This window comes from Oryzias latipes, chromosome 11, assembly GCF_053564925.1.
Source record: "Oryzias latipes strain Hd-rR chromosome 11, Olatipes_Hd-rR_3.1".
NCBI lineage: Eukaryota > Metazoa > Chordata > Actinopteri > Beloniformes > Adrianichthyidae > Oryzias > Oryzias latipes.
The window spans coordinates 26,121,792-26,264,981 of NC_136247.1; the positions used below are offsets into that span (position 1 = coordinate 26,121,792).

General features: G+C 40.5%; 1 protein-coding gene, 4 long non-coding RNA genes, 1 other non-coding gene, 2 pseudogenes and 4 gene segments (V, D, J or C); 7 read left to right on the top strand and 5 right to left on the bottom strand.

Moving 5' to 3' along the window:
- The first annotated feature begins 6,858 nt into the window (after window positions 1-6,858).
- LOC144995397 (uncharacterized) lies at window positions 6,859-7,986 on the top strand. Its single transcript, XR_013658938.1, has 2 exons — window positions 6,859-7,454; window positions 7,554-7,986. It is a non-coding gene; the product is annotated as an uncharacterized LOC144995397 (long non-coding RNA).
- A 3,458-nt stretch (window positions 7,987-11,444) lies between these two features.
- On the bottom strand, window positions 11,445-12,713 carry LOC144995398 (Ig kappa-b4 chain C region pseudogene; annotated as a pseudogene). Its single transcript, XR_013658939.1, has 2 exons — window positions 12,682-12,713; window positions 11,445-11,908 (listed from the first exon to the last, which is right to left on the bottom strand). The product of XR_013658939.1 is annotated as an Ig kappa-b4 chain C region pseudogene (transcript).
- Window positions 12,714-25,366: 12,653 nt separating this feature from the next.
- LOC105358055 (uncharacterized) lies at window positions 25,367-27,211 on the bottom strand. Its single transcript, XR_013659066.1, has 2 exons — window positions 26,616-27,211; window positions 25,367-25,844 (listed from the first exon to the last, which is right to left on the bottom strand). It is a non-coding gene; the product is annotated as an uncharacterized LOC105358055 (long non-coding RNA).
- On the top strand, window positions 27,206-27,802 carry LOC144995509 (uncharacterized). Its single transcript, XR_013659067.1, has 2 exons — window positions 27,206-27,306; window positions 27,406-27,802. It is a non-coding gene; the product is annotated as an uncharacterized LOC144995509 (long non-coding RNA).
- Window positions 27,803-29,084: 1,282 nt separating this feature from the next.
- On the top strand, window positions 29,085-29,836 carry LOC111948240 (putative non-functional immunoglobulin kappa variable 6D-41 pseudogene; annotated as a pseudogene).
- A 23,866-nt stretch (window positions 29,837-53,702) lies between these two features.
- Window positions 53,703-54,167, top strand: LOC101167551 (Ig kappa chain V region 3368-like). The segment is given in 2 exon segments: window positions 53,703-53,748; window positions 53,863-54,167. Coding segments are annotated over 2 exon segments (351 nt in total).
- A 1,785-nt stretch (window positions 54,168-55,952) lies between these two features.
- Window positions 55,953-57,466, bottom strand: LOC144995399 (uncharacterized). Its single transcript, XR_013658940.1, has 2 exons — window positions 57,191-57,466; window positions 55,953-56,427 (listed from the first exon to the last, which is right to left on the bottom strand). It is a non-coding gene; the product is annotated as an uncharacterized LOC144995399 (long non-coding RNA).
- A 468-nt stretch (window positions 57,467-57,934) lies between these two features.
- On the top strand, window positions 57,935-58,402 carry LOC101166808 (putative non-functional immunoglobulin kappa variable 6D-41). The segment is given in 2 exon segments: window positions 57,935-57,980; window positions 58,095-58,402. Coding segments are annotated over 2 exon segments (354 nt in total).
- A 21,989-nt stretch (window positions 58,403-80,391) lies between these two features.
- On the top strand, window positions 80,392-81,139 carry LOC144995682 (immunoglobulin kappa variable 4-1-like). The segment is given in 2 exon segments: window positions 80,392-80,643; window positions 80,743-81,139. Coding segments are annotated over 2 exon segments (393 nt in total).
- A 2,476-nt stretch (window positions 81,140-83,615) lies between these two features.
- Window positions 83,616-84,076, bottom strand: LOC144995566 (Ig kappa-b4 chain C region-like). The segment is given in 2 exon segments: window positions 83,616-83,932; window positions 84,052-84,076. Coding segments are annotated over 2 exon segments (342 nt in total).
- Window positions 84,077-89,633: 5,557 nt separating this feature from the next.
- Window positions 89,634-95,190, top strand: LOC105355026 (uncharacterized). 4 transcript variants are annotated; one of them, XR_013659195.1, is made up of 7 exons: window positions 89,634-89,679; window positions 92,279-92,389; window positions 92,590-92,658; window positions 93,788-93,841; window positions 93,958-94,100; window positions 94,366-94,484; window positions 94,654-95,190. It is a non-coding gene; the product is annotated as an uncharacterized LOC105355026 (transcript). The 4 variants fall into 4 exon arrangements; XR_013659194.1 differs by lacking the exon at window positions 89,634-89,679 and adding an exon at window positions 91,172-92,046; XR_013659196.1 differs by lacking the exon at window positions 92,279-92,389 and having other exon boundaries at window positions 89,635-89,679.
- A 6,041-nt stretch (window positions 95,191-101,231) lies between these two features.
- Window positions 101,232-103,521, bottom strand: LOC144995684 (uncharacterized). The gene has a single exon (XM_078955449.1). The coding sequence runs from the start codon at window positions 103,296-103,298 to the stop codon at window positions 101,457-101,459; it is 1,842 nt and encodes a 613-aa protein (XP_078811575.1). The 5' UTR covers window positions 103,299-103,521; the 3' UTR covers window positions 101,232-101,456.
- Between the last annotated feature and the right edge of the window lie 39,669 nt (window positions 103,522-143,190).

Here is a 143,190-nt window from a genome sequence, read left to right on the forward strand (position 1 = left end):
CCCTTTAAGTTGCTCTCATGGACGACCATGGAGACTGCGTTGGTGACCCCTGGTAGAGACTGGTGCCCACAAAATTTATTTTACCATTTAATTAATGTATATTTTTTAATAAAAAGTATGTTTGTAAGAAATTACAAACGAAACAATTTTAAAGAGTAATTTTTAATTTGCAGAAAGTATAAAAAGAGTAACATCTAATAAAAATGTTTTTATAGCACACAAAGAAAGAAGATTAAAAAATCAATGCAGCTGAAATCTTAGTAAAAGCAAAAACACAATAATATTGTTCCAGTCAGTCAGGTGGTGACTAGGAACACTGGTTTCTCCACAGAGTCTCTGGGACTGGAGTCTGGGAGTCCTGGGTGGCCTCACAGGTCACAGAGTCCAGCTTCTCCCACTGGTCTGCAGGGAGCCTCAGGGTGCTGCTCCAGCTGTAGAGGCCGTCCTTCTGCAGCACCCCGGGGCTCCTGCTCTCCTCCCAGCTGCTGCTGATGCTGCTGCCGCCCACCTTCCAGGACAGAGTCCAGCCTGAAGGGAAGCCATTGTTGGCCAGACACAGGAGTGTGGCCTTCCCCTCATGCATGGAGGGGGACAGCACTGTCAGCTTGGGGGGAACATGACCCACTGCATGAGGAGACACAAACAAGTTCATGAGAAATCATCCAAAGAGAACAGAAACTCTTCCTGCAGCAAAATGCTGCTTTATTTCTTCAGTTAGTTTCACACTTTTTTTCAATCTTTCACTTCCTTCTTTAGGTGCTGTAACCATGGCAACAGATGAGCTTCACCAGTGAACCACATCAACAAACCGGTTTCACTCTCAACGTAAAATAAGAAAATGATCTTTAAGATATAAACTAACTTCACTTAACTTACAAAAACCTGACAAAGAAAAAAGACATTACGTTTTTCACATTCCTTGTTTTTTTAAGTGAATAATAATCAGAATCATTTTCTTAAAGGATTGTTCTTAAAATATGGACAAACATTTGCTTGACCAGATGATTAAAGGTTAAAGATATCTAACAGAGTTCACAGATTCTGACAAGAGAATGAGAATAAAATTAACAATTTGACGTTGATATGTCTTGTTTACTTTATTTTTTATAATTACTTCACAATACTGACCTATGAGTATTTTGAGATGTTAAAAAATTCACACAATTATATTTTCAGGCTTTCCTTTAAAAAAAGTTATAATTTATTCTCGAAAAACTTTATAAAATTACAAAAAATCAATTAGTTTCGAGAATTATTACAACTTAAAAACAAGGAGGTTTCATTTTCTTCTCAACACAAAATTATAAAAATAACCAAAAATTATTGGTTCATATGTTATAACTGAATATAAAAATGTTGGTAAATTATAAATTCACCTTTACAGACAGATTACTGACAAATGATTTTCAAATGGAATCACGTTTATCTGCATCTGTGAATGTTTCCTGCATTATATGAATAAACTAAATCTGTGAAAATCCTACAAGTAGACAAATATTAGTTTATGGTACTTAAAAAAAACACTTTTTGTTAAAACATGGATGTAAATTGAAAATAAATTACTTACAATCAACCTCCAGTCTGGTTCCTCCACCAAAAGTCAACCACAGTGATACAAACTAACTGAGTCGTCGTACAAAAACCTCTGACTGCAGAGAGACACGCTCTCTGACTTTGAACACAACAAACTCAACACAGTCTGACTGGAAAACACAACTGATATTAAATCTCATTACAGACATGAACAAGTGTTATAATTATTTAGTTGAAATTTAATCAGTTTTTGTTCTGAATTATCTTTCCAATGTTTCCTACTGATGATGTTTCCTCTAAATAGGATGGCAAAAATAGACCCATTTTGCTTTGAAACTGATCTTAGCTCCCTTATTAGTCCAATACAGTTTTGTCAGTTTATTTATCCTAATCATAACCGGGCTAAAGCGGCTGGGTAGCTCGGTTGGTGGTGAGAGACTACCAGAAGAATCCAGGGTTTGATAGGAATGAACAATGGTACTGGGGCAATTACCATATCAGTGGTGAACAATTAACATCACCCAGTGAGGGCCTTTGGGCAAGACCCTTAACGCCACTGGCTACCAGCATGAATGTGCATGAATGATCCCGGTGATGGTCAGAGGGACCATAGGCGCGAACTGGCAGCAACGCCTCTACCATCACCAAGAATGAATGAAGAGAGAATGAATAAATAAAAGGGAATGTTTTTAACATTTGGGAGACTGCAACTCACATCTCTCTCTTAACCCTTGTGCTATCCTATGACCCCACCCGTGTTTTCTCTACCATGACAAAGGTGCAAAGATTTCATGTAATCCATGGACACCAGTGAAGATAATAAATCATTGAAGAAAAAACTTCAGAGCACTGTCTAGTGGGTCTAGATGACCCCATTTCCAATTTTAAAGTGCCTAGGATAGCACAAGGGTTAATTACAATTTAAAACTGGTAATATTTTAAAATAAATACATCATGCATGTATAGTAAGGGTGGAAATCTGGATTCTGGGCCTGGGGATGACCATTGCATGAGAATTCCATCGCCAAATTCTACATGTTTTCACAATTTTTCAAAGGGAGCACCAGCCGCCCTGCAGAGGAAGCTCATTTCAGCCGCTTGTATTCAGGACCTCGTTCTTTAAGTTATGACCATAGGTGAGTATTGGAACTAAGATTAACCAGCACATTGAGAGCTTTGCTTTCTGACTCAGATCTCTCTACACCAAAATGGACAAGCACAACAACAGCATAACAGCAGACGACACTAAAATCCAGCATTCAATCTCTCTGAATTTCCTGCTATCATGAACAAAACCCCAAGATACTCCACCTGGAGAGGACAAACTACCTATTAATTCAACCAACCTATCAAAAATTCATTTAAAATAATTATTCTAATCTGTGATCAGAAGTAAGTGAGTGTGGAGTTTTTATTCCAGAGTTGTGCTGCTGCAGCTCCTGTAGGCCAAAGATTCCAAGCTGAACATCCAGAGCTGCTGAGAACAGCTGCAGATGACTGACTCAGTGTGTTTGCATATGTGTGCTGCCTCTCTGCTTCCAGCAGTTAAGAGCTCAGTGTTGATCAGTGGCTGTCCAGACCTTTCAGAGACACTGACACACCTGCAGCACAATGAGGATGTCACTGACTCTGCTGCTGGCTGTCCTGGAGCTCCTTGTTCAGGGTGAGACTCTCTGCTGGAAACTTGGATTCATCAGGAAACAAACTTCATCACAATTCTTAGATTTCTTTCATCTGGATTCATCTCAATGACTCTTCTGTTTTTCCTTTTTTCCAGGTTCATCAGGTGAAATCACTTTGACTCAGACTCCTGGATCTCAGTCTGTTGTTCCAGGAGAAACTTTCTCCATTAGATGTCAAACCAGTTCAAGTGTTGGTAGCTGGCTCCACTGGTATCTCCAGAAATCTGGGGAAGCTCCTAAACTCCTGATTTATTTAGCAACAAATCGTCAGTCTGGAGTTTCTGATCGTTTTAGTGGAAGTGGATTTGGCAGTGATTTCACTCTGACCATCAGTGGAGTTCAGGCTGGAGATTCAGGAGTTTATTACTGTCAGCAGGGTAACAGCACACCGTTCACACAGTGAAACAACGTCGTACAAAAACCTCTTTCAGCTAAAGAGGAACTGATCTGAATGAACAACTGCTCTCAACCTCTTGGTGCAAATGTGTTTTATTGATAATTTAGTTCATAAAAAAGAAATTTTTTTTCAAATTTGATTTGATTTTTGGTTTTAAAAAAATGAAAGCATTTTATTTGCCTTTTACAAAATATCATATCCATGTCTTCTCTATTTTAATAGAAAAATAATGGATTTTTCTATAAATTCTCAAATCTTTCAACCTCAATGAATCTGCCAGAAGAAAAAAATGCTTATAACAATTTAGACATTATTTTTACTTTGATACCAGAGGTTCAGACATTGATGTTTGTGTTTTTTCAGGAGACAAACATTTACAGCGATCTACAAACTGTACAACCACTACTTTACATTCCATCAAAGTGTCTGTATTAATTTGTCAGGTAAAAATATGGAATAATATTTATAAAACAGTGAGGACTTCATTCACTTTAGTGACATATTTCATTGGAGGAAGATTGAAAAGCTTCAAAAGCAGCAGAACGTCCTTCTCTTCATTTGTGTTTGAGGCTCATTTCTTCATTTATTACACACTTTTATTACAGCATCTAAACAAAGCTAATCTTGATTGAAGGCAGGAACAGACAGAACTGTTTATATATTTTTTAATGATTAATAATTAAAACAAATGCAGTTTTATTTTTTGCAAAAGATCACAGGAAAAATATAATTTGGGTTCATGGAGATGAAAGAAACTTCAGAGATTGTATTTTTGATAAACTCTTTATTTCAATTAACCCTTGTGCTATCTTAGTTGACCCCACCCTTACATTGAGGTGTTCTCCCTACCATGACAAAAGTGGATAAAAGTGGAAAGATTTCATGTAATTCATGGACACCAGCGAAGATCACAAATCATTGAAGAAAAAAGGTTCAGAGCTCTGTCTAGTGGGTCTAGATGACCCAACTCCCAATGTTAACGTGCCTAGGATGGCACAAGGGTTACATCCATATAACTTAATCAATGGTCCGCACAGTGGTGTAGCGGTTGGCACTCTCATTTCACAGTAAGGAGGTTTTGGTTCAAATCCCAGCCGGGTTCTTTCTATATGGAGTTTGCATGTTCTCCTCATGCAGATGATGGTTTTCTCCACATAGACAAACTCTCTCCCTCAGTTCAAATAAATAAATAAAAGTTGGTTAATTGGTGAGTCTACATTGACCCTTACGTGTGGATGTGAGTGTGTTGTTGTGTGTTTTTGTGTGTTTCTGTGATGGACTGACAAACTGTCTAGACTGTAGTCCACCTTCACCTGACAGTAACTGGATGGACTCCATCAATGCAGTGATGCCAACATTTACATAGCAGGTTTAGTAAATGCATGCAGGACCGGCCAGTAGCAGAGATAAAATAATAGAATGTGAAGGACGCTGTACATCCAGGGGGAACCAGAAAGGACATTAAGACTAGTTGGTTTTTATTAGGTCTTAATAAGAAAAGAATAAACCACATGAAATGATCTGCATAACTAAGACTATTAAGTTGTTGTTTCCTTCTAGCTGAGATTCACTCAAAACGTCAACAAGTCCAAAACTTTCTGGTTCCTATGCTGCTCCAGTCATCTCCAGCTCAGCTGTGCAATATTTTATTTATAAAAATGTCACTTGTTTTATTTATTAATTTAAGCTGTTTATATTGTATTATTAATTGATGAAAAAAGTTTTATTTTTTGTTTTTGTTTCTTTTATTGTTTTTAGGTGTTGTCATGTGCTGTTGACTTATTAAGACACAAAAATGTCTGACACAAAGTTATTACGTTTACTGACAGTGGAATTTACTGTGAGGCAAAGAGGCAACACAGAAAATCTTGTTTAGGGCAACAAATTGTTTATGACCCTGAATGCATGGATGGATTATTGCCCTTTAAATTTATTTTACCATTTATGAAAATTAAAATGTATATATTTGTTAGAAAACCCAAATGAAACAACTTTGAAGAGTATTTTTTATTTTTCAAAATGCATTAAACAAGTAACATCTAATAAAAATGTTTTTATAACACACAAAGAAAGAAGATTAAAAACACATCAATGCAGCTGAAATCTCAGTAAAAGCAAAAACACAATAATATTGTTCCAGTCAGTCAGGTGGTGACTAGGAACACTGGTTTCTCCACAGAGTCTCTATGACTGGAGTCTGGGAGTCCTGGGTGGCCTCACAGGTCACAGAGTCCAGCTTCTCCCACTGGTCTGCAGGGAGCCTCAGGGTGCTGCTCCAGCTGTAGAGGCCGTCCTTCTGCAGCACACCGGGGCTCCTGCTCTCCTCCCAGCTGCTGCTGATGCTGCTGCCGCCCACCTTCCAGGACAGAGTCCAGCCTGAAGGGAAGCCATTGTTGGCCAGACACAGGAGTGTGGCCTTCCCCTCATGCATGGAGGGGGACAGCACTGTCAGCTTGGGGGGAACATGACCCACTGCATGAGGAGACACAAACAAGTTCGTGAGAAATCATCCAAAGAGAACAGAAACTCTTCCTGCAGCAAAATGCTGCTTTATTTCTTCAGTTAGTTTAACACTTTTTTCAATCTTTCACTTCCTTCTTTAGGTGCTGTAACCATGGCAACAGATGAGCTTCACCAATGAACCACATCAACAAACAGGTTTCAGTATTAACGTAAAATAAGAAAAAGATCTTTGAGTTATAAACTTACTGCACTTAACTTAAAACAACCCAACTGAAAAAAAAACATATTTTTTTTCACATTTGTTTATTTCGTTGGTGAGAAATAAACAGAATCAATTTTTTTAAAGGAATATTTTCAAAATGTGGTATAACATTTTCTTTAGCAGATTGTTAAAGGTTAAAAATATCTAACAAAGTTCACAGATTCTGACATGAGACGAGAATAAAAGCAACAATTTGAGGTTGATACGTCTTGTTTACTTTATTTTTTTGATTACTTCAAAATTCTCACCTATGAGTATTTTGAGATGTTTTAAAACTCACACAATTATATTTTTAGAGTTCCGTATACTTGGAAAACTATAAATTCACCTTTACAGACAGATTAATGACAAATGATTTTCAAATGGAATCACGTTTATCTGCATCTGTGAATGTTTCCTGCATTATATGAATAAACTAAATCTGTGAAAATCATACAAGTAGACAAATATTAGTTTATGGTACTTAAAAAAAACACTTTTTGTTAAAACATGGATGTAAATTGAAAATAAATTACTTACAATCAACCTCCAGTCTGGTTCCTCCACCAAACGTGTACCACAGTGATACAAACTAACTGAGTCGTCGTACAAAAACCTCTGACTGCAGAGAGACACGCTCTCTGACTTTGAACACAACAAACTCAACACAGTCTGACTGGAAAACAACGGATTGATGTGAAAAAGGTTATTACTGAAATAATAATACAAGTTTTTATTTTTTTCAGGTTTTAGCTTAATTTCTACTTAAGTTTTAATTTTGCAGATGTAAAGGTATTCTAATACGTACTAGTAGTGAAAAACGAATATTATATTTGAGCATGAATCAATATTTTTAAATCCCATCTGGAATGATTGATTGATCCATTGATGTGAATCCTGATGACAGAGATCCATGTTCCTGTTGGAGTCAGTGGTTGCATTTCCATAGAAACACTTTGCATCAGCAGCTCCATGCTCCAGTGCTCTGGGAGACTTTATAGTCCTGAGAGTTGAAGACTGGATGACTGACAGCTGTCCTTCATCACAGCAGAAGACACAGAAATCCCCCTCCTCCTCCTCAGTCAAACCATGACTTTGATCTGCGTCCTCATCTGGACTCTCCTCTGCTTCATTCAGGGTGAGGAAGATGATGTTTGTGTCATGTGAGAATCATCTGGAGTGCAGCTGAGTTTCTCCTCAGCATCTCATGTTCTTTGTGGTTCTTCTCTCTCTGCAGGTTCTGTTGGACAAAATGTTGTTGTGACTCAGCCAGCAGCTAAATCAGTGCAGCTCAACCAAAAGGTCACTATAGACTGTAAAGCCAGTCAACAAGTATTTCTCTGCACTGATGATTACTCTTGTTTCATGGATTATGAATGGACTGATCCCCATTACTTGCTTTCCTGGTACCATCAGAAATCTGGAGAAGCTCCTAAAGCTTTGATCTATGCAACATCAGACAGATTTTCAGGAATCTCCTCCAGATTCAGTGGAAGTGGATCAGGAAATGGAATTGACTTCACTCTGACCATCAGTGGAGTCCAGGCTGAAGATTCAGGAGTTTATTTCTGTCAGAGTTATCACAGTATCAACAGTCAGGATGTGTTCACACAGTGAAAAGTCATCGTACAAAAACCTCCTTCATCAGAATGAACTGAAACTCATTTGAATGTTTCTGCCTCAAGTTCTTCCAGAGACTGAAACACTGACTGATTTACTGTAGACACACTAAACACACAAAGAAAGACACAATAATCAAACAGCAGTACCTTTATCTGAGGTTCTTTTATTAAAGCTTAAAGAAGTTTGTATTGAGTATTTGTCTTAGTTTTTGTTAATAATGATTCTTATAAATACTCAAAAATGGGGGATGGACATTTATTAATACTAACTTCTGTCTGAGATTTATCTCTAAAAAAATAACTCAATTGACTGAAAATGTCATGCAAAAACTAAGTTACACTGTTTCATAAATCTATTAGATTTGCTAATGGACAAAAGTTAATCATTTATTGTTAGTTCTATAACACCTTTCATGGAAAAAAACAGCTCATGGTTCTGTACATAAAAAAAAACAAGAATGTAGAAAACACCAATCCCCATTCATGCAATAGAATTATTAAATAAGCCCCGCACAATAAAATTCACAAAAACAAACACAAGTAAAAGAGAAAAGAGAACCCAGCAGGCGCCGTCTGCCCTGTCTTCCCGTTGGGTGTCAGCACAGACACTCAACGGAAAAACACTCGTAAACAGTCTAATTGGCTCAAAGACATTAAATAAATATGTATGTGATAAAATAATATGAAATATAAGAGTAAAAATTCTAGATTAAACAAATACAACGATAAAATGATGCAATAAAACATCATAAAACAGAAGAGTAAAAAATGAAAATTCTAGCTTAGAAAAGATTTGAAATCTATTTAAAAGCTGGGTTAAACAGGTGTGTCTTTAATTTCATTTTAAAAACCTCAACAGTAGATGAGGCCCTCACATCCTCAGGTAGGCTGTTCCACAGACGAGGCCCGTAGAATCTAAACGAGTCCTCGCCGTGGTTTTTTGTCCTGACCCTAGGGACCTTCAGCAGGGCTGCACCTGAGGACCTGAGGGGTCTGGGAGGTTCATACGTTAAAAGCAAGTCGGATATAAAAGAAGGACTAAGACCATGGACACTCTTAAAAACTATTAAAAGAATCTTAAAATCAATCCTGAAGCTGACAGGGAGCCAGTGCAGAGATTTTAGGATGGTGTAATGTGCTCCCTCTTCCTGGTTCTCGTTAAAAGGCGTGCAGCAGAGTTCTGGAATAGCTGCAGGTGATTAAGAGTGGTTTTCTTTACACCAGAAAGGAGGGCATTACAATAATGTGTTCTGGATGTAATAAAAGCATGGATTAATATTTCAGCACTGGCTCTAGAAAGAAAGGGTCTCACTCTGGTGACATTCCTCAGATGGTAAAATGTAAATTTAGTCACTTGATTCACATGTTGGTCAAAGCTCAGATCTGCATCTAGAATCACACCGAGGTTCTTTACTGTGTCACATGTAGTCATAGAATTGGTTCACAGATAAAACTGGACCCTATCCCTCTCAGCTTCAGAACCGATTAACCAATTATGGAGAAGATAATCAATTTAAATGTAAAACAAAGTTTCAATAAGTAGTCTTTATTCCAGAAACATCTTTCTTCCACAGTCCAGGACTGTGCATCACATGTTGGTTGCTGAGAATAAATTGTCCCTAGATATGACTGTGTGGTTGTGTTGGCCTGTGATGAACTGGTGCCCCATCCAAGGTGGATGGATGGATGGATGGATGGATTTATAGATGTTTGAAAAAGACAGAAAATCTTCTCTGCTACAGACTCCTGGTGTTTCTAAGGACTCATGAGTTCATCATCCTTACATTTAAAAAGCTTGAAACCAGGAATCAGAATTTTTTATCTTGATATATCAATAACCACAACATTTATGTATTTTCTCCAACAAATACTTCTGTGCTTCTGCTCTGTAGACATTTCTACACTAGACAGATGATGTCTGATGTTATTCAACTCTCTGAGCTCACTGGAGTTTGCTTTGCCCAACTTAGGAAAAATTCAGACAAAAGTGAATTTAGAAACTATGTTGGGTTTAACCATTGGTTCATATCACTGGCAATAAAACATTTGTATATTTATATTTGCAAATTTAAGCTTTACTACAAAAAAATGAAACTCATTTAGACACAAATATTTTCTCAGATATGAATAGCAGATAAAGCAAAATACATCGAAAATTTCCTTCAAGCTAGACGTTAATAATGTTTCATTTCTAGTTTAACATCTAACTTATTACAAGGATATCTGAACACAAATGTACGGTAATCTGCTAAAGTGACTGAGTGTAGAGTCTTTATTCCAGAGTTGTGTTGCTGCAGCTCCTGTAGGCCGCCATTATCATTGCTTTTCCGCAATATAGTTTTTCTCATCCTTGGAGGCTAGAATTGGGCAATAGAATTGTCAAGGGACCGTAAAATTTGCTTTGGAATGAATACTGGTAGACATTGAAAAAAATAGAGAAGTTTAGGCAGCACATTAATTTTGATGCAGCCTATTTTACCCGTTCCAAGTAGTCATTATTAGTGCAAACACGTGTCATAGGTGATGTGTACAGTAATTTGATCCATGATAGGAATTTAGATCCAAAGCCAAAGCATCTCTGAGTACAAAACAGGTAAGGCCACTCCACCCAATCAAAGGCCATTTCAGCATCCATGGAGATGACCATTTCGGGGGTGCTAGTTGGAGAGGTGCAGTGTAAAATATTCATAAGCCGCCTAATATTATGATATGTCTGGTTTTAATAAAGCTAGTTTGGTCAGGACTGATTAATGTGGGAATTATCAGCTCCAAGTGTTTTGCTAGCAATTTTGCTAAAATGTTAACATCTGCACACAGCAAAGATATAGGCCGATATCTGCTGCAGCATCGCAGATCTTTATCTTTCTTTAGGATAAGAGAGATTGTGGCTGTCGCAAAGTAGCCGAAAAGATCTGCTGAAGCCTTTACCATGTTAAGCATTAGAGCGGATAGTTTATCCATAAAAGCCTTAAAAATTTAAAATGGGAAACCTAGGACCAGGGCTTTTCCCATCCTGCATAGACATGACAGCATTCTTTAGTTCTTCAGCAGTGAAAGGCTTATCCAATAGAGCAGCTACATCTGGTTCAACTGTCGGAATATTAAGATGTGAAAAGAAAGTTTTGTAACGTTTCTCATCAGGAAAACATTCAGAGGTGTACAGGAGGAACTGATACGTTTAGTAAAACACATTTTCTATGGACTCTGGTTTACAAAGTCACAGCACAAATATGACCTCAGTGATGATGATGTTGGAGTGTAGAGCTGCAGAAGTCTGTCAACTAATAGACAATAAAGTTAGTATGTTCCTTTAGAAATGTAAAAATATAATATAAATATCCTATACTATACTATATACTATACTTTAGATATACTAAACTTTTTTAAAATAAATTGTATTTATTTTAAAAATGTATTTTAAATTTTTAAAATAAATTGTCATTATTTTAAATTTGTTGATCAAAAACATGTCTGAATGTGAAAAAACGTAACAAACCAGAGTTAAGTTGAAGAAAAAAATCTTTATTTAAAAAAAAAAAAGGAAGCATTCGCAACATTCAGAATGATGATGAAAATAAATGCCACAAAGATTACAAAGTAAAGTCAGAATAGTTTAAAACAAAGTAAAAGAATCCCAGTCAGTCAGGTGGTGACTAGGAACACTGGTTTCTCCACAGAGTCTCTATGACTGGAGTCTGGGAGTCCTGGGTGGCCTCACAGGTCACAGAGTCCAGCTTCTCCCACTGGTCTGCAGGGAGCCTCAGGGTGCTGCTCCAGCTGTAGAGGCCGTCCTTCTGCAGCACCCCGGGGCTCCTGCTCTCCTCCCAGCTGCTGCTGATGCTGCTGCCGCCCACCTTCCAGGACAGAGTCCAGCCTGAAGGGAAGCCATTGTTGGCCAGACACAGGAGTGTGGCCTTCCCCTCATGCATGGAGGGGGACAGCACTGTCAGCTTGGGGGGAACATGACCCACTGCATGAGGAGACACAAACAAGTTCATGAGAAAATCATCCAAAGAGAACAGAAACTCTTCCTGCAGCAAAATGCTGCTTTATTTCTTCAGTTAGTTTAACACTTTTTTTCAATGTTTCACTTCCTTCTTTAGGTGCTGTAACCATGGCAACAGATGAGCTTCACCAATGAACCACATCAACAAACAGGTTTCATTCTTAACGTAAAATAAGAAAAAGATCTTTGAGTTATAAACTTACTGCACTTAACTTAAAACAACCCAACTGAAAAAAAACATATTTTTTTTCACATTTGTTTATTTCGTTGGTGAGAAATAAACAGAATCAATTTTTTTAAAGGAATATTTTCAAAATGTGGTATAACATTTTCTTTAGCAGATTGTTAAAGGTTAAAAATATCTAACAAAGTTCACAGATTCTGACATGAGACGAGAATAAAAGCAACAATTTGAGGTTGATACGTCTTGTTTACTTTATTTTTTTGATTACTTCAAAATTCTCACCTATGAGTATTTTGAGATGTTTTAAAACTCACACAATTATATTTTTACTGTTCCCTATACTTGGAAAACTATAAATTCACCTTTACAGACAGATTAATGAAAAATGATTTTCAAATAGAATCACGTTTATCTGCATCTGTGAATGTTTCCTGCAATATATGAATAAACTAAATCTGTGAAAATCATACAAGTAGACAAATATTAGTTCATGGTACTTAAAAAAAACACTTTTTGTTAAAACATGGATGTAAATAGAAAATAAATTACTTACAATCAACCTCCAGTCTGGTTCCTCCACCAAACGTGTACCACAGTGATACAAACTAACTGAGTCGTCGTACAAAAACCTCTGACTGCAGAGAGACACGCTCTCTGACTTTGAACACAACAAACTCAACACAGTCTGACTGGAAAACAACGGATTGATGTGAAAAAAGTTGTTACTGAAATAATAATAACAATAGTTTTTTATTTTTTCAGCTAAATTTAGCTTAATTTCTACTTAAGTTCTTATTTTGTTGATGTAAAGGTTCTTGTAGTAGTGGTAAAAACAAACATTGTATTTGAGCATAATTCAATATTTTTGAATCCCATCTGGAATGATTGATTGATCCATTGAAGTGAATCCTGATGACAGAGATCCATGTTCCTGTTGGAGTCAGTGGTTGCATTTCCATAGAAACACTTTGCATCAGCAGCTCCATGCTCCAGTGCTCTGGGAGACTTTATAGTCCTGAGAGTTGAAGACTGGATGACTGACAGCTGTCCTTCATCACAGCAGAAGACACAGAAATCCTCCTCCTCCTCCTCAGTCAAACCATGACTTTGATCTGCGTCCTCATCTGGACTCTCCTCTGCTTCATTCAGGGTGAGGAAGATGATGTTTGTGTCATGTGAGAATCATCTGGAGTGCAGCTGAGTTTCTCCTCAGCATCTCATGTTCTTTGTGGTTCTTCTCTCTCTGCAGGTTCTGTTGGACAAAATGTTGTTGTGACTCAGCCAGCAGCTAAATCAGTGCAGCTCAATCAAGAGGTCACTATAGACTGTAAGGCCAGTCAAAAAGTAGCTCACTATACTGGTTCACAATACTGGCTTTCCTGGTACCATCAGAAATCTGGAGAAGCTCCTAAAGCTCTGATTTATAGAACATCTGACAGATTATCAGGAATCTCCTCCAGAATCAGTGGAAGTGGATCAGGATATGGAATTGACTTCACTCTGACCATCAGTGGAGTCCAGGCTGAAGATTCAGGAGTTTATTACTGTCAGAGTTATCACTGGATCAACAGTCAGTATGTGTTCACACAGTGAAAAGTCATCGTACAAAAACCTCCTTCATCAGAATGAACTGAAACTCATTTGAATGTTTCTGCCTCAAGTTCTTCCAGAGACTGAAACACTGACTGATTTACTGTAGACACACTGAACACAAAAGGAGGAGTTTTAAAATTATGCTAAACTCTCCAAGCCTTAGGGAGGTCAGATCACAGCAGACTTGTTTCTCCGTCTAGCAGTCATGTCCTTCACTGGTCTGACGGAGTCTTTGAGATGTTCTATGAATCCAATTTTTGGTAACTTGGATTTAGTTTTCTTCCTATCTGTGCAGAAATTCTCTCCAGTTGTGATCCATTTTTCCACCAGTTCATAGACTTTATACTGTCCACTGGTGTAAAGTAGAGTTTCTGGTGAAGCAGCAACAGTCTCTCAGTCTGAGTCAGAACTGCACAATTTGTTTTACCACAAATCTCCAACTCTCTTGATGTTTGCTGCTTCACAACTTCTAGAAAAATCAGAAATTCTCCGACCCCAATGGCCAAGGAAATCAGAAATCATCTTGTCAGAACAAGTTTTGGAGTTTTTTGATGATCAAACATCTAAATAGCTATACATCCACAGACGGTTGGAATAGGAACACCAGCCTCCATCTACCCCATGAATATTTGGTACATCCAGATGTTAAAGTCCCGTCTGGACAGGACTGAACCTCAGGATGACAAAATGTTGTAGATTGAATTCATAGAGCAGCTTATCAAATCCATTTTCAGAATGATTAAAGGCAGAAGGGTGAACAAGAATGGGAGATACAGGCTCAGTGGAGAAGAAGTTAAGAGGAGAAAAAAGTGTGTCTGACTCAGACAAGAGCAGGAAGAAGAAGACCTTCCTCAGCCAGACTCATCATCATCATCAACATGATCAGTCGACCTGATGAACCGACCACATCATACAAAATCCTCATTAAGCTAAAGAGGGTCTGATCTGTCTGAACAGCTGAGCTAAAAGTACTCAAGCATAATTTAAAAACAATTTCAACCAAAAAGTTTGTTTTTATTATTTATTAAGTCTTAAAATGTTACCTATGTTACCTATACCCATCAGTTTTAAACACACGTTTCCTATATTAGTTGGTTTTCTTTGACCTAAAAAGTCTTCAAAATCAGCAACATTTATAAACAGATTCATTTAACATATTAAAAGAAACTAGAAACGAATGCAGATAAATATGGGACAAAAATGTGTTTATAGCCTCTATTTGTCAAATGTAAATGAAGTTTAACATTTCTGTTTTTTTTTTATTTTCTCTTTATGGTTTGGTTAAAATGATCCTTAAATTCTCTTTAAACTCCAGTCATATGATTTAGATCACATGTGTCAAACTCAAAGCCCGCGGGCCAAATGTGGCCCGCCATGTCATTTTATGTGGCCCGCGAGTAGGGCTGTGATGATGACCTCATCACAGCATCACCGCACTTTTTTTTTTTACGTTTTGAATATGGTGCGTGATTGGAACTATAATAAACACATTAAACACATTCATCTTTGCTGATAATTGACTCTTTCTGCTAGTCCTGTGTTCAGACTTTCATTCTTTCTTTCAGACTGTTCTCTCCTTCTCTCCCACGTGCCTGTCACTCTCTCTCCTTGACGTGCTCTCACTGCCTCTGCTGCACGCGGCTCCGTTTACACACACGGGAGCGCGCTGTCAGAAGCACACATCCTCATTCTACAACAGAAGTTTCCGTCTCAAATTTACTGCGTTTTTAATTATTAATTTCCATTTGCATTCATTTCCATTACACGCTGCGTGCGTTTTTAAGTGCGCGACACGGCCGCCCGCTGGAGGATTTTGTGTTGGGGGGAGTTTATTACTGTTTCTCAGTCACTCTGTAACACCAAACATGAACGCGCGCTGTTAGATTTCCATGAATATCACTACATGTTTTGTTTGGGAACTTTTTTGTGCAGCGCAACGTTACGTGTCTGTATAATTAAAGGCGGAGCCTCCTGCCCCGCGTTCTTCATGGGTGTCAGGCTTCATGGCTACCTGAAAGGTGACAGTGTCTGCAGTCTGTTTATTACTGGGCAATAAATAATATTCTGAGAAGATGTCTGTACCAGAGAGCACAGGTGAAGCCTCACATGCAGCTAGAGAGCAAAAGAATCAACACGCACCCCCAACACACGTGTGCACGCTCCCTCCTCCTAGTCCTACACACGACGCAGCGCGCTCACACAGTCACAGTCAATCTACAACACCTATATAGTTAATTCATTAGTTAGATAGGTAGTAGTTAGTTGTTACTGTTATTTGTTAATAAGGAATACTACGTTGTAATTGTATTTATTTCTGATGCGGCCGCCGGGGGATTGGTTCATCACCGCGGTGATCAAAAATCCGACACGTCACAGCTCTACCCGCGAGAGCATAACAGTTTTTAATTTCTTAAAAGTAAGAATTGGTGTGTACTTATTCAAATCTAGGGGGAGATTGGACTTGAAATATCAGATTGGTCAACTATACATTAGGACTTAAACACTGTCCATATAACCTAACCTGACAGAATCAAATGTAAAAGGATTTATGCTACAATAACAAGCAAACATATGTTTTCTATGCAACTGTAATTGTCACTCTAAAAAGTTATAATAAATAAATAATGAGTTATTTAACATTAAGGAGTAGTTGCATTTATTTTTCATTACATTTAGTTACATGAATAAATTATATCTGGCCCTTTGAGGACAGACACTATGCTGATGTGGCCCTCAGTGAAAACGAGTTTGACCCTCCTGATTTAGATGAACAAAATTATATCAAAAGCTGTTGGCAGCAGGGCTGCTTGGTGGTGTAGTGGAGTAGTGGTTACCTCTCTCACCTCATGGAAAGAAGATTCTGGTTCAAATCCCAGTGAGGATCTTTCAGTCTGGAGTTTAGATGTTCTTCACATGCATGTGTGGGTTTTCTCCAGGTACCCTGACTATGAAAAGAAGATATAGACACAAACAAGTAAAAGATCCTTCAGATCAAACTTTGTTTTCTTTTTTATGTAACATCTACGTTTTTAACACATGCTTCTAATCACAATCTAATCTGCTAAAGTGACTGAGTGTGGAGTCTTTATTCCAGAGTTGTGCTGCTGCAGCTCCTGTAGGCCAAAGATTCCAAGCTGAACATCCAGAGCTGCTGAGAACAGCTGCAGATGACTGACTCAGTGTGTTTGCATATGTGTGCTGCCTCTCTGCTTCCAGCAGTTAAGAGCTCAGTGTTGATCAGTGGCTGTCCAGACCTTTCAGAGACACTGACACACCTGCAGCACAATGAGGATGTCACTGACTCTGCTGCTGGCTGTCCTGGAGCTCCTTGTTCAGGGTGAGACTCTCTGCTGGAAACTTGGATTCATCAGGAAACAAACTTCATCACAATTCTTAGATTTCTTTCATCTGGATTCATCTCAATGACTCTTCTGTTTTTCCTTTTTTCCAGGTTCATCAGGTGAAATCACTGTGACTCAGACTCCTGGATCTCACTCTGTTGTTCCAGGAGAAACTTTCTCCATTAGATGTCAAACCAGTTCAGGTGTTAGCAACTACATCCACTGGTATCTTCAGAAATCTGGAGAAGCTCCTAAACTCCTGATATATTATGCAACAACTCGTCAGTCTGGAGTTTCTGATCGTTTTCGTGGAAGTGGATCTGGCAGTGATTACACTCTGACCATCAGTGGAGTTCAGGCTGAAGATTCAGGAGTTTATTACTGTCAGCAGGGTGACAGCAGACCGTTCACACAGTGAAACAACGTCGTACAAAAACCTCTTTCAGATAAAGAGGAACTGATCTGAATCAACAGCTGCTCTCAACCTTTTGGTGCAAATGTGGTTTATTAATAATTTAGCTCATAAAAAATAAATTATTTATCAAATATGATCCTTTTTTAATTTAAAATGTGTTTCCTAACAATAAAACATTTTATTAGCCTATGAAAAATATCATACCAATGTCTTCTCTTACACAAAATAGACATGTATTTAATAACTTTTAATAGACAAACTTTGGATTTTTCCATAAATTCTGAGATTTTCTATTATCAGAAATGCAGAAAACTCACCTTTGTATATAAAGACTTCTAAATGTCCTCCTACAGCCGGAACCTTTCTACAGCGATGTTGAAACCTGTGGAGGGTTCCTACTACAGTGTCAACTCATTTTCCATCAGGCTCCCAGGTATTACCAAGCCGACCACAGCAATATTTCATTAATTGTGAACTCTCTCCGCAGTAAGGGCCCAAGCTTTTCTGGCTTCCCATCCTATCACTCACCTCCCATTCGAACGTTTCATTGGAGAATTCCGACTCTTTGTTTTGTGTTTTGAGTTGTGGGAGAGGTCCTCCCACAATGTCCTGTGCGGTTTTCACCACCCGGGCCAATTCCTTCCTGTCTTGAGCAGTGCAGCTCCCGTACCACACCGTAGCACTCAGACAGAGGATGCTCTCAATGGTTGCTCTGTAGAAGTTCCCCAGAAGTTGAGATGAAAGTCCAGTCCTTTTAAGCTTCCTGAGAAAGAAGAGTCTCTGCTGAGCCTTCTTCACCAGGTGGGATGTGTGCAGCGACCAGGTGAGGTCAGATGTGATATGGATCCCCAGGAACTTGATGTGGTCCACCCACTCCACCTCCTCCCTGTTAATGAGGAGGGGGATGTGTGCCACCTTTCTAGTCCTTCTAAAATCCACAATGATCTCTTTGGTCTTGGAGGTGTTCAGGATGAGGTTGTTGTCACCACACCATCATGTCAGGTGCTGAACTTCCTCTCTGTAGTGAGTCTCATCATTGTTGGATATGAGACCCACTACGGTGGTGTCGTCGGCGAACTTTAAAACCAGGTTTGTGAAATGAATAGCGGAGCAGTCGTGGGTGAACAGAGTGAAGAGGGCGGGGCTGAGGACACACCCCTGTGGTGTTCCTGTGCTCAGGATCAGAGTGGATGATGTTGAGTCCCCGATTCTCACCACTTGGGGCCTGTTGGTGAGAAAGTCTTTGATCCAGAGGCACAGGGAGGCAGGCAGACCCAGGTTGTGGAGCTTCAGTGTCAGCTTGTCTGGGATCACCATGTTGAAGGCTGAACTGAAGTCCACAAATAACATCGTGACATAGGTGTCAGGATGCTCCAGGTGGGACAGGGTAGCATGCAGGGCTAATGAAACTGCGTCCTCTGTCGATCGGTTCTCCCTGTAAGCAAACTGGTGACTGTCCAGAGTAGCAGGGATGATGTCCTTGATGTGGTTTAGGATGATCCTCTCAAAGCACTTCATGATCACGGGTGTCAGAGCGACCGGCCGGTAATCATTGAGGCACGAGACAGATGACTTTTTTGGCACCGGCACGATGATGGAGGACTTGAGGCACACAGGAACTGAGGTGAGCTGCACGGACCAATTGAAGATGTCCGGGAAAACTTCAGCCAGCTGATATGCACACAGCTTCAGAACCCGACCTGACACCTTATCTGGTCCTGCGTCTTTGCTGGTGTCGATCCTCCTCAGAGTGGAGCTCACCTGATGTAGCTGCAGGACGAGAGTCTGGGACTCCTCCTCCAGCTGTAATAGAGGACCAGAGTCTCTGCTGCTGCCGGGCGTGTCGAAGCGTGCAAAGAAGGTGTTTAGAGTGTCAGGCAGGGTGGGGTCATGAGTGGTCTGCTGCATGCTGCTCCCGTGGTCTGTGATGGTTCTGAAGCCTCTCCACATCTCCCGCGGGTTGTTATTAGCAAAGTGCTGTTCCACCCGTTGTCTGTGTCTGCGTTTGGCCTGGTTGATGCCCCTCCTCAGCTCTGTCCGGGCTCTGCTGTAGGCCAGCCTGTCACCTGAACTGTAGGCTGCATCCCGAGCTTTGAGCAAAGACCGCACTGTTCCATCAAACCATGGTTTCTGGTTTGGGTACACTTTTATGGACTTTGTGGGCAGAACAGCATTGGTGCAGAACTGCACATAGCTCAGGATGAATGTTGTGTAGGCCTCCAGGTCTGAGCCATCTTTAAACACCTCCCAGTCAGTGAGTTCAAAACAGTCCTGTAATGCAGAAGAAGCCTCTTCGGTCCATACTTGAACTGTTTTGATGGTTGGTTTGGTCCTGCAGATCAGGGGTCTGTATGTGGGGGTTAGCTCCACAGAGATGTGATCTGACATGCCCATGTGAGGAGCTGCTGCAGCCTTGTATGCACCTGGGATATTGCAGTAAACTTGATCCAGTGTATTGCTGTCTCTGGTGGGAAAGTGAATACACTTCTGAAATTTGGGGAGCACTGCTTTGAGTTCCACATGATTGAAGTCTCCTGCCACGATCACAGCTGCTTCAGAGTTGGAGTTCATCTGCCTGCTGATCAGACAGTAGAGCTCCTCCAGCGCTAGCTTAGCGTTAGCTTGAGGTGGGAAGTAAACAGCTATGATCAGGATAGAGCAGAACTCCCTCGCCATTCAAAATGGCCTGCATTTCACCGCCAGGTATTCCAGATCTGGTGTGCAGTGCGTTCCGATGATGTGTGTGGCTGCACACCAGGAGTTGTGAATGTAAAGCGCCAGTCCGCCGCCTCTGCCCTTATCGGAGTCTGCAGTCCGATCCGCGCGGAACAAAGAACGGTCCGCTAGCTCCACCGCAGCGTTAGGTGTGTTATTGTCCAGCCAGGTTTCTGTTATGATGGCCACACAGCTGTCCATCAGCCGCGAGACAATCCGTAACCGAAACTCATCCAGTTTGTTGGCGAGTGATCTTACGTTAGCGAGGAAGAGACTGGGGAGAGCTGGTCGATGCGGGTTAGCATGTAGCCTATCGCGTGCTCCGCTTCTCCTCCCCCGCTTTTGTTTACAGTGTCTTCTCCGTCTCCTTGGCCACAGGGGGATATGGTGAAGGCCGTGCCAGTCCGTTGGATCTCGGGTGGTATAAAGTCCGACTTTGGGGGAGTATTAAATTGACAATGCCAACTAATTTGAAGTAGTTCCGTCCTGCTGTACTGAGTAAACGCTTCCAGTGTCTGTAGCACCAACAAAAACATGAAAAAAACAAACAAAAGCAGAGAGCGCTGAGCCGCTGCATGTGCACGCGCCGCCGCCATCTTGGCATCATTCCGCCTTGCCCATTCGTGACGCTCCTGATCCTGCTCATGATAAAGAAATCGACCTGTCTAATGTTCCTGCTTGTTATCACGATCTTTGTACGGTTTTCAGTAAAGCTATGGCTAGTTCACTTCCGCCTCACCGACCGTACGATTGCTCCATTGAGCTATTAAACGGTGCTCCTCTCCCCAAGGGGAAATTATACAATCTCTCCGGACCAGAAAAGGTCGCCATGGAGAACTACATTCTCAAGGTCACATTCCCCCCTCATCATCACCTGTCGGAGATGATGTTAAACCAAATAACGTTCAAAGACAAACATTCTCTCCCCTTAATTGATTCCGTGTTTGACTCAGTCCAACAAGCTAAGATCTTTACTAAACTCGATCTCCGTAATGCTTATCACCTCTTGCGTATCCGAGATGGGGATGAATGGAAGATGGCATTCAACACTCCACTAGGCCATTACGAATATCTTGTCATGCCGTTCGGCCTCACAAACGCCCCCGCAGTGTTCCAACGCTTAGTAGATGATGTCGTGCGGGATTTCCTTAACAGATTTGTCTTTGTATAATTGGACGACATCCTCATTTACTACGCCAATTCCTCCCAGCATGAACACCATGTTCGTTTCGTCCTTGAAAGGTTATTGGTTAACCAATTATATGTCAAAGCTGAAAAGTGCGATTTCCATGTCTCCACCGTCCCTTTTTTGGGGTAAATCATTTAAGCTGGCAACATACGCCCGGACCCTGCTAATATTGAGGCCGTCGCCCAGTGGGAAGTTCCCCAGACCCGTAAAAAGCTCCAACAGTTCTTGGGTTTTCGCAAATTTTTACCGCCGCTGTATCCGTAACTACAGCAGTATAGCGGCACCTCTCACTAAACTCACCTCCATCAATAAAACCTATTCTTGGAACCCTGCTGCCGATTCTGCATTCAAGAAACTTAAATCTCTTTTCGTTTCAGCCCCCATTCTTATTCAACCCGACGTCACCAAGCATTTTATTGTTGAGGTGGACGCCTCAGATTCCGGTATGGGGGCAGTTCTGTCTCAACGGGAAGACAGCACAGGAAAGCTCAAACCGTGCGCTTTCTTTTCCCGCAAACTAAGCCCGGCGGAGCAAAACTATGATGTGGGCAACCGTGAGTTATTGGTGATTAAGTTAGCCCTGGAAGAATGGCGCCACTGGCTGGAGGGAGTAGAACAACCATTCATAGTGTGGACGGATCATAAGAATCTCGCTTATCTCCGCAGCGCAAAATGCTTAAACTCCCGCCAGGCCCGGTGGTGTTTGTTTTTCGACAGTTTTCACTTTACGATCACTTACCGCCCCCAGCAGCCGTAATGTTAAGCCTGACACCTTGTCCCGCAACTATTCCACCATGGAATCCAACTCTAACTCTTCCATCCTTCCTACGTCCTGTTTCATTAGAAATCTCACCTGGGAGATCGAGAGCAAAGTCCAGCAAGCTCAAGGTGAGATCCCTGCCAGAACTTCCTGTCCTACTGGCACTCTGTCATAGTCTCCAACAGGCCTCCCTCTGGTCATCTACTGCCTCTATCCACCCCTAGCCGTCCCTGGTCACATTTTGCGGTGGATTTTGTTATCGGGCTTCCACCGTCTCAAGGCCATACGGTAATTCTCACAGTCATTGACCGTTTTTCAAAAGCCGCTCAATTTATCCCCCTACCTCAGTTGCCCTCTGCCATGGAAACTGCCAATGCCCTAGTCCACCATGTTTTCCGCCATCATGGGGTACCCAGCGACATTGTGTCCAACCGCGGACCGCAATTCACATCCCAAGTGTGGAAGGCCTTCTGCTCCCGGCTCGGAGCTACTGTCAGCCTTACCTTCAGGTACCACTCTCAGGCCAATGGAAAAGCAGAACGGGCTAACCAGGAACTGGAGGCGGATCTTAGATGTCTGGAGGCCCAGAATCAGGAGGACTGGTCCAAATACCTGGTGTGGGTGGAGTATGCCCACAATTCCCATTCCTCTACTGCCACCGGAATATCACCTTTTGAGGCCTCCTTGGGCTACTCACCCCCTTTGTTTCCTTCCCAGGAATTGGATCTGGCAGTGCCCTCGGTCCAGCTTCACCTCCAGCGGTGTCGGGACATCTGGCTGCAGACCGGGGCGGCTCTCCTCCGCACCAAGGAGAGCAACTGTCATATAGCCAACCGTCATTGGGTGGTGAGTCCCAACTACCAGCCTGGCCAGATGGTCTGGTATTATCCGCTCATAACATTCCTCTACAGGCCTGTCCCAGAAACTGGCTCCCAAGTTCATTGGACCCTACACCATAGGCCGTGTCATCAATCTTGTTTGTGTCAAGCTACGTCTCCCTGCTGCCCTCAAGGTGAATCTCACATTCCACGTTTCACAGATCAAGTCAGTCACTGAGAGTCTGCTTTGCCCACATTCCTCTTCCCCACCACCCGCCCGTACCATCGACGGCGCCCCGGCCTTAACGGTCAGTAGGATTTTGGATATCCGGCGCCGTGGGCGGGGGGTGCAGTTCTTGGTGGACTGGGAAGGGTATGGTCCAGAGGAACATTCATGGATCTTCCGTTCCCTCATTCTGGACCATACTCTCATCGACGACTTTTACCACGCCCATCCTGACCGACGTCTAAGACCGCCTCGTGGCAGTCGTTGAGGGGGAGGTACTGATATGGTGCCTATGCCAGCTACTCTCCCCATCCCCCACCTGCTCTGTTCTGGACAGGACCAGCTGCTGCCACTTACCTTCATCACCGCCGTTGCCTCTTAAGGAGCATCTGGACCTCCACTCGACGTCAGTTCGTTGTTCCTCCCACGGTGCTTAGTCTGGCTCGCTCATGTTCCTGTTTTGTTTGCCAAGCTTCATATTACTAATTGCTCCTCTCGTCTTTGCCTCAGGAAATATCTACTATGGATCTCACCTGGTCGCTGTCCTTTGATCTCACGCCGTCTCACCTCTGGAATTCTGCTGCGCCGCTGTTGGGTCACTCCGAACTATTGTCCGACCATGACAGAGACGCCGCTACATTCCAGCTTTTAATCTCCCGCTCTGATTTTCCCGCTCTAATGAACAAAACCCCAAGATACTTCAAGTCCTCCACCTGGAGAGGACGAACTTTTCAACCGACCAGCATATCACAAGATTAAGTTAAAAGAATTCTTCTCATCTGTGATCAGAAGACTCTTTAACACTGTAAACACAAATGTAATCTGCTAAAGTGACTGAGTGTGGAGTCTTTATTCCAGAGTTGTGCTGCTGCAGCTCCTGTAGGCCAAAGATTCCAAGCTGAACATCCAGAGCTGCTGAGAACAGCTGCAGATGACTGACTCAGTGTGTTTGCATATGTGTGCTGCCTCTCTGCTTCCAGCAGTTAAGAGCTCAGTGTTGATCAGTGGCTGTCCAGACCTTTCAGAGACACTGACACACCTGCAGCACAATGAGGATGTCACTGACTCTGCTGCTGGCTGTCCTGGAGCTCCTTGTTCAGGGTGAGACTCTCTGCTGGAAACTTGGATTCATCAGGAAATACACTTCATCACAATTCTTAGATTTCTTTCATCAGGATTCATCTCAATGACTCTTCTGTTTTTCCTTTTTTCCAGGTTCATCAGGTGAAATCACTGTGACTCAGACTCCTGGATCTCAGTCTGTTGTTCCAGGACAAACTGTCTCCATTAGATGTCAAACCAGTTCAGGTGTTAGTGGCCTACTCAACTGGTATCTTCAGAAATCTGGAGAAGCTCCTAAACTCCTGATATATGCTGCAACAACCCGAAGGTCTGGAGTTTCTGATCGTTTTCGTGGAAGTGGATCTGGCAGTGATTACACTCTGACCATCAGTGGAGTTCAGGCTGAAGATTCAGGAGTTTATTACTGTCAGCAGGGTGCAAACTTTCCAATCGCACAGTGAAACAACGTCGTACAAAAACCTCTTTGAGCTAAAGAGGAACTGATCTGACTGAACAGCTCCTCTCAACCTAAAATAACTAAGTTTACTAAAATACTTTTGATAAAAATCTCATTGTTATAAATAAAAAACTATACATTGATTTGATTTGTTTTCATTTTGTCCAAATAAAAAAAAATATATCAGTTTACAAAACTTCCCTTTCCAGTTTTTGCTTTAATGAACATCAAACTATGAATAAAGTATCTTTTTAGAACTAAAAATCTGTGTTTGTGATAAAGAAATTTTGGAATAAAAATGATTTTGCAGGAATTGATGCATTCAATAAATTCAAATCAAACTTCTCACACATGACCTCCGTAATCCTGATGTTACTGAAGATAACTTAAAGTGTGGAGCAGCTAAGTCTTTGAGCTGACAGATGATAATGTTAGTATTTTCCTTTATAAACACAAAAATGTATATAAAAATATGTATTTTTTGAAGCTGGCCGCTTTGACCCCTGTTCTAGATTGTAGCCCACCTTTATCTGACAGTAACAGGATGAACTCCATCAATGCAACAGGAACTAAGAAGTTCAAACATTTATTTTGACATTTAATTAATGTAAATGTTTTAATTAAAATGTATCAATTTGTTAGAAACCACAAATTAAACAACATTAAAGAGTATTTTTTTATTTTGCAGAAAGCATTAAACAACTAACTTTTAATCAAAATGTTTTTATAGCACACAAAGAAAGAAGATTAAAAAAATCAATGCAGCTGAAATCTCAGTAAAAGCAAAAACACAATAATATTGTTCCAGTCAGTCAGGTGGTGACTAGGAACACTGGTTTCTCCACAGAGTCTCTGGGACTGGAGTCTGGGAGTCCTGGGTGGCCTCACAGGTCACAGAGTCCAGCTTCTCCCACTGGTCTGCAGGGAGCCTCAGGGTGCTGCTCCAGCTGTAGAGGCCGTCCTTCTGCAGCACCCCGGGGCTCCTGCTCTCCTCCCAGCTGCTGCTGATGCTGCTGCCGCCCACCTTCCAGGACAGAGTCCAGCCTGAAGGGAAGCCATTGTTGGCCAGACACAGGAGTGTGGCCTTCCCCTCATGCATGGAGGGGGACAGCACTGTCAGCTTGGGGGGAACATGACCCACTGCATGAGGAGACACAAACAAGTTCATGAGAAATCATCCAAAGAGAACAGAAACTCTTCCTGCAGCAAAATGCTGCTTCATTTCTTCAGTTAGTTTAACATTTTTTTTTTCAATCTTTCAGTTCCTTCTTTAGGTGCTGTAACCATGGCAACAGATGAGCTTCACCAATGAACCACATCAACAAACAGGTTTCAGTCTCAACGTAAAATAAGAAAACGATCTTCAAGATATAAACTTATTTCACTTAAGTTTTAACAACCCGACAGAGAAAAAAAACATTTATTTTTTCATGTTTCTGATTTTCCTTGGTGACAAATTAATAAAATCATTTTTTTAAGGATTTTGTCATAACATCGACAAACATTTGCTGAAACAGATTAAAGGTTAAAAATATCTAACAGAGTTTAAAGATTCTGACATGAGACGAGAATAAAAGCAACAATTTGACGTTGATACGTCTTGTTCACTTTATTTTTTTGATTACTTCAAAATACTCACCTATGAGTATTTTGAGATGTTTTAAAACTCACACAATTATATTTTCAAAGTTCCGTATACTTGGAAAACTATAAATTCACCTTTACAGACAGATTAATGACAAATGATTTTCAAATAGAATCACGTTTATCTGCATCTGTGAATGTTTCCTGCATTATATGAAAAAACTAAATCTGTAAAAATCCTACAAGTAGACAAATGTTAGTTTATGGTACTTAAAAGAAATCACTTTTTGTTAAAACATGGATGTAAATTGAAAATAAATTACTTACAATCAACCTCCAGTCTGGTTCCTCCACCAAAAGTCAACCACAGTGATACAAACTAACTGAGTCGTCGTACAAAAACCTCTGACTGCAGAGAGACACGCTCTCTGACTTTGAACACAACAAACTCAACACAATCTGACTGGAAAACACAACTGATTGATGTGAAAAAGGTTCTTACAGAAATAAAAAACATCTATAATATATTTATTAACTAAGTTTAGCTAAATTTTTATTTATGTTTTTATTTTGTAGATAGAAAGTATTCTACCATGTTACCATAGTTACTAATAATAATAGTTTTTTTTCAGCTAAATTTAGCTTAATTTCTACTTAAGTTCATATTTTGCAGATGTAAAGGTATAGTCTAATACGTACTAGTGGTGAAAAACGCATATTATATTTGAGCATTAATCAAAATAAAAAATATCCCATCTGGAATGATTGATGTGAATCCTGATGACAGAGATCCATGTTCCTGTTGGAGTCAGTGGTTGCATTTCCATAGAAACACTTTGCATCAGCAGCTCCATGCTCCAGTGCTCTGGGAGACTTTATAGTCCTGAGAGTTGAAGACTGGATGACTGACAGCTGTCCTTCATCACAGCAGAAGACACAGAAATCCTCCTCCTCCTCCTCAGTCAAACCATGACTTTGATCTGCGTCCTCATCTGGACTCTCCTCTGCTTCATTCAGGGTGAGGAAGATGATGTTTGTGTCATGTGAGAATCATCTGGAGTGCAGCTGAGTTTCTCCTCAGCATCTCATGTTCTTTGTGGTTCTTCTCTCTCTGCAGGTTCTGTTGGACAAAATGTTGTTGTGACTCAGCCAGCAGCTAAATCAGTGCAGCTCAATCAAAAGGTCACTATTGACTGTAAGGCCAGTCAACAAGTAGCTCACTACACTGGTTCAAAATACTATCTCGCCTGGTACCATCAGAAATCTGGAGAAGCTCCTAAAGCTCTGATCGATGTAACATCAGAGAGATTTTCAGGAATCTCCTCCAGATTCAGTGGAAGTGGATCAGGAAATGGAATTGACTTCACTCTGACCATCAGTGGAGTCCAGGCTGAAGATTCAGGAGTTTATTACTGTCAGAGTTATCACAGTATCAACAGTCAGGGTGTGTTCACACAGTGAAAAGTCATCGTACAAAAACCTCCTTCATCAGAATGAACTGAAACTCATTTGAATGTTTCTGCCTCAAGTTCTTCCAGAGACTGAAACACTGACTGATTTACTGTAGACACACTAAACACACAAAGAAAGACACAATTCAAAGACACTTAATGCAATAGTGTAATTTCTCATAAATTCATACAAACAATGAAAAGAAATAACATTTTAGCCCCTTTTTCTGGTGAGAAACACCTATATTGACACTTTTTATATGTGTTTTTGTCTGCAGTTTAAAATGACTCATCCCAATTGAAATGATCAAATGAGTAAACAGTTTATTAAATGTATTGGATTTATTTATGAAACTATTTGGTTTATTCCTAAAGAAAAGTTTACTCTATTTTAGGAGAGAAACAACACAATTTAACATCAACATTCAAATACTGTAGAGTCTTTTTTCCAGGATCTTCTTTTGTCAGAAACATCTTCAGTGACACTTTTTGACCTTTTTTAGTTTGTAGATTAAAGTTACTCATCTCCATGAAAATGATCATGTGACTTGATAGATTGACCACAGTCTACCAAACCTTTTACAGGTAAAGATAATCTGATTTTATTGTCTCTGGGGCTTTTGGTACAGAATTTTCACTGATGAGCATCAAAGGACAGAAATCAGGAAGAGTCCTCTATAAATGTAAAACCCTTGAAATCAGTGGACTGTTTCCATCTCTTAGCTCCTAAACTCATATTGTGGAGAAGTTTCTGACTTTTAAGATCCAATTTTGTCAGCTCCTGATCCCGTAAGTGTGGAGGAGCTGACAAAACTGGATGATGTTTGTGCTCCAAAACCCAAAGCACTGACAGAGCTTCAGACTCACAGTTTTGTGCTTTTCCAGCTCCTGATGCTGTAGCTGTGGAGGATCTTAGAAATGTGAAGATTTACCTCTTTGTGCTTCTAAACCAGCAACCATGGAGGAGCTTTTAGCTTTGGAGGGACGACTTTCTTTAACTCCTAAACCTGTAAATGCAGAGAAGCTCTTTATCTAAAACTCTGTTCTCTTTCAGATCTAAACCCTTTACTGAGGTGGAGCTTCTGACTAGAACGTTTTGCTTTTTAGCTCCTAAACCTGCATCTGTGAAGGGACTACAAATAGTTAAAACAACCTTGTTTTGAATTAGCCTTAATTTTAGCCACATGCCTCACTAAAATAGGCACACATAAATTATTTTATTTGTGAAGAATGATCAGCGATGGGGGGGCTGCCCTTTGAAGAAAGTGTCTATCCGTAAAGGCCAAAACACTCTTATCTGTAATTAAAAGACTCTTTAACACTCTTGTCTGAACACAAATGTAATCTGCTAATGTGACTGAGTGTAGAGTCTTTATTCCAGAGTTGTGCTGCTGCAGCTCCTGTAGGCCAAAGATTCCAAGCTGAACATCCAGAGCTGCTGAGAACAGCTGCAGATGACTGACTCAGTGTGTTTGCATATGTGTGCTGCCTCTCTGCTTCCAGCAGTTAAGAGCTCAGTGTTGATCAGTGGCTGTCCAGACCTTTCAGAGACACTGACACACCTGCAGCACAATGAGGATGTCACTGACTCTGCTGCTGGCTGTCCTGGAGCTCCTTGTTCAGGGTGAGACTCTCTGCTGGAAACTTGGATTCATCAGGAAACAAACTTCATCACAATTCTTAGATTTCTTTCATCTGGATTCATCTCAATGACTCTTCTGTTTTTCCTTTTTTCCAGGTTCATCAGGTGAAATCACTTTGACTCAGACTCCTGGATCTCAGTCTGTTGTTCCAGGAGAAACTTTCTCCATTAGATGTCAAACCAGTTCAAGTATTAGCAACTACATCCACTGGTACCTTCAGAAATCTGGAGAAGCTCCTAAACTCCTGATAAGATATGCAACAACTCGTCAGTCTGGAGTTTCTGATCGTTTTCGTGGAAGTGGATCTGGCAGTGATTTCACTCTGACCATCAGTGGAGTTCAGGCTGAAGATTCAGGAGTTTATTACTGTCAGCAGGGGGGTTACAGCTTTCCGTTCACACAGTGAAACAACGTCGTACAAAAACCTCTTTCAGCTAAAGAGGAACTGATCTGAATGAACAGCTGCTCTCAACCTGTTGGTGCAAATGTAGATTTTCCCATAAATTCTTTGATCTTCTAACATCAATGAATCTACCATAGGAAAACAATGCTTAGCAGGCATAGTAGTAGGTTTAGAGGCTGTCATCTAGACTTAGTTTTTAAAGTTAGAAGACGTTTCACCTCTCATCCAAGAGGCTTTGTCAATTCTGAATTAGCTGGTTCTTCCCTATATCAGGCCTGTCTGAAAAACTAAAAAGGATTTTCATACAATATAACCTCCCAGTTCATCTCAAACCAGTTAAAACTCTCAGAAAAGAAACTTGTTTATTCAGAGGACAAAATTCCTAGCTAAAAAACAGAGTAATGTTGTGTACTCTATCAATTGCAAAGAGAACTGCAAAGAACAGTCTATAGGACAAACCAAACAATCTCTACACAAGCGGCTCTACCAACATCGCAGAGCCAACCCAAGTGGACCTGAGTCTGCAGTGCACCTCCACCTGAAGGCCACAAACCACTCGTTCGAGGACAGTGAAGTCCGAATTCTAGCCAGAGAGAAAGGATGGTTTGAGTGAAGAGTGAAAGAACCCATCTTTGTCAAGAAGGATAAACCTTCTCTTAATAAGAATGGTGGTCTCAGGTTTATTCCTCCATCCATCTACGGCAGTGTTCTGAAACCTAGACAAACTGAACCAGTTCCACCTGGATTGTTAACAGCTGAAAGAGTTTACCAGGTTGGGGAGGGAGTCACTGGCTCCCCGACCCCCAGCTGAGGACAAAGGACTCTTAACGACCCGAAACCATGTAGGCTAAGTTGACAATACCATCCAGTCTCAGGGCTGACTCCTCCCCCATGAGCGCATATATACCAGCTCTTAGACCAGCTAATTCAGAATTGACAAAGCCTCTTGGATAAGAGGTGAAACGTCTTCTGACTTTAAAACCAAGTCAATTCAATTCAATTCAATTCAATTCAATTCAATTCAATTTTATTTGTATAGCCCAAAATCACAACAACAGTCGTCTCGATGGGCTTCGAAGTAAAACATGAAATCAAAAGGATCACGAATACAAAGAATTCAATAGAAAAATACTAAAATGAACTAACAAACTGACTAAGCTATACTGGCATCCCTGCCCTTAGACCCCCCTTCGCGGTAAGGAAAAACTCCCAAAAAAACCGGATTCCGGAAAAAACGAAGAAACCTCAGGGGTGCCCACATGAAGGAGGGATCCTCCCCCAGGACGGACAGGCGATTTACCAGAAATCTTAGAGAAGAATTAACTTATCTAAATCTACAACTACATATATAAAAGTCCAGCAGACGAGCTTCATCCAGCCGTGGTTGTGGGGACAGTCAAAGGCGCGAGTCGAGCCGGAGACAGGAACCACAGCCAGGTGTAGGAGCAGGAGCAGAGACGAGGTACTCGGTCAGGAACTGGAGCACGGATGAGCCAACTGGAGTCTGGAAGCACTCCCACTCCCCAGGAGGGGAGAGGAAAAGAGGGACAATACATGAATCGCACTGCACCAAACAGAAGCATGGAGAACTAAATGATAAATTATGATCAAGAATAGAGGAGAGGAAGGGTAGAAGTAAAAACAGGAAAGAGGACAGAACCCCAGTGCACCATAGTTACCCCAGCTTCAACTTCTAGCAGCCTTTTAAAAGAAATAGTTATTATTAAGTTTAATTTAAACAAATTAACATTAAGTTAAATAATCTCTGAATACTAACTAGTCTGACAATAAGCCTGTCCAAAGAGGAATGTTTTCAGTCTAGCTTTGAATGTAGAAACTGAGTCGGCCTCTCTTACATGAGCTGGGAGTTTATTCCATAAGACAGGGGCTTGGTGGCTAAACGCTCTACCTCCAACCGTAATTTTACTAATTCTAGGAACCACAAGCAGTCCTGCATTTTGCGAGCGAAGTGTTCTCATTGGATGGTAAGGGACTATGAGGTCCTTAATATAGGACGGGGCCATTCCATGTAAGGCCTTATAGGTTAACAGGAGGATCTTGAACTTTGTCATTTCTGAATTAGCTGGTTATTCCAGATGACATCCCCTAAACCTACTACTATGATGGAACCAACCTGGATGAATGAGAGTCTTCATAGACAATGCTTAGCTAGGAACAATTTAGACATATTTTCAAACATTTTATGTTCTTCACTTTGATTCCAGAGGTTCAGACATTAATGTTTGTGTGTTTTTTTAGGAGACAAACATTTACAGCGATCTACAAACTGTACATTCACTACGTACTTTACATTCCATCAAAGTGTCTGCATTAATTTATCAGGGAAAAAATAGAAAAATAAATGTATTACTGTCTAGATCAGGGATCACCAACCTCACTTACACAACAGTAATGACAAGAAAAACATGTATAAACATAAAACATTGATTTATTTCTGTTTATCTGCTGAAACATTAGAAAGTCAGGAGGGACACTAGTTGTACTGGTGGTTCAATAGATCAACAATTTTGAAGCCAAGGAAATCATCAATCTTCTTGTCAGAACGGAAAAAAAACATTTAAAAATTATATTGAATTCCCTCATGATCTGTAATATTTTGAGAGCATGCCTTGCTGACGCTTTAAGTTGCCCCCATGGGCACTGCGTCGGTGACCCCCGGTATAAACTGTAGCCCTACTTTATCTGACAGTAACAGGATGAACTCCATCAATGCAACAGCAACATAGAGATTCTGGAAATTATTTTACAAATTTATTAATGTAAATGTCTTAGTTAAAATTGATATATTTGTTAGAAATCACAAATGAAACAACTTTGAAGAGTATTTTTTATTGTGCAGAAAGTATCAAATAAGTAACGTCTAATAAAAATGTTTTTATAGCACACAAAGAAAGAAGATTAAAAAGACGTCAATGCAGCTGAAATATTAGTAAAGGCAAAAACACGATAATATTGTTCCAGTCAGTCAGGTGGTGACTAGGAACACTGGTTTCTCCACAGAGTCTCTGAGACTGGAGTCTGGGAGTCCTGGGTGGCCTCACAGGTCACAGAGTCCAGCTTCTCCCACTGGTCTGCAGGGAGCCTCAGGGTGCTGCTCCAGCTGTAGAGGCCGTCCTTCTGCAGCACCCCGGGGCTCCTGCTCTCCTCCCAGCTGCTGCTGCTGCTGCTGCCGCCCACCTTCCAGGACAGAGTCCAGCCTGAAGGGAAGCCATTGTTGGCCAGACACAGGAGTGTGGCCTTCCCCTCATGCATGGAGGGGGACAGCACTGTCAGCTTGGGACGGACATCACCTAGAAGACACCAATCAGGTTAGAGGACAGGAAGCACACAGCTGTCAATCAAACTCCTTGACTGTGTGAACGTTGATGTTCTCCTTGAAGAAGTTTCTGTCAGATGTTAGTTTCTGCTCCATCAGTCACTCACTCACACACTGTTTCACTTCCTTTCAGAAAGCTCTCATGCAGATCAGCACACAGAGTCCTCATGAGGACAAACGCTCTTTGGAACCAATGACAGTTCAAACTAGAAGATACATCATTTTCATGTTTGTTCAATTATTTCAGGAACATTTTAACAAACAGACTGAAAACATTTTAAGATCATGAGATCAGTCAAAAACATAAACTAATGTAAAAAAAAAAAAAAAAAACATCTTTATGCCATAAAAAAAAACAAACAAGAGGTGCTGAGAAGAGGTTTGTCAACCCCGTGACCCAGAGAGAGGTAAATGCAGAATTTAGAAATGATGTGAACTAATATAAAATTTTAAATTATTTTGTCAAAATACTGAATTGAATAAAACTCTACTGTGGCAAAAAGACAAGACAAAGAGTTTACGTTTTAAGGCAAATTTAAAGCAAAAAACATTGTATAAGTATCTTATTTTGAAATTCATATGAGATGCTCACAAATAAAAGTTATTTTAAGACTCTAAATTGTTTATAAAGAAAAACCTGAAACATAATTTAGGAGCTGAAACATTGAAAAAAGGTCAAAATAAAATATAAAATATTTTTCTAGACTCTTTAATTTCTTTAAAATAATAAAAACAATTGAGTTTCCTTTTTATATAAATGTTTTTAGAAACTTACTTCCAAGATCCAGTCTGGTTCCTCCACCAAACGTGAACCACAGTGATACAAACTAACTGAGTCGTCGTACAAAAACCTCTGACTGCAGAGAGACACGCTCTCTGACTTTGAACACAACAAACTCAACTTCTCTGGTCTGGCCTGGCTTGGGGGGGTGGTCCCTTTGCCTGTGCTGGGGGGGGTCTGCGGGGGGCGCTGCTCGGGGGGGGGGGGGGCCCAGCGGCACTGGATGGGCTTCCCATCTACGCCTGGGGCTGGGATCGGCCCTTCCCTGGCTCTGGGGCGGGACGGGACAACCCTCTTGGGGCCCCCGGTCGCTCTGGGTGTCCTCCGCTTCGGCTGCGGGGTCTGGGGGGGGGGTGGGGTGGGGGGTCTTGTCGGCCCTGACCTGTGGGGGGGCATTCTGGGGGAGGGGGGGGTCCACTATTGGTACGGGGCAGGGGGGGTTGACGGGTCGGGGTCTCCGCTGAGGCCATCGGCGGTTTCCCCGGCCGGTTGGCTGCCTCGGTCCCGTCGAGGCCTGACCAGAGCTCTTCTAGGGCCGGCGTTTGGGGGTGGGGGCCTGGGCTTGCTCCGGGGGGGGGGGCCGGCGCTTTCTGGCTCCTCTCTCTCTGTGTGGGGGGGGTGGTGCTGGGCCTGGGGTGTCGGCGCCTCCGGGGGTGGGGCCCCTGGGCTGGGTGGGCCTGGCCCCCTTGCTGGGGGACTGGCGGGGGACAGCTGTTTGACCACCGGGGGACAGTTTATCAGCTGTCCCCAACTTACCCCCTTCCTCATATAACCTCATAATAGGGTGAGGGGGTGGGGGGCTTAGCCTGCGATGAGCCTTGGGGGGGGGTTTACTAGGCAGTGGCCCCCCTCCTATGGTTGCCGTATGGAGTGGGCCCCCCCTCTTTCGGTTTTATTTGCACCTTAGACATGTAGGGCCCTTGGTAGGGGGGGTGCTTGGACATCACTGCCAGCAAGCAGCGGATGTCCTCCTAGCACCCTACCCGCCAATTTTAACCGCACATTAGACATTTAGGGCCCCTTGGTGGGGAGGGTGAGGGGACGTCACTGTGAGTAATCAGGAGATGTCCCCTTAGTGCCCTACCTGCCAATTTTAACTGCACCCCCCTTAGTACACACACCCCTCCCCCCTCAATATATACATCCCAACATAAACACACACACATGCACACACACACCATCTCAAACACACATACACGCACACACATTTTGCAAGGAAGGTGGGACCTGGGTCCGTCTGTCCCCTGCCTCTTCCCTGGTGGGGGGTGCGGGCCCCCCTTTGCAACGGCGGCCGTGTCCCCGGGGTGCCGGCTTCCTGGGCCCGGCGGTGCTCTCTCCGCGCGGTGGGGGAGTTCACATTACATCTGGGCCGGGGGTGTCTGGTCCCTGGGGGGTGGGTTCTGGTCCTTGCTCCTGAGTGCTGGGCCCCGCCAAATTTCCAACTGTGGCCGAGCCTGGTCGGGCCATATTTATAACACCCCTTGTGGGCCCTCTTTTTTTCCCCGGGGTTCCCCCCTCCTGGGCGGGGGCGGCGGGCCCCCTGCCTCGCTCCTCCCTGGACCAACCGTGGGCCGGGCGGATGGTTGCCTGGAGTGCGGAGCGGGTCTCCCTTGGGGGGTCCTGGCTCGTACCTGGGGTTGGGGCGGGGGGATGCCCGGAACTCCTGGGTGGTGGTGGGGTGCTCGTTTGGGGCTGTGGGCGTCCTTCTCCGGTGGGGCTCTGCGTTGGGTTCTCCCGGCGCGGCGGGGGGGCTGCTCTCCTGGTTGGGCTGGGGCGGCGCTCTCTTTCCCTCCGTGCTTCCCTGGCCTCTGGCTCTGGGGGCCTTGCGGCGGCCCTGCTGGCCCTGGCCTGGGTGGCGGGCTTGGTCGCCCGGGCGGCGGTTGTTCCCTGCCGGTTCCCGTGTGGCGTTGGGGGGATTCCGGCTGCCGCTGCTGGTGCGGTGGGGGTCTTGGGGTGGGGATGGCTGGGCACTCTCCCTCCTTCTTTTCACGTTCCACCATCCATTTTAGAAGAACATAAACACTCACCTGAGCACTGGTGTTAGCTCACCTTTGCACTAATGGCTTGCATGACTGAATGACTGAAATATTTCACACTAGTTGGTTATCAGGCATAAGTATGCGTGTGAACACTATCTGTTTTGTGTACATGTCGACAGGTGGACATTTTTGCAGCTAGCAGGTGTGTTTATAACATTTGAGTGTGTGTGTGGACAGGCCCCGCCCTTTTTGTACTGCATTTGAACCTTACCATAATGATTAACAACCAGTAAACTTGTTGCTGTATGCTGCTTCATGGTCTTATCCCCCTTCCCCTCCTATTATCACCCCCTACCCCCCCCTGTCTCTAGCGTCCCTCTCTCTTCTTCCCCTCTTTCCTTTTCCGTCCGGTCCAACACCAAAGATTTTCAGACATGATTGAAATTAATAAAGTTTGGCCTCAATTACAAAAGGGGTTTATTCAGACATACCTTTGGTTTGTCAGAAGATTAATAACCCCTCTTGTTAAAGCAAAATCTGTCCAACACAAGAGGCCCTCAGCTCTCGTCTGTCTGCCCAGCTGTTGGACAGGACAAGTTAAAAAAAAACAAAACAAAAAAAAAACTCAACTTCTCTTTACGGCAACAAAAAACGATTTTTTTAGACAATTTCTAAAATTTATTTAGGAGAAAATCTCTATATAATAAAAGGAAAAGATTTTTTTTAATTTCTCTCATTTGTTTCAAACCCAAAGCTGCTCATTAACATTACAGAGGAGAAAATAGTAAGAAAAGAAATCACAAAAAATTAATTTGTGAGTTTGTGTGAAAATGTCATAAATTTAAATCTAAAACCGCTCAGTTGTAATTAAAGTTTAAAAAACTAACTTACTTCCAAGATCCAGTCTGGTTCCTCCACCAAAAGTCAACCACAGTGATACAAACTAACTGAGTCGTCGTACAAAAACCTCTGACTGCAGAGAGACACGCTCTCTGACTTTGAACACAACAAACTCAACACAGTCTGACTGGAAAACACAACTGATTGATGAGAAAAAGGTTCTTACAGAAATTTGAAAATTTTCTTAAATTTTCTTTTTTTCTTTTCTAAATTTAGCAGAAGCTTAATTTAAGCTATCATGTAAATATGAAAGTACTCTAATAAGTACAGGTGGTAAAAAACAAACAATGTATTTCAGCATAAATCAATATTTTTGAATCCCATCTGGAATGATCGATTGATCCATTGATGTGAATCCTGATGACAGAGATCCATGTTCCTGTTGGAGTCAGTGGTTGCATTTCCATAGAAACACTTTGCATCAGCAGCTCCATGCTCCAGTGCTCTGGGAGACTTTATAGTCCTGAGAGTTGAAGACTGGATGACTGACAGCTGTCCTTCATCACAGCAGAAGACACAGAAATCCTCCTCCTCAGTCAAACCATGACTTTGATCTGCGTCCTCATCTGGACTCTCCTCTGCTTCATTCAGGGTGAGGAAGATGATGTTTGTGTCATGTGAGAATCATCTGGAGTCCAGCTGAGTTTCTCCTCAGCATCTCATGTTCTTTGTGGTTCTTCTCTCTCTGCAGGTTCTGTTGGACAAAATGTTGTTTTGACTCAGCCAGCAGCTAAATCAGTGCAGCTCAATCAAAAGGTCTCTATTGACTGTAAGGCCAGTCAACAAGTACATCACTATTCAGGTTCACAATACTGGCTTGCCTGGTACCATCAGAAATCTGGAGAAGCTCCTAAAGCTCTGATCTACAGAACATCAGAGAGATTTTCAGGAATCTCCTCCAGATTCAGTGGAAGTGGATCAGGAAATGGAATTGACTTCACTCTGACCATCAGTGGAGTCCAGGCTGAAGATTCAGGAGTTTATTACTGTCAGAGTCTGCACGTTATCAACAGTCAGTATGTGTTCACACAGTGAAAAGTCATCGTACAAAAACCTCCTTCATCAGAATGAACTGAAACTCATTTGAATGTTTCTGCCTCAAGTTCTTCCAGAGACTGAAACACTGACTGATTTACTGTAGACACACTAAACACACAAAGAAAGACACAATTCAAAGACACTTAATGCAATAGTGTAATTTCTCATAAATTCATACAAACAATGAAAAGAAATAACATTTTAGCCCCTTTTTCTGGTGAGAAACACCTATAGTGACACTTTTTATATGTGTTTTTGTCTGCAGTTTAAAATGACTCATCCCAATTGAAATGATCAAATGAGTTAACAGTTTATTAAATGTATTGGATTTATTTATGAAACTATTTGGTTTATTCCTAAAGAAAAGTTTACTCTATTTTAGGAGAGAAACAACACAATTTAACATCAACATTCAAATACTGTAGAGTCTTTATTCCAGGATCTTCTTTTGTCAGAAACATCTTCAGTGACACTTTTTGAACTTTTTTCGTCTGTAGATTAAAGTTACTCATCTTCATGAAAATGATCATGTGACTTGATAGATTGACCACAGTCTACCAAACCTTTTACAGTTAAAGATGATCTGATTTTATTGTCTCTGGGGCTTTTGGTACAGAATTTTCACTGATGAGCATAAAAGGACAGAAATCAGGAAGAGTCCTCTATAAATGTAAAACCCTTGAAATCAGTGAACTGTTTCCATCTCTTAGCTCCTAAACTCATATTGTGGAAAAGTTTCTGACTTTTAAAATCCAATTTTGTCAGCTCCTGATCCCGTAAGTGTGGAGGAGCTGACAAAACTGGATGATGTTTGTGCTCCAAAACCCAAAGCAGTGAAAGAGCTTCAGACTCACAGTTTTGTGCTTTTCCAGCTCCTGATCCTGCAGCTGTGGAGGAGTTTAGGAATGTGAAGATTTACCTCTTTGTGCTTCTAAACCAGCAACCATGGAGGAGCTTTTAGCTTTGGAGGGACGACTTTCTTTAACTCCTAAACCTGTAAATGCAGAGAATCTCTTTATCTAAAACTCTGTTCTCCTTCAGATCTAAACCCTTAACTGAAGAGGAGCTTCTGACTAGAACTTCTTTGCTTTTTTAGCTCCTAAACCTGCATCTGTGAAGGGACTACAAATAGTAAAAGCAAGCTTGTTTTGAATTATTCTTAAATTTAGCCACATGCTTCACTAAAATAGGCACACATAAATTATTTTATTTGTGAAGAATGATCAGCCATGAGATGAAAGTGTCTATCAATAATGGCCAAAAAACTCTTATCTGTAATTAAAAGACTCTTTAACACTCTTGTCTAAACACTATATCTATTCTGCTAAAGTGACTGATTGTGGAGTCTTTATCCCAGAGTCGTGCTGCTGCAGCTCCTGTAGGCCAAAGATTCCAAGCTGAACATCCAGAGCTGCTGAGAACAGCTGCAGATGACTGACTCAGTGTGTTTGCATATGTGTGCTGCCTCTCTGCTTCCAGCAGTTAAGAGCTCAGTGTTGATCAGTGGCTGTCCAGACCTTTCAGAGACACTGACACACCTGCAGCACAATGAGGATGTCACTGACTCTGCTGCTGGCTGTCCTGGAGCTCCTTGTTCAGGGTGAGACTCTCTGCTGGAAACTTGGATTCATCAGGAAACAAACTTCATCACAATTCTTAGATTTCTTTCATCTGGATTCATCTCAATGACTCTTCTGTTTTTCCTTTTTTCCAGGTTCATCAGGTGAAATCACTGTGACTCAGACTCCTGGATCTCACTCTGTTGTTCCTGAACAAACTTTCTCCATTAGATGTCAAACCAGTTCAAGTGTTGGCACCAACCTTCACTGGTACCTTCAGAAATCTGGAGAAGCTCCTAAACTCCTGATATATTATGCAACAACACGTCAGTCTGGAGTTTCTGATCGTTTTCGTGGAAGTGGATCTGGCAGTGATTTCACTCTGACCATCAGTGGAGTTCAGGCTGAAGATTCAGGAGTTTATTACTGTCAGCAGGGTAGCAGCTTGTTCACACAGTGAAACAACGTCGTACAAAAACCTCTTTGAGCTAAAGAGGAACTGATCTGAATGAACAGCTGCACTCAACCTTTTTGGTGCAAATGTGTTTCATTAATAATTTAGTTCATGAAAAAGGAAATCTTTAACGAATTAGTTTTTTTGATAATTTAAAATGTGTTTCTAACAATAAAAACAGTTTAGTAGCCTATCATAAAATTACATATCCTTGTCATATTCCTGCGACAGACTGGCGACAAATCTATAAAAGTGATGCACAGTACAGTTTTTTTATCAATTGCCACAATAATGTCTTTTATCAACTTAATAGTAGCGATGTTGGTACTGTGCTTTTTTCTAAAACCCAATTGAAATATAGAAAGAATGTTATTAGAGTAAAGGAACTCTTCCAACTGGTCATAGACTAAAGATTCCAGAATTTTGGATAAAACACATAAATGTGAAAAAGGCCCATAGTTAGTCAGCACGGATGGATCACCTCCTTTTAATAAAGGCAAAACAAAAGCTGTTTTCCAAACTGATGGAATTTCTTTATCTTTGATTGAAAGATTAAATGGTTAAGTTAAATGGGTCTCAAGAAACCATAGGGGATTCTGTGCAGGAGTTTGTTGAGGACTTTCCTGCAGAATCAAACAAGGAACCTGATGATAAAAAAATGCTCATTGAAACAATCCAGGACTTCAGTTTTATCATTAACTATGTCAGAATCTTTAACAACAGAAGTAGGAAGTTCTTGGGTCATTTTAGTCACAGAGAGAGACATGATCACTTTCCAGAATTTCTATGGGTTATTAAGGTTCTCAGTAGTGACAGACAGAAAATATTCAGATTTGGCCTTTTTTATTAGAGAAGGACACCTATTCCTAAACTGTTGAAAACAGACCAATCAGTGGAAGAATCCGTTTGTTTTGCCTTGTTCCATGCTCTATTACGCTCATGTAGAATATCTGCAAGTGCCTGTGAAAACCAGGGATTTTTACGTCCCTTAATTCTAAATCTTTGTAAAGGAGGATGTTAATTTACGATTTGTAAAAAACTGTCCTTAGAAAATGTCCAAGCTAGCGTCTGGCAGTAGACCAATATTTACCCATTAACTAATGACAAATCATGATAAAGAGCTTGCTCATTAAAATGTTTAAGATTCCTCTTACAAACTATACGTGATTTACATTTAGTAATTTTAGTGTTTCTGCAAACCGTAACAACACAATGATAACTCACATCATTACAGAACACACCAGGTGAAGAAAATGTATGCGGCACATTTGTTAAAACCAAATCAGTGAATGTGGACTTTTCTGGACATTTGAGATTTGGCCTGGTAGGTAGATTCACTAACTGATTCAGATTAATGGAATCATAAAATACTTTGAATTCACTGGAAGTTGCACTTAACCAGTACCAGTTTAAATCACCAGCCATAAGTAATTGAGTGTAATTGACTTTAGTCAAAAGCTGCTGTAGTGAAAATAATGTCTCTTTTGAAGCAGATGGAGGCCTGTAACATCCAACAACAGTAATAGAAAGAGATTTTACTATTTCTACATTCAAAGCCAAAAATTCCAATTGTTTGCAGATTGATTGACAAAATAACAGAAGCATTGAATCTTGATTTGAAATAGACAGCTACACCGCCTCCTTTATTTGGTCTGTCAGTGCGATAAACATTGTAAACAGATATGTTAATATCTTCATTAGTAATAGATTTAGTTAACCAAGTTTCAGAAATGATAGCAACATCTGCACCTGTAGATTGAACCCAAATTCTGACCAAGTCCATCTTTGGTAGTAAGCTGCACACATTAAGATGAGAGCTTTGCTTTCTGACTCAGATATCTCTTCACCAAAATGGAGCAACACAACAACAGCATAACAGCAGACGCCGCTACAATCCAGCTTTTAATCTCCTGCTCTGATTTTCCCTTTCTCATGAACAGCTGCAGATGACTGACTCAGTGTGTTTGCATATGTGTGCTGCCTCTCTGCTTCCAGCAGTTAAGAGCTCAGTGTTGATCAGTGGCTGTCCAGACCTTTCAGAGACACTGACACACCTGCAGCACAATGAGGATGTCACTGACTCTGCTGCTGGCTGTCCTGGAGCTCCTTGTTCAGGGTGAGACTCTCTGCTGGAAACTTGGATTCATCAGGAAACAAACTTCATCACAATTCTTAGATTTCTTTCATCTGGATTCATCTCAATGACTCTTCTGTTTTTCCTTTTTTTCAGGTTCATCAGGTGAAATCACTGTGACTCAGACTCCTGGATCTCAGTCTGTTGTTCCAGAACAAACTGTCTCCATTAGATGTCAAACCAGTTCAAGTGTTAGCAACTACATCCACTGGTATCTTCAGAAATCTGGAGAAGCTCCTAAACTCCTGATAAAAAAGGCAACAACTCGTCAGTCTGGAGTTTCTGATCGTTTTCGTGGAAGTGGATCTGGCAGTGATTTCACTCTGACCATCAGTGGAGTTCAGGCTGAAGATTCAGGAGTTTATTACTGTCAGCAGAGTAACAGCTTTCCGTTCACACAGTGAAACAACGCCGTACAAAAACCTCTTTCAGCTAAAGAGGAACTGATCTGAATGAACAGCTGCTCTCAACCTTTTGGTGCAAATGTGGATTTCCCATAAATTCTTACTCTAACATCAATGAAATCACCAGAAGAAAGAAATGCTTAGCTAGGAACAATTTAGACATATTCTCCACCGTTGGATGTTTTTCACTTTGTTACTAGATGTTCAGACATTAATGTTTGTGTGTTTTTTAGGAGACAAACTTTTACAGCGATCTACAAACTGTACATTCACTGTTTTACATTCCATCAAAGTATCTGCAATAATTTATCAGGTAAAAAAATGGAAATATATTTATTACTGTCAAGATCAAGGATCACTAACCTCTGTCCAGACAACACCGGCCCCCATCATGCCCACACCAGTCCAAACCTCCTCTTCATCCGTGCAGACATCAGTCTGTGGAAGTGACTGACTGGATGTGGTATCAACCCCCCACATTCCCCAAGAAACTGCTTCATCCATCAACAGTGCTTCCTTGACACGACCTGCTGCCCCCCAGTCTATCCCATTAAGACCATTATCACAGACAGGTCTTCTATGAGGGGCGTGCAGGGAGAAAAGCAAACATTAACTGGCTTCGTCCACTTAAGGAAGCACCAAAACCTGAGGAAGCAGCTTCCACAACCACTCCACCCCCCTCTTTTTAACGTTCTATCTTTGTCCAACAAAACATTTATCATAAATTATTTTATCCATGATTATAATATTGATGGACTCTTTTTAACTGAAACATGGCTGAGCACGGATGCATCTACTGTTCTCACAGAGGCCTCTCCACCAAATTTTAGCTTTGTTTTTTCAACCAGGGAGGGAAGAAATGGTGGTGGTACTGCATCTATAATGTCCAACTCCTTTGCAGCAAAGCAAATTTCATTAGATGAGGACCCCAGCTTTGAACATCATGCCTTCGTTTTTAACAGCCCTTCAGTTTTCTGCATCACAGTATACAGACCACCCAAACCAAGCTCTGTTTTTATTGAGAAGTTTTCTGAGTTTTTAGCATCTGTCCACACTTCCTGCATATAGATGGGAAGTCGGACTATTGCAACACTCAGTTTTTGGACTTGCTCGCTTCTCTTGATTTTAAACAACACGTCATGCAGCGACTCACAACAAGGGGCACACTCTTGACCTCGTCATCAGTCATGGTTTACCTACCAGTGTGTTCACTGTTGTGGATCTGGCTGTATCTGACCATTACTGTGTGCTTTTTAACATCGCTGGTTTTATAAAACAAGAGACCTCTGTCAGAACGGTGAAGAAACACTACTTGATTCCTGAAGTGGTCGAAAAGTTTGTTACATCTGTTCGCTCTTACTCTCCACTTGTCTTACCAGCCCCCTGTGATCTACTCGTTGAAAATTTTAACAGTAAATTAAAATCCAGTCTCGACTCAGTTTCTCCACTAAAATCAAAAAAGATAAGAATCAAACCCACACCCCCTTGAAGAACTGAGGAAATTAAACAATTGAAGAGACGTTGTAGATATGCTGAAAGACTTTGGAGGAAACACAAACTTCAAATAAACTATCAACTGTACCAAAACCAACTAAAACTATATAATCAAACAGTAAAGACCAGAAATTCCTACTTTGCGAACATCATCTCTGAAAATAAAAATAACCCCAGAGTCCTCTTCACCACAATTAAGTCTTTGATCAACTCTAATGTGAATAAAAACACAATGCCAGCCTCCGTCTCATTGTGTGAGGACTTTGCAGACCACTTCAGCGGCAAGTTCCACTCTGTCAGATCGAACATCATAAATGGACAGAAAAGCCTTTTTATTGGTAAAGATGGCTTGATTTTACCTGAGGAAGCACTGGACAGTTTTGACCTGGTTGAAGCTGCAACACTTGGTTGAGTTTTCTCCCAAGTTAATCTAACGACCTGTTTTTTAGATCCCATCCCTACATCACTTTTTAAATCATTTTATGGGTCTTTTGACAGTGAGATTTTAAATACCATGAACTCCTCTCTACAGACGGGTATTTTTCCTGCTGCCTTTAAAACGGCAGTGGTGAAACCGTTACTCAAGAAAACTAATTTAGAACCTTCAGTTTTTAAAAATTACAGCCGCAGAGAGCATTAAAATATTGAAGAAAAGGCTAAAGAACCATCTTTTTAACCTGGCTTTCAGCTAATTTTTTACTACCACTATTTATTTGGTTATTTTTATTAATCCATTTTATCTTCTTTTACAAACTTACACTAGATTTAAATGTGTTATTTTAATTTCAATTTATCGTATTTCAATGTTTTATTGTGTATTGCTTTTATCAAAATTATTACTGTTTCATTCTCTTTAATTTTTTTCCTGTGCTTCCTCGGTTGGGACCACTCCCTCTGGGTTGGATGCTCTTCAGCCACTGCAGCTCTAGATGGGGACCTGCATCACCACTTAGCTGTGGTGGAGCGGTCCCCGCCTGTGATGCTGCATTTGGCTGGTCATGCGGCTGTTCACAGAGAGGGAGGATACAATTATCAGCCTTTTCGTGCTAAGCTTATTTCTCATTTGTCATTGTCTTTCCCCATCAATTAGGGGTGGGAGATGTGTAAGAAGTGGGGAGTTGTTGTCATGACGCTCTAGCGTGAGGACCCAGATGCTGTAACCCAGAAGGAAGACAGGTGAGGGATTTGGCGAGAAAAGGTTTATTATTCCTGCTAGGAAGATGGTAGGAGTAGTAGCTGGGTGAAGTCCGGACTTGACAACGGCTGGTGGCGTGGCTGGAGGGCTTAGTGCGGTTAAGGAGAGCCGTGGGATCCTCAGGATGTCTCTGAGCAGCAGGAGGAAAGAGAGCGCTGACGTCACTCGTGAAGTGCTGGTAATCCTGAGACAAAAGGCAATAATTAGTTTGAGGCTTGGAACAAGACAAGAGTTTGCAGAGCATAAACTTAAGACCAGGCATAGTCACCATAAGGGGTAACGAACTGGCGTTGAACTGATGAGTAAGGTCTCCTTTTAAGCAGTATGGCCGATGAGGTGAGTGGCGTCAGCTGGTGGCAATCAGGGAGCAGAGCAGGCAGAGCTGGAGGGGGAGGAGTCTGACAGGCACCATGACAGTTGTGTAGGTAAGGGTATTTTGTTTTAATGTAAAGCACTTTGTGTTACTATTTTATATGAAAAGTGCTTTTTAAATAAAGTATGATTGATTGATGAGGACTATTTTATGGGTCTGAGTCGTATGAAGGGCTACTCAGGACCTGTTTACTGCAAATTCACCAAAAAACTAAACCACAGACTAGTATAGTAATAGTAATGAGAATAATAATTATCAGTAGTTATTGCAGCATTATGAATTGATTGCTCACATATCAATAGTATTTTTTTCCACAATTCTAATCAATGATTTACACAACAGTAACGACAAGAAAAACATGTATAAACATGAAACATTGATTTATTTCTGTTTATCTGCTGAAACATTAGAAAGTCAGGAGGGACACTAGTTGTATTGGTGGTTCAATAGATCAACATTTTTGAAGCCAAGGAAATCATCAATCTTCTTGTCAGAACAAGTTTTGGAGTTTTTTGAAAGCTTAATGAATGAAAATGTAACATTTCGTGCAACATTTTCAGATTAATAGTGTTAGTTTCATCAATAATTTATGTCATTTGTCTGTTCATTTACTATGTATGTGGGAGGCCTACATAGAAATCTAACCGGCTTTCTCTTTATGTAAAGATGTGCAGCTCTAAACGAAGCTTCAGTTGTTTTCTGGGATTTTTTCGCAGACTTAGTGAACAAAGTCTGAACATAATCTGTGGTCCACGTGTGTGCAGAACTGTGGATAATTATTCTTAGCACCCCTAATTTCTTCCAAACATGAGTGAAACTTTTAAAAATTATATTGTATTCCCTCATGATCTGTGGGCACTGTGTTGGTGACCCCTGGTATAGACTGTATACCTTTATCTGACAGAAACAGGATGCCATCCATCAATGCAACAGGAACTTAAAAGTCCTGAAATTTATTTCACAAATTAATGTAAATGTTTTAATTAAAATGTATGTATTTGTTAGAAATCACAAATTAAACAACATTGAAGAGGATTTTATTTTGCAGACAGCATTAAACAAGTAGCATCTAATAAAAATGTTTTTATAGCACACAAAGAAAGAAGATTAAAAAATCACTACAGCTGAAATCACGGTAAAGGCAAAAACACAATAGTATTGTTCCAGTCAGTCAGGTGGTGACTAGGAACACTGGTTTCTCCACAGAGTCTCTGGGACTGGAGTCTGGGAGTCCTGGGTGGCCTCACAGGTCACAGAGTCCAGCTTCTCCCACTGGTCTGCAGGGAGCCTCAGGGTGCTGCTCCAGCTGTAGAGGCCGTCCTTCTGCAGCACCCCGGGGCTCCTGCTCTCCTCCCACCAGCTGCTGATGCTGCTGCCGCCCACCTTCCAGGACAGAGTCCAGCCTGAAGGGAAGCCATTGTTGGCCAGACACAGGAGTGTGGCCTTCCCCTCATGCATGGAGGGGGACAGCACTGTCAGCTTGGGGGGAACATGACCCACTGCATGAGGAGACACAAACAAGTTCATGAGAAATCCTCCAAACAGAACAGAAACTCTTCCTGCAGCAAAATGCTGCTTTATTTCTTCAGTTAGTTTAACACTTTTTTTAATGTTTCACTTCCTTCTATTGGTGCTGTAACCATGGCAACAGATGAGCTTCACCAATGAACCACATCAACAAACAGGTTTCAGTATTAACAGAAAATAAGAAAAAGATCTTTGAGCTATGAACTTACTTTACTTAACTTTTAACAATCCGAGAAAGAAAAAAAACATTTATTTTGTCACATTCCCTCTTTTCTTTACTGAATAATAATAGTAATTTTTAAAAGATTTTTCTCAAAATATGGTCTAACATTTGCTTGAGCAGAATAATAAAGGTTAAAATTATTTAATAGAGTTCACAGATTCTGACATGAGATGAGAATAAAAGTAACAATTTAACGATGAAACGTCTTGTTTACCTTAATTTTTTATATATTAATTACGTCACAATATTCACCTATGAATACTTTGAGATGTTAAAAAACATAAACACATTAAAATGTCATACTTTACTTTCAAATAAAAAATACATAATCTATTTTCCAAAACTTTAAAAATCAATTCGTTTCTAGAATTATTACAACTTTAAAACATGGAAGTTTTATTTTTTTCTCAACACAAAATTGTAAAAATAACATACAATTACTGGTTCATATGTTATAATTGAATGAAAAAATGTTGGAAAACTATAAATTCACCTTTACAGACAGATTACTGACAAATGATTTTCAAATGGAATCACGTTTATCTGCATCTGTGAATGTTTGCTGCATTATATAAAAAAACTAAATCTGTCTAAATCATAAAAGTAGAAAAATGTTAGTTTATGGAACTTAAAAGAAAACACTTTTTGTTAAAACATGGATGTAAATTGAAAATAAATTACTTACAATCAACCTCCAGTCTGGTTCCTCCACCAAACGTGTACCACAGTGATACAAACTAACTGAGTCGTCGTACAAAAACCTCTGACTGCAGAGAGACACGCTCTCTGACTTTGAACACAACAAACTCAACACAGTCTGACTGGAAAACACAACGGATTGATGTGAAAAAAGTTCTTACAGAAATAATAATAATAATAGTTTTTTTTTTTCCAGCTACATTTTGGTACATTTTTACTTAAGTTCTTATTTTGTAGATGTAAAGGTATTCTAATACGTGCTAGTGGTGAAAAACAAATATTATATTTGAGCATTAATCAATATTTTTAAATCAAATCTGGAATGATTGATTGATCCATTGATGTGAATCCTGATGACAGAGATCCATGTTCCTGTTGGAGTCAGTGGTTGCATTTCCATAGAAACACTTTGCATCAGCAGCTCCATGCTCCAGTGCTCTGGGAGACTTTATAGTCCTGAGAGTTGAAGACTGGATGACTGACAGCTGTCCTTCATCACAGCAGAAGACACAGAAATCCTCCTCCTCCTCCTCAGTCAAACCATGACTTTGATCTGCGTCCTCATCTGGACTCTCCTCTGCTTCATTCAGGGTGAGGAAGATGATGTTTGTGTCATGTGAGAATCATCTGGAGTGCAGCTGAGTTTCTCCTCAGCATCTCATGTTCTTTGTGGTTCTTCTCTCTCTGCAGGTTCTGTTGGACAAAATGTTGTTTTGACTCAGCCAGCAGCTAAATCAGTGCAGCTCGGTCAAAAGGTCACTATTGACTGTAAGGCCAGTCAACAAGTACATCACTACACTGGTCCACAATACTATCTTGCCTGGTACCATCAGAAATCTGGAGAAGCTCCTAAAGCTCTGATCCACAGAACGTCAGACAGATTTTCAGGAATCTCCTCCAGATTCAGTGGAAGTGGATCAGGAAATGGAATTGACTTCACTCTGACCATCAGTGGAGTCCAGGCTGGAGATTCAGGAGTTTATTACTGTCAGAGTTATCACAGTATCAACAGTCAGGCTGTGTTCACTCAGTGAAAAGTCATCGTACAAAAACCTCCTTCATCAGAATGAACGGAAACTCATTTGAATGTTTCTGCCTCAAGTTCTTCCAGAGACTGAAACACTGACTGATTTACTGTAGACACACTAAACACACAATTCAGAGACACTTCATGCAATAGTGTAAATTCTCAGAAATTCATACAAATTATGAAAATAAGTAACATGTTAGCCCCTTCCTCTGGTGAGAAACACCTATAGTGACACTATTTTATGCGTTTTCGTCTGCAGTTTAAAATGACTCAACCCAATTGAAATGATCACATGAGTAAACAGTTTATTAAAAAATGTATTGGATAACTGTAAACCCTAACGAGTTGACAGAACTTAAAAATTATTTTGTAACAGATTACGCAATAGTTTTTAAGTTATATTATTAAAACTTTTAAGTTAACATTTATTAAAATTTATACTGTCAGTTGGCTTAAATTTGTATTATTTCATATTAAAAATAATAAGATTCCTTAACTTATAAAAGAGCGATTATTTGCTCAAAGTTTTTAATTTTTTCCAACTAAAAAAAACACTTTAACTAACTATATTTTTATAATATTACACAACTCACAAAATATGTAAAATTCACTCAAATGTTTTATAAATTCTCTAACTCATTAAATGTGTAGCATTGAAAACATTTAAAATTCTTCAGCTTAAAATGTTTGGACTTGAAATGTATTCTAAACAGAGGTATTGATACTGCCCCACTACAACATTTTATAAACTAACATTGATAAAAAACAACAAATATGAAAGCCACACTAATGATTGCTTAATACACTTTTTTTAATTGCTCTTTAAAAAAAAGCACAAATATCAAGAAGATGAAGAAACAATCAGTGAAATAAAACTGCATTATAAGAGTGCAACACAACATATTGACAAAAAGTGTGTGTTTTGTATTGTACAGTAGAAAAGCAAATGATCACAACAAAACACATCAGTTACATAACACTTAAACCAACAAATAGTCCATTCTGGGAGACTCACTCAACGAAACATTCTCCCGTGTCAATAAATGTCCTTTCAGTGGTTTGCTGTCCTCAAGGCTCATGACAACGTTCTGAATAACTGTGAAGGCAAGTTCAAGTTTTTTGGGGTGCTGTAGGTCCAGAGCATAGAAGTCCCCGAAGAGTAGAAGAGATTAGTCAGCCTGATCTGTGGGACTACTGACGGCAGCATCAGGAGCGTCACCACGACAACTGAGAGGAGAACCACAGCAGTGTCTGTGAGGTCTAGTATTCTGGAAAATACAAAACAAAAAACACAGATAAGTTCAGACCCTCAAAGATATTCATCACACTAATGTCCAAAACTGACATTCCTGCCAATGTGAATCTTTTCTTGCTAGCATTCTGTTAGCTTTTAATCAAATGGCTATGATGCTTTAAAGACCAACTCCAATTAAAATTGTGTTTTTAAAAAGTTCTTTAGCATTTTTCTGAAAATGGAGGACATTTATAAAATAATTTAAGACTAAAGCTTCATTTTTCTTTATTCAAATAATGATGGATCAGGAGCAGAAAAGGTAAACGAAAAGGTTCCCACTCCTTCCAATCAGGAGTCCCTGATGTTCGCCTTTCATCTTCCGTCTCATTCTTAAAACCATTTAAAAATATCACTCAGTTTGCAAACTACAAACAATTGCCTATTTATTATGCAACTCAATAAAATCTCAATCAATATTAAAGGATTAGAGAAAAGCATTGTCAGGGAGTCATGTGCACTTACAGTACAGGTCTCTAAGAAGCTGGAGGCATCTTCATGCAGATAAACAGGAAGTGCATGGAGGACACGTGCCCGTCTCATGTTCACGTCACGCTGGTCCTAAAAGAATAAAAAGAAATATACATTACCATTGAAGCAAACGCAGAGCAAACACTTCCAATATCTACTTAAGGAACTTTAAGAAATAATAAAATGATACCTTTTCTAGATGTCTATTTCTAGTAAGAGGACAATGCAGTGTTTATGGCATGATCCACTTCAGGTCAAAGACCCAAAGTCATTTGAAGGCAAGTTACACCGTGGCTTCTTACAGCTGTTTACAAATGATTTGTTATCCGTTTTTGAATTATGCTCATTAGAAATTCACCTGGAGGTCATAAATACTAACCAAGCTGGCCAGTTCCTGTCTGTTTTGGTGGACTTAGTCTCAGAAAAGGGCAGCTTTAAGTTACACAAACATGTAAAAACTGCACAATTTCCTCTGACTGCATTTACTCTACATAAATCCATTTCAGATCTTGACAGATGAGTTTTCATGGTTTCAAATGATGGAATGGTGCTAATGCAACATCATTTTATTATTGTAATATACTGTCATAAAGACATGACAATATTCCAAAGTGTCTCCACATACATTGCAGTGGAAACACTTTGGAATATTGGCTATGTAGTACTGCAGTATTATATGTAGTACTGCATAGTGCCAAAGTAGCAGAACACAACTTGCACCTCCATTCCATTGTGCCACCTTCAGCCTGCAATCTAAATATGTTTAGTTAAATTGTAAATAATTTCAACTCTTTAGACCTTTGGCTAAATGGGCATAAATGTTTCCATGCTGCCGTATAAATCTAATAATGGTAATAGTTCAGGATAAATATATTAAATAAGTATAAAACTCACCCACTGACAGCTGTTTCCTGGTGAAATGGTGACTTTCTGGTGAACCTTCTGAAGTTCAGTCTCTGAAAAAAGACCAAAAGAGATTTTTCAATGGTAAAGAAAAATGTTTCAATTATATTCTGATCAAAACATTTGTTGCACTACACAAACTATTGCATTTTTGTTTTTTTTAAATAGCTCTAGACAAGTAACTGATCAGGAGACAAGTTACCTCGCTGGCCTTGGCGTCTACCTGGAGGTGAAACACTAAACATTGTAGTTCGGTACCTGAACACAACACGAGCACGTTGATTAATCTATTTTTACAAAAACCTTTTTTATAATGGAGATCAGTGATTTATAAAAGCTTAAAGCTGCATTCAAAACCCAATGCTTCCATGTAGCAACCGGGCTTAAAACTTTTGGCGGTAGCTCCTCCCACACAACCGTTAGAGGCTTTGAGTGACATTTTTGGACATGTGTCCAGCAGCAAACTTTAGCCACAAACAGAAGCCTCCAACGTGAATTTCACACGCAGATCACGTTTAGTGTGATTGCAGCATAACAGATCATTTCTACCTCTGAAAAAAATTCATCACTGTCGTAACTTACGGGCAGAGACGCATTTTGGGTTTGGCTCGCCATGATACGTCTGCTACGACGTCACGAACTAACATTTGTCACATTAAGCTCTGTAACGATCGTATCACACATATGTTTAAACAACAGTAAACCACATTTATGGTAGCATAAGAGCATTTTAAAGCATTTCATTCAAAATAAACCCTGAACGATACTTACTAAATTAAATCAGGGCTGAATACAAGACAGCGCCACTGAGGAAAACATCAGCGATGAGGAGGAGGGAAAAAAAACGAGGTTGGGGCGTCTTGAAGCGTGGCGAAATCACAACGCATTGCAGAAAAATAAAATGCTCGACTTTCAATTTCAAACGTCGCATACTCGCACTCGGCAAATGCAACAGGAGAGAAACAACACAATTTAACATCAACATTCAAATACTGTAGAGTCTTTATTCCAGGATCTTCTTTTGTCAGAAACATCTTCAGTGACACTTTTTGAACTTTTTCAGTTTGTAGATTTAAGTTACTCATCTCCATGAAAATGATCATGTGACTTGATAGATTGACGACAGTCTACCAAACCTTTTACAGGTAAAGATAATCTGATTTTATTGTCTCTGGGGCCTTTGGTACAGAATCCTCACTGATGAGCATCAAGGAACAGAAATCAGGAAGAGTCCTCTATAAATGTAAAACCCTTGAAATCAGTGAACTGTTTCCATCTCTTAGCCCCTAAACTCATATTGTGGAGAAGTTTCTGACTTCTAAGATCCAGTTTTGTCAGCTCCTGATCCCATAAGTGTGGAGGAGCTCCCAACCTTGATGATGTTTGTGCTCCAAAACCCATAGCAGTGAAGGAGCTTCAGACTCACAGTTTTGTGCTTTTCCAGCTCCTGATCCTGCAGCTGTGGAGGAGCTTTGAAATGTGAAGATTTACCTCTTTGTGCTTCTAAACCAGCAACCATGGAGGAGCTTTTAGCTTTGGAGGGACCACTTTCTTTAACTCCTAAACCTGTAAATGCAGAGAAGCTCTTTATCTAAAACTCTGTTCTCTTTTGGATCTAAACCCTTAACTGAAGGGGAGCTTCTGACTAGAACTTTTTACTTTTTTAGCTCCTAAACCTGCATCTGTGAAGGGACTACAAATAGTTAAAGCAAACTAGTTTTGAATTATTCTTAAATTTAGCCACATGCCTCACTAAAATAGGCACACATAAATTATTTTGTTTGTGAAGAATGATCAGCCATGAGATGAAAGTGTCTATCTGTAAAGGCCAAAACACTCTTATCTGTAATTAAAAGACTCTTTAACACTCTTGTCCAAACACTAAATCTATTCTGCTAAAGTGACTGAGTGTGGAGTCTTAATCCCAGAGTTGTGCTGCTGCAGCTCCTGTAGGCCAAAGATTCCAAGCTGAACATCCAGAGCTGCTGAGAACAGCTGCAGATGACTGACTCAGTGTGTTTGCATATGTGTGCTGCCTCTCTGCTTCCAGCAGTTAAGAGCTCAGTGTTGATCAGTGGCTGTCCAGACCTTTCAGAGACACTGACACACCTGCAGCACAATGAGGATGTCACTGACTCTGCTGCTGGCTGTCCTGGAGCTCCTTGTTCAGGGTGAGACTCTCTGCTGGAAACTTGGATTCATCAGGAAACAAACTTCATCACAATTCTTAGATTTCTGTCATCTGGATTCATCTCAATGACTCTTCTGTTTTTCCTTTTTTCCAGGTTCATCAGGTGAAATCACTGTGACTCAGACTCCTGGATCTCAGTCTGTTGTTCCAGGAGAAACTTTCTCCATTAGATGTCAAACCAGTTCATATGTTGGAAACAACATTGGATGGTATCTTCAGAAATCTGGAGAAGCTCCTAAACTCCTGATGTATGCTTCAACTCGTCAGTCTGGAGTTTCTGATCGTTTTCGTGGAAGTGGATCTGGCAGTGATTACACTCTGACCATCAGTGGAGTTCAGGCTGAAGATTCAGGAGTTTATTACTGTCAGCAGGATTACAGCTTTCCGTTCACACAGTGAAACAACGTCGTACAAAAACCTCTTTCAGCTAAAGAGGAACTGATCTGAATGAACAGCTGCTCTCAACCTTTTGGTGCAAATGTGGACTTTCCCATAAATTATTACATTTTCTAACATTAATGAATATACCAGAAGAAAAAAATGCTGAGCTATGAAATATGAAGACATATTTTCCACCTTTGGATGTTTTTCACTTTGATACCAGAGGTTCAGACATTAATATTTTTGTGTTTTTTAGGAGACAAACATTTACAGCAATCTACAAACTGTACATTCACTATTTTACATTCCATCAAAGTATCTGCATTTGTTTATCAGGTAAAAAAATAGGAAAATATATTTACTACTGTCTAGATCAGGGATCACCAACCTTATTCAGGATGAGGACTATTTTATGGGTCTAAGTCATATGAAGGGCTATTCAGGACCTGTTTACTGCAAATTCACCAAACAACTAAACCACAGACTAGTATAGTAATAGTAATGAAATAATAATTAGCAGTAGATATCTTAGCACTATGAATTAATGGTTCACATATCAAAAGTATTTTTCCCCACAATTCTAATCAATGATTTACACAACAGTAATGACAAGAAAAACATGTATAAACATGAAACATTGATTTATTTCTGTTTATCTGCTGAAACATTAGAAAGTCAGGAGGGACACTAGTTGTACTGGTGGTTCAATAGATCAACATTTTTGAAGGAAATCATCAATCTTCTTGTCAGAACAAGTTTTGGAGTTTTTTTAAAGCTTAATGAATGAAAATGTCACATTTTGTGCAACATTTTCAGATTAATAGTGTTAGTTTCATCAATAATTTCTGTCATTTGTTTGTTCATTTACTATGTATGTGGGAGGCCTACATAGAAATCTAACCGGCTTTCTCTTTATGTAAAGATGTGCAGCTCTAAATGAAGCTTCAGTTGCTTTCTGGGATTTTTTCACAGACTTAGTGAAAATAGTCTCCAAGGAAAAAAGACGTTGCATCTTAAAAATATATTTATTAATAAAGTAAGAGAATCAGGTGATGTCAGAATGTCCTACTTTCCATTCTTTCACTGCGTCCCCTGCTGCTATGAAGCCCCTCCCACTAGTTGCAGAGGAGCAGCAACTTTTTCCCGCCATAGTTCGGCCCACCTGCTGCTCCTCACTGAATGGTTTCATGAACCCACACATGGAGACGTGTGCTTCTCATTGATGCAGTTGTAGAACTCTTCAAAATAAATGAACCTAATCTCTCATCATCCGCGTCCTTGGTGATGAGGTCAAGAAAAGTATTTGACAGAAACGCCTCCCACAGGCGGTGGGAGCTTCAGGTGAAAACACTTTAGGAGAAACCTGAAGCTGCAACTTTGATGCATGTTAAAACAGAGACCATGGACGCCATTTTGACGCTTGAATTGCGCTCGGTGTGAACAGACAATTGACCTAAATGATAAGAGGAGGGTGCACAAGAAGAACAGCGAGAGCAGGTGGAGGTGGTGGGAGGGGGAATCTGTGGTCTACGTGTGTGCAGAACTGTGGCAAGTTATTCGTTGAACCCCTAATTTCTTCAGAAGATTAATTAAAATTTTTAAAATTATATTGAATTCCCTCATGATCTGTGATATTTTTAGAGCATCCATTTTTGAGGCTTTAAGTTTTCCCCACGGGCGACCATGGGGACTGCGTTGGTGACCCCTGGTCTAGACTGTAGCCCACAAAATGTATTTTACCATTTAATCAATGTAAATGTTTTAATTAAAAAGCATATCTGTAAGAAGTTACAAATAAACAACTTCAAAGAGTATTTTTTATTTTGCATAAAGTATCAAACAAGTAACTTCTAATAAAAATGTTTTTTTTAGCATACAAAGAAAGAAGATTAAAACATCAATGCAGCTGAAATCTCAGTAAAAGCAAAAACACAATAATATTGTTCCAGTCAGTCAGGTGGTGACTAGGAACACTGGTTTCTCCACAGAGTCTCTGGGACTGGAGTCTGGGAGTCCTGGGTGGCCTCACAGGTCACAGAGTCCAGCTTCTCCCACTGGTCTGCAGGGAGCCTCAGGGTGCTGCTCCAGCTGTAGAGGCCGTCCTTCTGCAGCACCCCGGGGCTCCTGCTCTCCTCCCAGCTGCTGCTGATGCTGCTGCCGCCCACCTTCCAGGACAGAGTCCAGCCTGAAGGGAAGCCATTGTTGGCCAGACACAGGAGTGTGGCATTCCCCTCATGCATGGAGGGGGACAGCACTGTCAGCTTGGGACGGACATCACCTAGAAGACGCCAATCAGGTTAGAGGACAGGAAGCACACAGCTGTCAATCAAACTCCTTGACTGTGTGAACGTTGATGTTCTCCTTGAAGAAGTTTCTGTCAGATGTTAGTTTCTGCTCCATCAGTCACTCACTCACACACTGTTTCACTTCCTTTCAGAAAGCTCTCATGCAGATCAGCACACAGAGTCCTCATGAGGACAAACGCTCTTTGGAACCAATGACAGTTCAAACTAGAAGATACATCATTTTCATGTTTGTTCAATTATTTCAGGAACATTTGAGCAAACAGACTGAAAACATTTTAAGATCATGAGATCAGTCAAAAACATAAACTAATGTAAAAAAAAACATCTTTATGCCAATAAAAAAAAAAAAAAAACAAGAGTTGCTGAGAAGAGGTTTGTCAACCCCGTGACCCAGAGAGAGGTTAATGCAGATTTTAGAAATGATGTGAACTAATATAAACTTTTAAATTATTTTGTCAAAATACTGAATTAAAACAAACTATACTGTGGCAAAAAGACAAGACAAGAGTTTTGTATAAGTATCTTATTTTGAAATTAATATGAGATGCTCACAAATAAAAGTTATTTAAGACTTTAAATTATTTATAAATAAAAACCTGGAACATAATTTAGGAGCTGAAACATTGAAAAAAGGTAAAAATAAAATCTAAAATATTTTTTCTAGACTCTTTAATTTCTTTTAAATAATAAAAACAATTGAGTTTCATTTTTATATAAATGTTTTTAGAAACTTACTTCCAAGATCCAGTCTGGTTCCTCCACCAAACGTGTACCACAGTGATACAAACTAACTGAGTCGTCGTACAAAAACCTCTGACTGCAGAGAGACACGCTCTCTGACTTTGAACACAACAAACTCAACACAGTCTGAATGGAAAACACAACTTATATTAAATATGTAATTACAGATGTGAAAGAGTGTTTTTTTTATTTTGCTGAATTTTGTTTTGAGTTCTTGTTCTGAAGATCAAAAAGTACTTTATTTTATAGCAGTGGTAAAATGTTTCCCAATCAAAGAAATCGGATGCTGTCGGCAGATCGAAAACTTGAGTGAATAGCTTGTTACAAAAACGATATTCTTCTGTCGTAGATAAGACAACGATTGACCAGGTACTGCACCGTTGAGGGAAATGAACTGGCGATGAATTCTGGAAGGTAGCCACCATAAATACTGGAGCAGGAGATGAGGTAATAGCTGAAAGCTGGGTTCAATCTGTGGATGAAGGAGAGAATTGAGGGGGGAGAAGAGGACTCCCTGTGATACCATGACATTTTTGACCTAAAAAAACTCCATAACAGAAATGTAATTTCATAAACGGACTGAGTGTAGAAGTTGTGTCCGAATTCCTTCACTATGCACTGCATGCATATATTTGCATATGTGTGCTGCCTCTCTGCTTCCAGCAGTTAAGAGCTCAGTGTTGATCAGTGGCTGTCCAGACCTTTCAGAGACACTGACACACCTGCAGCACAATGAGGATGTCACTGACTCTGCTGCTGGCTGTCCTGGAGCTCCTTGTTCAGGGTGAGACTCTCTGCTGGAAACTTGGATTCATCAGGAAACAAACTTCATCACAATTCTTAGATTTCTTTCATCAGGATTCATCTCAATGACTCTTCTGTTTTTCCTTTTTTCCAGGTTCATCAGGTGAAATCACTGTGACTCAGACTCCTGGATCTCAGTCTGTTGTTCCAGGAGAAACTTTCTCCATCAGATGTCAAACCAGTTCAAGTGTTAGCAACTACATCCACTGGTACCTTCAGAAATTTGGAGAAGCTCCTAAACTCCTGATAAGATATGCAACAACACGTCAGTCTGGAGTTTCTGATCGTTATCGTGGAAGTGGATCTGGCAGTGATTACACTCTGACCATCAGTGGAGTTCAGGCTGAAGATTCAGGAGTTTATTACTGTCAGCAGGGTAACAGCTTTCCGTTCACACAGTGAAACAACGTCGTACAAAAACCTCTTTCAGATAAAGAGGAACTGATCTGAATGAACAGCTGCTCTGACACTGAACACATTACAATTTTACAAAAAACCCTTTTATTATTAAACTATTGGTTAAAAAAATGAAACCATTCTTTAATTTGACAGTTACATTGTCAATGAAAAAACTGTTAAGTTTGAAAAACTTTTAACCCCATTTAACTTTTGACTTAAGACCTGCAAAGGAAGGTCTAAAGGCAGGGATGCACAGTTTAGTTTAGTCTGTAGTCAGGCAATCGATTCTGAGAAACTTTATGTTCTTGGTGATTCATGTTTATTACACTGTTACCGGTATGAAGCCCATTGCGACGACAATTGTTGTAAATATTGGGCTATATAAATAAAATTGCATTAAATTGAATTTCCATAATGAACATTAAACTGTTGTTCAAAGTTATTTTTAAAGCTAAAAATACTGACATTGTGCTGTTTTATCAGTAAATGATGGAGGAAACTGAGGGTTAAGATAGAGTGGCAACGTGAGAGATATTTTTTGGAATCCAAGGTGCTGTTTGAGTTGAGTCTAGGCCTGCACAATATACCGCAAATTTATCGTTATTATTATTATTATTAAGCTGTGCAATATGCATACCACAAAAGACGGCGAAAATCACAATAAATGTTTACCTTAAATGTGCTAAAACAATCTCATGGCAGCTTGAAATATTGAACAAATGACCAATCGGAAGGACCCGTTTACATTGTTGATCAATCAGATGAGCCCTTTTATGTCAGTTGGAGTATAATTTTTATACTGTTGCAGTGAAATGGAAATGATGTTTTTGGTTGTTTTGCTATTTGTTTATATACCGCGAATTATATCGTTATCGCAAATTTAATCACCAAAATCGCATATCGCAAGTTTTTCTCATATCGTGCAGCCCTAGTTGAGTCCATATCTTTAACCAATGCTTAACTATGATGTTGTCGGTATAAAATGTGGGAGATAGTTTGAGAGGAAAACACAAAAGAGAGAGTAGAGTAGCAGAGGCAGAAGTACAAGACGACTCCTCTATTGGTAACCAGGCTGGCTTAACCATATGACTTCGACACCAAAATAATATTGTTCAGATATTTGCAGCCCAATAGTAAAATAAAAAAGTTCAGTAAGGAGAGTCTGCCGTTATCATTGCTTTTCTGCAATATAAATTTTCTCATCCTTGGAAGCTTTTTCCCAGAAGAATTGGGCAATAGAATTGTCAAGGAACCTGAAAATTTGCTGAATACTGGTAGGCATTGAAAAAAATAGAGAAGTTTAGGCAGCACATTCATTTTGATGCAGTCACGATTAATTTGATCCAGTAATGGATTAAAGTTGGTTTTGAAAAGATCAGAAAAGTCCTTTGTTACTTGAACGCCTAGATACTTAATGATACATGGAGAGATTTTAAAAGGTGAGTCAGATAGGGGGGTAGGCCATATCCTCTGGGTTGATAGGAAGAAGTTCACTTTTATTTAGGTTTAATTTGTTGCCAGAGATCTGACCAAACTCCCTCAGCAGAGCTAAAACTGGAGGCATGGAGACAGCTGAATCTGAAAGAAATAATAAAAGGTCATCTGCATATAAGGCTACTTTATGATATACACCACCCCTCAAGATACCGCACATAGAGCTAGTTCTAATGGCCGCCGCGTGTTGTTCAATGGCTACAGCAAATAAAAGAGGGAAAAGAAGACAGCCCTGTCTAGTTCTACGGCCCAAGGGGAAGTATTTCCAGAAGTCATTATCACGTGTCCTAGGTGATGTGTGCATTAATTTAATCCATGAGAGGAATTTATAGCCAAAGTGTCTCTAAGTATAAAACAAGTAAGGCCACTCCACCCGATCAAACGCCTTTTCAGCATCCGTGGAGATGACCATTTCGGGGGTGTCATTTGGAGAGGGGCAGTATAAAATATGCATAAGGCGCCTAAAACTATGATATGAATGTCTGGTTTTAATAAAGCTAGTTAGGTCAGGACTGATTAATGTGGGAATTATCGGCTCCAAGTGTTTTGCTACATCAAAAATTTTAACATTTGCACACAGCAAAGATATAGGCCGATATCTGCTGCAGCATCGAAGATCTTTATCTTTCTTTAGGATAATTTAGATTGTGGCTGTTGCAAAGTAGCCGGCAAGATCTGCTGAAGCCTTTAACATGTTAAGCATTAGAGGGGATAGTTTATCCATAAAAACCTTAAGAAATTCAGATGGGAAACCGTGAGGCAGTTCCAGGGCTTTTCCCATTCTGCATAGACATGACAGCATTCTTCAGTTCTTCAGCAGTGAAAGGCTTATCAAATCAAATCAAATCAACCTTTATTTATATAACACTTTTACAAAAACATATGTCACTCAATGTGCTGTGCATAAAATACAATAAAATTTTAAAACAAGATGACAAGACAAACAGTGCGACAACCCCCACCCCCTCCCCCAACACACACACACAGACATACATACGCACACCATGATAAAAAAGTGATAAAATGATGGAATGTAGAGACCTGGCTTTGTCCTGAAGTGGGGAAACGATATTTTGGGGACATGTCCACATCAGTGACCCCCCACCCAAGTTCACGGAGAACACTACCACAGAACCCCCCAGATCCGATCAAAGTGTCAGACCCGGGAGATCCCGCTGCAGTGACCCCGTTCACTTAGAAGGGTCAGTCACCGATGTGGAGGATCCCTCAGAGGAAAACACTGGAGTTACAAATAAAATGTAAAAGGAACAAAATTAAAATTAAAATATATTTAAAACATGAACAAGAAACAAATAATTACATAAACCTTAATAGACATATGCCCGGAACTCCTGGGTGGTGATGGGGTGCTAGTCTGGGGCTGTGGGCGCCCTTCTTGGGTGGGACTCTGCGTTGGGCTCTTCCGGGGCGGCGGGGGGCTGCTCTCCTGGTTGGGCTGGGGCGGCGCTCTCTTTCCCCCCGTGCTTCCCTGCTCTCTGGCTCTGGGGGCCTCGCGGCGGTCCTGCTGGTCCTGGCCCGGGTGGCGGATTTGGTCGCCCGGGGGGCGGTTGTCCCCCTGCCTGCTGCCGTGTGGCGTTGGGGGGTTCCGGCTGCCGCTGCTGTTGCGGCCTCCTCCTTCTTTTCACATTCCACCATCCATTTTAGAAGAACATAAACACTCACCTGAGCACAGGTGTTAGCTCACCTTTGTACTAATAGTTTGCATGATTGAACGAATGAAAGATTTCACACTAGTTGGTTTAAAGGCATAGGTATGCGTGTGTGAACACTATCTGTTTTGTGTACATGTTGACATGTGGACATTTTTGCAGCTAGCAGGTGTGTTGATAACATTTCAGTGTGTGTGTGGACAGGCCCCGCCCTTTTTGTACTACATTTGAACCTATCTATGCTGCTTCATGGTCTTATCCCCCCCCTTCCTATTATCACCCTCCTATCCTCCCCCTCTCTCTAACATCCCTCTCTCTTCTTCCCTCCTTTCCTTTTCCGTCCGGTCCAACACCAAAGATTTTCAAACATGATTGAAATGAATAAAGTTTGGCTTCGATTACAAAAGGGGTTTATTCAGACATACCTTGGTTTGTTTGAAGATTCATAACCCCTGTTGTTTAAGTAAAATATGTCCAACACAAGAGGCCCTCAGTTCTCATCTGTCTGCCCAGTTGTTGGACAGGACAAGTTAAAAAAAAAAAAAAAAATTAATAGACATATGAAATGGTAAGAGTGACTAAAAAATAAATTAAAAAAATACAAATAAATAAATGTATTTACATACACATATAAAACTAGTAAAAAGAGAAAATAAATAATTAAAATATCAAATAAATTCCTAAAATTCAACTAAAAGCTAAATTAAAAAGGTAGGTCTTAAGCCTTCCTTTAAAAAAATGAACAGTCTCTACGGCCCTGAGGCTCTCTGGGAGGCTGTTCCACAGGCGGGGTCCGTAAAAACTGATTGAGGCCTCACCGTATGTTTTAGTTCTAACTTTTGGAATAACTAAAAGGCCGGTATCAGAGGACCTCAGGGTCCGCGAGGGCTCATACTTTAAAATCATGTCAGATAAATATGAAGGCCCAACCCCTTAAAACATTTATAAACCAATAAAAGAACTTTATAATCAATTCTGAATTGCACAGGGTGCCAATGCGGCGATTTTAAAATGGGTGTAATGTGTTCCTGTCCCCTCGTCCTTGTCAATACGCGTGCTGCTGAATTTTGCAGCAGTTGAAGGTTTTGTAATCCTTGTTCTGGGAAGACCAGAGAGCAGGGCATTACAGTAATCTAGTCTGCTGGTAATAAAAGCATGCATTAGCACCTCTGTACTGGCAAGAGAGAGAAATGGGCGGACTCTGGATATATTTTTTAGATGATAAAATCCTGTTTTTGTGATATTTTTAATTTGTGGGATAAAATTCATTTCAGAATCAAAAATGACACCCAGGTTTCTCACACACTGAGAAGTTTTGTAATTCTTTAGTTTAGATAATACAATCTCTCTTGTCTTCAGAACCGATCACTAAAACCTCTGTTTTGTTCTGGTTTAGCTGTAGGAAGTTCTCTGCCATCCATGACTTAATGTCTAAAATACATTTTAAGAGTGTGTTTACGACTCTTTGTCATCAGGAGACACAGTGATGTAGAGCTGAGTGTCATCAGCGTAGCTATAAAAACAAACGCCATGCCTCCTGATGACGTCCCCCAGTGGCAGCATATATAGATTAAAAAGTAGTGGGCCTAAAATTGAACCTTGGGGGACCCCACAGTTGATCTCAAAGACTTTTGAGGAGAAGTATCCATACTTACGTAAAATCTTCGATCTGTGAGATTGTGAGACTGTGAGACTGTGAAATTGGATTAAAACAGTTTTTTCAATCATTTTACTTAAAAATGGTAAGTTGGATACTGGACGATAATTGTTATAGTTGCTTGGATCTAAATTACTCTTCTTCAGAAGAGGCCTCACCACTGCCGTTTTAAAGGCAGCAGGGAAGACACCTGTCTGAAGAGAGTAATTTACTATATTTAAAAGCTCAAACTCAAAGAAGTCATAAAATGATTTCAACAACGATGTGGGGATAGGGTCTAAAAGGCAGGTGGTAGGCTTTAACTGGGAGAAAACCTTACCAAGTGCCACAGCATCAACCAGGACAAAACTTTCCAGTGTTTCCTCTGATAAATGCAATGCTATAGATTCATTAAAATCAACACATTTTTGAGTTAAGAGACTAAATCTAATAGCATTGATTGTACTCCTGCAGTGGTCAGCAAAACTCTCACATACAGCATCTGAGGCTGCTGGAGGACCTTTGAAAGTCTCTTTTGGTCTAACTGTCTATTGTTTCAAACAGAACTTTGGGGTCATTTTTGTTTTGTAAAATTAAGTATGAGAAGTGGAGGGTTCTTGCTTGTTTTATTGCATGACTGTACATCATTTGCTGTTCTTTAAAAATGTCGTGATGTACAGTTAATTTTATTTTTCTCCACTTCCTCTCCGCTCTCCTGCATTCGCGTTTCATGGCTCTGATAGGTTCGTTCCTCCTGGGTGCTGTAGCTTTAGTTCTCAATGTTTTAGTTTTAAGTGGAGCTACAGCATCAACGGCTGACTGTAGTTTGGGGTTAAAATGTTCAACCATAAAATCACATGATGCCGGTAAAATGTGAGCGGGAGTTTGATGTAAAATATTGATAAAATTTGCAGCCAGATCAGGAGTTATGTATCGTTTCCTCGCAATAGAGCAGCTACATCTGGTTCAACTGTCGGAATATTAAGATGTGAAAAGAAAGTTTTGTAACGTTTCTCATCAGGAAGACATTCAGAGATGTATAGAGCAGAATAAAACTCCCTAAATTTATCATTGATAGTAAACCATTCAATAATTAAATACATTTTACATTTTAAATGAAAAAAATGTCAAGTTTGCTAAACTTTTAACCCCATTTTATTTCTCTAATGATCATTAAACTATTGTTCAAAGTAATTTTTAAAGCTAAAAATACTAACATTGTGCTGACAAAAATTTTTATGAAAAAGGTTTAAACTGATACATTTAGTAAAACACATTTTCTATGGACTTTGGTTTACAAAATCACCGCACAAATATGACCTCAGTGATGCTGTTGTTGGAGTGTAGAGCTGCTATAAACATACTATACTATACTATATACTATACTTTAGATATACTATACATTTTAAAATAAATTTTTTTTATTTTAAAAAGGTATTTAAAAATGTTTAAAATAAATTTTCATTATTTTAAATTTGTTGAACAAAAACGTGTCATTAAATGTAAAAAAACTAAACAAACCAAAGTTAAGTTGAATAAAAAATCTTTATTTAAAAAAAGAAGCATTCAGAACATTCAGAATGATGATGAAAATAAATGCCACAAAGATTACAAAGTGAAGTCAGAGTAGTTTAAAACAAAGTAAAAGAATCCCAGTCAGTCAGGTGGTGACTAGGAACACTGGTTTCTCCACAGAGTCTCTGGGACTGGAGTCTGGGAGTCCTGGGTGGCCTCACAGGTCACAGAGTCCAGCTTCTCCCACTGGTCTGCAGGGAGCCTCAGGGTGCTGCTCCAGCTGTAGAGGCCGTCCTTCTGCAGCACCCCGGGGCTCCTGCTCTCCTCCCAGCTGCTGCTGCTGCTGCTGCCGCCCACCTTCCAGGACAGAGTCCAGCCTGAAGGGAAGCCATTGTTGGCCAGACACAGGAGTGTGGCCTTCCCCTCATGCATGGAGGGGGACAGCACTGTCAGCTTGGGGGGAACATGACCCACTGCATGAGGAGACACAAACAAGTTCATGAGAAATCATCCAAAGAGAACAGAAACTCTTCCTGCAGCAAAATGCTGCTTTATTTCTTCAGTTAGTTTAACACTTTTTTTCAATGTTTCACTTCCTTCTTTAGGTGCTGTAACCATGGAAACAGATGAGCTTCACCAATGAACCACATCAACAAACAGGTTTCATTCTTAATTTAAAATAAGAAAAAGATCTTTGAGATATAAACTTACTTCATTTAACTTTTAAAAACCTGACAAAGAAAAAAGACATTTACGTTTTTCACATTCCGTGTTTTTTTAAGTGAATAATAAACAGAATCATTTTCTTAAAAGATTATTCTTAAAATATGGACAATCATTTGCTTGAGCAGATTATTAAAGGTTAAAAATATTTAACAGAGTTCACAGATTCTGACATGAGACGAGAATAAAAGCAACAATTTGACGATGAAACGTCTTGTTTACTTTAATTTTTATAATTACTTCACAATACTCACCTATGAGTATTTTGAGATGTTAAAAAATTCACACAATTATATTTTCAGACTTTCCTTTAAAAAAAGCTATAATTTATTCTCGAAAAACTTTATAAAATTACAAAAAATCAATTAGTTTCCAGAATTATTACAACTTCAAAAAAACGGAGGTTTCATTTTCTTCTCAACACAAAATTGTAAAAATAACCAAAAATTACTTGTTCATATGTTATAACTGAATATAAAAATGTTGGAAAACTATAAATTTACCTTTACAGACAGATTACTGACAAATGATTTTCAAATGGAATCACGTTTATTTGCATCTGTGAATGTTTCCTGCATTATATGAAAAAACTAAATCTGTATAAATCATAAAAGTAGACAAATGTTAGTTTATGGTACTTAAAAGAAAACACGTTTTGTTAAAACATGGATGTAAATTGAAAATAAATTACTTACAATCAACCTCCAGTCTGGTTCCTCCACCAAAAGTCCACCACAGTGATACAAACTAACTGAGTCGTCGTACAAAAACCTCTGACTGCAGAGAGACACGCTCTCTGACTTTGAACACAACAAACTCAACACAGTCTGACTGGAAAACACAACTGATATTAAATCTCATTACAGACATGAACAAGTGTCATAATTATTTAGCTGAAATTTAATCAGAGTTTTTGTTCTGAAGATCAAAAAGTACTTTATTTTGGAGCAGTGGTAAAATGTTTCTATATAAAAGTACTAAGTATATAAAAGTAAAATATAGAAACTATAAATAGAAACTATCTTTCCAATGTTTACTACGGAGGATGTTTCCTCTAAATAGGATGGCAAAAATAGACCCATTTTGCTTTGAAACTGATCTTGGCTCCATTATCAGTCCAATACAGTATTGTCAGTTAATTCATCCTAATCATAACCAGGCTAAAGCGGCTGGGTAGCTCGGTTGGTGGTGAGAGACTACCACAGGGATCCAGGGTTTGATAGGAATGAACAATGGGGCAATTACTGTATCAATGGTGAACAATTAACATCACCCAGTGAGGGCCTTTGGGCAAGACCCTTAACGCTACTGGCTACCAGCATGAATGTGCATGAATGATCCTGGTGACTGTCAGAGGGACCGTAGGCTCGAACTGGCAGCCACGCCTCTACCATCACTAAGAATGAATGAAGAGAGAATGAAAAATGGACATAATGTACGCGCTTTGAGCGTCTGGAAAAGCGCAGATAAATCCAATCAATTATTGTTATTATTATTAAAGGTATGTCTGAGCCGTCTTTTTGGCATCCTTGGGTCAATTGTATTTATTTTCTAACGCTTAACTAGGCAGTGTAAAGATTTTGTGGTTTTGTTCTTGGTCAGGTTTTTGGTTTTCTTTGTCAGTCACTCCACCTTCAGGTTCATGATCCACAGCTGTCTTCAGTTCAGTTAATTAACCTCAGCCTATTTAAGTGTCTTGGTTTCTGTTCTTCCTTGTCAGGTCATCTCCTATGTTTTGTCACAGTTTTGTTTCCCCTCATAGTTTTGTCATGTTTCAATTTGCTAATTAAATGTTTTATTTCCTGTCACCAATCCTGGTCTCCTGCATTTTGGGTCCTCCACCACGAGTTCCTGACAGGGAGTGCTTTTAACGTTTGGGAGACTGCAACTCACATCTCTCTCTTAACCCTCCTGTTATGTTGCGGGTCAAATTGACCCCTTATAAAGTTTGAACATCTAGGAAAAATAGTTAAAAGTATTTTTCCAGCATGAAACTTCTTTTGCTTGCTTTAATTAGTGTAATCAACATATATTATGAATTTGGTTCATCTCACATATTTGCAACCCCCCCTGCATGTTTATATCACATAGATACTGTTCAGGTCAATTTGACCCGGCAGTCAAACTGGAGGTTCAAGGATGTCTTATTATAAGTAGTATTGCTTTCTTTGCAGCTCTGAGAAATATTTCACCCCAATCACACACATAAACACACACGCACGCACACACACGCACACACACACACACACATACACACACACACACAGGTGCATAGGTGTTATGACTTTAAGGAACCATTTATGTTCTCTCGGGAAAACTCAACCCACATTCTGTGGACACTCAACAGGGGAGGGGCAAAACATATAAAAGATTCTCTGCATGGGAGTCCTTCCAACATTACACTCTTTCAGGCAGACCTTTAGAAATTTAGCAGCAGAAGCAGAACGATGACAGTCCAGGAGATTCTGGAAGTCATCACTGATCATGATCAGAAGAGGACTATCTGAAGCTAAATTCTGATTGTAATGATTTTGATTTTGAACCAGATGAAGGAATTGTTATTCCTGTTCCTCCAAGCAAGACATTCATGTCAAAGAATGGTGAAATACATTGGTCTTCATCCCCAAATATGCGTCAGACAAACCTGTCTGCAGAAAACATAATAAAGACAGTTCCAGGGCCCACTAGGATGGCAGTGACTCATGGGACCATGTCGATTCAATTCAATTCAATTTTATTTGTAAAGCCCAAATTCACAACAACAGTCGTCTCGATGGGCTTCATATCAGAAATTGAAAAAGTTAAACATAAAATCAGAGGGATCATGAATACATAGAATTCAAAAGGAAAATACTAAATTGAACTAACTAAACCGACTAAACTAAACGGTAATCCCTGCCCTTAGACTCTTCTTCGCGGTAAGAAAAAACTCCTAATAAAAAAAAAACAGATTCTGGAAACAAACTAAGAAACCTCAGGGGTGCCCACATGAAGGAGGGATCCTCCCCAAGGACGGACAGGCAATTTACCAGAACTCATAGAGAAGAGTTAACTTATCTAACTCTAAAGCTACATATTTAAAGTCCAGCAGACGAGCTTCATCCAGATGGAGTTGAGGGGACGGCCGGGGGCCCGAGTCGAGCCGGAGACAGGATCTAGGTCAAGACAAGCATGACCTGTGTGAAATGTGCAAAATTAATTAGCACAGTGTGATGACTGATCACTCTTGTGCTGTGTATATGTACAGACACACACACAAGTTCATATTGCAATTGCTTGTCTGTTGTTTTGTGATTTTGTTTTTTTCTGGTTCACAGTGCATGTATGTAAAAGAAAATTTCAAGATTATGTTTCAATGTTATGTAAAACTATTGTATTTTATATGGTAGTCTTTCAAAAGTAATATAGTAGTGAAAAATTTGAAAAAAGTTTGAACATATATATTTTTAAGAAAAACGAGTGAATTATCTAATAATTGAACCACTTCCCGTTAGAGGTAAAGAACACCATTTCACTAAGTTTTTGAAAGAATAATTGTTAATGGAGTTAGTGATGAAATATTCACATTGCTTGTTAGGATTTTCTGGGTTTCAGACATTTTTCAATTAATAAAATATGCACTGGGTCAAATTGACCCAGGAACATCATCTCTGTTCCTCACAAACAAACATAACAGGAGGGTTAACCCTTGTGCTATCCTACGACCCCACCCTTACATTAACGTGTTATCTCTACCATGACAAAGGTGGATAAAGGTGGAAAGATTTCATGTAATCCATGGACACCAGTGAAGATCATAAATCATTCAAGAAAAAAGTTCAGAGCACTGTCTAGTGGGTCTAGATGACCCCATTTCCAATGTTAAAGTGCCTAGGATAACACAAGGGTTAATTACAATTTAAAACTGGTTGTTGTTGTTTCTCTTTCGGCTTTTCCCATCAGGGGTCGCCACAGCGAACGAGTCGCATGGTAAACTTGGCAATGTGTTTTACGCCGGATGCCCTTCCTGACGCAATCCTCTCAAAGCAACCGGGCTTGGGACCGGCATAGAGGTAGAGAAGGGAACAGGGAGCAGCCCGGATTCGAACCCTGGTTTCACGGACGGAAGGCGCCGCAAACCAGCACGAGCTAAACCGGCTCCCTACAATTTAAAACTGGTAATATTTTAAAATAAATACATCACGCATGTATAGTGGATCTGGATTCTGGGCCTGGGGATGACCATTGTATGAGAATTCCATTGCCAAATTCTATGTTTTCACTCTTTTTTTTTTAAAGGGAGCACCAGCCGCCCTGCAGGAGAAGCCCATATCAGCCGCTTGTATTCAAGACTTTGTTCTTTAGGTCATGACCCTGAGTTCATGACCATAGGTGAATATTGGAACTAAGATTAACCAGAAAATTGAGAGCGTTGCTTTCTGACTCAGATCTCTCTTCACCAAAATGGAGCAACACAACAACAGCATAACAGCAGACGCCGCTAAAATCCAGCCTTTAATATCTCTGATTTTCCTGCTATCATGAACAAAACCCCAAGATACTTAAAGTCCTCCGCCTGGAGAGGACAAACTACCTATTAAACCGACCAACCTATCAACAATTCATTTAAAATAATTATTGTAATCTGTGATCAGAAGTGACTGAGTGTGGAGTCTTTATTCCAGAGTTGTGCTGCTGCAGCTCCTGTAGGCCAAAGATTCCAAGCTGAACATCCAGAGCTGCTGAGAACAGCTGCAGATGACTGACTCAGTGTGTTTGCATATGTGTGCTGCCTCTCTGCTTCCAGCAGTTAAGAGCTCAGTGTTGATCAGTGGCTGTCCAGACCTTTCAGAGACACTGACACACCTGCAGCACAATGAGGATGTCACTGACTCTGCTGCTGGCTGTCCTGGAGCTCCTTGTTCAGGGTGAGACTCTCTGCTGGAAACTTGGATTCATCAGGAAACAAACTTCATCACAATTCTTAGATTTCTTTCATCTGGATTCATCTCAATGACTCTTCTGTTTTTCCTTTTTTCCAGGTTCATCAGGTGAAATCACTGTGACTCAGACTCCTGGATCTCAGTCTGTTGTTCCAGGAGAAACTTTCTCCATTAGATGTCAAACCAGTTCAAGTGTTAGTAGCAGCTACCTTCACTGGTATCTTCAGAAATCTGGAGAATCTCCTAAACTCCTGATATATAATGCTGTAACCCGTCAGTCTGGAGTTTCTGATCGTTTTCGTGGAAGTGGATCTGGCAGTGATTTCACTCTGACCATCAGTAGAGTTCAGGCTGAAGATTCAGGAGTTTATTACTGTCAGCATGATTACAGCTATCCGTTCACACAGTGAAACAACGTCGTACAAAAACCTCTTTCAGCTAAAGAGGAACTGATCTGAATGAACAGCTGCTCTCAACCTTTTGGTTCAAATGTGGATTTTACCATAAATTCTTAGATCTTCTAACATCAATGAATCTACCAGAAGAAGAAAAAAATGCTGAGCTAGGAAAATTTTAGATATTTTTTCCACCTTTGGATGTTTTTCACTTTGATACTAGAGTCTAAGACATTTATGTTTGTATGTTTTTTAGGAGACAGACATTTACAGCGATCTACAAACTGTACATTCACTATTTTACATTCCATCAAAGTGTCTGCATTAATTTATCATTAAAAAACAGGAAAATATATTTAATACTGTTTAGATCAGGATCACTAACCTTATTCAGGATGAGGACTATTTTATGGGTCTGAGTCGTATTAAGGGCTACTCAGGACCTGTTTACTGCAAATTCACCAAAAAACTAAACCACAGACTAGTATAGTAATAGTAATGAGAATAATAATTAGCAGTAGTTATGAATTGATTGCTCACATATCAATAGTATTTTTTCCCCACATTTCTAATCAATGATTTACACAAAATTAATGACAAGAAAAATATGTATAAACATGAAACATTGATTTATTTCTGTTTATCTGCTGAAACATTAGAAAGTCAGGAGGGACACTAGTTGTATTGGTGGTTCAATAGATCAACATTTTTGAAGCCAAGGAAATCATCAATCTTCTTGTCAGAACAAGTTTTGGAGTTTTTTGAAAGCTTAATGAATGAAAATGTAACATTTTGTGCAACATCTTCAGCTAAATAGTGTTAGTTTCATCAATAATTTATGTCATTTGTCTGTTCATTTACTATGTATGTGGGAGGCCTACATAGAGATCTAACCGGCTTTCTCTTTATGTAAAGATGTGCAGCTCTAAACGAAGCTTCAGTTGATTTCTGGGATTTTTTCACAGACCTAGTGAAAATAGTCTCCAAGGAAAAAAGACGTTGCATCTTAAAAATATATTTATTAAAAAAGTAAGAGAATCAGGTGATGTCAGAATGTCCTACTTTCCATTCTTTCACTGCGTCCCCTGCTGCTATGAAGCCCCTCCCACTGGTTACAGAGGAGCAGCAACTTTTTCCCGCCATAGTTTGGCCCACCTGCTGCTCCTCACTGAATGGTTTCATGAACCCACACATGGAGACGTGTGCTTCTCATTGATGCAGTTGTAGAAGTCTTCAAAATAAATGAACCTGATCTCTCATCATCCGCGTCCTTGGTGATGAAGTCAAGAAAAGTATTTGACAGAAACTCCTACCACAGGCGGTGGGAGCTTCAGGGGAAAACACTTTAGGAGAATCCTGAAGCTACAACTTTGATGCATGTTAAAACAAAGACGGTGGACGCCATTTTTTTTTTAAATTTTTTCAATTATATTGTACGACGGAGTTTTAGGGCCACCAAAAAAAAAAAAAAAAGTAAAATTACGAGTTTTTATCTCCTAAATTTAGGAGATGAAAACTCGTAAATTTACGAATTTTTGAGAAAAAAGTCATAGATTAACAAGGAGAAAACACCGAAGTTGTCCATTTATCGGAGCATCGGTTGAAGATGAAAGATGTGGAGCTTTTTGTGAAGCTTTATTTCCGGATTATTATAGGTTTAAAACAAAGAGATTCTGAACCTTTGGCGACTCAAAATCAGATTATTGTCAGTAGAGGCGGCTTTCCGGGATTCAGTGTCAGTAAAGCGAAGTTTCATATGAAAAATAAGGAGCTCAGAGACACGTTTGGGTGTAGAGGAACGCTGCAGCTTTTATTCTCCTTTTCATTCACAAACCCTGAAGTTCATCTGTCACCTTACGTCAGGAACCTGTCATCAGATCCGAACACCAATGCGGAAGTAAACGTCCCGTTATATCATCAAACAACAAAGATGAATGAAAATAGTCTATTATATTAGCATTAGAACGTTGAAAATGCCAAAAAAGTGCTCCTCCTCAGACGGAAGCGTCACACAAACGTAGAGATCTGGAGGAAGAAAGGATTGAAGTGGAAAGCTGCAGGGACACCGATGGCTTCATGGGCTGCAGGGATCCTGCAAACCAACCATCAATAAATAAAACTTGAATAAATTGTAAATCAAACAAATGAGCTTCCAGATATTTGGAACGTTCAAGCTCATTCAGCTCACCTGTTCAACTGAGTTTAGTCGTCTGCTCTGTTGCTGCGCAGCGTTCACCTGCTGCTCTGCATGCTCACTTCCACTTATTATCGCAAATTTACGAGTTTTTTTCTCATAAATTTACGAGTTTTTATCTCCTAAACTCATGAGATAAAAACTCGTAATTTAATTTTTTTTTTTTTTTGGTGCCTCTAATACTTAGTCGTAATATTGAATTCCCTCATGATCTGTGAAATTTTTAGAGCATGCCTTGCTGGCCCTTTAAGTTGCTCTCATGGACGACCATGGAGACTGCGTTGGTGACCCCTGGTAGAGACTGGTGCCCACAAAATTTATTTTACCATTTAATTAATGTATATTTTTTAATAAAAAGTATGTTTGTAAGAAATTACAAACGAAACAATTTTAAAGAGTAATTTTTAATTTGCAGAAAGTATAAAAAGAGTAACATCTAATAAAAATGTTTTTATAGCACACAAAGAAAGAAGATTAAAAAATCAATGCAGCTGAAATCTTAGTAAAAGCAAAAACACAATAATATTGTTCCAGTCAGTCAGGTGGTGACTAGGAACACTGGTTTCTCCACAGAGTCTCTATGACTGGAGTCTGGGAGTCCTGGGTGGCCTCACAGGTCACAGAGTCCAGCTTCTCCCACTGGTCTGCAGGGAGCCTCAGGGTGCTGCTCCAGCTGTAGAGGCCGTCCTTCTGCAGCACCCCGGGGCTCCTGCTCTCCTCCCACCAGCTGCTGATGCTGCTGCCGCCCACCTTCCAGGACAGAGTCCAGCCTGAAGGGAAGCCATTGTTGGCCAGACACAGGAGTGTGGCCTTCCCCTCATGCATGGAGGGGGACAGCACTGTCAGCTTGGGGGGAACATGACCCACTGCATGAGGAGACACAAACAAGTTCATGAGAAATCATCCAAAGAGAACAGAAACTCTTCCTGCAGCAAAATGCTGCTTTATTTCTTCAGTTAGTTTCACACTTTTTTTCAATCTTTCACTTCCTTCTTTAGGTGCTGTAACCATGGCAACAGATGAGCTTCACCAGTGAACCACATCAACAAACCGGTTTCACTCTCAACGTAAAATAAGAAAATGATCTTTAAGATATAAACTAACTTCACTTAACTTACAAAAACCTGACAAAGAAAAAAGACATTACGTTTTTCACATTCCTTGTTTTTTTATGTGAATAATAATCAGAATCATTTTCTTAAAGGATTGTTCTTAAAATATGGACAAACATTTGCTTGACCAGATGATTAAAGGTTAAAGATATCTAACAGAGTTCACAGATTCTGACAAGAGAATGAGAATAAAATTAACAATTTGACGTTGATATGTCTTGTTTACTTTATTTTTTATAATTACTTCACAATACTGACCTATGAGTATTTTGAGATGTTAAAAAATTCACACAATTATATTTTCAGGCTTTCCTTTAAAAAAAGTTATAATTTATTCTCGAAAAACTTTATAAAATTACAAAAAATCAATTAGTTTCGAGAATTATTACAACTTAAAAACAAGGAGGTTTCATTTTCTTCTCAACACAAAATTATAAAAATAACCAAAAATTATTGGTTCATATGTTATAACTGAATATAAAAATGTTGGTAAATTATAAATTCACCTTTACAGACAGATTACTGACAAATGATTTTCAAATGGAATCACGTTAATCTGCATCTGTGAATGTTTCCTGCATTATATGAAAAAACTAAATCTGTGAAAATCCTACAAGTAGACAAATATTAGTTTATGGTCTTAAAAGAAATCACCTTTTGTTAAAACATGGATGTAAATTGAAAATAAATTACTTACAATCAACCTCCAGTCTGGTTCCTCCACCAAACGTGTACCACAGTGATACAAACTAACTGAGTCGTCGTACAAAAACCTCTGACTGCAGAGAGACACGCTCTCTGACTTTGAACACAACAAACTCAACACAGTCTGACTGGAAAACACAACTGATATTAAATCTCATTACAGACATGAACAAGTGTTATAATTATTTAGTTGAAATTTAATCAGTTTTTGTTCTGAATTATCTTTCCAATGTTTCCTACTGATGATGTTTCCTCTAAATAGGATGGCAAAAATAGACCCATTTTGCTTTGAAACTGATCTTAGCTCCCTTATTAGTCCAATACAGTTTTGTCAGTTTATTTATCCTAATCATAACCGGGCTAAAGCGGCTGGGTAGCTCGGTTGGTGGTGAGAGACTACCAGAAGAATCCAGGGTTTGATAGGAATGAACAATGGTACTGGGGCAATTACCATATCAGTGGTGAACAATTAACATCACCCAGTGAGGGCCTTTGGGCAAGACCCTTAACGCCACTGGCTACCAGCATGAATGTGCATGAATGATCCTGGTGACTGTCAGAGGGACCATAGGCGCGAACTGGCAGCAACGCCTCTACCATCACCAAGAATGAATGAAGAGAGAATGAATAAATAAAAGGGAATGTTTTTAACATTTGGGAGACTGCAACTCACATCTCTCTCTTAACCCTTGTGCTATCCTATGACCCCACCCGTGTTTTCTCTACCATGACAAAGGTGCAAAGATTTCATGTAATCCATGGACACCAGTGAAGATAATAAATCATTGAAGAAAAAACTTCAGAGCACTGTCTAGTGGGTCTAGATGACCCCATTTCCAATTTTAAAGTGCCTAGGATAGCACAAGGGTTAATTACAATTTAAAACTGGTAATATTTTAAAATAAATACATCATGCATGTATAGTAAGGGTGGAAATCTGGATTCTGGGCCTGGGGATGACCATTGCATGAGAATTCCATCGCCAAATTCTACATGTTTTCACTATTTTTCAAAGGGAGCACCAGCCGCCCTGCAGAGGAAGCTCATTTCAGCCGCTTGTATTCAGGACCTCGTTCTTTAAGTTATGACCATAGGTGAGTATTGGAACTAAGATTAACCAGCACATTGAGAGCTTTGCTTTCTGACTCAGATCTCTTTACACCAAAATGGACAAGCACAACAACAGCATAACAGCAGACGACACTAAAATCCAGCATTCAATCTCTCTGAATTTCCTGCTATCATGAACAAAACCCCAAGATACTCCACCTGGAGAGGACAAACTACCTATTAATTCAACCAACCTATCAAAAATTCATTTAAAATAATTATTCTAATCTGTGATCAGAAGTGACTGAGTGTGGAGTCTTTATTCCAGAGTTGTGCTGCTGCAGCTCCTGTAGGCCAAAGATTCCAAGCTGAACATCCAGAGGCGCTGAGAACAGCTGCAGATGACTGACTCAGTGTGTTTGCATATGTGTGCTGCCTCTCTGCTTCCAGCAGTTAAGAGCTCAGTGTTGATCAGTGGCTGTCCAGACCTTTCAGAGACACTGACACACCTGCAGCACAATGAGGATGTCACTGACTCTGCTGCTGGCTGTCCTGGAGCTCCTTGTTCAGGGTGAGACTCTCTGCTGGAAACTTGGATTCATCAGGAAACAAACTTCATCACAATTCTTAGATTTCTTTCATCTGGATTCATCTCAATGACTCTTCTGTTTTTCTTTTTTTTCCAGGTTCATCAGGTGAAATCACTTTGACTCAGACTCCTGGATCTCAGTCTGTTGTTCCAGGAGAAACTTTCTCCATTAGATGTCAAACCAGTTCAAGTGTTAACAACTGGCTTCACTGGTATCTTCAGAAATCTGGAGAAGCTCCTAAACTACTGATGTATGCTTCAACTCGTCAGTCTGGAGTTTCTGATCGTTTTCGTGGAAGTGGATCTGGCAGTGATTTCACTCTGACCATCAGTGGAGTTCAGGCTGAAGATTCAGGAGTTTATTACTGTCAGCAGGGTAACAGCACACCGTTCACACAGTGAAACAACGTCGTACAAAAACCTCTTTCAGCTAAAGAGGAACTGATCTGAATGAACAACTGCTCTCAACCTCTTGGTGCAAATGTGTTTTATTGATAATTTAGTTCATAAAAAAGAAATTTTTTTTCAAATTTGATTTGATTTTTGGTTTTAAAAAAATGAAAGCATTTTATTTGCCTTTTACAAAATATCATATCCATGTCTTCTCTATTTTAATAGAAAAATAATGGATTTTTCTATAAATTCTCAAATCTTTCAACCTCAATGAATCTGCCAGAAGAAAAAAATGCTTATAACAATTTAGACATTATTTTTACTTTGATACCAGAGGTTCAGACATTGATGTTTGTGTTTTTTCAGGAGACAAACATTTACAGCGATCTACAAACTGTACAACCACTACTTTATATTCCATCAAAGTGTCTGTATTAATTTGTCAGGTAAAAATATGGAATAATATTTATAAAACAGTGAGGACTTCATTCACTTTAGTGACATATTTCATTGGAGGAAGATTGAAAAGCTTCAAAAGCAGCAGAACGTCCTTCTTTTCATTTGTGTTTGAGGCTCATTTCTTCATTTATTACACACTTTTATTACAGCATCTAAACAAAGCTAATCTTGATTGAAGGCAGGAACAGACAGAACTGTTTATATATTTTTTAATGATTAATAATTAAAACAAATGCAGTTTTATTTTTTGCAAAAGATCACAGGAAAAATATAATTTGGGTTCATGGAGATGAAAGAAACTTCAGAGATTGTATTTTTGATAAACTCTTTATTTCAATTAACCCTTGTGCTATCTTAGTTGACCCCACCCTTACATTGACGTGTTCTCCCTACCATGACAAAAGTGGATAAAAGTGGAAAGATTTCATGTAATCCATGGACACCAGTGAAGATCACAAATCATTGAAGAAAAAAGGTTCAGAGCTCTGTCTAGTGGGTCTAGATGACCCAACTCCCAATGTTAACGTGCCTAGGATGGCACAAGGGTTACATCCATATAACTTAATCAATGGTCCGCACAGTGGTGTAGCGGTTGGCACTCTCATTTCACAGTAAGGAGGTTTTGGTTCAAATCCCAGCCGGGTTCTTTCTATATGGAGTTTGCATGTTCTCCTCATGCAGATGATGGTTTTCTCCACATAGACAAACTCTCTCCCTCAGTTCAAATAAATAAATAAAAGGTGGTTAATTGGTGAGTCTACATTGACCCTTACGTGTGGATGTGAGTGTGTTGTTGTGTGTTTTTGTGTGTTTCTGTGATGGACTGACAAACTGTCTAGACTGTAGTCCACCTTCACCTGACAGTAACTGGATGGACTCCATCAATGCAGTGATGCCAACATTTACATAGCAGGTTTAGTAAATGCATGCAGGACCGGCCAGTAGCAGAGATAAAATAATAGAATGTGAAGGACGCTGTACATCCAGGGGGAACCAGAAAGGACATTAAGACTAGTTGGTTTTTATTAGGTCTTAATAAGAAAAGAATAAACCACATGAAATGATCTGCATAACTAAGACTATTAAGTTGTTGTTTCCTTCTAGCTGAGATTCACTCAAAACGTCAACAAGTCCAAAACTTTCTGGTTCCTATGCTGCTCCAGTCATCTCCAGCTCAGCTGTGCAATATTTTATTTATAAAAATGTCACTTGTTTTATTTATTAATTTAAGCTGTTTATATTGTATTATTAATTGATGAAAAAAGTTTTATTTTTTGTTTTTGTTTCTTTTATTGTTTTTAGGTGTTGTCATGTGCTATTGAATTATTAAGACACACAAATGTCTGACACAAATTTATTACGTTTACTGACAGTGGAATTTACTGTGAGGCAAAGAGGCAACATAGAAAATCTTGTTTAGGGCAACAAATTGTTTATGACCCTGAATGCATGGATGGATTATTGCCCTTTAAATTTATTTTACCATTTATGAAAATTAAAATGTATATATTTGTTAGAAAACCCAAATGAAACAACTTTGAAGAGTATTTTTTATTTTTCAAAATGCATTAAACAAGTAACATCTAATAAAAATGTTTTTATAACACACAAAGAAAGAAGATTAAAAACACATCAATGCAGCTGAAATCTCAGTAAAAGCAAAAACACAATAATATTGTTCCAGTCAGTCAGGTGGTGACTAGGAACACTGGTTTCTCCACAGAGTCTCTATGACTGGAGTCTGGGAGTCCTGGGTGGCCTCACAGGTCACAGAGTCCAGCTTCTCCCACTGGTCTGCAGGGAGCCTCAGGGTGCTGCTCCAGCTGTAGAGGCCGTCCTTCTGCAGCACACCGGGGCTCCTGCTCTCCTCCCAGCTGCTGCTGATGCTGCTGCCGCCCACCTTCCAGGACAGAGTCCAGCCTGAAGGGAAGCCATTGTTGGCCAGACACAGGAGTGTGGCCTTCCCCTCATGCATGGAGGGGGACAGCACTGTCAGCTTGGGGGGAACATGACCCACTGCATGAGGAGACACAAACAAGTTCGTGAGAAATCATCCAAAGAGAACAGAAACTCTTCCTGCAGCAAAATGCTGCTTTATTTCTTCAGTTAGTTTAACACTTTTTTCAATCTTTCACTTCCTTCTTTAGGTGCTGTAACCATGGCAACAGATGAGCTTCACCAATGAACCACATCAACAAACAAGTTTCAGTCTCAACGTAAAATAAGAAAAGGATCTTTAAGATATAAACTTACTTCACTTAACTTAAAACAACCCAACTGAAAAAAAACATTTTTTTTTTCACATTTGTTTATTTCTTTGGTGAGAAATAAACAGAATCAATTTTTTTAAAAGAATATTTTCAAAATGCGGTCTAACATATTCTTTAGCAGATTGTTAAATGTTAAAGATATCTAACAGAGTTCACAGATTCTGACATGAGATGAGAATAAAAGCAACAATTTGAGGTTGATACGTCTTGTTTACTTTATTTTTTTGATTACTTCAAAATTCTCACCTATGAGTATTTTGAGATGTTTTAAAACTCACACAATTATATTTTTACAGTTCCCTATACTTGTAAAACTATAAATTCACCTTTGTCGACAGATTACTGACAAATGATTTTCAAATGGAATCACGTTAATCTGCATCTGTGAATGTTTCCTGCATTATATGAAAAAACTAAATCTGTGAAAATCCTACAAGTAGACAAATATTAGTTTATGGTCTTAAAAGAAATCACCTTTTGTTAAAACATGGATGTAAATTGAAAATAAATTACTTACAATCAACCTCCAGTCTGGTTCCTCCACCAAAAGTCCACCACAGTGATACAAACTAACTGAGTCGTCGTACAAAAACCTCTGACTGCAGAGAGACACGCTCTCTGACTTTGAACACAACAAACTCAACACAGTCTGACTGGAAAACACAACGGATTGATGTGAAAAAGGTTATTACTGAAATAATAATACAAGTTTTTATTTTTTTCAGGTTTTAGCTTAATTTCTACTTAAGTTCTAATTTTGCAGATATAAAGGTTTTCTAATACGTACTAGTAGTGAAAAACGAATATTATATTTGACCATGAATCCATATTTATTAATTCCATCTGGAATGATTGATTGATCCATTGATGTGAATCCTGATGACAGAGATCCATGTTCCTGTTGGAGTCAGTGGTTGCATTTCCATAGAAACACTTTGCATCAGCAGCTCCATGCTCCAGTGCTCTGGGAGACTTTATAGTCCTGAGAGTTGAAGACTGGATGACTGACAGCTGTCCTTCATCACAGCAGAAGACACAGAAATCCTCCTCCTCCTCCTCAGTCAAACCATGACTTTGATCTGCGTCCTCATCTGGACTCTCCTCTGCTTCATTCAGGGTGAGGAAGATGATGTTTGTGTCATGTGAGAATCATCTGGAGTGCAGCTGAGTTTCTCCTCAGCATCTCATGTTCTTTGTGGTTCTTCTCTCTCTGCAGGTTCTGTTGGACAAAATGTTGTTGTGACTCAGCCAGCAGCTAAATCAGTGCAGCTCAATCAAAAGGTCACTATAGACTGTAAGGCCAGTCAACAAGTAGCTCAACACTCAGGTCCACAATACTATCTTGCCTGGTACCATCAGAAATCTGGAGAAGCTCCTAAAGCTCTGATCTACAGAACATCAGACAGATTATCAGGAATCTCCTCCAGATTCAGTGGAAGTGGATCAGGAAATGGAATTGACTTCACTCTGACCATCAGTGGAGTCCAGGCTGAAGATTCAGGAGTTTATTACTGTCAGAGTTATCACTATATCAACAGTCAGCGTGTGTTCACACAGTGAAAAGTCATCGTACAAAAACCTCCTTCATCAGAATGAACTGAAACTCATTTGAATGTTTCTGCCTCAAGTTCTTCCAGAGACTGAAACACTGACTGATTTACTGTAGACACACTAAACACACAAAGAAAGACACAATTCAAAGACACTTAATGCAATGATTTAAAAAGTAATTTTAATAGACATTCATTCTTTAAAAAAAAAAAATATTTTGGCCCTAAATTGATCTACTTCTGTTATTGTTGAAACTTTTCATTGATCAAGGTGACATCTTGAGAGTTAAACCATCATGTCTGGACTGGGCTTACTCTGTTGTTTTATCAAGACACATTATTTCAAATGAAATTAAATCAAACTTAATTCATTTCAATTCAATTCAAAAATACTTGATTAATCCCACAAGAGGAAATGTAAGAACGTATGTAAATAATTATCATATGATTTATTTTTACAGCACTCTTAAGCTTAACTCAAAGTTCTTTGCATACAAACATAATCAAATAAAAAAAAACAAAAGGATAAGACAAATAAATATTATAATATAGAAACCTGGCCTTTGGACCAATGTGGGAAACAATATTTTGGGGACATTTCCACATCAGTGACCCCCCCACTTAAGTTCACAGAATACACTACCACAGGACCCCCAGATCTAATCAAAAGAGCAGGAGGTCCCATTGCAGTGACCCCATTATCTGAGAAGATCAGTCACTGATGTGGAGGATCTCTCTGAGGAAAATACTAGAAATTTCCCAGAAGTCTCTGCAAAAAATAGTATGCATCAGTGCTCAAAAGATTGGTGAGTATGGACTACAATGCATTGCGTCGGAAATATTTTTGCCAAATAACATTAACCCTTCTGCTATCTTATGACCCCACCCTTACATTGACGTGTTCTCCCTACCATGACAAAGGTGGATAAAGGTGGAAAGATTTCATGTAATCCATGGACACCAGTGAAGATCACAAATCATTGGAGAAAAAAGGCTCAGAGCACTGTCTAGTGGGTCAAGATGACCCAACTCCCAATGTTAAAGTGCCTAGGATAGCACAAGTGTAATTCCAAGCTGAACATCCAGAGCTGCTGAGAACAGCTGCAGATGACTGACTCAGTGTGTTTGCATATGTGTGCTGCCTCTCTGCTTCCAGCAGTTAAGAGCTCAGTGTTGATCAGTGGCTGTCCAGACCTTTCAGAGACACTGACACACCTGCAGCACAATGAGGATGTCACTGACTCTGCTGCTGGCTGTCCTGGAGCTCCTTGTTCAGGGTGAGACTCTCTGCTGGAAACTTGGATTCATCAGGAAACAAACTTCATCACAATTCTTAGATTTCTTTCATCTGGATTCATCTCAATGACTCTTCTTTTTTCCTTTTTTCCAGGTTCATCAGGTGAAATCACTTTGACTCAGACTCCTGGATCTCAGTCTGTTGTTCCAGGACAAACTGTCTCCATTAGATGTCAAACCAGTTCAGGTGTTAGTGGCCTACTCCACTGGTATCTTCAGAAATCTGGAGAAGCTCCTAAACTCCTGATACATTCTGTTTCAACTCGTCAGTCTGGAGTTTCTGATCGTTTTCGTGGAAGTGGATCTGGCAGTGATTACACTCTGACCATCAGTGGAGTTCAGGCTGAAGATTCAGGAGTTTATTACTGTCAGCAGGGTGTAAATTTTCCAATCGCACAATGAAACAACGTCGTACAAAAACCTCTTTCAGCTAAAGAGGAACTGATCTGACTGAACAGCTGCTCTCAACCTAAAAGAACTTAGTTCACTAAAATACTTTTGATAAAAATCTCATTGTTATAAAAAAAACTATTCATACATTTGATTTGTTTTCGTTTTGTCCAAATAAAAAAAATGTCAGTTTACAAAACTTCCCTTTCCAGTTTTTGCTTTAATGAACATCAAACTATGAATAAAGTATCTTTTTAGAATAAAAAAAACTGTGATTGTGATAAAGAAATTTTGGATTAAAAATGATTTTGCAGGAATTGATGCATTCAATAAATTAAAATCAAAATTCTCACACATGACCTCCGTAATGCTGAAGTAACTGAGAATCACTTAAAGTGTGGAGCAGATAAGTCTTTGAGCTGACAGATGATTATGTTAGTATTTTCCTTTATAAATACAAAAATGTATATAAAAATATGTGTTTTTTTTAATCTGTCCGCTTTAAGTTGCCCTGATGGGCGTCCATTGGTGACCCCTGGTCTAGATTGTAGTCCACCTTTATCTGACAGTAACAGGATGAACTCCATCAATGCAACAGGAACTTAGAAGTTCAAACATTTATTTTGACATTAAATTATTGTAAATGTTTTAATTAAAATGTATCATTTTGTTAGAAACCACAAATTAAACAACATTAAAGAGTATTTTTTATTGTGCAAAAAGTATCAAATAAGTAACTTCTAATAAAAATCTTTTTATAGCACACAGAGAAAGAAGATTAAAACATCACTACAGCTGAAATCTCAGTAAAAGCAAAAACACAATAATATTGTTCCAGTCAGTCAGGTGGTGACTAGGAACACTGGTTTCTCCACAGAGTCTCTGGGACTGGAGTCTGGGAGTCCTGGGTGGCCTCACAGGTCACAGAGTCCAGCTTCTCCCACTGGTCTGCAGGGAGCCTCAGGGTGCTGCTCCAGCTGTAGAGGCCGTCCTTCTGCAGCACCCCGGGGCTCCTGCTCTCCTCCCAGCTGCTGCTGCTGCTGCTGCAGCCCACCTTCCAGGACAGAGTCCAGCCTGAAGGGAAGCCATTGTTGGCCAGACACAGGAGTGTGGCCTTCCCCTCATGCATGGAGGGGGACAGCACTGTCAGCTTGGGGGGAACATGACCCACTGCATGAGGAGACACAAACAAGTTCGTGAGAAATCATCCAAAGAGAACAGAAACTCTTCCTGCAGCAAAATGCTGCTTTATTTCTTCAGTTAGTTTAACACTTTTTTCAATCTTTCACTTCCTTCTTTAGGTGCTGTAACCATGGCAACAGATGAGCTTCACCAATGAACCACATCAACAAACAGGTTTCAGTCTCAACGTAAAATAAGAAAAAGATCTTTAAGATATAAACTTACTTCACTTAACTTTGACAACCCGACACAGAAAAAAAACATTTTTTTTCACGTTTTCTAATTTTCTTTGGTGACAAATTAACAAAATCAATTTTTTAAGGATTTTGTCATAACATCGACAAACATTTGCTTAAACAGATTAAAGGTTAAAAATATCTAACAGAGTTCACAGATTCTGACATGAGACAAGAATGAAAGCAACAAATTGACGTTGATCCGTCTTGTTTGCTTTTTAAAGATTACTTCACAATATTCACGTATGAGTACTTTAAGATGTTCAAAAACTCACATAATTATATTTTCAGACTATACTCCAATTAAAAGGTTAAATTTATATTCAAAAACTTTATCAAATGAAAAAAAATAATCAATTCGTTTTCAGAATTTTTACAACTTAAAAACTAGGAAGTTTTATTTTTCTCAACACAAAATTGTAAAAATAACATACAATTACTGGTTCATATGTTATATTTGAATATAAAAATCTTGGAAAACTATAAATTCACCTTTACAGACAGATTACTGACAAATGATTTTCAAATGGAATCACGTTTATCTGCATCTGTGAATGTTTCCTGATTTATATGAAAAAACTAAATCTGTGAAAATCATACAAGTAGACAAATATTAGTTTATGGTACTTAAAAGAAAACACTTTTTGCTAAAACATGGATGTAAATTGAAAATAAATTACTTACAATCAACCTCCAGTCTGGTTCCTCCACCAAACGTGTACCACAGTGATACAAACTAACTGAGTCGTCGTACAAAAACCTCTGACTGCAGAGAGACACGCTCTCTGACTTTGAACACAACAAACTCAACACAGTCTGACTGGAAAACACAACGGATTGATGTGAAAAAGGTTCTTACAGAAATAATAATACAAGTTTTTATTTTTTCCAGGTAAATTTAGCTTAATTTCTACTTAAGTTTTTATTTTGCAGATGTAAAGGTATTCTAATATGTACTAGTGGTGAAAAACGAATATTATATTTGAGCATAAATCAATATTTTTAAATCCCATCTGGAATGCTTGATTGATCCATTGATGTGAATCCTGATGACAGAGATCCATGTTCCTGTTGGAGTCAGTGGTTGCATTTCCATAGAAACACTTTGCATCAGCAGCTCCATGCTCCAGTGCTCTGGGAGACTTTATAGTCCTGAGAGTTGAAGACTGGATGACTGACAGCTGTCCTTCATCACAGCAGAAGACACAGAAATCCTCCTCCTCCTCCTCAGTCAAACCATGACTTTGATCTGCGTCCTCATCTGGACTCTCCTCTGCTTCATTCAGGGTGAGGAAGATGATGTTTGTGTCATGTGAGAATCATCTGGAGTGCAGCTGAGTTTCTCCTCAGCATCTCATGTTCTTTGTGGTTCTTCTCTCTCTGCAGGTTCTGTTGGACAAAATGTTGTTGTGACTCAGCCAGCAGCTAAATCAGTGCAGCTCAATCAAAAGGTCACTATTGACTGTAAGGCCAGTCAACAAGTAGCTCAATACTCGGGTTCACAATACTGGCTTTCCTGGTACCATCAGAAATCTGGAGAAGCTCCTAAAGCTCTGATCTATGTAACATCAGAGAGATTTTCAGGAATCTCCTCCAGATTCAGTGGAAGTGGATCAGGAAATGGAATTGACTTCACTCTGACCATCAGTGGAGTCCAGGCTGAAGATTCAGGAGTTTATTACTGTCAGAGTCTGCACGTTATCAACAGTCAGGCTGTGTTCACTCAGTGAAAAGTCATCGTACAAAAACCTCCTTCATCAGAATGAACTGAAACTCATTTGAATGTTTCTGCCTCAAGTTCTTCCAGAGACTGAAACACTGACTGATTTACTGTAGACACACTAAACACATAAAGAAAGACACAATAATAAAACAGCAGTACCTTTATCTGAGGGGCTTTTACTAAAGCTTAACCCTTGTGCTATCCTAGGCACCATTGGGAGTTGGGTCATTTAGACCCACTAGACAATGCTCTGAGCCTTTTTTCTTCAATGATTTGTGATCTTCACTGGTGTCCATGGATTACAGGAAATCTTTCCACCTTTATCCACCTTTGTCATGGTAGGGAGAACACGTCAATGGAAGGGGGGGGGGGGGTCATCTAAGATAGAACAAGGGTTACAGAAGCTTTTATTGAGTATTTGTCTTAGTTTTTGTCAATAATGTTTCTAATATTTACTCAAAAATGGGGGATGGACATTTATTAATACTAACTTCTGTCTGAGATTTATCTTTAGAAAATCACTTAATTGACTAGACATGCCATGCAATTACAAAGTTACACTGTTTCATGAATCTATTAGATTTGCTAATGAACAAAAATTAACTATTTAAAAGATAATCAACATAAATTTAGAATGAAGATTTAATAACTAGTCTTTATTCCAGAAACATCTTTCTTCCACATTCCAGGACTGTGGAAGAAAGATGTTGGTTGCTGAGCCTACATTGTCTCTAGGTGTGAGTGTGTGGTTGTGTTGCCCTGTGATGAACTGGTGCCCCACCCAGGATGTCCTCTACCTTCAACCAGCAGTGGGTGGGACAGCTCCCATGACACCTAAAGGATGGATGGATGGATGGATGGAACATGTTTTCAGTTTGCACTGAATTTAAAACATTTGAAAAAGACATAGGTAAAGAGTTCAGGTGTCATCCTCGACAGCAGTCTTTCTTTCTCTTCTCACATAAACAGCGTCACCAGATCAGCCTACTTCCATCTACGCAACATCCAACGTCTCCGGCCCTCCCTCACTACTCAGTCCACTGCTGTACTGGTACACAGTCTTGTTACTTCCCGCCTGGACTATTGTAACTCTTTTCTATTTGGTCTCCCACAAAAAACCCTCCATAAACTTCAAATGGTTCAGAATTCAGCAGCTCGTATCATCACACGCACTCCCTCCATCAACCATATCACACCTATTCTTCAACAGCTTCACTGGCTCCCCATCCCCTTCCGCATTCAATACAAAATCTTTCTCTACGCATTCAAAGCCTTTCACAACCTTGCACTTCCATATCTCTCTGACCTCCTTCATATCTCCATACCTGCTCGCTCCCTCCGCTCCTCTTCCTCTATCCAGTTTTCTGTCCCTTCTGCCCGTCTTGTCACCATGGGGAGCCGGGCATTCAGTTGCTCTGCTCCCCAGCTTTGGAACTCAAAAAAAACCTAAAAACTCACCTTTTCCAAATGGCCTATTCACTTTAACATTGACCTTTTCATGTTTTTATATATTTTTTATTTAATTGTGTATTTATTTAAATTGTTGTTGTTTTAACTGTTTATTGTATTTTATACTGTATACATGCTGTGCGGCAACCTTGAGTGCCCAGAAAGGCACCTTGTAAATAAAATGTATTATTATTATTATTATAAATTAGTAAACATCACCCTTTATGAGCCACTATATGACAATTTTTTGAGGAGGGTTGGTACACCTCAAGGTTTTGAAGGTTTGATCTTACAGTGATACATTTTTAGCATAAAGCTCTAGATATATAAATTTCCATTTTTGATTATGTTTGTTCCCTTACTTATATGATTAATAAGGAAAAAAAAATGTTTTCTGGGTTTTAGGAATTTGAGTCAACCCGATAATGTCAAATTCTATGTAAAATAATTTAGTCTCATCTCTCCTAAAGAATTTCGTCTTGTAATTTTTTAACTGTTATAGCCAAATAGTAAATAGTGAAACAAATACGGAAAACATGTAAAAATGAGTGGTGCTACAGAAGTTTGACAAGTTTAAACAAACATTGGAAGTTTTTTTTAATCCTTTATTGATGCTATTAGTCAAATAATGTGTTCAAATTACTAATAATTGCTTTGTCTTTACGTCATTCCCGAAAAAATTTAAATACATTTAGGAAGATTGCTAAAAGCCTGTGAGGAAGACGAGAAAATTAACGTGAAAGTAACTTGTAACTACAGAAGGAGACAAACATGCAGAGAACTGAAAGTTCATGCATTAAACACTCTTCCTGCTCAATCTGATCAAAACGCACATTTTATTCTTTCACTTCCTAGTCTGAGCTGAGTATCCATGGCAACAGATGTCCACCACTGATGAACCATCACAGCAGACAGGTTTCTATACTAATCATAGCCAGGTCTGAAAGTAACATTTCCCTGACGGTACCAAAGGTAAATATCCAAATTTACGAGTTAAAATGTTCTGCTTTAGTGCAGTCGTCTTAAATTTTCTTTAGAACTTAGTTTATTGAAGTGATGAAACTCATGAAACTACTAATATTTTAATATTTTCCTTACTATTTACTAATAGTTGTCTTAAAATATAAATCTAAAATTCACCATGACAAAGCTTTTCTTAGCAACAATTACTTTGATAACAAAGAAAGGGAAAAAAGAAGGAAGACTGAGGGTCGGTGTGAGGAGGATGAAGAGGAAAGGATTAGGTGGATGAATCAAAAAGTGGATTTCTGTCGCCCTCTGCTGGTAGAAGAACAGCACAGAGGTGTCTTCTGAATCAGTGGACTCTGATTTCAGTCATTTTAATCTGTTTTTTAGGGTTCAATCCCCTATAAACAGTCATTTGCAGGTTTACTTATGCCTAAACAGCTATTCTGCTGCTTTTTAAACAATTATATAAGCAAAAACAGAAAAAACAATCTATTCTATAGATATTCTCGACTGTGTAGTTACAACCACACATTTAATTAAATCCGTGGTGACATGTAAATTTGCACAATCTTCATGCAAAAATGAATGCACATGCAGAGAAAGACTATATGTTTTAGCATGACATGATTTGTTTTTATGATTTTACTTTTTCTATGGAACACTTTACCAGGAAAAGCACCTAAAGCCATATGTGTCCTCAATGCAGCGACTAAGAAAACCTTAAGCACGTTTATTTTATGACACTTTTGTATTTATTATAGTCTTGCCTCGTTGAATTAGGGGCCAATTAGAGTCAGCACACAAAACCTGAAAAGGGTTAACAAAAGACTGAGGTATTTGCTTTCCAGGCGCCGTCTCAATGTTGGATTCCCCGCATGTACAGTAGATAGTGGCAGCTTTTTTAGCCCTCCAACTGAGATTTTTTGTCTTATTTTTTATATATTGTATTTTTTGACCCACGAGAGGTAAATGTGGCAGTTCTCACTGCACATTCAATCTATTTCTACAATTTTTTATGTAAATTAACATTTGTGCTTTTCTTTTAAATGGGCAGAATAGAAAATTGCATTCATCCAAATAAAATATTTTATCAACATGTATAGATACAAATAATTCTATTAGAAGTAAGTACTGTTTGTCATGGTTTGATTTTCTTTTGTCTTGGTTTTTGCTTTATTTCTTGTTCTGTCATGTTTGGTTCTGTTTCCTGTTTTCTTTTGAAAGGTATCCTGTCTTGTCATGTTTTTTGAGTCTTACTTCCTTTGTCCCAATCTGTCCTGATCATGTTCACCTGTGTCTTGTCTCCAATACAGTCTTCCATGTAAGTCTTCTGCCCTGTTCATCTTGCTATGCCCACAGTGAGTTTTGGTTTTTGTTTCCTGCTCTGCAGCGCCTTTTGTTATTTAGATTAAATCCCCTTGCCCTTGAAACGTGTGCCTCCACCTCTGCATTTTGGGTCCTTCATGCTCCCCAGCCCTCCTTACATGACACTGTTGGCTGCATTCAAGCTCTCTTTAGAAGAGAAAAATAATCAAATATAGAACAATAAGGTAAAAATGTAACCGACTTGAACCTTCCTAAAGGTTGTTGGTAGTTGGAAGTTGAAGGTGGGCAAGATGGCTGACGCCCATAGAGTTCTCGTTTGTGAATACTGCAACTCGTATCACTGCCGCCTTCTAGCAACTATTCAAAGGCTAAGATCTGAGTTTAAGGAGAAATACAACCTGATTGATAAAATAATCTCAGTTTCAGCTTCATTACATACCTCCAGCGGTCAGTCATATCAGACCAAGCCAGTCGCTCCCTGTCACAGACTCTTCCATGGTCTGGAGGAAAGCCTGCTCTGACAGCAATGTTGTGCAGTTTTGTGGTCTAACAGACGGAATACAGCCGACCGACGAGATCCAAGGCCCAGACAATCCCAACCCTGGAGAGTCGGTTCGGTTCCCAGCTGACCTCGAGCAGGCGCAGGCCGATGCAGGTCTCAGGGACCCGGCTCTCAGCTCGACACCCAAGCCGTCATGGGCGGAGGTGACATGCCACAGCCGGAGGAGCCATGGGCCGAAACCCCATCCTGCTCGCTCGGCTCAATCTCTCCAATCACTATGCCCTGCTGGCGGAAGATCCGGGACCTGCAGGTCTGCCAACGAACCAACAGGACCAATTGGGACCAATTGGAGGGAGCCTCCTGCTTTCTCCTCCTCGGCTTCGATCAGGGTTCTGAATCGGGGAGCGGTTTGGAGAAAATCTCGCCCGATCGTGCTCTACAGGCTCCCTGTGCGTTTCAGGATTGATTCTTAGTGATTTTGATTTTCAATGGTTTATAAATGTTTTAATGGTCTTGGGCCTTTGGTATTATTTTGAAGTATGAGCCCTCGCAGACCCTGAGGTCCTCTGGCACTGGCCTCCCAGTTGTTCCTAAGGTGAGGACCAAAACCCACGGTGAGGCCTCGTCCACCATCACGGTACTCTCCTGTGGAACAGCCTGCAGAGAACCTCAGGGCTGGAGAGTCTATAGAGTTTTTTAAGAAGAGGCTCAAGACCCACCTTTTTATTCTGTCCTTTTACATGACTTTGGTAAATGCTTATGGTTTTATTATTTTATCTATTTATTCATTTATCTATTTTTTTCTTTCTTTTTTAAGGACTATCATTAATATCTTTATGTTTTTAAGATTCTACTCTTTTGATTGTTATTTTACCTATGACTCCATTGGACTGGTTGGAGTCCCGCTCTGTGGTCTAATAGCTGTAGAGTGACCCAAGGCTGCTCTGTGTTGGGGGGGGGGGGGGGGGGGCTGTGGTAATGACCCCGGTGGTCTGGCTGGGCCTTGGAATGAATGGATCCCCATGATACCGTTTCCTCACAGCAGTACCAAGCCAGACCTTCTGTAAGCTGCAGTTCTTTGTTTGTTCAGGGCTCTATGAGGAAATTGGGTGGGTGGAGGGAGGAATCTGATGAGGGAGGGGTCCCATCTGTGTGTGGTTGTCCTGTGTTTTTAATAATTTTCATTTTTTATGCCTATTTTATCTGCTTTTGTGTAAAGCACTTTGTGTTTTTAACTGAAACAAAAGGAGCTATCTAAATAAATAAAGTTTGAGTCATAGTAGGAAATATTCCTTTTCTTTGTAGTCCAGAAAAACCACCAACTCCCAATATTGCCTAAGATAGCACAAGGGTTATTAAAGGCTGTGTTCTTAAACTTTTGATCAGCTACTGAACAGTCAGTTTCATCTCAATTGGCCCCAGAAAAGAACACAGTGTGACTATATCAGAAGGTGTGGTGCATTGGAAAGCAGAGAGGTTATAGTCAGTGGGTTGAACACCCTCTGGTGGAACTGTGTGACCTAAGAAAAACAGACTGACATTTGTCTTTGTTCAGCTGTAACCCTGCCTCTTTGAACCATTGCAGCACTGCAGCAAGAGCAGTATCATGCTCACTTTGAGTTGAACCCCACAGAATGACGTCATCTAGATAATGAAAAACATTCGGGTGAGAAAGGCAGTCATGAATGTTTGCAGTTCAGAGCTGAATGCTTTCATCAGGAAACAGTGAAGTCTGCTCAGTTAGTTTGATCTCTAAAGATGTCCACACAAACTGAAGCTGCAGCAGATTGGAGAGTGAAATTTAGCAGAAATCTTCATCCAGATGGAAGAGAACAAAGTGAGGTGGAGATGTTAGATGATGAAGAGCAGCACTCTGATCATGGATTACAACAAACTGGTGAGCAGAAAAACTTCAGACTAAATACTAAATTATTTCATACCACCCTAAAATCATTTGGACCAAATCATTGTTATTTCTCTGATATTTGGATTATTTAGTAAAACAAAGACATTTGGAAATGTAGATTAAAAATAAACATAATTGCTGCAATACTGTTCAGTCATGAAGAAATTGTAGCATGCATGACAACGGTTTGAATAGAATTCTGGAAATAAAATCTGCTTTTTAGAAAATCAGAAGCAGAAGAATCTTCAAGCTGAGAGAAGAAACTGTTTCAGAGTTTCCAAGTTTTCTCTGGGAGTTTTCTGTTTTCTGATTCTGGCTGGACTCATGACTCACCGTAAGAATTGAACATTTTATTTCTAACATCTAATATTCAGTTTTTAGGTAATTCTGTCTTTTTGGGGTTTTAAAATGTATTTTTTTTTGTTAAGTCAGTTTTCTTTTCGATGCAGAAGGAAAAATTAATAACAGTTATTTTATTTGAATGTCTGCTTGAAGTAACTTCTTTTGATTCATATCAAAGTGATTCTGTTACAGATATTCTGGTGTCTTTGGAAAACAACAGACTGAAAACCAGTAACAATCACCTGCAGACTGAACTTTCAGGTAAAACTTATTTTACAAATCTTATTTGAATGTTTTCTAATGAGCTCAAATATTCTCTGCAGACACAGACTATGTGATGAGAAAAGCAACAATTGATCCGAAACAATATTATCATTCCAATATTGAAGACAGACTTTCAGACTGTCTGAAGTCAAAGCACGACTGCAAATGATCAGATTTATTTTGTTAAGGGGCTGAAGAACAAACTAAGATGAGAATCTTAGAGAACCATCAAATCCACAATACTGAACCCTTTTCCTTCATTTAAACTCTTGTTTTGAACCTTTTTCCCTGCATAGATCCTCCTGAATGGACTACAGTTCAAGTTAGCTGATTTCCAGCATGTGGTGGAATTTATCCAGACTATTTAAGGTTGATATCCGGCTTAAGTCCAGCATGAAATATGGAGCAGGGAAGATGCAGAATGCATTGATAAAAGCCTGGATGCAAATTGTTTAAATGGCTTTCCTGACACCTTCCTGCCAATCAGGTCATCATTGGTATGAAGTTTTAGCTTAATAGTCAGTGATCTTCCAGTTTCCTTCTAGAACCACTGTTTTTTACAGATTTGACTCCTTTCATCCATTTACACACACTATCATGCACCCATGGAAAGAGGAACCTGCAGACAAGATGGTTCAATTCAATTTTATTTGTGTAGCCCAAATTCACAACAACAGTTGTCTGATTCGTCACATCATTTCAGGAAGCAGAAATTATACAACTTACCCTGACGGTAACCAAAAAGTGTTCAGAAGTGTAGAAAAAACTTTAAGTAAAGTTTAAAATGGTAAAATAAAAACTGTTATGGTTACCAGTTCCAATCAAGTTGTTTGGAGTGATGTGGGGGTAATTCCAGTTCAGGTCCAGGACTTCTGGTTCTGGACGTTGATGTCTGCAGGCAGGTCCTCTTCACCGTGACAGCAAAACATGAGGCACAGTGTTTTGCCAAAGGGCACTTGAACACATGTGCAGGCAGATTGGGAATCAAACCTGCCTAAACTGCTCCACCTCTGCATCATGACCAACCCCCCCCACTAAAGTGAAGAATGCTTGGTATCTGTTGAAGGCCATGTGATTGTTCATTTAAGTACAAATCAATAAGAAATGGACTTCTACTGTCTTTCAGGCATCAACAAAACTCTTTGGGATGAAATAAAACAGCTGAAAAATAAGATTGAAGGTGAGAAAAGACTAAAACTAATGGATTATATCAGTTTGTTTGGATCATGTTTACCTTTGAACTGAACTTGAAAGTTTTTATAATAACATGCATTTTTGTAAATCACTCCTATAAAGGTAAAAGGTGTCCTGAAGGATGGATGAGATTTGGAAGCAGCTGCTACTATAAATCCACTAAGAATAGAACTTGGATAGACAGCAGGAGTTTCTGTCAGTTTGCAGGATCTGATCTGGTGGTGGTAAACAGCAAAGAGGAACAGGTGGGTGTGTTCACTCTAGTTCCTTCCAGCTTCTTGTGTCTTGGATTCTCCACCTGTATGTGTGCTGCTGTTGTCTGGATGCTGATGGATTCCAGCTGAAATTTCTCCTCAACAACTCAGATTTCATGTTTGTCTTTCAGCAAAATTTCAAAGAAATGTTGTGATGGAACAAAGAAACTCTTTTTCCCATTTATGTCTTCAATTCCAAATAGGCTAAACTGAGATTCAGTAGAAATGTATTAAGAACATTTTCTTTTGTTTCCAGGAGTTTGTTTCTAAATTGAATCAGAATGCAGAATCCTGGATCGGTCTGTCTATTGAATGGTCATCACAGAAACAGAAATATGAATGGAAATGGGTGGATGGATCACCACTGACAGAAACGTAAGACTTTGTTTCAATTATAACGTTACTAAATTCATTCTTTATGACTGAGCCTGATTGTAAATGTGTGAAATCCTTTAAAAAATACAGAAAATGTTTGTAACATCATAATTCAGACCAGTTTATGAACTGAATTTAGACCAGAGGTAAACAGAATTTTTTATTACAGGTTCAGGGATGAGAGGATTTCAAAAGATCCAAACTACAACTACCATGCAGTGTCCTTAAATACTGAAGGGAAATGGACACAACTGCACTATACAACCATCAAAAACTGGATCTGTGAGAAATGCATAACATTCTGAATCTTTCTGTTTCTGAGCTGTGCATTGATTTAACTGTTTAGTTATGTAACTACAAAAATGTTTTCTTTTTTATTTCTTTTTGTGTACTTTAACAAAATAGTGCTTAAATGAAAGTTGTATTTTAGTTTATGGTGAATTGTTCAGAGAAATGAAGTTGTCATCTGTCAACAACTTCATCACATTTAAATATCAGTTAAATTGACTCAGATAAACAGGAAACTGTAATAAATGGCATGAAAACCAACAGCAGTTCAGACTCAGGTTTTGTCTGTAGCAAATAACAAACAGCTTCCACAAAGTCTACTGAAAAGTTGCATCTAGAAAGGGAAGCAAATATTTGGAACATTATTTCTGTATTTTCTCATGATTTGTTCGAGTATTAAAATAATTTATGATAAAAAGTCTCTTTTGTCTTAATATATTACTGGTTCTGATTTGGGTCTTGTCAGATAAATGCATCTAGACAATGAAGAAAAACAGTAAGAAATAACAAATCACAGAAAAAAGTCAATTTCTTATGCACAAGGGAGAAAAAACAAGTGTGACGGAGGTCTCTATCATCCTCTATTTCCACTCAAGCTGATTTCGTTGAAAATAGAAGTAGGAGGTTACAATTTTCAAGCAGAGATACAAGCTGAAAAGTTCATTGGGGTGTGTGTCATATAATGAACCATTTGGGAGGGTTTCCATTTCAAACGGCATCCTTTTCTTGTCAGCTAAGAAAAGTGTGTGTTGAAAACCCCCTCATCCTAGCTGGGTCTAAGAAGCAGATGAAAAACACAGAACTGTTTCTAAAGAGGTAAAAAGGCCAGTTTGAGGTGATATTTAAACAATAATGATTACAAAAAAGTTCTTTCACATCATTCCCTCCTGTTTATCACTGATTATTAAAATCTCACATCCAATATCACATCTCTTCTCAGTTTTCTGTGACATCTTTATTTTCATAACACATTTATCAATTTACACTCAGATGTTTTTTTTTTTTACATAGTAATTATAGTTTCAAATCATCACAGTCATCTTCTTCTCCTTTCAATAACAAGTTATTATTTTGACTGAGAAGAACACTTTGTTCTCCACCATTCACTGCTGAATATCATAGATTGAATACATGGTATAATGCACATAGTAAACACACAACTTATAATCAGGACCACAAGGACAGGTGTCACTATTTTTGCCAAAAGTTGCCACCAGGAAACTTTTCTTTTGTCCTGAATTGCCTGCTGAACCTTTTTAAGTTGATGTAATGCTTCAGTGATGCTGTGACCTTCATCCGTATTTTCAGGAATAAATGTACAACAGGAATCATTTAACATTTTTCAAAGACCTCCCTGTTGGGTGACCAGTAAGTCAAAAACCAATCTGTTCCGTCGAACCACAAATGCTTGACATTTCTTCTTGAGAAACATTTTTGTATTACTTTTTGATTTTATTTGTATTTATTAGATTTTGATTCAGCTGCTACAAATCTACTTTCATGAAAACTTGGATTAACAGCAGAAGTTCCTGTTAGAACCCTTGTGCTATCATGGGCCACCTTAACACTGCATGGTTCAAGTGACCCAATTCCGATTTTTTTCCTCTCATGTGGCACAGATCGGAAATGATCGGTGAATGTGTAAGCAGGACAAAAGCGAATGGATTCCGTTTTTCTCAGATCGGATACAGGCCTCACTCATATGTGGAAATAAATCAGAAACTAATCGGATACGTGCATTTGCGTGTGCCATGTAAGCAGACACATCGGATATTCCCCAGTAAATGCGAGTCGTACGTCAGTGACGTCAACTCAGGACACCACCAACTGAGATCACATGACTTATTAAGGTGCTTTTTGAGCGCTGATTTTGCTGTCAGCGTGTTACCTTTCAGCCTCAGGCTTCAGACCGTAGTCGGAAACCGCTGTTATGTCCGGTCCGGACGCAAACAGTAACTAATGAACCGGGGCACCGTTGCTATGGAACAGGCTAGAAGCCGTTTCTTTTTTTGGGGGGCGTGTATGATGGGGACCGTGTGTGTGTGTGTGTGTGTAAGGAGAGAGGGGGGGTGTGAGCGCGGAGCGGGGGAGTGTCGGAGAACCGTAAATTAAAAATAAGGTGTCTCGCCCAAAAGTTTTGGAGTCTTTCTTAGCCCACTCTGGAGGCTGAGGGTTCAGAACGGAAAAGAGAACCCCAAGGAAATCTCCCGTGCGTTTCTGACTACGTTTAGAAAAGAGAAGTCATCGCGCAGGAAAGGTTCAACACTTGGATCAAACTGTTCGGACAGCACAACGTCTGCAAACACTTCCTCATTCAAAACTCAGAGAGAGCACATAAGACGGCCGAGCAGCCCTCCTTTTTACTCCCCCGTGCATCCACTCAGGAGCGCCCAAGGCAACGCCTCCTTCCGTCGCCGCCTTGCCTCCATGACAACCGCAATCACAAAAGTCCGAAAGAGGAATGCAGAAATACTGCTACGTAGTCCTCAGAACGTCTACGTTTGATAGTTTCAGCATTGTATAGTGTAAATGCAAAAATCAGATACAGGTCACTTTTAAAAGATGATGTAATCGGGTCGTCAAAAAAATCGGATATAGTCAGAAGATCGGATATGAGCATCAAGACCTGCAGTGTAAATGCGGCCTTAGATGACCCTACCCTTACATTGACGTGTTCTCCCTACCATGATAAAGGTGGAAAGATTTCATGTAATCCATAGACACCAGTGAAGATCACAAATCATTGAAGAAAAAAGGTTCAGAGTACTGTCTAGTGGGTCTAGATGACCCAACTCCCAATGTTAAAGTGCCTAGGATAGCACAAGGGTTACAGGGTCTGATTTATTTGTGTTTTAATCCTAAAATGTCATGTCTTAATCATTTTATGACGTATCAACATTTTTATTTCTAATTTGGTTTGTTGAATTTAAAAAAAAATCAATATAAAGTTCTTCTTCTGCTTTCTCTGTTTTTAATTTTTCATCCACTTTGTGAATTATTCAAAACAGAAATCTGCTAAAAATTTCTCTTCCTGTCTTTTACTATCAGGTTGTGAGGATTGTTCTCCTGAATTTGGTTTAGTCTGTTCTGTTTCTTGGTTTGGATCATGTTCTGTCTTAAGTTGTCTAATGTCGTCACACCAGGTTCATGTTGATGATCATCCACAGCTGTTTTCATTTCTGTTCATGACCCCCTCCTACAGTATATTAGTGTCTGGTTTTCAGCTCATCTTCTTCTTCTAGCTTTTCTTGCTCCTTTGGTTCTGTTGGTTCAAAGTTTCTGTGAGTTTCTGACACCAAGGCTGGTCTGCATATTGGGTCCTACAGCAGCAGTTCCTGACATCAGATATCAGGTGCTTCATATCTGGGACTTGTCTTTCTGTGACTCATGTTTTTCCACCTGCTGTCAGTCAGGATGCTGATGGATTGAACTGATTTCAGCTCCTGGATTATTGCAGAAATCTGGATTTAACTTTACAGTTTTAAAACTTTAAAGACAAATACATGTTTGCTTTTGTTCTTTCTTTCAAAATAAAACATAAATAAATAGAAAAAACAGTTACTTGTTAGCAGAGAGGCAGTTACAAAAACTGTAGAAGACTCAAGAGAATCAACCATCATAAAGTTCATTTTTCATTCAAGACTTTAGGGCTTGTACAAATGTTTTAAAAGTACAACTAGTTTGTCATCATTGAATAAACTCATGTATGTAAAATTAACTAAAGAATAATTTGATTTTACTTCTAAATAGGATTTTTGTTTTCCATGAACCAGAATGGAGAATCCTGGATTGGTCCTTCTCCTCCCCACTGACTGAAATGGAAGTGTTTTTCTTTTTCTTTTGAAATGTTACAGAATTTATATTTATTTATTTACTGGAACTGTGTTTAAAGGTAGAAGCAACACATTCTAAACTAGAAATTCAAATTCTTTGAAGAAATTAGCTTCAATTGCTTAAAACAATGCTTTTATTAATCAGTCAAAAATTGCTGCTGCTAGTGTTGCATGAAGCACAAAAGAGTATTTCACATAGAATTCAAGCTGGCCAATGATGTCATAGCAAAGTGGGTACTGTAAATGATTCAGGAAGTTCCTATCAGCAAGAGATGAAAAGGATTTGTTTCTAAGACTTACCATTAAAAGAGGTGCAATCAAAACAGGTACAAGTACGAGGGGGAGCTACTTGGCAGGAGCCCCCCTCCCATGGTTGCCACATGAAATTGGGCCCCTCCCCTCTTGGTTTTATTTGCACCTCAGACATGTAGAACCCTTTGTGGTGGTGGGGGTGTTTGAACATCACTGTGAGTAAGCAGGTGATGTCCTCTCAGTGCCCCAATTTGAACTGCACCCAGAATTACACACACCCTTTATGCCTCAGCAATAAAGAGGAACCGTGCCTGATGGGAGCGTCGGTGCCATAGCGGGCGTAGCTGGAGTGGGATGATAGATGCTGGCTGCCTGGATGGCTTGAACGTGTGTTGTGATGGCCTCCGTCGCTGCGGTAAGACGCTGAAGCTGATGTCAGTGATCTAATAACATAGCGGCAAATCCCTGCAGGTTTGTAGGGCTGGGCACTCCCTCTGCTGGATCCGTGTCAGGCAAAGCATTCTGTAACATGCAGTCAGAGGCAGGTGGATCCATATGCAAAGTTTCATGAAAAAAGGAAAAAGTGTTGAGAGCTTAAGCAGATGGGACAGTGGGATCTGATTTGGGGACCACTCTCTGTAGACGATATTGTTCTGTTGGCTTCAGCTCACTCTCCTGGAGAGAACTCTGAGTAAAGGCTCTGCTCCTCCACACTGAGAGGAGACAGTTGAGGCGGCTCAGACATCTGGTCTGGATGCCTACCTGGCATCCACCTCATTGAAGTGGGTCGGTAACCAAACCTGTGACCTGTTATAAGAGGTGGACCGCTCTACCTCAAAGTTCATAATCAATTTGTTAGATTTTCTAAGTAAAGGTTAATTTGTTTGTTTTAATGCATATTTTCATTTTCAGAGTTGAGTTTTGTTTGAGCTTGTACTTTTGGAACAATAAATTACTTCAAAATGTGACTTTTTATGTCATGTTTGACTTTAGTTTTAGACCCGGAAACTGGATCTTTGCTGTTTCTGTATTCATGAGGTTTCTTGGAATCGCCCTTAGTCCTGCCTGACCCCCCAGGAGCTGCACCATCAGATGAAGGTTTGGACCCACTGGAAGTCCAAACCTTCATCTGATGGGGCATCTACCCCGCCCTTGTTAGGAGCAGGGTAGATGCCTTTGACAAGGTTGCTCCTGGGATTAATTCAAGCACTCAAACCCCTCCACCACGATAAGGTGGCGATTCAGGAAGGGGGATTTTTTTCAGTCAAAGGCCAATCACAAAAAATGAGGTTGGGAAAAACCGAAGTTCTCGGAGGAAACCCACAGGCAGCTCTTCATTTGGAACTAAGAATTTAGTGTGACTGATTATTTGGGGCCAGATTTAATCATATTTTTTGTTTTGGGTTGTCATTTTTGGGTAGACGTTCTGCACAACAAAAAGCTGGAAGTTGTTGTCTGTGACTCTTCTAGTAGATCCTAAACTATCAAGAACCACAGAATGGTTATTTTAAACAGGTGGGGGTAACCGAAACATACTGGTTTGGGAAACAATGAGAACATGCTGCTAACACTTTGAAAACTGTAAACTATCTATACAACACAAGCCAATTTGGATAAGTGGGGGGAACCGAAGCCCTCGGAGGAAAACCACGCAGACACGGGTCTGTCAGGAACCAGAAATGACCCAACAAACCAACGTGCTGCCCCATTTTTTCTAGCGAAGTTCACTGACTGATTTTCTAGAGACTGTGGATGAACCATTGATCAGTTTGAGCTGAACTCTTTAAATCTGCACCTGACAAGGAATTCAGTCAATCTCCGTGGTCCCTGAGGACCAGGGTTGGTAAACTCTGCATGATCTGGGCAGACGTCTGGTTTGACTGAGTCCCTTGTCGGGTGCAGAAACATACTGGTTTGGGAAACAATGAGAACATGCTGCTAACACTTTGAAAACTGTAAACTATCTATACAACACAAGCCAATTTGGATAAGTGGGGGGAACCGAAGCCCTCGGAGGAAACCCACGCAGACACGGGTCTGTCAGGAACCAGAACTGATCCAACAAACCAACGTGCTGCCCCATTTTTTTCTGACTTATTTTGGAAACCCAATTTACACACAAGAACAGACATTTCAACTTTAAATAAACTCCAAACCCTAAACTTCAAAACATTTTCACAACCCTGAGGGACAGTTTTTAAAATATCATCTACAGTCTACAATAAACCTATTCATATTTTGTTATGATTCTGACATATTTCCAGGCTTTTGATTGTGCAGAACAGACACATTTTTTTTACTATAAGAGCGAGTTTAAACTAGAATTTAGAATAAAATATATTTTTAAGGATACATGTCTACCATAATTAAAAAAACAAAACAAACTGAACAAAACAAACAAAATTGAAAAACTCCAAAAACTAACAAAGGTAAAGCATCACAAACAAAAAAATTCAAGTGTTGCTTGGTTTTCTGGATCCAATCCAAGCACACAACACACACTCCTGATGGCCAGACTTGTAGAGTCTCAGAGAAAACAGTAAAGTTTTGTCTCTGCTGCTGATGCTCCTTAGCTGAAGCACATGGGGACTTCCTCACATTAGTTTTCGGTGGTTGGGAATTTAAAGCGTCTTTGGAAACTGCTTTTAGGTCTTGGTTTGTCCATTAATGGAGGCAAGGGTGTCAGAGGAAGAAGTTTTCCTGGAGCAAACGGAAGCTCGTCCTCATCTATTTTCAGCTGCTGGGTCTTTCCAACGTCTTTGAAGACTAGTAAGTCCTGCCTATCAGGTCTTGATTCTTTGATTAACCAAGGTTTTGGTATCAAAGTTGGAAGTTTTAGTGCAGGAGGACTCTGAGGCTTTGTCAACACATTTCTTGGCTGCTGGGTCTTTCCAATATCCACTGAGACCAGCTCTGAAGGACTTGGGTGGTTTTCAGGAGAACACCGACGTTTCTTCAAAAGAACTGGGAGCTTCTGGATCTTTCCAGTATTCATGGAAACCGGCTTTGGTTCTGATTTTTCCACAAACACTGATCCGGGGATCAGACTTGACTGGTTTCTAGCAGGATTCTGAGGCTGTTGGGGCCTTCCAGTATCCATGGAAACCTGCTTTGGTTCTGATTTTCTCACAGACACAGGTCTGGGGATCCGACTTGGCTGGTTTCTAGCAGGACTCTGGGGCTCAAACACAACAGATGTCTGCTGGTGGATCTTGGATCTGCATTCTGCCATCTGATCAGTCAGAACTGCATTTTCCTTCTGTAAAAACTCCTGCTCTTTTTTTGAAGCTTCAAGCTTGGCTGACATGCCTTGTTCTTCTAAGATGTCCACGTGAAGCTCCTTGAGTTCCCATTTCAGGTCGTAGTTTATCTTTTTTAAATCTTCAATATTAGAATTCACTTGATGGAATTCTTTCAGCAGCGCTTGAGTTTCCAGTTTAGAATTTTCCATCTCCCTTTGTTCTTCCAGAAGGTCTTTCTTTTCCTGTCTGAGGGATTTTATTTCACTTTTTAACTCCTCTGTCTGTTCAGGATAGACGAGTTCTCCATCCTGCTGTTGGCTTTGGATCTGAATCACCTCCCGGATGTGCTCACATTGACTCTCCAAGTGGCTTTTTTGGGCTTCAAGGTTGGATAAATCCATCCTCATTGCTGAGTCTTGATGGTGTTTGAGCTCTTCTAAGTTCTTCTGGAGAACTGCGTTTTGCTTCTGCAAAGCCTTTATCTGACCTTGGTATTCTTTGTGCAGATCATCAGGAGAGATGTCCAGAGTGGTCAACAGAAGAGCTAGCTCTTGTTGGATCTGGGATCTGCATTGTGAAACCTGCTGAGTCAGAAGGGACTTTTCCTTCCTTGCAGTCTCCTCTTCTTTTTTTGCAGTTTGAAGCTTGTGTGGTAGTTGCTGAAACTCAAAGATGTCCACGTTAAGCACCATGAGGTCCCAACTCAGGTCGTAGTTTTTCTTTTTCAAATACTCAACATTTTTAATTGCTTGATGGAATTCTTTTAGCAGCGCTTGAGTTTCTGATTTTGACTTTTCAATCTCCATTTGTTTTTTTAGAAGGACTTCCTGTTCCTGTCTAAGGGAATTTATGTCACATTTTATCTCCTCAATCTGATCAGGATGCAAGAGATCTTGAGGAGAAATGTCCATCAAGAGAGCTTCCTCTTTTTGGATCTTTATTTTAAGTTGCAGAAGCTTTTTTTTGAGGACTGAGTTCTGGTCCTGGACAGCTTTGAGGTGGTCTCCTGCAGGCTCATACTTGGCTTTTCTGTCTGACAAAACAAGAAGTTTGTCCTGAAGCTTTTCTATTTCCTGGACCATTTCCTCATTTTGCTTTTCCAAAATCCTGGTTTGATCGTGTTGATGTTGAGTTTCTGCTTGAAATTCAGTTGAAGAGCTGGTAGCTCCAAGACTTTCAAACACGCTGTTGTGGAACATGGCTGTTTATTAATTGAACTGAATTTGTGAAAGAGTTGAAGTTTTTGTTAAAACTCCACTGATCTTGATTTATAGAACTGCAAACAAAGTTTTTATTTGTAGCTAAAGTGTCTGGAAACACGGGTTTCTGAATCTGCTTGAAAATCACTCTTGAGATCTTTCCAAGTGCCGGAAGATTCCGTCTGAAATCTCTCAGAAACATGGAGTATAAACAGACTTTTGAGATGATGATGTCATTTGACATCATTCTTCTGACCTCTGGTGACATCACTCTCTGTTGCTGCCTTTTGAGATGATGTCAAATGATGATGTCAGATGACATCAAATGACATCATTGAGATGATGTCATTTGATGTGTGTCTGGAGATCAGAGACCTCTGGTGACATCACTCTTTGTTGGTCTCTCACATCATGTGAGCGACGGCAACAGCTGTAATGATGTCAGCCGTTATGGTCACGTGTGAATGACCTAATTGGGTATTTTTTTTCTTCATCCTTGTTAGCAGCTTCTTATTTATTCCACAAAGAGCATCCTGACGTAGGTGTTTGGCTGCTCCAGGTGGGTCAGGGCTGTGTGGAGTGTGGTGGAAATGGCGTCCTCTGCAGATCTGTTCGCCCGGTAAGCAAACTGATGTTTGTCAAGGTTTGCAGGGATGTTATCTTTGTTGTGTTCTAAGACAATCCTCTCAAAACATTACAGTATCACCGGGGTGAGGGCAACTGGACGGTAGTCATTGAGTGTTGTGACAGCAGGTTTTTTGGGCGCAGGAACAATGGTTGTGGATTTGAGGCAGGTGGGGACTGTGGAGAGTTGAAGGGAGAGGTTGAAAATATTTGTAAACACGCCAGCCAGCTGGTCAGCGCAGGACTTCAATAGATGGCCTGTCACCCCATCCGGTCCAGCTGCTTATGCAGCGTTGATCTTTTTCAGGGTGGATCTCACCTGGTGCACCTCAAGCGTGAGTGTTGGCTCCCCCTCAGGCTGCTTCCTGTTAGCAGGCTGGGGTCTTCCCTGCTGCTTGTCAAAGGGGGCAAAGAAGAGGTTCAGTGTGTCTGGGAGATCCCTGTCCTGACTGACCTGTGTGGTGGTTCTGTTGTAGTCAGTCAGAGTCCTGATTCCTCTCCACATGCTGCGAGGGTCGTTGTTCCTAAAGTGTCCCTCTATCCGTTGTCTGTAGTTGTCTTTGGCTTCTTTGATCCCTTTTGTCAGATTCTTCCGGGCTGTGCTGTATTCTAGCTGGTTTCCCGACCTATAGGCAGTGTTCCTGGCCTTTAGCAGTGCCCGAACTGTTCCATTAAACCAGGGCTTCTGATTTGGGAATGTTTTGATGGTTTTTTTGGGTACTGCTTCCTCTACACAGAACTTGATGTAATCCAGTACAGCAGCTGTGTAGTCCTCCAGGTCAAATCCCTCAGCAAACACATCCCAGTCCGTAACTTCAAAACAGTTTTGGAGTGATGCGGTGGCCTCCTCACTCCACACCTGTACAGTGTTTATGGTGGGTCTGCTTCTGCACACCACTGGTGTGTACGATGGGGTCAGTAGTAAAGAGATGTGGTCTGATAGACCTATGTGGGGGGCGGCTGCAGCTTTGTAGGCTCCCTTGATGTTTGTGTACACCTGGTCCAGAATATTGCAGTCTCTTGTGGGGAAGTCAATATATTTATGCAGCTTTGGCAGTGCTGTTTTAAGCTCTACATGATTAAAGTCTCCTGCCACAATAATTACTCCCTCTGGATGTGCATTTAGCTTGCTGCTCACAAGGCTATGCAGCTCCTCGAGCGCTAGCTTAGCATTAGCCTGTGGTGGGATGTAAACAGCAATGATCTGGACGATTGAAAACTCCCTCGGCAAGTAGAGTGGTATACATTTCCCTGCCAGATATTCCAGTTCAGGGGCCTCATTTATAAACGTTGCGTACGCACAAAAGAAGGCGTACGCCACTCTCTACGCAATAGTTGAGATTTATAAAAAGCAAACTTGACGGGAAAATGTGCGGTCCTTCATGGTAGCTCTGACCCAGGCGTACGCACAAAAACGGGTGAAATGAGAAACGGCGACACCGTCGGCAGATGGAAGAAACACGTGAAAGTGAAAATGACAATACTGCCTCTCATAAATTACATGAAGACTTCACAAAGCAAGTCTTACAATTAACAGCTACACGAACTCCCGTTTGATCGATCAGCAGTGAAACAAACAAAAAAATCAAACGAAAATTACAACAGAAATTCAAATGAACACATATTTGCAGAAAGAAAAGTGAAATATGTTCTGCAATATTGGCATGTTGTGCAATTCATCCTCATAAATAATATAGTTAACAGAACAAAGTAATTTACAAAACTGATATTCTCGTCAGTGAGACCGTCTGGCGGAGCAGATATAGATGCGGGCGTGCGGACGGACGGACAGATGTATTAATTGTCCACTGGGGAAAGTTGTTTTAATATTAAAACATTTCTTCATAAGCTACGGAATTATGGTATTCATGCATATGCCTTTAGTTTGATTTATTTTTGATAAAACAATGTATGGCGTATGTCTCACCCATTCAGAAAGCAACAAGAAATTACATTTGCACTGATCAATTTCCCATTTCCACGTCGATTATTACCGACATCTGTAGCTTGTCAGATGTGATTAAATGGAGGGAAATAAAATGCCCCATCACAATGAATAATGACGCACAATGGCTGATCTTGCGCTCTTAGAAGATGTGGCAAATGGAAGAATTCGGAGTGAACGCATCTTTAGACAGCGAGAAGACTTTCTTATGAGTGGCTTATGAGCCGGTTCTGACTTCCTCGAGCCATCCTTTTGGACCTCTGCGGGCTTTTGGGCCCGGCGATACAGAGGAGCACTCGGAGGAACCACGCGTCACCAGGTGCATCTGGCGCTCTGGTGAGGCCCCTGGTGAGCAGTAAATCCCGTTTATATCCGCAGCCGTGCACCAGTTGTTGTTTATGTAAACACACACGCCTCCGCCTTTCTTCTTACCGGAGCAGGCCGTCCTGTCGGCCCGGTAAACAGTGCAGCCGGCAATTCCAATAGCCTTGTCAGGAACGTTGTTGTCCAGCCAAGTCTCCGTGAACACCGACACACACCTGCAGGTGTTGTCGGAGAATATCCTCAGTCTTATTTCGTTGATCTTGACGAGTGACCGGCAGTTGGACAGGAACAGACTCGGGAGCGCTGGTCGATGTGGGTTAGCTCTTAGCCTAGCCCGCAGGCCGCCTCTCTTGCCGAGAGTGGCCGACGAGCCCCCTGGGAGACTGATTTCTGGTGGAATGTCGCGCGGCAAAGCAAACAGCGAGTCTTTGCACGTCCAATATGTGTTCCCTAAGCAGAGTAGTTCGTCTCGACTGTACTCAATGTGAGCATCCACAGTAATAACACAAAACAAAAAGACACACAAACGGACAAGCACGATCAAAAATCCACGAAGAGGTGACGAGTGCACGCGCTGTGTGCACGCGCTGCCGCCATGTTGCCAGATTTACAGATGTTGATCGCTTTTTATGCCTTTGTATTTCTTGAAGCAGACAGTATTTGTAATTATTGCTGCATTTCAAATTTCAGTAGGAAGAATTCATGTTTTTTTATTAGCAAAATAGAAAATTCACTTGTGTGAGCTGTATATCAGTGTGGACGTGTCCAAATTCACATGCATGGAGAGAATTATGATGGAAATGTTTGGTGAGGTTTTTTATTACACCCAAACAAAAGAAACATGGCAATGGAGATAAAAACTAGTGCTGGAGGCAGTGTGGAGAAGTAGAAGCGAACCATTACCGCACATTTTGGGAATGTTCCATTATAAAACAATTTTGGAAGGAAAAACATAAACACATTGAATCTATATGAGATTAGACAATACCCTGTGATTTTACTAGTCTCATTTTATGTAAGACACAACTCCCACCTACCAAAGAAAATTTATTCAGAATATGAATAACCGCTGGTAAAAAAGCAGTGACAACACACTGGCTCCTCCCCACTGTACTCAGCTTGGTCAATTGGATAGACATTGTAAATGAAATCTGCCAGATGGAAAGATTAACCTACTCACTTTGGATAGAGATGCCCACATTTTTGGAGATATGGTCACAATGGATATGCTATGTTAATCATTTACAACAAATAGAGGTAATGAATATGTCAGGCTTCTATTGATAAGAGGAATGTTTTATTTTTTTTTAAACTTCCCTTCCTCCCTAATAATGCATCCGCTGTTCCTTGTTTTGTGGCTTGCTAGACAATATGTGATGTTATTGAAAAAAGAAAAGAATTGTTGAGCATGGAGATATAAGTCATGGGTTCAAAATTGGCCCAAAGTGAATTTAAATGTATTGTTTTATAACTTTCTCAATGCTTTTGAATACAATTTAAAAAAATAAAAAAACATAAAAAACAAGATTGAACAGACCAAACATTTAAAAAAATTAAATAACATAGATTATTTAAAGTTGTAATATATTTTCACTTTCACTGCTGTACAAACAAAACATGTAGCGTTTATTACTCAGGAAGCAGTTTAGATGCAGGTCAACGTTGTTTGCTGCTTTCATTTCTCACTCCCAGTCTGCCTGATTTATTGTTGCATAAAACAGAATAAGATTGTTTCTGTTTAATTTCAGTAATCTTTTACAGCTGATGAAAAATCGTAATTTCACATCAATAGGTTTATTGAATTTGTTGGATGTATACCATTTTAGCATCATATATTGGGGCCTTCTTGCAGAAGCACTTCTGTCCCTGAGATAAAATATTAAAAAAATAAAAAAATAAAAATTGACTTTTGTGAATATGGAATTTATCCATGAAATTTTTATTTAAAAAAAGAATCACAATCTTTCTGTTCAAAACTATGAAAACCAAATATTATGTTTTTATGATAAAGTTTTTATAAAAATCATCAAAAATAGAGTCAGTGATGAATTTCTGGATGTTTTTTCATAATTTGTATGTGAATTCACAGACTAGAATAAATGAGAGCATGTTTCAAAAAGTAAAACTGCTATTTAACCCTTGTGCTATGTTAGATGACCCCACCCTCACATTGATGTGTTCTCCCTACCATGACAAAGGTGGATAAAGGTGGAAAGATTTCATGTAATCCATGGACACCAGTGAAGATCACAAATCATTGAAGAAAAAAGGTTCAGAGCACTGTCTAGTGGGTCTAGATGACCCAACTCCCAATGTTAAAGTGCCTAGGATAGAACAAGGGTTGAGTCAACTTTAAAGTTAGATCAGTGATGCTTTGCTGGATAAAATCTGTGTCTTAGTTTCAATCAGATTTCTTTGACTGTGTTTGTTTAGAAGAAAGTTTGTGGTAAAGACCAGACTTTTCTCCATTCAATGTTAGATAGAAAATGATCCCAATAAAGAGCAGCTGATGGAACAAAAACCAGAAACCGGGGCCCGTCGGAAGAGCCCCAGTCACCAGGCAGTTCCTGACATCAGATATCAGGTGCTTCATATCCGAGACTTGTCTTTCTGTGACTCGTGTTTTCCACCTGCTGTCAGTCTGGATGCTGATGGATTGAACTGATTTCAGATCCTGATTATTGCAGAAATCTGGATTTAACTTCACAGTTTTAATACTTTAAAGCCACAATAAATGTGTGCCTCTTTTTCAGTCTTTCAAAAATGGGCATGCCTTAATTACATTTCCTTATATTATTTTTTGATTTGATTTGATTTGAAATGGTTTATTTCAAACAATCAAGAATAATACACAACAACAATGCAATCATCAGTTATACATTCATACAATGACGAATCAAACTTAGGATATTTAGACATATTAAAAAAAATATTGCTTAAAAGGGAGTGGAAGGAAGTGAGCTTATATGATCCCACCCCGTTGTACCGTAACCATTTGATTACATGATTTATCATTGTCCGGTTCTGAACTTTTATCAGACAGAATTAAATCAAAAATAAACCAGTTATTTGTTAGAGGTTTTTATTTTCTTTCCTCCAAATAGGATTTTTTTCCCAAACCTGGACCAGAGTGGAGAATCCTGGATCGGTCCATCTGCTGATGGTCACCACAAAAAGAAAAATGTGAGTGGATGGATCACCACTGACTGAAATAGTTTTTTTTTTTTTTTACAATTTTACAGAATTTGTATTTATTTATTTACTGGAACTGTGTTTAAAGGTAAAAGCAACACAGACTAAACTAGAAAATTCAGATTCTTTATAGAAATTGGGTCCAATTGCTTAAAACGATGCTTTTATTAATCAGTCAAAACTTGCTGCTGCTAGAGTGATGCATGAAGCATTAAAGAGTATTTCACTTAGAATACAAGCTGGTATTGGCCCCCCTCCCATGGTTGCTGCATGGATTTTGGCCCCTCCCCTCTCTGATTTAATCACATTTAGACATGTAGGACCCTTGGAAGGGGGGGAGCTTTGACATCATTGCCACCAAGCAGGTGATGTCCTCTCAATGCCTACCTGCTGATTCTAACTGCACCCTTTATTCCACACACCCTTTACTCCTCAACAATATACACTCACACAACACACACACACACAAACAAGCAATACATGCCTTACCCAAATAAGGTGGGACCCCTGATTGTTTTGGGGGAACCAGGCCCTCGACCAGGGGGCAGTGTCCCTTGGGTGCCGTTTTCCCGGGCCAGGTGGCTCTCTCTCCATGCAGGGACTTGAATCCTGGCCTTCGACCGCTTCCCCCACCCCATCCTCGCCCCCTTCAAAGTTATAATTGTGGGTAAACCTGAAAATGTTTACTACGCACTTCTGGGATTCCCACCTCTCATGGCTAGAGGTGGGGGGACCACTGCCTTGTGGACAGGCCCCGCCCATTTTTGATTTTTCATGCATCTTGACCTGTCAGTTCTGATTATAAAGGTCCATCAACTTGTTGCTTTCGGACACTTCATGATCTTACCCTCGCTACTATAATCACCCATAAACAGACATATTTGCATAAGTTTGTCTTATATTTAGTTTTGCCAAAAATGAACGAGCAAAATTTGCAGCCGTGTCAAAGAAAAATCGGTAATTAAATACATTATTCAAAAATAATACAGAGACCCAAAACAGAACCAGGAATATATTAAGACAAAAAACACTTTTCCGTCATAAATCCTTTTAATACTCAATCAAAATCCTGAGAAAATACAGAAAAAAATGTTCCAAATATTGACTTCCCTTCTAGATGTAACCTTTACGTTGACTTTGTGGCAGCTGTTTGTTATTTGCTACAGACCGCACATGAGTCTGAAATGCTGCTCTAAGTTAGCTTGTTTTCATGTCATTTATTACAGTTTTTTGTTTATGTGAGTCATTTTTTAACTGAAATTTATATGTGATGAAGTTGTTGATAGATGACAACTTCATTTCTCTGAACAATTCACCATAAACTAAAAACAGCCTTTCTTTAAGCAGTAGTTTGTAGAAGTAAACAGAAAGAAATAAAAAAGATAAAACATTTTTGTAGTTACCTATGTAGCCGTGCCACATAAAATTAGGATTGTCCTTTTTCTGTTGGGATAATAGATAGTATATGCATTCCATTCCAAAGCTATCAGTATTACTTATGGTCTAGTATTTCATTTTCTTTATCATGTGAGCACACTACAGTTTGATTTTTTTGTCTTTGTGTTTAGATTGTATGTTGTAAATTGTTTTTTGGGGGGGGGACTACAAATATGGCGGCCATGACACTTCCTGCCAGTGACTTCCTGTCTCTCAGGTGTGTGGTTGATAAGAGCTAATTACAGCACACGGAGGGGAATGGAAGGCGAGAGAAGGAGAAAGAAACTGGCTGAGGGTGATGTTTAACTGCTGCCTAAAGGAAGGATTAGAGCAGGGGTTTCGAACTCATTTTCACCGAGGGCCACATAAGCATCATGTTTTCCTCAAAGGCCCGGATGTAACTCATACATGAAACAAAATGTAATGAAAAATAAACGCAAATACTCCTTAATGTTAAATAACTCATTTATTTATTATAACGTTTTGAAGTGACAATTACAGTTGCATAGAAAACAAATGTTTGCTTGTTACTGTTATGATGAGCGTGGCTGGACCGAGAAGCAGGACAGAAACAAGAGATGGCTGAATAAGTGATATTTATTAAGTCCCAGTGGTGGTGGAGGGTTCAAGCTTGGATGATTTGTGGCTTTGACAGGTGACGGAATGGAACCTTGCTTGGAGTCAAGCGGCCTCAATTATAAACGTTGCGTATGCACAAAAGAAGGCGTACGCCACTCTTTACGCAATAATTGAGACAACAGTCGTCTCGATAGGCTTTGAAGTAAAACATGAACTCAAAAGGATCACGAATACAAAGAGTTCAATAGGAAAATACTAAAATGAACTAACAAACTGACTAAGCTATACTGGCATCCCTGCCCTTAGACCCCCCATCGCGGTAAGGAAAAACTCCCCAAAAAACGAAGAAACCTCAGGGGTGCCCACAAGAAGGAGGGATCCTCCCCCAGGACGGACAGGCGATTTACCAGAACTCTTAGAGAAGAATTAACTTATCTAAATCTACAACTACATATATAAAAGTCCAGCAGACGAGCTTCATCCAGCTGTGGTTTGGGGGACAGTCAAAGGCGCGAGTCGAGCCGGAGACAGGAACCACAGCCAGGTGTAGGAGCAGGAGCAGAGACGAGGTACTCGGTCAGGTACAGAGCAGAGACGAGCCAGAGACGAGCCAGAGGCAGGATCCACAGCCAGGTGTAGGAGCAGGAGCAAAGGCGAGGTAAACTAAATGATGAATGATGATCAAGAATAGAGGAGAGGAAGGGTAGAAGTAGAAAAGAAAAGAGACAGAACCCCAGTCACCATAGTTACCCCAGCTTCAACTTCTTGCAGCCTTTTAAAACAAATAGTTATTATTAAGTTTAATTTAAACAATTTAACATTAAGTTAAATAATCTCTGAATACTAACTAGTCTGATAATAAGCCTGTCCAAAGAGGAATGTTTTCAGTCTAACTTTGAATGTAGAAACTGAATCGGCCTCTCTTACATGAGCTGGGAGTTTATTCCATAAAACAGGGGCTTGGTGGCTAAATGCTCTACCTCCAACCGTACTTTTACTAATTCTTGGAACCACAAGCAGTCCTGCATTTTGCGAGCGAAGTGTTCTTATTGGATGGTAAGGGACTATGAGGTCCTTAATATAGGACGGGGCCAGTCCATGAAAGGCCATATAGGTTAACAGGAGGATCTTGTACTTGATTCTAGAATCAACTGGGAGCCAATGGAGCGAAACTAACACAGGACTGATGTGATCTCTTCTGCTAGTTCCAGCTAACAATCTAGCTGCTGCGTTCTGAACAAGCTGGAGACTTCTTAAGGAACTCTTGGGACACGCTGCTAACAAGGAGTTACAGTAATCCAGCCTCGACGTAAAAAATGCATGGATGAGTTTTTCAGCATCACTCTTAGAAAGTAGATTTCTGATCTTAGCAATATTCCGCAGGTGAAAAAAGGCAGTTCTACACGCCTGAGATATGTGAGCCTTAAATGATAAATCCTGGTCAAATAAAACCCCAAGGTTTCTAACTGTGGAATTAGGGGCTATACTTATGCCATCCAGGGAGACTATCTGAGCAGACAGAGCATCTCCGAGGTTTTTAGGACAAAGTATAATGACCTCAGTTTTTTCTGGGTTCAAGAGGAGGTAACTAATTGTCATCCAGGTCTTGATGTCTCTGATGCAGGCGTTCAGTTTCTCTATATCGTCATTCTGGTCAGGCTTTAAGGATAAATACAACTGCGTATCATCGGCATAAGAATGAAAATCAATGCTGTGTTTCCTGATTATGTTTCCTAGGGGTAGCATATAAAGCGTAAACAGGATCGGTCCCAAGACTGAGCCCTGTGGGACTCCATAGTTGACTCGAGTGCACTGAGAGGAATGGCCATTTACATTAACGAACTGATACCTATCGGACAGATAGGATTTAAACCACTGGAGAGCGGATCCTCTGATCCCTATGTCCTGCTCTAGTCTATGGAGTAAAATACCGTGGTCGATAGTGTCAAAGGCTGCACTGAGGTCCAACAGGACCAGAATAGAAAGTAGTCCCTTTTCTGAGGCCAATAACAAGTCATTAGAGACTCTAACTAGTGCAGTTTCCGTAGTGTGGTGAGGTCTAAACCCCGACTGAAAGTCTTCAAAGTGGCTGTTGTCCTGTAGGTGGCAGTAAAGCTGCTTAACTACAACTCTTTCTAGGATTTTAGAAATAAAGGGCAGGTTTGATATTGGTCTATAGTTGGCCAAGATGCTAGGATCCAAACTGGGCTTTTTCAGAAGAGGTTTAACAACTACAGAACGGTCAGTTAAGGTTCTTCTAAGCTGTTTCTTATTCACTGGGGCAGAAGGATGTTCCAGTGTAAACTGGAAGGTAAGCAGAAAGTGATCAGAAATGATGGGGTTAAGAGGAAGGACACTCATGTATCTCTATACCATGGGTTAGAACAAGGTCCAGGGTGTGCTTATGACAGTGAGTGGGTTCATTCACACTTTGGGAGAAACCAACATCATCTAATAAAGCTGCAAAAGCCTTTCCTAGACAGTCACTGGGGTCATCAACATGAATATTAAAATCCCATATTATTATAGTTTGATCAGAGTCTAAGACAATAGTCGATAAAAAGTCGGAAAACTGTTAGAAATTCTGAATATGGGCCGGGGGGGCAATAAATAATTATGAGTAAAACAGGTTTTTGAGTTTTCCTGTTTGGGTGATTTATAGATAATATGATGCTTTCAAATGAATTATAAGCATTTTTAACTTTAGGGCTGAGAAGTAAGCTAGACTGTGATATTACTGCCAAACCACCTCCTTTCCCTGAAATCCTGGATTTCTGATAGTTAGCATAAGTGTGTGTGTGTGTGGGGGGGGGGGGGGGGGGGTTGCTTTATTCAATCTAACATAGTCATCCTGTTGGAGCCAAGTTTCTGTTAAGGCTAAAAGGTTGGCTTAAGGTTGTTATCAATGATTAACTCATTGACTAAGAGGGACTTGGAGGAAATGGATCGAATGTTTAATAAACCACATACAGTGACATCATATTTCTGCTTGTGAGAACTGCTGTCTGTCACTTTAAGGTTTCTATGACGCGCTCCTTTCATTTGTCTTTCAGCACATAAGCTAAAGCTAGGGCCTGCTTGACTTTCCCTGCATGGGTTTTGCACCGGCACTAACCCTAAGGGAGGCTCAGAGGAGCGTTTTACACTGCTGCTCTGCGCCCGGGTCTCGTCTCTGGATTGTCAGGTTAACAGACTAAGGCTAGCAGAAATGTTTCTAGAAAGAAGAGCGACATCGTCCCGAGTGGGATGGACGCCGTCTGTCCGCATGAGACCGGGCTTGCCCCAAAACGCGCTCCAGTTATCCACAAAACCAACGCCGTTTTCTGGGCACCATCTATATAAAAAGCAAACTTGACGGAAAAAAAGGGCGGTCCTTCACGCAAGCTCTGACCCAGGCGTACGCACAAAAACGGGTGAAATGAGAAACGGCGACACCGTCGGCAGATGGAAGAAACACGTGAAAGTGAAAATGACAATACTACCTCTCATAAATAACATGAAGACTTCACGAAGCAAGTCTTACAATTAACAGCCTACACAAACACCCGTTTGATCGATCAGCAGTGAAACAAACAAAAACAAACGAAAATTACAACAGAAATTCAAATGAACACTTATTTGCAGAAAGAAAAGTGAAATATGTTCTGCAATATTGGCATTTTGTGCAATTCATCCTCATAAATAATATAGTTAACAGAATGAAATAATGTACACAACTGATATTCTCGTTAATGTGTCCGTCTGGTGGAGCAGATATAGGTGCAATTAGACAGATAGACAGACAGACGTATTAATTGTCCACTGGGGAAAGTTGTTTTCATATTAAAACATTCCCTCATAAGCTATGGAATTATGGTATTCATACATATGCCTTTAGTTTGTTTTATATTTGATAAAACAATGTATGGCGTATGTCTCAACCATTCATAAAGCCACAAGAAATTACATTTGCGCGGAACAATTTCCCATTTCCACGTCGATTATTACCGACATCTGTAGCTTGTCAGATGTGATTAAATGGAGGGAAATAAAATGCCGCATCACAATGAATAATGACGCACAATGGCTGATCTTGCGCTCTTAGAAGATGTGGCAAATGGAAGAATTCGGAGTGAACGCATCTTTAGACAGCAAGAAGACTTGCTGGCAAACGAGGACGAGTGGCTTATGAGCCGGTTCCGACTTCCTCGAGCCGTCCTGTTGGACCTCTGCGGGCTTTTGGGGGTGTGTCACCCGGTGCATCTGGCGAGTCGGTGTTCCCCCTCAGCCACAGTCACCACTCCAAAGGGATTCCCCAATTATTGCCGCCAGTCTCTCATCAAGAGGGGTCAGCTCCGGTGTCCCCCCCCGTGGCAGACACACACTGGCGATGTAGCGCCAGACGTTTCTTTGCCTTGACTTTGATGTCCGACCTTTTCTTTTTTATTTCTGCCACGGTCCGAGGTTGTGAGGCTACAGCATTTTCGGCGTCTGCCACCGTCTGCCGCTCACCTACCTTTTTGGCATTAGTAATGCCCACACTGTGCCCTCCAAACAACACTTTTCTCCTCTTTTCTACCTTGCCAACGATAACTTCTACTTCACATTGAGTGAAGTTACATTTTTTTCATATCCTCTCTGTGTTTGCCATGGTTTCGCAATCAAAGAATATTCATTTGTGGGCGTTTAGGACTAATTATGGGCAACTATGGGCGTGTCATGAAGCCGCAAAAGCTGCGCTGCATTTAGAATTGGTTGTGATTTATTAAGGGAAAGATGCGTAGGATGTGCGTGCGCACGGTTTTATAAATCTGAATATTTCTGGGCGTACGCACGTCCTATGTTTCATCCGTACGCCACTTCTGACGCAAATCCTACGCAAAGTTTTATAAATGAGGCCCCAGGATCCTAACAGTAACTCTAGCATAAATCCTTTTATAATGATTCTGTCAGGTTAGGTTATCTGGACAGTGTTTGAGTCCTAATATATAGTCGCCAATTCTAATTCCCCCTATATGAATAAATACACACCAATTTTTATTTTTTATTTTAAAAAATTAAAAACTTTTATGCTCTCACGGGCCACATAAAATGGCATGGAAGGCCACATTTGGTCCCCGGGCCTTGAGTTTGACACATGGAATAAAGCAATGGAAGGTTCTCTGGATTAAAAAGTAGAAAACTTCTCATCCCAGAACCTGTGATAAAACATTCTTTTTACCTCTGGTCTAAATTCAGTTCATAAACTGGTCTGAATTATGATGTTACAAACATTTTCTGTATTTTTTAAAGGATTTCACACATTTACAATCAGTCATAAAGAATGAATTTAGTAACGTTGTAAAAGAAACAAAGTCTTACGTTTCTGTCAGTGGTGATCCATCCACCCATTTCCATTCAGATTTCTGTCTCTGGAATGACCCTTCAGCAATCAAACCAATCTAGGATTCTGCTTTTGGTTTCAATGTAGAAAAAAACTCCTATAAACAAAATAAAATGTTCTTTCTTAATACATTCTCTCCATCTTGGTTTCCTTTCACACTAAATGTCCAGTAAAAAAATGTCTGGTCTTTAGGATTTATCTGTTCTGGATAATTGTCCTAAAAACTGAGAGAAAGTTCATCTGAGGAACAAAAACTCATTTTCTTTGATGCAGATTTCTGTTCATTTAGTTTTTGCTTATTGTTTTGTCTTCAGGGCCAACAGTCCATTTCTACTGAATCCCAGTTTAGCCTATTTGGAATTGAAGACATTAGAAGTGGGAAAAAGAGTTTCTGTGTTCCATCACAACGTTTCTTTGAAATGTTGCTGAAAGACAAACATGAAATCTGAGTTGTTGAGGAGAATTTCAGCTGGAATCCATCAGCATCCAGACAACAGCAGCACACATACAGGTGGAGAATCCAAGACACAAGAAGCTGGAAGGAACTGGTGTGAACACACCCACCTGTTCCTCTTTGCTGTTTAACACCAGATCAGATCCTTTTTCCCGACAGAAACTCCTGCTGTCAATCCAATATTTCCTCTCAGTAGATTTATAGTAGCAGCTGCATCCAAATATCTTCCATCCATCAGGACACCATTTCCCTTCTAAGACTGATATACAAAAATACTGCAGGGTTTACTGTCTCGTTTCATCTGTATTTTTTGTACTAAAACTTTCAAGTTCAGTTCAAAGGTAAACATGATCCAAACAAACTGATATAATCCATTAATTTTCAGTCTTTTCTTACCTTGAATCTGATTTTTCATCTGTTTTATTTCATCCCAAAGAGTTTTGTTGATGCCTGAAAGACAGTAGAAGTCCATTTATTATTGATTTGTACTTAAATGAATAATCACATGGCCTTCAACAGATACCAAGCAATCTTCACTTTAGTGGGGGGGTTTGTCATGATGCAGAGGTGGAGCAGTTTAGGCAGGTTTGATTCCCAATCTGCCTGCACATGTGTTCAAGTGTCCTTTGGCAAAAAACTGTGCCTCATGTTTTGCTGTCACGGTGAAGAGGACCTGCCTGCAGACATCAACGTCCAGAACCAGAAGTCCTGGACCAGAACTGGAATTACCCCCATATTACTCAGAAAATTGATTGGAACTGGTAACCATAACAGTTTTTATTTCCCCCATTTTAAACTTGGCTAAAAAATTCAGTTGAATCCTGAGAGAAGATCAAGGCCGGCCCTCCCTATACGCAAAATACGCAGCCGCGTAGGGCCCCCGCCACCACCAGGGCCCCGAAGTGGCGAAAAAAATAAAAAAGAGCCAAATCGGGCAACCCATTTCATAGCGCATCCGTACCAAAGTGCGCTCAGAATGTTGTGCAAAAGAAAGTTGACTGTACTTTAATGATCGCCCCCTTCAACACACCAGAACCAATCTGGCAACCCAAATGATGACGTTACGCCACTCTTAGCAATGATTGGTCAACATCATTTCATCTGAGCCTGGCACAGTTTACATTTACGCATTTTGTTTCAATAAAATTGGGAAAAAGAAAAGAAAAACGAGCTCATTTTGTCACTCTGATCAACGCGAGAACAAGAGAACTTTATGCCAAAGAGACTTTATCCACCAGGAGCTGAAAAAAGATGAAGAATTGAAACATCAGTCACAAGGTAAGTTTGGAGGATGTTGGGGCCGTATTCTTCTCCTGCCTTTCTGTGCAGATGCGCGATTTACGTAAAATACTAATCAATCCGAGGTGAAGATTGCACAAAACTATCCCGTTTGTCGTAATTTCCAATCGAAAACTAGAAAATAATTCTGATACCCAAGTTTCCAAGATGAGGTCAGACATGACCTTCCAAAACGGCGGAGGGCAGAGAAAAGTAAATAATGACAACGGTGGCTGATAAATGTTTTAACTCACGTTATCGTATTGGCTAATTGTTTTGCTAACACATATTTAGTGCAATCTGCATTTTCCGGTTTATGTCTGTTTAAAAACTGCCACCTTACTGTTATAGACAGTCAGGTAGTCTGACTTTTACAACAATGAGTGTGTCTTAAAATCTTGCATTAGCATGAAATATGGAGAATCAAAACTGCCAAATACAAACAGGAAATACATTTTCTCATTTATAAATGACGAACAAAATAAATGTACTAATTTTAAAATTATGAACATACAAAATAATAATAAAGTGTATAAATGTGTATATTTCCATTTCTACTCAAATTAGTGTTCACATTTATTATTTATAAATGGGTACATTTACTTCTTATTTGTATTTTGCAGTTTCGGTTTTACATAATGAGGATATTCTGCACAGTTTCTTCCCAGCCAACAGTTTTTTCTGCTCTCAAAAAGTATTAGAGGTGGTGCAGCGTCCACATCCCAAGATGTTCCTGACATCACTTCACCAGATGGAGGAAAAATGGTGATCGACAAAGTGCTGACTGATGTACAGAATAGTGCGATGGAACTGACTTGATCTCCAAAGCAGAGAAGCGCTGGTTCAATTCCCTGTCTCAGTTTTTTTGCTGTCGGTTTTTGCCGCTCCTTGACAGTCATCAGCTCAAAGGAACAAGGCAACACAGTTCTGCTGTAGACAGATTAGCACAGTGGGAGTGTTTCTGTCTTTGAAGCGGGAGAGCGCAGGTTCAAGTCCCAGTCAGGAACATCAAGGTGTTCAGTCACCTCACAATTCAAGCTGCGGTTAGGAGGAGTCAGGACGCCAGGGAAAGGGGGCTTCATCTTGCCCCCCCCGAGGAATCAAGACCAGGAGAAGAGGATCCCAGAAGAAGATGTACATTTAGATAGATCCATGCAGAATGCAGCTTGGATGTGTGGAGGGTCTGTGTACTGTTGATACAATACAGGTAGAGCAACACCTGGAGGTGGTGGCAGGCATAGGTGAGGGATGGAGAATGGTGTAGGATAAGTAAAACTTTTATTTATAGACTATTAATTTAATTAGCTGTTTAATTTAACTATTTAAATTAGCTGTATTAATTTAGTTTTAAGATATTTCTACAAACAGTCAATTATATGAGCACCAACTTTTAGAGTGAGAAAGACAAGTATAGTACCATAAATGTCGTGGTTGTAGCGTGAAGGTACTATCATGATCTAGTTGCAGCTTCTAGGTATTAGAAAAATCTACACCCCCTCCTCCTCTTAATAGTACACAGTCTAGTTGGTTTAGCCCTCCTGTCCGTTCTAGTCTCACTTCCAGTTTGCTGTAGCTCTAATATCAACCTTCATCACCCATCTTATAGCACAGAAGTTGATCTCCTACCAGAATAAAGATGAAGCCACCCCCCTTCCCAGCATCCCTGACTCTTCCTCAGCCCAAGCATGAGTTGTGATGCAACTAGCCAGGACTTGAACCTGCACTCTTCTGCTTCAAGGACAGAGACACTCCCACTGTGCTAATCTGTCTACAGCAGAACTGTGTTGCTTTGTTCCTTTGAGCTGAACAAGCTCCACATGTTTCAAAAATCAACAATTAGGTTTAAAGACACAGACTATGACATCTACTTCCTAAGGACCCTTACTCTAACTGGGAATTGAACCAGCCCATTGTCACTGGAAGCACAGAGACACTGCCACCACACTACTCTATCTGCATCAGAGCAGGGCTTCTGGTCCATCAAGGATCTTCATGCAGAGTCAGCTTTTATAGCGACGGTTTGTTAACGAGTCGGGAATTGAACCAGTCACTCCCACTGAACTATTTAAAGCACCACACAGGTCCAAAAAAAATGTTCTTTTTCAGTTTTTAAACTAATTTGGATTTATTACGACATGACAGTTGTTTAACTTACTGGTACATCCTTTTATCCGTTTGTAACGTCACACTTAAACATAAAACAAAGTCAAAGAGATCCAGAAAACACTGGAGAGTTTTGTCCTGGTTGATGCAGAGATGCTTGGTCGAGTTTTTTCCCAAGCAAACACTACAACCTGCCTTTTAGTCCCTATTCCCACTTATCTTTTTAAAACATTTTATAAATTCTTTGAGTCCGAGATTTTAAACGTAGCTAACTGCTCTCTTCAGACGGGGGTCTTCCCCTCTGCCTGTAAGACCTCGGTGGTGAGGCCCCTTCTGAAGAAGAGTAACTTGGACCCAAAGATCATGGACAATTACAGACCTGTATCCAACTTACCATTTTTAGGAAAAACTATTGAAAGACTTGTTTTTATTCAATTACATGATTTTTTAAATGAACATAATGTTCTTGAAAAGTGTCAGTCTGGTTTTAGGACAAATCACAGTACTGAGATGGCCCTTTTAAAAATTTTAAATGATCTCAGAAATACTTATGACTCGCAGAAACTTTCTGTTCTGGTGCTGCTAGATCTTAGTGCCGCCTTTGATACGGTAGATCACCAGATTTTACTTGACAGACTAAGGAGTCGGGTCGGCCTCTCAGGAACTGCTCTTAACTGGTTTCACTCCTATCTCACAGATCGCCATTTTTTTGTAAGTATGGATACTCGGTCCTCAGGAGTCCATGAAATAAGTTGCGGGGTTCCCCAGGGTTCAATCTTGGGTCCAATACTTTTTAACTTATATATGTTGCCTCTTGGGGATGTCATCAGGAGACACGGCGTTGACTTTCACAGCTATGCTGATGATACACAGCTTTACATCGCCGTGTCTCCTGATGACCTTGAACCTGTCAACACTCTTTTAAACTGCATTTTAGATATAAAGCTGTGTATGGCAGAAAACTTCTTACAGCTCAACCAGGACAAAACTGAAGTTTTAATCATTGGTCCTGAAGACAAGAGAGAGATGATTTTACCCAAACTTAGGAATTTTAAATCTTCTCAATGTGTGAGAAACCTGGGCGTTCTTTTTGACTCTGAACTGAATTTTATTCCCCATATCAGAAACGTTGTGAAAACAGGATTTTACCATCTTAAAAACATTGCCAGAGTCCGCCCGTTCCTCTCTCTTGCCAGCACAGAGGTGCTAATGCATGCTTTTATTTTTAGTCGTTTAGATTATTGGAATGCCCTGCTCTCTGGTTTACCGAAAAAGTCGATCTCAAATCTTCAACTATTGCAGAGTTTCCCCCAAACTATCAGAACTGGTGCAGCTAAACCACACCCCATTACTGAAAAGCATACAGGACGATCTAACACGCTGGACCAACCTGCCTCTGTCACTTATGGGCAAGGTAGCCATGGTTAAAATGAAAATCTTACCCTAGGTTAATTATCTCTTCTCAATGATTCCCACACAACCGCCATTAAAATGGTTCAAAACATTAGACTCGTCCATATCAAGCTTTCTATGGAACAACAAACCTGCAAGAATTAGTCTAAAAACTTTAAAATCTGCAAAAAGCTGTGGAGGATTAGACTTACCTAACTTCCACAAATAGTTTCTTGCAAATAGATTGCAATACATCTTAAAATGGTTAAAAAATAATCCAGAAACCAACTCATGGTTAGACTTGGAACAGGCGTTATGTGTGTTGGAAATAATAATCTGTCGCTTTGAGATTACTTTCCTTGTTGCATGTTCAATAAAGTCGAGAAGAAGAAAACCACGGGATTCGACCGGATTAAGTTTAACAAATTTATTCCCTAACAATATTTCTAAAAACAGAGTAAAACAAAATAAAACAGATCATCTGGGTTCCCAAAGTTTCAGAGCTTGCACAGCGAATTACAAACGTCTTAACGTGTCAGCCTGTTGGGAACAGCGAAAGTTGCTCCGTCCAGCTGTTTTAACACCTCGGTTTCAGCCTCCTCCTTCGTAACACAGCATGGCGTCCAGACTCCTCCTCTGGACGCTCGGATTGGCTGGCAGGGAGCCTGCCTACTTCTGTCAGTCCATATTAGGAGTCAGCATCCGTTTCCCGCGTCTGAAGTCACCTCCCAGACTGACATGGTCCCGCAACCAAATGGCTCCCTAGGTGGTCCCCCACATGTGGCCGGATTTACCTAGCATATAGTAGACAATACACCTTTGTTCCCCACACGGGAGCAGATGCCTGTGGCGGTTCCCAAAGTTGGAGTCAGTCCATGAGATGATTGATTTATGATCCAAGTCAGACCTACAACCAAATGGCCTCAAAAGATCAAAGACCATTTTCTCCTGAAGGGATGAGTTCGAAGCTCCAGCATCACAACCTCTTTACATATGCAATGTTCAGGAAGCCCCTTTGAAATTTAAAGTATGGGAACCTCACACAGTAAACCTGTAAGAAAACCTTCAATGAAATAAAGATAAGATAAAAGCCTAGGAGAAAATGAGGACCACAAAAAATAAATTCCTTCAGTTTCCCTCTCTTGACCTCACGAAGTGAGGTCACACAAAAAATAAAAACACATCATCACATCATGCAATCAAAACAGCTGTGGTCTCAAGCCCTCACAATCTATAACAGAACCAATGTGCCAATGTGAATTTCAAAGGTATTGATGATCCATTTATGAGTTTAGCAGCGAAAAACCTGTGGAGCTTGCATTAATGAACTTTAAGAAACATTCAGTTGAACAGGAAAAATGCTTGCTAAGGCCCCGAGCCCCATCGGCGACCGTCCCTAGGGATACTCATGCTTCATTGGATCTTTAGCACATTGGCATTAACAAAGAACAAGACATAAAATAGTAAATAAAGAAAATGCACAAATACAAATTCAAATTATTCTAAAAAGTAAAAGATACAAAGACAATAAAATAGCACTTCCTGTAAGGAAAAGGAACACCTGGAATTAAGGGGGGGGGGGGGGGGATTGAGAAATGTTAAAGCAGAACAAAATCACACAGACGATGAAAAGAAAAATAGAATTGTCAAACATAAAAGCAAGCAATTTTGTAAAATGCAAAAAAGGTCATTCCGGGCCTCGAACACTCGCGTCCTCCTTCTGCATGTCCCACAAGCTCATGCAAGCTTGGACCTGGCCTCCTATGGACTTCTCAATAAGCCTGTTATTAGAGATGTGACACATGGTGATACAACAGAACGGCTGCAAAAAAACTTGGGGTGTCCACTGCTGTGGTACTGTTCTGCCAAGATGATTCTGCTGTGGGTCTAAGTTTTTGTTAGTGTTAGGGTCAGGAAATTAAAAAGTAAAAAACAATAAAACACATGAGACAAGAATCAATTTACGCATGCGCAGTAAGAAAGATATGATGGAAAAGGTCCACCACATTTCTCTTCTCAAAGGTCTGCTTCCCCTCGTGCTGTTTTATGAAGAACACAAGTGGGGGAGATACAAATTCAAGAAAAAGAAAAAAGTTTATTATGGGCTGTTGTCTAATGACCCAGTCGTAGAACCTACTCATCCTTGCTGTGGATGAGAGAAAATCAGATGAACAGACACACAAAGCTTTAGAATTTTAAAAATTGGTCAATCTGCGTTACTATTTAAACATTTTTTCTAGACAAATACAGGACAAACACATAAAACGAATTAAATGTAAAGCAAGAACATAAAAACAATAAACAGTTTGGTGCACCGATAAGGTGAACAGGCGTCCTGTCCACGCTCCTGTAAAAGGCACGGCCACAAGAAGAAATAATACAACTGCAACAGAAGATCTTTCATTAATTGCAGGCAGATGTCATCAACCTACATTAGCAAAACACAAACCTCTTATAGCATAATGTTTTGTCAGAGAGACTTTAAACAGTGATTAAAAATGCCAGAAGGATTTTATGAACCCCTCTGTACTATAATGTGAACAATTGTATGCTATTTTTATTTTATGGAATGCAAAAGAAAACGTGTGCTAAAGCAATAGCAACGAACAACACACCTTGTGGGGTTAAAGGTGACAGCATGCAATATGGATCAGGGACGGATAGGTTTTATAATAATGCAACTCAAATTAACATTATGTTAAAGCATATGCCACACGATCCATCAGTTTTTAAAACCGGTTTCAAAGAATTACACCATGAAGAATACGAATATTCAATGACACCATAGTTCCACAGCCCAGACTGAGTTTCCTTCCTCCCTTCAGTCACTCAGCTGCACTGAGATCTAAAACCTGTGCTCCTGTAATAACCTGAATCACCACCGGGGGGACGATGAAGAATGAACCAACATCAATTGAACCTGTGGACCATGAAGCATCAGAGAGAGTTTTAACATCACCTCTGCATCTTCATGAGCCGTCTCCTCTATGCTCGGTTGTTGAACGGCAAAATTAACCTGTACATTTTTATTGAGGGAGGAAAGTGAACACCTGAAAAAAAAACACAATTTTGCCAGTATGTGTTAACTTCCCGCCCAGTCAGGTTTCCGAGTTGCAGAGCCCCATGACTAGGGGGAATGCTAAGTGAGGTACAGCTGTGTACCATTGCATTTGTGAGTTTGTGAAAGCAAAATAAACTGTTAAACCCACAGGACCACTATACGTTAGTGTAGTTTAAATGCCACGTATGGCCTTGTACCTAATGAAATGCTTCCTGATCATAATAGAGCGTGCAGTTCAGGTCATCTGAGGCGGAAAATGCTTCAAGGACAAGTTTCTTGGCTTCTAACCCTGAAATTCATGTACACACCTGGCGTGTCAGGGGCCCCTGGATGTCTGCAGTGGAGGTTGGCTGTGGCTTGTGGCATGGCATCCAGTCTGAATGAATGCTGGCTCCTGCTTTGACAAGAATGTCCCGTCCCAACAGATTCACAGGCGTGTATGGTAAATGCACAAATGAATGCTCCATCATCTGGTCAAAAGTCAGTCAGATGGTCTTTTGCCGGTTTTGAGGAGTCAGATGTTGGTTTGTCATAGCTGATGGAGGCAACTGGCAGTTTATGGAAGAACATGTCGCACCAATGTCCATTAGACTCGTCATGGAGTTACCTCTGAGCTTGAAAGGGACCATGGCTCCTGCATCACCAAGTGGTATTGTCCGACTTTCCACCTCTGTGGTCCTCGCCACGTTGGAGAAGGGGCTTGGAGCGGTTGTGGGTACTGTTCATTTCCGCCACACCCTCTGTGCATTCTGCTGTTGGGTACCTCGTTGTGGGCAGTCGGGCCCATTTTGTCCTGAGCGCCACAGATGCCATGTCCAGCTGCTGCTGGGGGTGGATCCCCTGGGTGGGTCACGTCTGACAGGATATCCGCCTTTTTTTCCTGTCCCGGCCTCCGATACCTGAACATTGCTGCAGGTCCTGAGGGTATTTAAACTCATCATGTTATTTGCTTAGTTTTAATTTGTAACACCTTTATTATCCCGAGTGGATTTTTCAGTTGTCCAACTTCTCCCTATGCCCTGTAATGTGCTCTGCAGTGATGAATCAGATGCATGTTAAAATCGACTCTTATCACCTGCCAGACGCTCCACTGCATTCTTCATGTGTAAATTCATGCCTTCAATTGAATAGGAGAGCTGACCTGAGGGTCAGACATTCCTGACTCGGCCCCCTCCTGTGAAGGTAGAGAGCTGCGGAGGATGGTAAACTACTGCGCCTTTTGTCACTCACCCACGTAGCAGAGGGGGGTTTAAAGCAGAGGGTGGTTTTCTGCATAAAGATTCATGAGGTCTCAGGATAGATCTGCTCTTCTGCTTGGAAAGACATTTAGAAATTTATTAGTCATGTTCAGTCTCCACCGTCTCCAACACCGTCAGTTGATCAGTTATGAAAGCCAGCAAAGGGAAAAATCCCTAAAATTTTCTTTGTCCGAAATGACGGACCTGGAGCAAAATCTTTGAAAAATATATTGTATTACATGCATTCTGGCAGCTTTTCATTCACTCTTAATCAAGAAACAAAGACAAATTGTTTTTACTTACCATTAAGGACTTGCTGCCCTACAAAAAGAATTTGGAGAAGTGCTAAAAGCCCACAAAGTCCCACAATTTAAGCTTTTCCTTATTTAACCAAAAACACAATTCACACTCTAAAACACAGACAATCAATACAAAGACAATAACTTTTAACCGTTTTTGCAAAAGACATAACACAACAAATCAGGTACCTTACACATAAACAAAAATAAACCATTTCACTGAAATGAATCGTTCATAACTAGCGTTTTAACATTCATGTTCCCTCTTCTCCTGTTCTACCAGACCCTGCTCCTCCTTACCACACCTTTCCATGTCCACAGACCCTCCACTTCACTTCCTATGCCCTTCATCTCTCCTGCCTTTCACCTTACATTTCTTGTCTCTACATTGCAACATCCTTCCAAATCCTCAAAAACCATGTTTCCCTTTTCTTTACCTCGTCCTTTTCCCCATTCTGAAAACAATTTTCAAATACTATTGATTATGATTCAAACAAACAAATCTCATTCAAACAGCAGTGCACGAGATTAAAACAAACAGAAAACGGAATTAAACAAATTAAAAATGTCAATAATACTTCTTCAAACAAAGCTGAACTTAATCGCGGTTATTAGGACATACAAACAAATTAGAGACATGTATTCACAATAAGAAAACCGAAATAATTACAAAATTATTTTACCCCAAATGTATTAGACCCTGCAACCATGCACGTTGATCTCGCCGTTGCGGCAGAGGCTCCCGTCAGAGGCGCTATGCAACATAAAAACCTTTTTCGGCAAACCGAAAACCCACTGAAATTTGTTTTTAAACTACAACCGAAGTCATTACCACGCTCGATAACGACGATCCCCACCATGATTTTACCGCAAATTACATCCCAAACTCTTCAAATTTAATCGTGAAAAGGTACAGCACGATCCGTCATATTTGGTCGTCAGGGACGCGTCTCGCCGACCACATGGTACAAACAAAGCCAATCACAGCCGCCGTCGCCATTTTGGCTAGGACTCCGTCACGCTTACCACGTGGTACAGACAAAACCAATCAGAATCGTCGACACAGCCGAAGCAACTAAAACGTCCCGTCATTGGTCCATGTGACGTAAACACACTGTGAGCAAGATGGCTGCGTCCGTGGAGCAGACAATACACAGGGAAATGTGGAAAATACAGTTAAAATTCACAGATTTCAAACACTTTTTCATCCCATTCTTTCCAAATTCGCATACATTTCATTCCATTCATTCTCATTCAAGCCATTTTCACCGCTGTTGTCAAGTCAAGTCCTCAGCGTCATGTTGTCTTGTCGTCAAAACAAAATTCACCGGTTTCCTCATTTCTTCTGTCCTTTCATTTTTATTGTGAATCTCTCTGTGGTTTCTCTACGTATTAAAAATAATTTGTGAAGGTTCGCCGCCTTCCTGGTTTTTCCGAAAATCCTAAAACGCGCAAAATTATTTCCTATAGTAACACTGTTTTTTCGTACGGGATTTTGTACAGGCTCAAACAGACGCAAAACCTACTAAATTTTAACGTAATCCAAATATCACACGCTCCCAATTTAGTGTTTATTCAATTTTTGACAGGCTGAACAGACACAAAACCTGCACAATTTCCTTAGATTCAATTTCATAAATTTCCTAAATCCAATCTGCTGTTTCAAGAGGGTGAACCACAAAACTTATACAGGTGCGCTATGCCGTCCACATACTTCACTTCCCCACAATTTGAGTTATTCACTAAAAGAATAACGTAATCAATATGCAGAATTTACGAACAGGTTCCTGCTTTACCTTTTGTTTGTGAGGCCTCGAGGGAAGTCAAGCACGTGGGGGGAAGCGTCACCGACTTTTCGCCGAAAGTCTCAGAAATCTCATCATAAACCACTATCGGTCCTCTTATCCGCGTTGCGATTCCGCGTTCCTTCCCTACCTTATGACATCAGGGTCCCCATAAGTGTTGGAAATAATAATCTGTTGCTTTGAGATTACTTTCCTTGTTGCATGTTCAATAAAGTCGAGAAGGAGAAAACCACGGGATTCGACCAGATTAAGTTTAACAAATTTATTCCCTAACAATATTTCTAAAAACAGAGTAGGCAAGGCAAGGCAAGGCAAGTTTATTTGTATAGCACAATTCGTACACAAAGTAATTCAAGGTGCTTCACAAAACAGAAAAGTGCATTAAAATCACAATACATCATAGAAATAATCAACATAAAATTTACTTTAAAAGAAAAGGAAGAAAAAAAAAAGATTTAAAAAGAAAGGAAGGAAAGAAAGGTGCAGATAGGACCTTTCAGTCATATACACGGCTAAACAGAAATGTTTTAAGTCTAGATTTGAACATGAACACAGAAGAGGCCTGTCTTACGCCTTCAGGGAGACTGTTCCAGATTTTAGCTGCAGAATATTGAAACGCTGATTCCCCTTGTTTAGTTCTGACTCTGGGAATCAACAGGAGGCCGGTCCCTGAGGTCCTCAGAGTACGAGATGGTTCATATGGCACTAACATGTCAGAGATGTACTTTGGTGCGTGGCCATGGAGAGACTTGTACACAAGCAGAGCTGCTTTGAAGTCTATTCTTTGAGGTACAGGGAGCCAGTGCAAAGACCTGAGCACAGGACTAATGTGATCATACTTCCTGGTTTTGGTCAGGACTCGAGCAGCAGCATTCTGGATGTACTGAAGCTGTTTTACAGCTCGTTTGGACAGGCCGGTGAGCAGGCCGTTACAGTAGTCTAACCTACTGGAGACAAATGCATGGATAAGTATCTCCAGGTCTCGCTTTGAGATTATGTTTTTGATTTTGGCAATGTTTTTCAGGTGGTAAAATGCCGCTGATGTTACTGACTTGATATGGCTGTTAAAGTTCAGGTCAGAGTCCATGATTACCCCTAGATTTCTGACTTGATTTGAGGGTTTAAGAGAGAGAGAATGAAGGTAGCTGCTGACAATTTCTCTTTGTTTCTGTGGGCCAAAAACAATAACTTCGGTCTTGTCTGAGTTTAGCTGGAGAAAGTTGTTCTGCATCCACGCACTGATCTGTTGGAGGCAGTGGTTGAGAGAATCCACTGGCCCATATTCACCTGTTGTCAGTGACACATAGATCTGAGTATCATCTGCATAGTTGTGATAAGATATGTTATTACTGCGTATTAACTGCCCTAGTGGCAGCATGTAGAGGTTGAACAGAAGGGGTCCCAGGATCGATCCCTGGGGCACACCACAATTCAAGCCCATGTAGTCTGAGACACAACTCCCAATTTCAACAAAATATTTCCTGTCTTCCAGATAAGACTTGAGCCAACTTAGGGCAGATCCAGAGATGCCAACCCAGTCTTGGAGTCTGTGCAAAAGGATCCCATGATCAACAGTATCAAAGGCAGCGCTCAGGTCTAGCAGGATTAAGACAGAGACTTTGCCATCATCAGTGTTCAGGCGGATGTCGTTGGTTACCTTGATAAGAGCAGTTTCTGTGCTATGATGGGGTCTAAAACCTGACTGGAAAACATCAAACGAATTGTTTAATAAGAGAAAGTCAGTGAGCTGTTGGTAGACAACTTTTTCAAGGACTTTTCCTAAAAATGGCAGATTAGAGATAGGTCTGTAATTATTCAGTACAGTGGGATCAAGACCGCTCTTTTTCAGGAGGGGTTTAATGACTGCAGTTTTTAAGGCCTCTGGAAATATTCCAGATTGAAGAGACATGTTAACTATTTGAGTAATTGATGGCAACACACTGTTCAAGACAGACTTTAGAAATCTAGTGGGTAACACATCAAGGCAGCATGTAGACGAGCTCAGACGGGTGATGGTCTCTTGGACAGTTTGGTCAGTGACAGGTATAAAGTGAGTCAGCTTAGAGTGAGTAGGTGGCCGTTCGATAGTTATATGTGTTGTGGAGTTGATGGCTTTTTTAATGCCCTGAACCTTGTCATTGAAAAATACAGCAAACTCATTACATTTAGGTGTACAAACCAATTCTATTGGTAGCTGGGTTGGGGGGTTAGTTAATCTGTTAACTGTTGTGAACAGGATACGAGAGTTGCTGCTGCAACTTCCAATTATTTCAGAGAAGTACCTTTCCCTTGTTCTGCATAAGATCTGGTTATAAGCGTACAACTCCGCCTTATATATTCCATAATGAACCTGGAGTTTTGACTTGCGCCACTTTCGCTCGGCTCTGCGGCACTGTTGTTTCTGTGCCCTGACTAGATCATCATTCCTCCAGGGAGCTTTCTGTCTATGTTTTCTCAATTTAACCTTCATAGGGGCAATGGCATCCAGAACATTCAAGATGCTAGAAGTAACAGAATTCAGCATTTCATCAACATTGGCACCAGAGACGTTTTCAGGGTTTATCATTTCTACAAACTGTGCCCTAGTGCTCTCATTTATTTGTCTCCTTTGGACAACTGCAGGGCCAGGCGGTGGTTTGGGAGCAACAGACAGGTCAAAGAATACACAGAAATGATCAGAGAGGGCGACATCAACCACACTGACATTGTAAATAGTAACCCCCCTTGTGATGAGCAGGTCCAGAGTGTGCCCTCTGCTGTGGGTGGGGCAACTCACATGCTGAATTAGACCAAAGGTTTCAAGGACAGCATTGAGCTCTTTTGCATTTCTGTCATTGACATTATCAACATGAACATTAAAATCACCTGTAATGACTAGACCATCAAAGTCTGTGCACACAACTGAGAGCATTTCAGTGAAATCATCAATAAAACTTTGGCTGTGCTGAGGAGGTTTGTACATGACTATGCAGAGTAAGGGAGGAGTTTGTTTTAACTCAATCTTAAAGGACACATACTCAAATGATGAAAACACACCAAATGATAGTCTGCGGGTTGCAATATTATCTCTAAACAGTGCAGAAACGCCTCCACCCTTTTTATTTTCTCGTATTTCCGATTCATGTTTGTAGTTGGGGGGAGTTGATTCGACTAGAACTATGTTTCCTGTGTTTTTGTCAAGCCATGTTTCAGTTAAAAACATAAAATCAAGATTAAAAGAAGAGATAAGATTATTGATTAAAAATGATTTGTTGCATAAAGATCTGACATTGAGTGCAGCAAGTTTGAGATTAGTTTCCTTGGGACTGGTCAAAACCTTCTTGCAAGGGATGTGAACTAGATTTCTTTGATTGGACAGTCTAACTGCCCTTTTTTGCATTCTACTTGGTGCAACTACAGGTATATCACCAGAAGGAAGCTGTTCATCACAGGGCCCCAGTTTGACATAACCTTTCCTAGGACACTGGGGGCCCGTTTCATCCTAGCTCCGGGGAATAGCACGTCTAGAGGCGCGCAGGAGAGGTTGAGTTGAGGGTAGTTTGGGTGATGGACCGGGAGGAGTGGGAGCTGGACGGGATTTGGGTGAACGACGGAGGGGGCGTGTTGGAGGGGGTTTGGATGAAGGCCGTGTTGGAGGGACTTTGGGTGAAGGATGAGGAGGGGGCGCTGGAGGGGTAGGAGAGCTCCTGTGTGGTGTGAGGCTCACAGGTGTTAGGGGAGCCATCTTAATTCCTGACTTGATGAGGCTATCAAAATGGCTAGGTAGGGCCATGGGTGAAAGTGGGGGGGACGAAAAGGAAAGTGAGTCTTCACTGGGAGTAGACGTAGCAGGGGGCGCCCACAGCTGGTCAGATGGTGGAATTTCTGGGGCCAAATCTGGTGGTTGTTGTTGTGGTTCTGCAGCTGGGTCCTTAGCTGGCGGTAGTTGTTGTGGTGCTGGTGCAGGTGAGTCCTTAGATGGAGGTGGTTGTGGTGCTGCCGGATCCAAGTCATTGACCGGTGTTGGTGGAGGTAGTTGTTGTTGCCGTTGTGCTGTGGTTCCTGGGACACTGGCTCGGTCCTTCCTTACTGCCTTTTCAGGGCCTTGGCCTCTATGCCCCAGAGCGTGGAGGAGGTTCTTCACTAACTCTCTTGCTCCACCTCTGTTCAGGTGTGGGCCTCTTCCCATGAAAAGGTCCTTTCGCTTCCAGAATGTATTGAAGTTCTCAATGTAATGCAATCCTCTGGAAGCACACTCTCTGGAGAGCCAATTGTTCAGCTGAAACAGACGGCTGAACTTGAGTGACACCCCATCGATGTTAGGAAGAGGTCCGCTGATGAATGCTTCAACCTCTACTTTGTCAATCTCTTCAAATAACTTGATGAAGTCTTTTTTCAAACGTTCGGACTGTTCTTTTCTGATATCGACAGCACCTACATGGATGATTAGCACCTACATGGATGATTAAGCACCTACATGGATGATTAGTAAAACAAAATAAAACAGATCATCTGGGTCCCCAAAGTTTCAGAGCTTGCACAGCGAATTACAAACGTCTTAACGTGTCAGCCTGTTGGGAACAGCGAAAGTTCCTCCGTCCAGCTGTTTTAACACCTCGGTTTCAGCCTCCTCCTTCGTAACACAGCATGGCGTCCAGACTCCTCCTCTGGACGCTCGGATTGGCTGGCAGGGAGCCTGCCTACTTCTGTCAGTCCATATTAGGAGTCAGCATCCGTTTCCCGCGTCTGAAGTCACCTCCCAGACTGACATGGTCCCGCAACCAAATGGCTCCCTAGGTGGTCCCCCACATGTGGCCGGATTTACCTAGCATATAGTAGACAATACACCTTTGTTCCCTGCACGGGAGCAGATGCCTGTGGCGGTTCCCAAAGTTGGAGTCAGTCCATGAGATGATTGATTTATGATCCAAGTCAGACCTACAACCAAATGGCCTCAAAAGATCAAAGACCGTTTTCTCCTGAAGGGATGAGTTCGAAGCTCCAGCATCACAACCTCTTTACATATGCAATGTTCAGGAAGCCCCTTTGAAATTTAAAGTATGGGAACCTCACACAGTAAACCTGTAAGAAAACCTTCAATGAAATAAAGATAAGATAAAAGCCTAGGAGAAAATGAGGACCACAAAAAATAAATTCCTTCATGTGGAAAGATCAACCTGTCACAGCTACCATTTATTAGCCAAACAGTTAAAAAAACAGGATTGTTTCAAAAGCATTAGTATAAATGCCACTTTAACAGCCTGGTGGGAATTTCTCAAAATATCAAAATCATCAATTCAACCGTGCAAAATGACACCCATCTGGAACAACCCGGACATCCTTATTAACAAAAAAACGATACACTTCCCAGCTTGGCAAGCAGGGGGCATAAAACAACTAGAGCACGTACTTATTGATAGAAGATTCATAACTCCCCAGGAATTTCAAGACAAACATGGAATAAATAACTTCTTGGAATATCAGCAACTTAAATCAAGTATTACTAAAAAGTATAAATTTAAAGACGACGATTTAAAGCTACCAGATGTAGTTACCACTCTGATTAATTTTTCAATGAATAGAACTCTCTCCAAAATATACAAACTTTTATGTAATTTAGATAACAATATTGCCCTTCCAACAAAAAAATGGGATGCAGATTTGAGCATCAGCACAGATGAAAGCTTCTGGTCAGAACTCTGTCTAAACACCTTTAAACTGACAAAAAGTCCAAATCTGCAGCTAATCCATCTCAAAACTCTTCACAGAATTTGAACACTGGACAGAGGATGTTCAAGATGGGTCTCAGTAACTCAGACATTTGCAAGCACTGTGATAATAATCTACCCGACAGCTACATGCACGCACTGTGGTTCTGCACTCCTGTCCAGGCTCTCTGGCAGCAGGTATGTGCCGATCTATCAGTCTGGCTTAAGGTTTCAATCACGGCCTCACCGTCACATGAGTGCCATCAATATAGAAGAAGGATTAGCATCTATCATTTTCACAACTCTTTGTATTGCCAAAAAAACTATTTTAATAAATTGGAAAAACAAGAAAAATATAAACATAAGTCAACACAGAAATCTGCTGTTTGATCATATCAGCTTGGAAAAAATGTCAGCCCAAAGCTCAAGTAACTTTGAAAGAATTCAGTCTCTCTGGTCTCCTGTGGTTGACTCCATGACTTAGGGGGTGGGGGGCTTGGTCGTCGCTGCTCATGGCCTTCTGCCGTGGTTTGGGGTGGGGTCGGGGCCTCCGGTGCCTGGCGGGGGCGGTGGGGGCCCCGTTGGTCGGGGGGTCGGGTCCGGTGCCTGGATGGGGCGGGCTGGGGCGCTGCGTGGTCCTCTGGGCTTGGGTGTGGGGGTGCGTGGTGGGGGGGTGGTCCCTTTGCCTGCGCTGGGGGGGGTTGGCGGGGGGCCCTGCTCGGGGAGGGGGGCCCAGCGGCGCCGGATGGGCTGCCCATTTGCACCTGGGGCCGGGATCGGCCCTTCCCTGGCTCTGGGACGGGATGGGGCAACCCTCTCGGGGCCCCCGGTCGCTCTGGGTGTCATCCGCTTCGGCTGCGGGGTCTGGGGTGGGGTGGGGTGGGGTGGGGGGCTTGTCGGCCCTGTGTTCTGGGGGGGAGGGGGGGCCCATTATTGGTACGGGTCGGGGGGGCTAACGGGTCAGGGTCTCCGCTGAGGCAATCAGTGGCTGCCTCGGCCGGTTGGCCTCCTCGGCCCCGTCAAGGCCTGACCAGAGCTCCTCTAGGGCCGGCGTCTGGGGGTGGTGGCCTGGGCTTGCTCCGGGGGGGGCGACGCTTTCTGGCTCCTCTCTCTCTGTGTGGGGTGGGTGGTGCCGGGCCTGGGGTGTCGGCGCCTCCGGGGGTGGGGCCCCTGGGCTGGGGGGGGGGGGGGGGGGGGGGCTGGGGGACAGCTGATTGACCACCGGGGGACAGTCTACAGGCTGTCCCCAACTTACCCCCTTCCTCATATAACCTCATATTAGGGTGAGGGGGTGGGGGGTCTAGCCTGCGATGCGCCTTGGGGGGGGGGCTACTTGGCAGTGGCCTCCCTCCTATGGTTGCCGTATGGAGTGGGCCCCCCCTCTTTCGGTTTTATTTGCACCTTAGACATGTAGGGTCCTTGGTAGGGGGGGTGCTTGGACATCACTGCAAGCAAGCAGCAGATGTCCTCCTGGCACCCTACCCGCCAATTTTAACCGCACCTTAGACATTTAGGGCCCCTTGGTGGGGAGGGTGAGGGGACATCACTGTGAGTAATCAGGAGATGTCCCCTTAGTGCCCTACTCGCCAATTTTAACTGCACCCCCCTTAGTACACACACCCCTCCCCCTTCAATATATACATTCCAACATAAACACACACACATGCACACACACACACCCTCTCAAACACACATACACGCACACACATTTTGCAAGGAATGTGGGACCTGGGTCCATCTGTCCCCTACCCCTTCCCTGGTGGGGGGTGCGGGCCCCTTGGCGATGGCGGCCGTGTCCCTTGGGTGCCAGCTCCCTGGGCCCGGCGGTGCTCTCTCCGCACGGTGGGGGGGTTCATATTACACCTGAGCCGGGGTGTTCGTGTCCCTGGGGGGTGGGTCCTGGTCCTTGCCCCTGAGCGCTGGGCCCCGCCAAACTTCCAACATGGCCGAGCCTGGTCGGGCCATATTTATAACACCCCTTGTGGGCCACCCTTTTTTCCCCGGGGTTCCCCCCTCCTGGGCGGGGGCGGCGGGCCCCTGCCTTGCTCCTCCCTGGACCAACCGTGGGCCGGGTGGGTGGCTGCCTGGAGTGCGGAGCGGGTCTCCCTTGGGGGGTCCTGGCTCGTACCTGGGGTTGGGGCGGGGGGATGCCCGGAACTCCTGGGTGGTGGTGGGGTGCTCTTCTGGGGCTGTGGGCGTCCTTCTCCGGTGGGGCCCTGCGTTGGGCTCTTCCAGCGCGGCGGGGGGGCTGCTTTCCTGGCTGGGCTGGGGCGGCGCTCTCTTTCCCTCCGCGCCTCCCTGCTCTCTGGCTCTGGGGGCCTCGCGGCGGTCCTGCCGGCCCTGGCCTGGGTGGCGGTCTTGGTCGCCCGGGGGGCGGTTGTTCCCTGCCTGTTCCCGTGTGGCGTTGGGGGAATTCCGGCTGCCGCTGATGCTGCGGCGGGGGTCTGGGTGTGGGGGTGGCTGGGCGCTCCTCCTCCTTCTTTTCACATTCCACCATCCATTTTAGAAGAACATAAACACTCACCTGAGCACAGGTGTTAGCTCACCTTTGCACTTATAGTTTGCATGATTGAATGAATGAAAGATTTCACACTAGTTGGTTTAAAGGCATATGCGTTCGTGAACACTATCTGTTTTGTGTACATGTTGACATGTGAACATTTCTTGCAGCTAGCAGGTGTGTTGATAATATTTGAGTGTGTGTGAACAGGCCCCGCCCTTTTTGTACTACATTTGAACTGTACTGTAACGATAAACAACCAGTAAACCTGTCTGCCCTATGCTGCTTCATGGTCTTACCCCCCCCCCCCCCCCCCCCTCTGACATCCCTCCCTCTTCTTCCCTTCTTTCCTTTTCCGTCCGGTCCAACACCAAAGATTTTCAATCATGGTTGAAATGAATAAAGTTTGGCCTCAATTACAAAAGGGGTTTGTTCAGTCATACCTTTGGTTTGTCTGAAGATTAATAACCCCTCTTGTTAAAGTAAAATATGTCCAACACAAGAGGCCCTCAGCTCTCATCTGCCTGCCTAGCTGTTGGACAGGACAAGTAAAAAAAAAAATAAAAAAATAAAAATAAAAAAAACAAGTGATAATGCACACTTTGTCGGCTATTAACCCTTGCATATCTGGTGGACTTTTCACAGCAATTAAGGAGTCTTGGTATGATGGCATTGTCATAAGCCATCATGCTGCTGTATCAATGGAACTCTATCTAGATTCATTCATTTACAAATGTAATCAGTGGAAATTTAAAAAATATATATTTTAGAATGACTTACCTTGAATTGAACCGTGACCGAGCTGATGCTTGTGCTCCATGGGAGGCATTTGAAGAAGACATTGGAGGAGAAATGATCAGCTTCACAAAATCCCAAAAAAAAAAAGAAAACAAATGGAAATAGAAACAGTTGAGCAACAAATTAGACTGCTGGAACAAGAATTATACGGTAATTATAGTCAGGATAAGGCCAAAGAACTACAAATTCTAAGAGTCAAATACAAGGAATTGTCCACGAACAAAGATGCGAAAAATGTAATGTAGCTAAAACAATCTTACTGTGATCAAGGAAAAAAGGGGAGAATTAATCGCTTGGTGAATCAGGAAACAACAATGTTACAGACCCGTCAACAGCATCAAAACATCTGGAGGTGACATAAGTACAAATCCAGCAAAGATTCATCACACATTTAGGAACTTTTCTGTGCTACTATATGCATCTGAATGTTCCAATAGTCATTGGCAAAATCAAAACTCCTTTCTAAATAAGTTGAAACTCCAAATGTTATCCAAAAAAAAACAGGAATGTAATTTAACTACAAAGAAATTTCAGAGGTGATCTAAAACATGCAGAGTGGTAAGGCACCAGGGCCAGATGGCCCCCCATGGAAGGAACTCCATGGGGGGCCATACCACAATGGAACATCCAGTTACAGTGAGTGGAACTGGATTTTTTGGTCACACAATTGGAAGGAATGTTCCATTGTGGTAGATTCTGTGTGTTAGATAAATATCCTCAACACTTTGTTGTAATGCAGAAACAATCATTGCTCATCGACTTTTACAAGCAAGAGGAATTATTGGAAAGTTGTGGAGGAATATGGACACACCCTCAACGGCAATGTGGATGAAAGAATTGATGACATGTCTCCCTTTGGAGAGATTGACACATAATGTTAAAAAAAGAACAAACCTTTAAACTCTTGTGAAATCGTCATATACGTTTTTTCCAAAACCCACCCATTGCTAAACAATGACTTAAATGTTTGTGTAAGGACATCACACTGCTGATTTATGTGTTGTTGTTGTTTTGGCTCTGTCCTGGGCTGCACACTTGAGTCCATCGAGGAGGTGGCGGACAGGAGGATGTTAGCCAAGCTGACATCCATCATGGATAACCCCTCCCACCCCCTGCACCAAACTGTAGAGGCGCTGACCAGCTCCTTCAGCACAAGACTGTTGCACCCTCAGTGTAAGAAATGGTAAATGGTAAATGGCGTATACTTATATAGCGCTTTCTACCTTCTTACGAAGGCCCAAAGCGCTTTACAGTCACAGTCCCATTCACCCATGCACACACACATTCACACACTGATGGCGGCTCCGCTGCCAAACACTGGCGCCAACCTCCCACCAGAGGCAAGGTGGGGTTCAGTGTCTTGCCCAAGGACACTTCGGCACATGGGCGTGAAAGGCGGGAATCGAACCTGCAATCTTACGATCATGAGTCGACCGCCCTACCACTGCACCACGGCCGCCCGAGGTGCAGTGGTGCGCTACCGCAGGTCATTCCTCCCCACAGCCATCAGACTATACAACACCGTGTCAAAGTGACACTCCACGGTCCCAGGGTGTTTTTTCATTCACTCATTTATTTATTTTCTTTTGTTGTAGTTGTTGTTGTTTTTCAATTTTAAATTGTTTTTTTCATTCCTGAACAGTTGTTTGTTTTTGTTTTTGGTGTGAACTTCATTAGTTATTTCTGTATTTTGAAAAAAATTTGTAATGTTTTTTTACAGTTTTGCAGACCGCATGTTTTTTACACTTTTGCAGCTGTATTTATTTGATATTTAATATTTATTTCTTTATTTAATAAGAATCGCATTTTTGATAATAATTTTTCATAATAATTTTAGTAAAAAAAAATTTTATTATTTAATATAAATGTAATTTGTGATGTCCTTTATTGATGTTATAATATATAGATTATTTTTGAATGTCGTGTTGCTGCCACAGCAACACGACATTCTATCTATCTATCTATCTATCTATCTATCTATCTATCTATCTATCTATCTATCTATCTATCTATCTATCTATCTGTCTGTCTGTCTGTCTGTCTGTCTGTCTGTCTGTCTATCTATCTATCTATCTATCTATCTATCTATCTATCTATCTATCTATCTATCTATCTATCTATCTATCTATCTATCTATCTATCTATCTATCTATCTATCTATCTATCTATCTATCTATCTATCTATCTCCATCATCATGGCGAGGCTTCGTAAACGAAGATTATGAAGAGGGTTGTCCACGTCTTCTACAAGCTCGCTCGTGGCTGAGCAATCCAATATGGGAAAGGCAGATCCTGCAGCAGAGGCTGCAGGTGAAAGTCTGTTCTGGATTCGGTGCAGTCGTGAGGCCGGCTATTCTCATTTGCCGTTTGTCTTTTAGCCTAGTCCGTCGCTTGTCTTCAAAAGAGGAGACAGCGTCTTTGATGTACTGGCGCCAGGTGTCACGGTCTTTTGCCAAAGTAGACCACTGACGATGGTTGATGTTACAAGCACCAAGGGATTTCTTAAGAGAGTCTTTGTATCTCTTTTTTGGTGCCCCTCTATCTCGCTGGCCTGATGCAAGTTCGCCATACATATCTATCTATCTAACTGTCTGTCTGTCTGTCTGTCTGTCTGTCTGTCTGTCTGTCTGTCTGTCTGTCTGTCTGTCTGTCTGTCTGTCTGTCTGTCTGTCTGTCTATCTATCTATCTATCTATCTATCTATCTATCTATCTATCTATCTATCTAACTGTCTGTCTGTCTGTCTGTCTGTCTGTCTGTCTGTCTGTCTGTCTATCTATCTATCTATCTATCTATCTATCTATCTATCTATCTATCTATCTATCTATCTATCTATCTATCTATCAAATCAAATCAAATCAAATCAACCTTTATTTATATAGCACTTTTTCGACAACAGATGTCACTCAAAGTGCTGTGCATAAAATACAATAAAATTTAAAAACAAGATGACAAGACAAACCGTGCGACAACCCCCCCCCCCCCCCCCCCCCCCCCCCGCAAAAACACACCCACACCCACACACACACACATCAATAAATAAATAAATAAAAAAGTGATAGAATGATAGAATGTGGAGACCTGGCTTTGTCCAGAGGTGGGAAAACGATAGTTTGGGGACATGTCCACACCAGCGACCCCCCAACCCAAGTTCACGGAGAACACTACCACAGAACCCCCCAGATCCGATCAAAAGAGTCAGACCCAGGAGATCCCACTGCAGCGACCCCGCTCACTGAGAAGGGTCAGTCACCGATGTGGAGGATCCCTCAGAGGAAAACACTGGAGTGTAATAAAATGTACATAAACATGGACAAAAAACAAATAATTACATAAACCCTAATAGGCATATGAAATAGTAAGAGCGTCTTAAAAATTAATAGAATAAATAAATAAATGTATTTACATACACATATAAAACTAGTTAAAAGAAAAATAAATTAATTAAAATATTTAAAAATAATAATAATAATAAATTAGAAAAAACAATACTAATAATAAAAAATAAATCTATCTATCTATCTATCTATCTATCTATCTATCTATCTATCTATCTATCTATCTATCTATCTATCTATCTATCTAATGTATTTTATTTTTAATCATCGTGTGTGTATTTATGTATATTTTTATAGTACTTTTAATGCCAGATTTGAAATTGTTTCTATAAACACGGTCATTGAACTGACAGAGACAGAAAGGAAAGAAAAACTTCATCAAATCTGCTTCTGTGTTTCCGGCCGGACGCTTAACAAACATGTAGGACATATTTATCACCACCAGAGGGCGCCAACAATCAATTAAGACAATTCAGTGGAAGTTAGACTTTCCCTCAGGTTGCAGTTCAAGGTGTTTGGATTCAGATCAGGATCAGTTTAAACTGAATTGATTCTGCACTTTTTTTTAATGGAACATTTGCAGAATGCAACACAAAAATACAATATTTATAAAAATGCAACATAAGAATAAAACAGCTCAGAATACAGACATCCCTGAATAACATGCAAAGCCCAGACACTACGGCATCAAACACTACTGCCATTCTGCTGAGCATCTATTCTTTGAATGCCTTCTGGGACGATATGCATTATTGGCTATTCCCCAAGATTCCATGTTTAGCAGACTTTCTATGAAGGACATCATTTTTGGGGTTTATTATAGAAAACAAAAACACAGAAATCTTTTGAATTGTTATGACTATACTGGGGAAATTCTATAGACACACATTCCTTAAAATAAATTGCTTTTATTTTTCATCTGTAAACTTCATGGAAAAGAAACTTACTGTGAAACTCCAAAGTATGTAAAATGACAGCTTTTTGATGAGTTATTGATCATTATGATACCCATTTATCCCCCTTCGTTTGTTTTAATCTTATTTTATTTAAGTTGGTGTTATTGTTTACTCTTTTACTTATATAACCTTGGAAAAAAAATGTATATATATATATATATATATATATGTATACATATATTTTGCATTTTTACTTCTAGGAAAAAAAATATATTATATATATATATAACATCGTTTTTTCCTAGAAGTAATTATTATATAATGAACTGCGATCTATTACTTTAGGGAAGTTGTGTTCAGTTTTTTCCATCTCTTCAGTTGGACTCTAACAGGAAATAGTTTCCAATGAAATGTGCTGTTAACAGTTTGGTCATTTCTAGATCCATTCCTTCTGTTTCTAATAAAGACGGCTGCAAATAGCAGCAGCAGCTCAGTTCATCTGCAGCTTCCTGCCAACAAGCTTGCTGCTTCAATTCCATTCTGTGACCTGCTTGTGGTGACATTTGCATGCCTCATAGGTCTTTGCTGGACATATGGAGGGAAGATCTACATTTCTCATGGAGAACATGCAGAACAAAGACTGTTGCATGCTCTGGAACTTGGCTATTCAGTGCTGCCTGGTCTTTGAGTTGAAATACCTTCAAGTTGCAGCATTTAAAGCAGGGGGGTCATTATCCAGGCCTGGAGGGCCGGTGTCCAACATGTTTTCCAACCAACCTGCTGTTGAAGCTCCTTATTGGATAAACACACCTGATCCAGGTCATCAGCGGCAGATGAGGCAGGATTTCTGGAAAACCAGCAGGAGGCCGGCCCTCCAGGCCTGGAGTTTAACTAAAGAAACATCAATCTGGAATGAAAGCTCTGGATTGGGCCCTCTTGTGGTTGCATACAATAGGTCCCCACTAATAAGTGATTTACAAACTATATAGCAGCAGTTCTTTCAAACCAGTGTTAATATTTCCCTGGTAGCTGGTGTTAAACTTGAGACCAGGAGTTGGTTCTCCTGGTTCTGGGTACATCTTTACCCGTCTGTTTTGGTGAAGAACCACCAGAAGACTTGCATGTGTCCAGCCTGCAGGAGATGAAGGCAGAAATCAGCTTCACTAAATCCTATCTAGATTTCAGATCCAAGTCTCACTGCTTTAATCATAGTTGGGGTTTGGATCTCCCTTTAAACTCAGGTCTGAGTCTTTTTGTTCTCATCTTGGTTGAGCAATACTGCCCACAAGTGAGCAGTGTTTAGAACTACATGCTTGATCCTCTTCAGTCTTGGTTGAACTTCTGAGAGCATCTTAGAAATGGAAGGTATCAAGTTTCTTGACATCATCCAGCTGTTTAGATTGGACCATCTGACGATACAGCATGAAAACAGCTGTTTGACTGTTTTCTATTGTTTTAGTGACAAAGCATTCATGCTAACAATTCTTTTCAAGTCTCAAGTGTCTGGGAACTAGAAAGGAAATTAAACATGAGGAACAAAATATCAATCAAATTAACCCTTGTGCTATCCTATGGGGTCCA

Excerpts from the sequence above, each read along its gene's own strand:
- LOC144995684 (XM_078955449.1), bottom strand. The coding sequence starts at position 103,298 with ATGTTCCACAACAGCGTGTTTGAAAGTCTTGGAGCTACCAGCTCTTCA.